The 143684-nt window shown below is 40.8% G+C and overlaps 8 protein-coding genes and 1 non-coding gene across 13 annotated transcripts in view; 7 read left to right on the top strand and 2 right to left on the bottom strand.

Moving 5' to 3' along the window:
* zgc:112416 (uncharacterized protein LOC550509 homolog) overlaps positions 1-186 on the top strand; it is a 1927-nt gene extending 1741 nt beyond the window's left edge. Inside the window, exon 8 of the mRNA XM_054613295.1 lies at positions 1-186. This exon is cut by the window's left edge and continues 45 nt beyond it. Within this exon, the coding sequence (XP_054469270.1) occupies positions 1-186 (186 nt within the window).
* An 886-nt stretch (positions 187-1072) lies between these two features.
* trnak-uuu (transfer RNA lysine (anticodon UUU)) lies at positions 1073-1145 on the bottom strand. The gene has a single exon. It is a non-coding gene; the product is annotated as a tRNA-Lys (tRNA).
* Positions 1146-1366: 221 nt separating this feature from the next.
* atg9a (ATG9 autophagy related 9 homolog A (S. cerevisiae)) lies at positions 1367-10650 on the bottom strand. Of its 3 annotated transcripts, none has more exons than XM_054613628.1 (21): positions 10377-10650; positions 10224-10279; positions 9537-9626; positions 9167-9311; positions 8991-9034; positions 8766-8830; positions 8503-8652; positions 8128-8269; positions 7873-8013; positions 7626-7746; positions 7253-7428; positions 7041-7163; positions 6589-6776; positions 5778-5931; positions 4931-5110; positions 4599-4811; positions 4248-4480; positions 4022-4139; positions 3581-3851; positions 3044-3192; positions 1367-2955 (listed from the first exon to the last, which is right to left on the bottom strand). In XM_054613628.1, exons 4-21 carry the CDS (start codon positions 9267-9269, stop codon positions 2947-2949), a joined length of 2580 nt encoding a protein of 859 aa, XP_054469603.1. In that variant the 5' UTR covers positions 9270-9311; positions 9537-9626; positions 10224-10279; positions 10377-10650; the 3' UTR covers positions 1367-2946. The 3 variants fall into 3 exon arrangements, with proteins under 3 accessions (XP_054469603.1, XP_054469602.1, XP_054469604.1); XM_054613627.1 differs by having other exon boundaries at positions 10397-10650; XM_054613629.1 differs by having other exon boundaries at positions 10472-10650.
* Positions 10651-40065: 29415 nt separating this feature from the next.
* On the top strand, positions 40066-70432 carry myo10l1 (myosin X, like 1). The gene is made up of 43 exons (XM_054613294.1): positions 40066-40101; positions 40857-40955; positions 51605-51763; positions 53210-53397; positions 54236-54370; positions 55106-55230; positions 55344-55357; positions 55468-55552; positions 55709-55815; positions 56541-56670; positions 56765-56883; positions 56980-57126; positions 57225-57325; positions 58534-58600; positions 58873-58965; positions 59064-59132; positions 59234-59316; positions 59567-59669; positions 60053-60133; positions 60233-60357; positions 60504-60621; positions 60742-60848; positions 60954-61254; positions 61367-62227; positions 62410-62533; positions 62647-62788; positions 63487-63591; positions 63702-63797; positions 63901-63994; positions 64712-64767; positions 64957-65099; positions 65538-65732; positions 65858-66015; positions 66105-66225; positions 66670-66818; positions 67057-67205; positions 67291-67498; positions 67619-67755; positions 67875-67998; positions 68513-68863; positions 69339-69515; positions 69621-69812; positions 70328-70432. Exons 1-43 carry the CDS (start codon positions 40066-40068, stop codon positions 70430-70432), a joined length of 6279 nt encoding a protein of 2092 aa, XP_054469269.1.
* A 3731-nt stretch (positions 70433-74163) lies between these two features.
* Positions 74164-81520, top strand: pttg1ipa (PTTG1 interacting protein a). The gene is made up of 7 exons (XM_054613373.1): positions 74164-74448; positions 75268-75320; positions 75611-75719; positions 77992-78094; positions 78993-79058; positions 80008-80054; positions 80746-81520. The coding sequence occupies exons 1-7, from the start codon at positions 74364-74366 to the stop codon at positions 80781-80783; spliced, it is 501 nt and encodes a 166-aa protein (XP_054469348.1). The 5' UTR covers positions 74164-74363; the 3' UTR covers positions 80784-81520.
* A 1596-nt stretch (positions 81521-83116) lies between these two features.
* On the top strand, positions 83117-87022 carry sumo3a (small ubiquitin like modifier 3a). Its single transcript, XM_054613371.1, has 4 exons — positions 83117-83316; positions 84475-84603; positions 84767-84838; positions 84977-87022. Exons 1-4 carry the CDS (start codon positions 83296-83298, stop codon positions 85037-85039), a joined length of 285 nt encoding a protein of 94 aa, XP_054469346.1. The 5' UTR covers positions 83117-83295; the 3' UTR covers positions 85040-87022.
* A 1558-nt stretch (positions 87023-88580) lies between these two features.
* On the top strand, positions 88581-96608 carry LOC129103046 (thrombospondin-type laminin G domain and EAR repeat-containing protein-like). The gene is given in 15 exon segments (XM_054613292.1): positions 88581-88623; positions 89536-89637; positions 91580-91803; positions 92333-92543; positions 92546-92705; positions 93116-93206; positions 93328-93484; positions 93613-93744; positions 93833-93903; positions 94298-94456; positions 94535-94736; positions 94854-95086; positions 95806-95984; positions 96121-96222; positions 96455-96608. Coding segments are annotated over 15 exon segments (2220 nt in total).
* A 1530-nt stretch (positions 96609-98138) lies between these two features.
* Positions 98139-112377, top strand: usp40 (ubiquitin specific peptidase 40). 3 transcript variants are annotated; one of them, XM_054614094.1, is made up of 32 exons: positions 98139-98493; positions 98584-98997; positions 99343-99410; positions 99503-99616; positions 101101-101265; positions 101485-101631; positions 101813-101956; positions 102137-102265; positions 102575-102691; positions 102805-102912; positions 103068-103268; positions 103443-103581; positions 103763-103844; positions 104020-104191; positions 104291-104375; positions 104462-104532; positions 104638-105047; positions 105125-105278; positions 105394-105454; positions 107797-107850; positions 108076-108164; positions 108356-108442; positions 108529-108565; positions 108773-108837; positions 109065-109139; positions 109229-109438; positions 109824-109942; positions 110071-110136; positions 110256-110466; positions 110791-110886; positions 110967-111061; positions 111344-112377. In XM_054614094.1, exons 2-32 carry the CDS (start codon positions 98796-98798, stop codon positions 111450-111452), a joined length of 3882 nt encoding a protein of 1293 aa, XP_054470069.1. In that variant the 5' UTR covers positions 98139-98493; positions 98584-98795; the 3' UTR covers positions 111453-112377. The 3 variants fall into 3 exon arrangements, with proteins under 3 accessions (XP_054470069.1, XP_054470070.1, XP_054470068.1); XM_054614095.1 differs by having other exon boundaries at positions 98139-98997; positions 103446-103581; XM_054614093.1 differs by having other exon boundaries at positions 98139-98997.
* A 1498-nt stretch (positions 112378-113875) lies between these two features.
* Positions 113876-115150, top strand: fabp7a (fatty acid binding protein 7, brain, a). The gene is made up of 4 exons (XM_054613300.1): positions 113876-114093; positions 114253-114425; positions 114520-114621; positions 114858-115150. The coding sequence occupies exons 1-4, from the start codon at positions 114021-114023 to the stop codon at positions 114906-114908; spliced, it is 399 nt and encodes a 132-aa protein (XP_054469275.1). The 5' UTR covers positions 113876-114020; the 3' UTR covers positions 114909-115150.
* Positions 115151-143684: the final 28534 nt, after the last annotated feature.

Here is a 143684-nt window from a genome sequence, read left to right as displayed (position 1 = left end):
CCAAGAGGAAATGCTGTACATCATCATCACTATGGTACTACCCCTGCAGCACCACATCTGCCTCCCATCAGCCACCCCGCATGGCCACCAGAGGTGAGATCTGTCCAATCAGAAAAAGCAGGAGGACATCTACCCTCCATACACCACGTAACAGCCTCTCTAACACTCCCACCACTCGATGGGTAAGGTTCACTTTGTGCACACTTGTATTTTGTGTTTAGTACTTCAACCAATACATTTTTACTGACAAACACATTTTTTTTATGTTCATGTTTTTACAGGACTCAGATTTCTCTCTGACAGTCCCCTGTTGTCTCTAACTGCTTGGCACAGAGCATCTTTTGAAGTGAAGCGCTGACTGCATGAAATTGTCAAACATATAAATACTAAAAGGAACCAAAAAAAAAAATCAGACAGGAACACATTGCATGTGCACTAATGGAATTATGTCTTATTTTCTTGACAATTTCCCAAATGTATCATGTGTGAATGGCAGATAAATAAACCAACTTTTTACAGGCTTGCTAGATGCAACTCTGTCCATGCAGCGATCACACAGATTCATTTGCAATATATGAACAACATAAAAATGTATGTTTACTTGCTATTCAAGTTATATTTGGGGGACATTTATATGTAGCCTATAACCGCATCGCTCCAAGATAAACAGGAGTCCTTGTCCAACAACCACCATCCAAGACATACAACATAATAACTTGACCAAAAAACATTAACAATAAACAAGGTAAAGAGTAACGCGATAAACTAATAATCAACAAACAAATAAAGCAATTCTAATATCAAATGACATTTGGTCAAAGTGATATGTAAATTATAATTGTTGTTAAATTGATGTTGAGAGTTCATTCATATAGCAATTGGAGAAAGAATCGTCGCCCGAACCGGGATTTGAACCCACGTTTTGCATTCAGAAAAAATATCCGATGCTCTGGATGCTCTACCTGCAAAGACATCATCAAAACGGAGAAGACAGGAAGAAAAGATGTCCGATGCTCTGGATGCTCTACCTGCAAAGACCTCATCAAAGAGATTCACAGGAAGAAAAGATATCCGCCCGAACAGGGACTTGAACCCTGGACCCTCAGATTAAAAGTCTGATGCTCTACCGACTGAGCTATCCGGGCTTCGAGAAGTACTGACGTGTGGGTAGCATTAGTACTTGTTGACGTATAGAACACTAATTCTTCACATGTCATTTCATAGAAGTATCCTTGTCCGGTTGTTAGCAGCTAAGACTAGCTAGCGACCTGCATAATGTAGGCTAAGCTAAGCTAATGTTAAATGCAACAGTATATGCATTATTGTCATTTTGTCTTGGTTACTTCTCAATCTACACACAAAACCATTGCACCATTGCCTTGTCTTTAATGGAGGAATTTACAGCTGTACAAAATTGTATTAGACAAGATGTATAAAAAAAACAAACCACATGACTCCAACATCACTACACTGAAACCCTGCATCCAGTGCCAAACAGAAAACCACAAACCTTTATTCACAACGGTCAATCATCATGGCACATCCCTGTGATAAATAAAATAATTAAAATATACAAACATACACATACAAATAAAGTTAAGTGACACCCTCTCCATCAACAGATTATCAAAGTGCATAATTCTTCTTTTAAAGAATTGCGGCTAAATGACAGGAGAACTGGGGAAAGTCATGCTTTGAATTAACAGGATGTGGAGGTTGGTCATTCTTCTTGTGGGTTGAGCTCCAACTCATTAGAAACAATGTGTTTATGATGGTCATGCACTTGTGCTGAGGGTATTTTGTATGGCACAGAAGTCAATGTAAGTGCTTTAAATAGCCTTGTGTTTTTTTGCTGTTCCCTGTTAAAAGAAAAGAAGGTAAACAATAAAAACCTGGGTTGAATCAGATTAGAATGTGATTGCATACAGCATGTCTGGCTACACATCACAACATTTTTATCTTTTGATTGTTTAAATGTAATTAATTAAATGAGCCGAATGATTGTTGATAATAATATTTGTTTACACAGTGAACAGTGTGCGTGAACACCGGGCTACACTGTACAATTCACTACAATCTGTGCAAACTGAGCCAGACTCTGGGAAAGTTTCTCAACATTTTTGGAAAATTCCCATGAACTAAATGCAGAAAGAAATCCAAAAATCCCTCAGGGTTAAAATCGTATTACAGAACGTCAGGTGATTTTTATACTATTAGAGGCCTTCATATGTTTTGCAAAGAGGCGGAATGCAAGCTGAAATACAGAGCACAGGGTAGGAAACATACCCTCCCACTACTGGTACAACAATAGATACACACAATGAAAATCATTGTGTCACCAGCATCGTTTTCAACACAAATTTAGTGAATGCTGTTATTGTTAGAGAGACACAATAAATTCTTTAAATTTCACCTCACGTGCCATCTGATTTGTAAATGAGGGAAAAATATAGTTAACGCAATTAGGATTATTATGATCACATTGTGAGCAAATTGGTATGTATTTTTCTACAGCGGCATAGTGCAAAGGATGAAGTGTTCACAAGTTTTGTTTACATCCCAGTAAAACATGCACTTTCATTATGTAATCTTTTGACATTATAAAAGAGCGTAGCGTAATCTGATGGTATCAATGGCTATTAGAAATAACTTGATCCTGGAGGTCCTCTTCTGATCCACAATTCAGATATTTTCCCTGTTTGCCTGTTTAGGCATGTAGTAAGTCATACGGTATGTTTGAATGGCTGATGGTGCCATCAGTCGTAACTGGACCAGGTGATTTGACCGATTAAGTGTTTGTAGGTTTAATGGTACACCGCTCTTGCACATGTCCATCTCCATCTGTGTCCGATCAGATGGTCAGTCCTGGGAAAAAGTTTTGGACGAAGATGTGTGTCTGGATATCTGTGGAGCTGTGGGACGCTGATACATGTTCACATAGCTTGGTTATGTAATCTAAAGTGAGAGAAGGAGGAAACAAATGTTAATTAACTTGCAGTGCAATCAGGCAAATTAACATCACCCGTCCAATCACTGCATTCACCTTGTGTATGTGAGGAGGCAGGTCATCCTCTGAGCTCTCCTCTGGTAGAGTGTCATGGTGTCTTGGTGCTGCCTGACCCTCCTCTGCCCACCCTCCCATGGGCACACCACGGGCTGACTTCACAACTTTCCCTCCCGCACCAAGAGAGTCTGGAAAACAGAAGGACATAGACAGTGGAGTTAAAAAGCACCAGCAATTAACCCCAAGATTTGCTGCTGCTGTCCACAGTTGACTTAAATAAATATTAAAATACTCTGAAAGCCCTGTAGTTCTCATATTAAGTCATTGTGAGATAAACTAAGATAGAGTTGAGCAAGTATTCAGAGTGAAAAACTTTACTCACTTTTACATCAGGGTTGATAGTGTTTGCTTTTTTTGTACATACTGCATCATCTTGCAATAAAGTATTTCCTGTCCTAAGATTTTTTTATGCAACAAAAGTCATGGGTGCAAAAATAAAAAAAAAGTACATTAAAGACAATAACATTCAAATGCATGTGGTGTGAAAGAATGAAAGATAATCAAAAAGAAAGGTACCTGTATTGGATCCACTATAACGCCGCTGGCCGGCGCTGTGTGATGACGCCCCCCCCTGGCCAAGGGTGGTATTACTGCCGGCTGAAGCTGAAGTGGGAATGGCACTGGGACTGGGAACTGTGGTGGGGAAAGTGTGTGAGCGAGGGAAATGTCTGGAGTGAGGGTTTGGTTCGCTCCTTACTTCATCAGGGATGCTGTCACTGCTTTCGTCACTCTCCTGCCGGTGCCACGTGTGACGGGATAGCTCGCCACGGGACTGCTGCTTGTGTAGCTACAGGGGAAAAGATAAGAAAGGAGGAACAACGGGTAGGACCCAAGAAGGAGAGGATCTGTGAGATATTTAGGGATAAGGAGACAAATGTGGCAACGCAAACTTCATTCAGTTTGTGCATCCTACAGATGTCCTCTACTCTGTTCCCACACATGCTCCCCCACAATTACCTCATGCATGTAAAGTGCATGGATGCTCATCTCAGTGGAGGCGTACTCTGACAGGACCAAACTGGTGAGTTGACCCTCCCATGCACTGCTGCCTGAGCTGACAGTCCGGGCATCCGTCCTGTTTAAAGAGAATGCAAAAATGAGGGGAAAATGTAGACATGAAGAGGAGGTGATAGGGATGACAATAAAGTAAAGAAAGTATTCTTCAGAAGGAGAATGTTCCTACCCAGAGCCTGCCATTGCTTTGCTCATGGTGGACGCGTGGCCTGAAGCCCTGCGAGCTCCACTTAAGCTGCCTCTCAGGTGAAGACTACTGCTGATTGGGGAAAGGGAGCGTAAAGCAGATGCCCCATCACTTAATCCAGCTGCTGCATGATTGGTCAAAGAGCTATCTCTGCCGAAATGAATGGAGGCCAGTGTGGAGGGACCCACCAAAAGGTTTGCAATGAGGCTCCTTGGCTGCAAGAGAGGGAAAGGGCAAGAGACAAGAGAGTAAATCAAATTTGGCCTCTGAGATTTGCAATTTAACTTATGACCACTGTGATACTTAAGCATGAATGTTGGTTTATCGCTGTACCTCAGACTCGGACAGTGAGAGTGGATTTGTGTCAGAAGTAGCCCCTGTGGCCTCTCTGTGAACTCGCTCTTTCAACTGGCTGATGAAGTGTGTGGTCTCCTGGGGAGGCTGCCACTGGGGGTTGGTGATGGCAAAGTGCATCAGAGACAACTCTGTCTTCCCATCCTCTGCCTGCTGGTAGATAGACGCCTCTGTCTTCCCCTCTGACATCCACTGCAGAGGGAGGAGAGAGTGTAAACCCACAGATATTCACACTGACTCTTATTCACTTGTATTTCATATCTAATGTATGTCACAAAGTCTAAAGATAAGACATTTAGGCAGTCCCTCACCGCAGGGTGTCCATGCTGCCTGATGTCCATCTGGGCGAAGGAACAAGTGTCTCCAACCCCGACCACCTCCACAGTGAAGTTTCTGAAGAAATCAATGATCTCCAGAGACTTCCTCCTCAGACAGAAGATCAGGATGATGGGAGTCACCACAGGACTTATCAGCTCCTCTAGAATAAACACCTTGAGGAAACCAGAGGGGAAAGATTGACACTGTACACTCAGCTAGCAATCACATCAAAGGTATGCTGAACCTCTGACTTTTAAGTTGAGCATGTTTTGTAAAATGAATTTTGATAGAAATCTTGAGAAACTGACTTCATGATTTAAGATTAAAAATGCCACCAGCTGGGACCATCTGGGAGTGTAGTGTAAATCTCTTCCACTAACAAATGCCTAGAAAGAGCTTCTCAGCATGGCACTACTGCTTCAGTGGATCTTCTTGAGAGCCAACAGCAGAAATCTTTAAATGTTACTCTCTAGATATGAATGCAAATAACAGAATGACGACAGAGCTCAGCATTAGAGAAAATAAACTGTGTGTATTAAGATAATATTCTCTAGAAAAAAAGCATTTATAAAAATAGATGTTCATAGAGGATTTGACAAATAACTATAAGTCTATTTCACAGCAGGCATTTTGAGTTGTCATAGTAAAAGCAGCACCGATGTAAGTAATAACATTAATGATGGCTTAAATGCATTTATCATCAACGTTAATTAATCACACCTCAGATTTTTTATGTTATGACATGTTCAAATGTCTACCATGTATAAAACACAGTTTTGATAAGTTACTTCCTTTGTAATTACTCTTGATATTTATTCCCAGTTCAGTTTCCATACTCACTGCTTTGTACTGGAAGAGCTGGGAGAACTGGTCACGAGTCTCATATCTATGTGCATTGCCCTGCCAGTGGTCAGGCATGTAGTGGATATGAGCCAGGATAACCCTCAACAGCTGCTCAGGACAAAACACCATGTGCTTATCTGGGATAAATGATCTGAAGAGACAGAGACACAGAGTTGGTGGAAAAGAACTTCAGTTTTACAACCAAAGAGGTTCGAAATCATTGGAAAATATTTAACTATTTTGTGGAAATGTGATTGATAAATAATCCTATAGTTTAGAATCTACCTGTGAAATCTCTGATGGATACTTGAATATCTTGGATTGTTGAATGCACGAAATAAAATTACATTTTCTTTACACAGTTCCAAAAAATCTAATTAATTAAATCAAGAGCTATTAAAAGACTTCGAATACTGGAGAGCTACTTAAGGAAGGAAACCCTCTTATACTCATCAGTTATACAGCAGAATAAGCTGCAGGAGAGCATTAACGGGATTACAAGTCTGGGTAGCTTTAAAGGGGCAATAAAGAAATGGCTCATGGGTAACAGCTAACATCCCACGTAGCTCAAGATCTGTGTCTCATATTCTGATTCTGATGTTTGCCATTTCATATCAGTTCTATAGTGACGATGGTAATAATTTACACCCCCTACTTTACCTCCCCATTTAAACCACAATTGTTGTTGTGAGCATCTGTGTGTTTATAGAGCGCTTTGCTTAAATGAAATAATTAAATCAATTCTGCATGTTTTTTTTAGTTAGATCAGAAAAGCACACAGACTAACTGGGTGACATTAATCCCCTACCGGCAGACTGTGATACAGACTCCAAGCAGTGTGATCGATGAGAGAACATGTTCCACTGCGAGAACATCCTCGTCATAGATTGTCAGTGCGATGAGCACGGCCAGAAGAGACCCGGCGAAAAACGCAACATTTTTGGCAACCACCGTCAGCAGTGGTGAGAGGAAACAGTTCATATACTTGGATGCAGCCTGACGGAAACATAGAAACAAAGGAAGAGGAAGAAAAAAGGGAGAAGTACACTTAATTATTGACTTTACAGGCAGTTAATGAGGGGCACCAGTATAAGTATTAAGAGCATGAAATTAATACAAAACCAAGTTATTGTTAGGGGATGTTTTGCACTGCCACGAAGAGACAAAGTTTTCACATTTATTAAAAATAATAAAGTATTAGAGGACAAGCAATTTGGAGCATTAACTGATCACAGGAGATCAGCTCCTATCGTATCTGACCTTGTATCCTTTGCTGAGGCGTGACATGAGCTCATGGTCCAACTCATTAAAGTGCCGCAGGTAACATCGACCATACAGAGACCAGCATCTCGCTCCCAGAGAACCAGGCTCCCGCTTGATCACCTAGACAACGCACACAACAAACTATGGTCTAGAGCACTAAATGAGAAAGGAGGATGTACAAGGTTTGTGTGTGCATGTGAGCCATTTACCTCTGTATAACTAAAGAAGGCGCAGAGAATCTGCCACACCAGAATGACTGGACACAGCAGCAGATTGGCAATCCCAATCCACAGGATTCGGGATGCCAGCCTGTCTGCCAGCTCAAGCCTGTTACCTCCTCTCTTGTACTCTGATTTTAGGCTCCACTCATTCTCAAACAGAGAGCCTACAGAGCAACAAAGAAAAAAAAACACAAAGGGAAGTAAAAATAGGACTCCTTTGTAATTCTAAACCTTGACAAATAGGCAAATATATGAGTGTGTGCATGCAAATGGTAAATTGTACCTGAACCTGACACCATAGAAAGAGAGACAAACACAGGCTGTACATATAAAATGAATCACATCATCATCATGGACGCACCTGGCCCCCAGAAGAAGATGAGCTCAAAGTTGTATTTGAGACCCCGGGTGTAGAACACAGACTCCCCAAGTGCAGGAAGTCGAAATCGCACAGGAAGGAGTGATTTATTCACCATGGCAACCTTGAGAAGTGCAGGAAGAACGTTTTGGTTTGAGGTCACATTGTTTTGCTATGTTTGCAAGATATAAATAGACATAAATAGTTCAGCAACCAAACAGGGGTATTAAGACATCACAAATGGGCACACCATGTAGTTTTTAAAGCGGAGGATGCGGTGGTAAATGTCAAGCTCTGTCAGCTCTTTTTTATGGATGCAGATCTGGTGCTCCTTCTGGATCTCCACTATCCTGGCCTGAACCTCTTGCCATGTTGCATAGGGGAGTTCTGACTAAAAAAGAGAAAAAAAACAACATTGAAAGTCAGCTGGTACAATGAATGTATACATTCCCAGCAAAACAAATCTTCAATACTGCTCTAAAAGGAATGTCTTTGTCTGCCTCACCATGGTCATCTTGAGTGCGTTGATGTAGAAAGCTCGTATCTCCCAGTAGCAGCAGACGTTGTAGATGAATTTGACCAGGCGATGTAGCCAAAACACCCCAGAGATTATCAAAACGAAGATCACAAACGCATTATCTCGGATACTGCGGGAGAAGATATTCACTTTTATGATTCAAAGATTTATACATACAACAGCATTGAGGTCTCCAGACAGACAAAAAAAACTCTTAAACATTCATGTTTGAGGTTTTGGTTGTTCTTTATCTTACAAATACAATCATCACATCTACCCTCAGCTACACATTCACAATAGATTTACAATGGCAGTGTCTTTGCACAAGAATTAATCATTAACTAAATATAGTGTCACACTAACCGGGCACTGCAGACATCCACTGGGAGGAAGGCATCAGGCAAGGTGACTTTAGATGAATCAGTGTGATTTACAAACTTGTTGGCAAAGAGTATGTCATAGTCCACACAGTTAGCTAGGAACACTGTGAAGCCAACCACAAACAGCAGTTGACTACATGGAGAAAGAGAGAAGGAGGAGAGAACATACTACGTCAAGCTCCGCCATTTGCAAACTTCTTACAGACAGACACAAGAAACAGAATTCCTGAAGGATAGGATACATACACCAGCTCAAAGATCTCTCCCAGCAGCATACAGGTGAATCCATTCTTCTGGTGCAGATTATAGACGTAATGGATGTTAAGGAATATTGTAAATGGATCTGAGGTTAGCAACACTATTTGTATTTAAACGTTCACGCTGCAAAATCAAAGAAGCACAATCCAGTTGTTACAGACGTTCAGGACACAACACATGAGGAATACATGCCAAATCAATGTAAAAGGATATTCTCTGGAAAAACAGGTCCAGGTTTTCTATATGGTGCCATTGGGCTGCAAAATATTTAGTACAAAATTAGTAACAGTGTTGTTGTTAGGCATCACTATCAGTGTAAAAGAGCAGGGGAGGGAGGAGGGTGTGTGTGATAAGATGATTTGTTTGTGATTTGTGTATGCATGTCATACGTTTGGCTCCCTCAGGCACATGCATCATCAGGTTCTCCTCTCCGGGCGGAGAGTCGCTGTAGGACGCCTCCAGGCGCTGGTACTCGGTGTCAAAGTGCGCCATAGTGACAACAGCTTCTCAAGTAGCTGAGCCCACTGCTACAGACTAGAGCACAGGGAATGGCAGGGAGAAAGGAGGGGAGGGCAAGAGGGATAGAGATGAGACAGACGAGTGGTAAATAGGCCTTAGGAAAAAGGTTTACAGATCATATGATATGTTAATAATCAACTCATTTTGACACTTAGCCTCTATTGAGACCTTAGAAACAACATCCGATTTTGGATTGAATTATCCCCTTTTGAATATTAATCCTTTTAGGTAAATATTTACCTGATCCTTCTGAGGGGAGGTCGGAGGTCAGGATCAGTGATAGAGCAGCAACCCCGGAGCTCGATTCTTGCTGACAAAGGGCTTCAAAACCTGATTAACGAGCAGTCTTCTTTTAGAAAGTCAACTAAACTATCATCACACAGACTAAATTTGAAGAGAGTAGACAAACTTTTGGTATAGAATCTTTGCGTTGCATCCGCCTTCGGCAGTTAGACTGAACAAACTCATGAAGTGAAACTAAAACCAACCAAATAGGTCATTGAAGACCCCAAGATCTGTTAAAGTTGTATCACAGCAAAACGTAAAGGCATCCAGGTAGATAGTAATACCTCCAAAGTTCACATGGAGACTCCACAGATTAAGACTGTATTGACTCAAAAACCAAGATTACATGGGTTTGAGTACAAAGAACATATAAACAATACAATGATGACAAAACAACCACCCAACAAGTCACCCAGCAGGAATTAAGTACAACAAGGGATCAGGGATGACTGTGTTTTAACCATTTGATTACACCACACATCAGGGACTATCAACAGATCTGTAACGTTGAGTTAGTGTTTACTGCAGGTGGGATTATATACTTCAGATCATTGAGAATAAACCTGGTGGTCTTTTAACTGGGGACACTTCTACATATACTGTCTATGGTGTGGCTTATGGCAGTGGCAGAACTGATCTTACCTCCATTGCAGTGCAGTGCATCCAACCCAGCTCTGGTGTTGACTCAACATAAACAGCTGTAAGAAAGAAGAAGAAAGACATTTTCTTTAGTCTCATCTAGGAACATAAACACACTACAGGCTAAACCCAGACGAGAGGAAGGAGAAGCTTTACTGTTGGAAAGGGTCGCTTACAGTCGGAACACAGCAGGAGCAGTGTGTGTTGTTGTTGTCGTGGTGTGACAGCACAGGCCTGCATGGACCACCTACCTCCTCTTCCTCCTCTTCCTCCTCCTCCTCTTCCTCCTCCTCCTCTTCCTCCTCTTCCTCCTCCTCCTCCTCCTCTTCCTCTCTGTCAGATACAACAGTCAATCTGGGACTTGTCTTTCTTTCTGAATGTAAACCCTGCTTTCTTTTCCTTGTCCTTTAGGCCGCCTCTCCAAGTCGGGAGTCAGAAACGAGCCAGTTTCATTTTCGAAACAGCTAGCCGTGTTCCGTCTGTCACAGCTGAGGGACAGGGACGTTTATCCAATCAGAGACAAGGATCCCTGACGGGGTAGGGAGAGCAGCCAATCAGGAGCCGTCAGAGGCGGGCTCTAAGACTGAGCTTTCACAGACATCCACCGACACGCCTGATGACGAGCCTCCATGACGAGCTCCTCCATAGACATCATATAGGTGTCTATGGGCTCCTCTGGCACTGAGGCCTCCATAGACATCATATAGGTGTCTATGGGCTCCTCTGGCACTGAGGCTGCTCTCATTACACCTCATGGTCTCATTACATGTGTTTACTACCCCCTCCTGGTCGTTCTAAGTATCACTACAGTAAGATAAGATAATCCTTTATTATATACCCCCTCCTGGTCGTTCTAAGTATCACTACAGTAAGATAAGATAAGATAAGATAATCCTTTATTATATACCTTTATTATATACCCCCTCCTGGTCGTTTTAAGTATCACTACAGTAAGATAAGATAAGATAAGATAAGATAAGATAATAAGATAATCTTTATTATATACCCCCTCCTGGTCGTTTTAAGTATCACTACAGTAAGATAAGATAAGATAATCCTTTATTATATACCCCCTCCTGGTCGTTCTAAGTATCACTACAGTAAGATAAGATAAGATAAGATAAGATAAGATAATCCTTTATTATATACCCCCTCCTGGTCGTTTTAAGTAACACTACAGTAAGATAAGATAAGATAAGATAATCCCCCCCCCTCCTGGTCGTTTTAAGTATCCTGGTCGTTTTAAGTATCACTACAGTAAGATAAGATAAGATAAGATAATCCTTTATTATATACCCCCTCCTGGTCGTTTTAAGTATCACTACAGTAAGATAAGATAAGATAAGATAAGATAATCCTTTATTATATACCCCCCTCCTGGTCGTTTTAAGTATCACTACAGTAAGATAAGATAAGATAAGATAATAATCCTTTATTATATACCCCTGGTCGTCCTGGTCGTTTTAAGTATCACTACAGTAAGATAAGATAAGATAAGATAATCCTTTATTATATACCCCCTCCTGGTCGTTTTAAGTAACACTACAGTAAGATAAGATAAGATAAGATAATCCTTTATTATATACCCCCTCCTGGTCGTTTTAAGTATCACTACAGTAAGATAAGATAAGATAAGATAAGATAAGATAAGATAATCCTTTATTATATACCCCCTCCTGGTCGTTTTAAGTATCACTACAGTAAGATAAGATAAGATAAGATAAGATAAGATAAGATAAGATAAGATAATCCTTTATTATATACCCCCTCCTGGTCCTGGTCGTTTTTTAAGTATCACTACAGTAAGATAAGATAAGATAATCCTTTATTATATACCCCCTCCTGGTCGTTTTAAGTATCACTACAGTAAGATAAGATAAGATAAGATAAGATAAGATAAGATAAGATAAGATAAGATAAGATAAGATAATCCTTTATTATATACCCCCTCCTGGTCGTTTTAAGTAACACTACAGTAAGATAAGATAAGATAAGATAAGATAAGATAAGATAAGATAATCCTTTATTATATACCCCCTCCTGGTCGTTTTAAGTATCACTACAGTAAGATAAGATAAGATAAGATAAGATAAGATAAGATAAGATAAGATAAGATAAGATAAGATAAGATAAGATAATCCTTTATTATATAAGTAACACTACAGTGCAGTCAGAGGTGCTGATGCTGCTACATGAGGATTCAACATGTACATTCAAAACAATAATATGTGACAATTCCTGTTATTAATACAATATGCAATACAATAGTTTCTGTCTGTATATATAATATGTCAGTTACTGTGGATTCTTTACTGTTTTTTTATTGCTCATTTGCTTATTTATAATACTTATTTTTGATCTTGTTTTTTTACTACGTCTCTTGTTTGCACTATCCTCCATGCTGCTGTAATCCTGTACATTTCCCCGCTGTGGGACTAATAAAGGATTATCTTATTTTATTTTATCTATTACACAGATTTTTTTTATTTGATTTTTGTCAGCTATTATTCTTGTTTTCCATCTTAAAATGAGTCTTTAGAATATGACTTTTGATCAACTAAACGGTATACAGTGAAAGAAATTAAAATAATGGTAACTTTATTTTAATAGAGACAGTAGTCAGGATTTAAAGACCTTAAGATAGTTAATTCTGTGTATTTTTGCTGTAGAGGCCTAAAACAAATGTTGTCCAAAGAGACAGCAGCCATGGATAATATGTGTGCATTTCCCTGCTTAATTGAACACTTGAAATACATTATTTCGATGTCAAATGAAGCTGAGAGCACACCGAGGCAAGGTCCTTATAACCTTCTCCGCAATATTAAAATTCAGACTCAGATTGAGAAATTTGGAATTAACAGGGCAGCGTGATATATTATTTGTCAATAATACTAAATAATGTTATCTCCTAAAGCTGATATATGCCTGTGTATTTCTATGAGCATACAGTAGATGTGTTGATGTAGATGACTCCATAGCGTCAAGATGATACTTTGCAAAATCAAGATCACCTTCTGTCGCTCTCTGTTGTGATGAATATTCATACATGATTGTTAAGACTTGTTAAGAGGGACAGCTGGGCTTTTGTTCACTGTGTCACTGGGTTAGTTACACTGCTACAAATAGGTACATTGCACACAAAGTTAATAATGTAAGAGGTCTGACAGGTCGGCAGCTCTGTGTGCTTTCTTTCTTTTTCTTACACTTCAACAATAAATCTCTCAGTCTCTTTTGCGCTTCCTCTCTTATTCTCTTTTTTTCCCATTATGTAAACTGTTCAGACAGTGTGTCTGTTTGTATGTATGCGTGGATGTGTGTGTGGGTGTGGGTGCAGATTTTTAAAAAAGGGCAGGGGTGTCTTGTGTCAGGGGGAGTCTGTGTAATCTAGTTATTATAGTGATCTGGGTAATTTAATCTGTTCTGATTAGGATTCGTTCAATTTAATCCAGTTGAAAAAGTCTGTCTCAACGGAGCTCAATAGCTGATAAACCACAAACAGTAACTGAGATAAAAGTAATGTAATGTATAATTCAAAGCTACTCACCTCAACCTCTAATTAGACTGTGCTTGCACTGCTTCATTTTATGTTTATTCACTTAATTTGTTAAATTTGTACAGGAAAAGTAAAGGGTACAATTGAAGAGGTTACGGATGATCTAAAGTAGTAGGGATTACATTTCTGGCCTGACTGAGTAAAAACATTTTTGCCCATTTTTCTGAACCCAATAGACAAAATACAACCAATAAGTACATAGCATTGACATATTATAAATAAGTTCTTTAGATCAAAAATGAAGCTAAAGCTAGAGTTAGAGCTCATCACTCTTTCTCCCTAAATTAGTTTTTTTTATGCCAAATGTTAATTTACTGTTAAATTCCTTATTGCGACACTCATAACCTGTGTTGTATGTTAGGATTCTGGACTGTTGTGTCTGCATGTGTGTGTGTGAGCATGATAGCGCTCTGCTGCAGGCTATAGCTGGCTTATTAAATTAACCCACTGTCTGTCGGGAATTAGGGGGGTTGCATTGACAGCTAATTTGGTCCAAAGACTAGCTGTCATGCTGCCATGGGTGGTGCTGGGATAGCAGGGGTGGGGGTGGGGTGTGGCAAGTGGGGAAGCCGGGGAGGGGGGCAGGGAAAAGGGAATCAGGATGAAGTCATCTCTCTATTTAATCAGATCAAGCCCCTTCCTCCTGTGCTTGCACCAATGTGAACCCAACACAGCAGGTAGGGAATCTATACACACACATGCACAAACAATTTACACAGTTTGCAACATTGGACTCCTTAAAAATTAAAAATTAATCGTTGCTTGTCTTCCTCTCCCTGCTGGTACCCCTGGGGCTTTTTTTTTTACAGCAGCCCTAATTGTCCCACTTCCTGTAGATCTTGGGGAATATACAATCGATCGCTGTCTTCATCTATTGCTGTTATCGTATCAAGGAATTATCTTTAAATTAGGCAGATCATGATTCAGTTGTTATCTAAATTATGTCAATTTATAGTTACTGTAGACAGGATTTTAGGAATCCTGAGTCTTCCGACCCCTACATTTTAAACTAAATCTTTTATTTTTCAAATGTCATTTATTCTGTCTACTGTCTCAATTATATGTCCCAGCATGACAGCCTACTGTTTCAAAGCTTTTTCTTAAGTGTCGGGAAGAAATTCTGGTGGAGAAATATCGAATCTTAAACAGGGCTGGATATTAAAACTCAATAAATCTTTATATTTAACACTTATACCTTGAGAAGTTGGTATTTTTTATCAAATGAAAGAAAAGAGTCAAAAAGTATATTTACATCCTCCAAAACAAAACTATATGATAGGCACTTATATCAACCGGCCTCAAAATACCACCCATTTGTGTTTAGTGTTCAACTGTGAAATGTATATTCCCCTTAAATATTCCTCAGCTAAATGCTTCAACTGCAATTTTGCAAACCTGAAAATTGACACATTTGGAAGGAGGTTGTCTGTTCATGCCACATGTATTTTGACCCGTATTGTACACCCTTTGTAGTCCCTTACTTCCCCTGACAGATGTTTTGGACACTTGTGGACAGAAAAAAACACACTCACACACAGAAGGAATCAGTTGAAAATAAATTTCCTGTCCGTGTTTTATTAATCTGGAGATGTTTGACAAGGTTAGATTGTTTTTGTCTGTATGTGGATGAGTGTGTGTGAAAGAAAAAGGGATTACCTAAAAAAAGGAGAGGAGGTCAAGCTTTCATTCATAATATGCTGATATAGCACTGAGTTTTGAAATATTACACAGCTGTATCCGGATAGGAGCAATAACACACACTCCACGGTCTGCTGATAGTACAGTTATAAGTTAAACACCTACATTTTGTTCCATATAAAAGTCGCCTGGTCAGTAACTTCCTTCTAAAATGACCTTCCTTTATCCTCATTTTTTCTGAGAAATGTTATTTAAATCTAAAGCCATGTGTGTTGCATGAGTCATACAGATCGGGTGTCATCATATATGTCACTCTCTGAGTGTGTGTTTTTGTGTCTGTGTGTCTGTAGGGAGGTCTGCAGCAGACATGAAGGCCTGAATCATTGTCTCGTTCGGTATAGCCTACTTGTCCCCAGGGAGTGAACTCTGACACCACTTCATGGATTGTCTCTGATAAGCACCACAGTGGCTGAGCGTCTTTGTATCCTTTATTTCACTTTTTCCACATTTGTATTATAGAGTGGCAATATTTAAATGTTTGTTTTTTATGTATTGATATGATTTTCTATTTTAGCTTAAAAATCAGCATTTCAGATCTTTGTACATCTTTGCACAGCGGTGTCTCTTTGTTCTCTTTGTCTCTTGGTTCTGACTCTCTCTATACTTACTGTATCTCTGTTGTATGTATCGTAAATTAATTAAAGTTAGGGTTCCAGACATGCAGATGTCCATCAGACTTGCTCACTAGACAAAAAGGTTAAAGGTCAAGATCACCAGTTTAGTTGATAATCAATACAGATGTAGAATCGATATGCAAAGATAATGGCATGTGAGGACATATAGAAACCGGCTTCTGGTGGAATCTTAAAATGTACTGCAAAAACATGAGCGTGTTATCACTCTTCTCATCTAACTCTCAGCAGGATGATGTCTATCTATTACTTTAAGAAACCTTACCCTTCACCTTAATAACTTATTCATCCCTCCTTGTAATTTTGGTGGATGTTAATGTTCAATCAGTTTAGGAAAGTCATTTCATTTGATCAAACACAACTCCAGTTCTCTGATAACGAGCGGAGGCATTCAGTTGGTAAGATATTGTATCCATAATTTGACAATTGGAGAAGCTCTCTTTACAAGTGATATTAAAGTTTTTGTGCATAAGTGTTTTGTTTTAATTTGGTATGATGAGAATCTGAGTGATTAATGTTGAAACATAGTGTTGCGACCAGAAGTGTTTGCCCTCCGCCAGCAGAAGTTTAATATTGAGTAATTGAAAGTAAATTAAATTAGAGACTAAGTAGCCTCATCTGCTTGATATAACATTTCCTCAAGAGTGTGAGTGTGAGAGTTTATGTGTGTTTGTGTGTCACTGTGGACCACGTCATAAACCCTAATGTAGATTAATGAAAACCACGTTTAATAAAGCTGCTGCAGTTATTGTTATGATATTTTATGTCTTGCACTGCCAGAATAGCAACTTTGTTAATGTATGATATATTGCAATATAGATTCATATAAGAATGAAGAAGGGCATTAACCAAAAAATATTGTATTCGTTTTATCGCATAACAAGAGACGTCTTTTAATGTATTTTTGATGGGGCATGCTTATATATTATAAGTATTTAAGACCAAACAAAGCATCTTTGTATCTCTGGGACCATTGTAAAAAAAATAAAAGAGAGATTGTTAAAATTTAGCCCCAAGGCCTTTCTTTCTTTGGATTGTACCATTTTACCATTTAACCAGTACAAAGTAAGGTTGAATGCATTTCACACTGAGCTTCTCTGCATCCCTTTGATTCAGCGTGTCCTCTCAGACAGCCATAAACAGATGTGTCTGCAGGGAGGGCGTCGGGTCACAGAGGAGGGACGACTGGAAGAGACAGAGGTTAATAAATGAGCAGAGATTTATGGATGTTAAACTGATTGGCCGTGAAATTGTGAGTGATGCATATCAGCGCTTGGAACATACGACATGCACACACCAGTTACCAGATTCATGTGTTAAATGATATGCTTGTTAACAGTATTTAAGTGTTGTTTGTCCGTTCCATAGATGTGTGCATACAGATGAAGACTCAGCACAGTGCGATGGGTGGCTCTTCAGCAATCTGTCTGCGTTTTCACTTGGAGAACCAGAGGACCTATCGACGATCTGTCCACAACACACATTTCTCTCTGCTTCACAGCCCACACACACATTCAGTGTAACAGTAAGAGGAGAAGGTGACGTCAAGGAGAAAGAGAGAGCGACAGAGAGCTGTGGTCAGATGAGTAAGCAGAGTTCTGCTCCTGACTCGCAGGGAACAAAATCTATCCCACAATTCACTGCTGAGGGTCACTCAGTCCTGGTGTTGTCATGGTAATGAGAATTTAATAGCCCTAGACTTTCTGATGTCCGTGTATTTTAAATGTGTGTTTCAAAGCACTTGTGTGTGTTCCTGTAGACATGTGCATGTTAGATGAGTTGGGTCGATGGCTTTTAGGCTTTTAGGTAATCTCGGACAGCACAACCCCCTTCAGCCTTTCCACTCCAGGGATCTTTCTGTGCAAATTTGTGTCTGTTGAATTTGGTAGCTATTGACTTCCATATAGATCAAACATATGTTTGGAACATTTGTTTCATACATCCTGGAGTACGCGTCAGATTGGGTTTAGTGCAGACAACATGAAGGGTAATACAAGGTTTTGCCTCCTTTTTATTTAAGTTATTTATTGTTTAAAATGCAATTTAAAGGGATACAGACATAGCAGCAAACATCTATTTGCTATTTAGTGGGGTAATGTCTACATTAGAAGAGAATGAAGTTGCTCTCCCTTTGTGTGAGTTGTAATCCGAGCTTCTCCTTGGTGTGTTGACATAGCTGGACCTTGCATGCTTTCAGTGCACATTGTTGCATGTTGTGTCGTGTTAGCATGCCCGACTGGCTAGCTCACAGCCTCCTCTCTGCACTGCGCTCATACACCGGTTCCAGTTTGCATTCAGGTAAACACTGTTAGCTCTGTCAACTGTTTTGCTTTAGTTTGCACTGTTAACGCTGTTAGCGCTGTTTGCTGTGAGCAGCCAGCTCAGCCGTCCCCATGTTTAGAGCCGTTGGGAGGCAATTGAAATGCTCTGAGTCACTGATTTAACGTTTATCAAAGTGACCAACTAATTGATTAATCAACTAATCGTTTCAGCTCTACTTAACACTATTGGAATTGTTCCGGTGTGATAGACCCCTCTCTACTTTAAAACAAATGCTTAAAATAAAAAGAGTTAGGTTTATACATTTGCTACACGTGTTGGTGCATTTGTGATTTTGTGTTTAGCCTATGTCATAACTAGTTATACAGTAAATGCATTGTCTAATCAGAATTTCCCAATACAGGCAGAATATTAATCCCCACTTTTCTCACAAAATGGCCAATGATGTCAGCGACCTTCAGAGCGAGGCCTCATTAAATTTGAAAAGAAACACTTCTGAGAAAACAAGAGAGATAATTTGAGAGTCCTTAATGATTCGTAAGCGTTGCTGCAGGCCATCTAATCCACCTGACAATGCTGTAATCTCTGTTAGTCCTATGTCAACAAACTGGTTCTGGTACCTGAATGCACCACTGCAATCTAACATTGGCAACTGTTTTTAGTACATGTTACTGAATATTCACAGAACTGAACATTCTCTGACAACATTCAATTTAAACATGCTGTTGTGCAACCCTTGTTAAAAAAACCTGGACTTGATCCTACTGTTTTGTCTAATTTCAGACCTATCTCCAAACTGTCTTTTCTGTCAAAAGTCCTGGAAAAGATTGTTCACTGTCAGCTCATGGACTTTATAAATGGACAGAACATTATAGAGATTTTCCAATCTGGTTTTAAAACATTACACAGCACCGAATCAGCGCTGCTTAGAGTTTTTAATGATATATTTTTAGCTACTGACTCTGACCATAGTGTTGTCCTTGTGCTCCTAGATTTGACTGCAGCCTTCGACACAGTAGACCATGACATCCTCATTGCTCGTCTGGAGCAGTGGGTGGGTGTCAGAGGCACAGCACTACAATGGTTCAGGTCTTATTTAACCCAGCGGTCTTTCTGTGTTAGCCTTGCTGAGCATGTGTCCTCCACTGTCCCGCTATTACATGGGGTTCCGCAGGGTTCGGTGCTTGGCCCCCTTTTATTTTCCCTTTATTTACTCCCACTTGGCTCAATTCTTAGGAAGCATGGTATTTCTTTTCATTGCTATGCTGATGACAGCCAGATTTATGTTCCTCTTAGAAAGTCAGAAGCGTACAGCATTAAGCCTTTGTTAGACTGCCTGCAAGACATTAAAGCTTGGATGTCCCTAAACTTTTTAAATTTTAATGAAAAAAAGACAGAGGTTATGGTTTTCAGTGGCTCTGGTGTGTCCCCCCCTGGTTGACCTAGGCTACCTGGAACAGTTCCGTAGGCCAATCTTAAATAACCTGGGGGTTAAGGTGGACACTGACCTCAAATTTGACACCCAGGTAAAAGCTGTGGTGAAGTCCAGCTTCTTCCAGCTAAGGCAGCTGGCAAAAATTAAACCAATGCTTCAGAGACAGCATTTTGAAACAGTAATCCATGCGTTTGTGACCACCCGGCTGGACTACTGTAATGCACTTTACATGGGGATTAGTGAGGCCTCCATTGCCCGCCTCCAATTAGTTCAAAATGCCGCAGCTCGTCTCTTGACTAACACTAGAAAGTACGACCACATTACACCTATTCTGGCTTCATTGCACTGGCTACCTGTACGTTTTAGGATTCACTTTAAAATACTTTTATTTGCGTTTAAAGCCTTAAATGGCCTTGCCCCACCATACCTCTCCGAGCTGCTAAAACCCTACACTCCTAGCCGTTCTCTTAGGTCAGCTGACCAGCTGTTTTTGGCCACACCCCGTACCAGGCTAAAACACAGAGGAGAACGTGCCTTTGCGGTAGCAGCCCCAAAATTGTGGAACACTTTGCCACTCCATATTAGACAAACTACATCCCTGTGTCTCTTTAAAACCTTGGTAAAAACGCACCTTTTTTATTTGGCCTTTGGACACTAGATGGCGTGTTGATGTGATGTAGAAGTGTTGGGTGGGTCATGTGTTTTTACTTATTTTATACTTATTTTATCTCTTTTTCTGTGTGCAGCACTTTGGAAACCCTTGTGTTTGTTTAAACTGTGCTATATAAATAAAGTGGATTGGATTGGAATGAAACACCGAAAGATTTACAAGGCTTGTGCTAAATATTATATATACAGTCAATCATTAAACATAACATTTTGTGTGTCTACATCCATAAAGGGTTGTATGACCTAAAGTAGTGTGTTTATTGCGTCACTGTAACAATATTGACTTATTTTTTGGATATCTGGTGGTGGGTATGAGGAGGTTTTGGTCACCAACTAGACAGGGGGTTTCTGTTTGACTGTTTTTTGTTTATATACCATTCCTCCAGTTTAACCTTTCTTTCTTTCTTTCTTACTGTTAACAGTGAGCATGAGTGTGTGATGTTCCTGGTCTGTTCTGTTGCAGGTTTACCACAGGAGTTCACCCTTAAAGCCGCTTCATATTAAAGATTATGAGGATCGGGTCTCATTTCCTGAGTGTTTTTGTGTGTGCATTTGTCCCAACAGACGTGGTTGTTGAGGCTAAAGCTTTTGAAATGTCTCCCTGATGAAGATGGGGGCCACATTAAATAATACTTAGAGGCATGCATACAGGAGGCCCCCTCTATGCCTCCAGGGCTCCAGGGGGAACAGGCTGGTCTTCACAATGCTTTACCCCAGAGAGGCCTCACCCCACTGGGCTCCTGATGGCTGCACCTGGACCCCTCAGCTTGGCCTTCTGAATAAAACCCCACACGGTCCACATCACATAAACCAGCTGTCTATCCATTTATACCTCATTCATACAAACTCGTGTCTTTGGGGACACTGTGTGTTATGTTTCTTGATTTGGGTTTTTTCCCCCTGCTGTTCTGGTCCTGTGTTCATATATGTGTGTGTGTGTGTGTGTGTGTGTGTGTGTGTGTGTGTGTGTGTGTGTGTGTGTGTGTGTGTGTGTGTGTGTGTGTGTGTGTGTGCCGTGAGATATCATTTTTCACCCTACAGGGGCTCTGAGTAACCCTGTAACCAAGCCCCTACCGCCTATGCAACGAGAGGTAAGCTTTTCAGGAAAGATCATAAGGAAATATTAACTCTTCCCCTCTCAATCTTTCTCTCTTTGTGAGATTTTTGATACACATGAATACTGCTGACAGCTCTTGCCTCATGGCTAATTTAGACATCATATCAGTCAGTGATAGGAGAATTTCTTTCTCTGCGTTGTTACATATTAATATCCACTCAAGCCAAACTTGTCAACATTAATTATTTTATCCTTCAACAATCACTTGTAATGTATATTACACATGCAAAAGTAGGCATATAAGGGACATAATGCTGTACCACTTTATGATAAATCAACCTTTATATAGGGTTTAGAAGTTGTATGACTTTATTGACAGTGAATGTTTCACAACTTTGCAGGTCTGCAGTTTTAGTTGTGAATTTATTAATACATGAAGTTTGGCTCAGGTGCTCTGTAGCTCTTTCCCAGACGATCAAAAGTCAAACAATGCATTGGATTAAAAAGATTAAAAGGCAAATAAGGCATAAATAAATGGCACAAAAGTTAAAGGCATAACTGATTACAACTATTTTTAGAAAGTTGAGATAAAAAAATCTTATTTACCCTTTGCATAAACTTCTTTCCCCTCTTTATCTTACAATCTGGTTCATTTCATGACCAACACCTGTAATTTGTCTCTTTCATCTATTCTGGTAGTCACCCACCAAAGCAACATTAAATTAAGTGACAGTTTACCTTTATACTTTTGAGATTAATGTATTCCCCTACTGAAGATGAAAACAAATCCAGATGTGGTCAGCATCGACAAAGGCAACAAAACCACCAACCTATACCTCCCTTCATCTGTGTGTGTGTGTGTGTGTGTGTGTGTGTGTGTGTGTGTGTGTGTGTGTGTGTGTGTGTGTGTGTGCTGAATGCATGTGTTCTGTATTGGAGGAGTCTGTGTCTGCACCGCCCCGTCGGTGTGTGAGGTGGGCAGCGTCAAGCTCACTCTACGACTGGTCCTCTCAACCCTATAAGCACTATAGCCTACCCACAGCCTCACACACACACACACACACACACACACACACACACACACACACACACACATACACACACACACACACACAGACACACACACACACACACACACACACACACACACACACACACACACACACACAGCCTCACACACACACACACAGCCTCACACACACACACACACACACACACACACACACACACACACACACACACACACAGCCTCACAGCCTGAACCCTCCTCAGTTGTCTCTCCTCCTCCGTCCCTGGTGGATCCCTGCTGTGGACCTTTCTTTATTTCTGCCTCTTTGGATTGTCTCTTGTGGTTTTGCGCATAGAGCCGAGGTGTGTTTTGAGCAACCGATTGTCATTCCGGAGATGAAGACAGAGATGAAGACAGACGCCCGGTGAATGGGAACCACCTCCCCTCCGTCCCGAGTCCCGACCACCACACTCACCGTTCCGCCGGAGCCGAGACCGGAGCCGGTGTCTGGAGGAGGAGCAGGGAGAAGGAGCAGGGAGAAGGAGCAGGGAGGAGGAGCAGGGAGAAGGAGCAGGGAGAAGGAGCAGGGAGGGAGCAGGGAGGAGGAGCAGGGAGGGAGGGGAGGAGCAGGGAGAAGGAGCAGGGAGAAGGAGCAGGGAGGAGGAGCAGGGAGGAGGAGCAGGGAGAAGGAGGATGGAGGCGTTTTTCACAGAGGTAAGCATGGAGGACGTGTGTCGGTGTGATGGAGCACCAGCGGCAGATTAAACCCTTTCACTGGCACCGACGCACGGCCTGATGTGCAAGATTTATTGTATTTGATTTCCATCAGGTGTTTGCTTTGCTTCCGTCGACTGGAAACATTCCTCACAGTTCCTAACAAACCCTTCAGTAAATGATATGTCATAAATGCATTCAATGTGTGGATATGATCACTGCGGACCACCAGGGCCCGGCTGTGAATGACATCCAGAGCAGAGCTGCAGATAAATTGGCCAAACGAGAGCTGACACGGGCTTCTTGCATCCATAAGGCTGGCTCTCGGATTAAAGCCAATCTGTTAAAGGAGGGAGACCTCACCCACAGCATGCTGCCGTTAAGAGACCCTGTCTGTGGCTTTTAGTGCGCATTCAATGGGATGAAGCAGGGATCTATGGGTGAAGCAGGGATCTATGGGTGAAGGAGGGGGAGGGATGTATATGTGTGTACGTGGATGGAAGCTAGGTGAGACAAATGGTTAACAACTGAATACTGAATATAAATCAGTGGTCGTTAATTCAGCTCGTTGCATTCCTCTGCTGTCTACTGGGGAGAGAAAGAACCTCACAGGCTTTCACCTCAAGCATCCTGGGATTCATCTGTCAAACCGTTTGAATGCTTGTAAAGCCAAGCCTTATGGGGTTTCTCTATTTCCATTGCTTCTTCCCATCATTTAGGATCTTCATTGTTCAGAATATGCCAACCTCTCTTACCTCTTCCCTCCTTTCATTTGTGTACATCAATGCACACAATCTCGTGCAACGCTGTCTTGTATCCTTCCTCTCCAAGCTACTTATCCTCCCCCCTCTTAAGTTAATCTGATATGGGTTTAAATGTCTACCACATTGGCAGTGATGTCATGCCATTTATCAGTGTGTGTGTGTGTGTGTGTGTGTGTGTGTGTGTGTGTGTGTGTGTGTGTGTGTGTGTGTGTGTGTGTGTGTGTGTGTGTGTGAGTGGTTGTGTAGGTGTCTGTGTGGGTACCAGGGCCATGGTGAGCACTGGTGTCCGAGGCCGTTGATTTTCCTGCAAAAACAGAGGTGTGAGCTTTTGAATCCTGGTAATATTGTGTCATTTTAACACACAAAAAAAGTCACAACAACTGTTGGGTTGAACATGCAGCAACAGCTAAGTGCAACAACCATGTTTCCTGCTCCATTTCCCATCAGTCTGTGTGTAATATATTGATCCTATAGCATTGATTCACAGACCCCACATCCCCAACCCTGCAGCCCAAACAGGCATAGACTCTGAAAGCCCATTTGAGACCTGAAAATGGAGTGACTTATTGAGTTATGATGTCGAGGCCCGCAGTCCTGTATAAACTGCATATCTGATACCCAGAAACATGACTTCATGCAGTGGGGCGGTAATCAATCCTCTCTCGAAGTTACTGTCCAACGTCCACTTAGTTTCATTCCTCTGCAATCTTTATCTTACATCACTGCGTTCCTCCACTTGTCTCCATCCTTTAAACCAGAAAGAGTGAACAGCTGACCTCTCTCTCTCAACCCAGGCAGAAAACATGATAGCTGGCCGACCAGCCAAGCATGAAATGTCAGGTGGCAGTAGTCTACTGTATAATCCCCTCATATTGCATCTCGTTTGGTCAGATGAGGAATATGGTAGTTGCAGTGACATTATGTCCTCTAAATACAAGAAAAAAACAAGTTTTTTATCTGGTTATGTTAGCTATAATTTAACATAAATGTGAAAAGATAGAGGATGCTCGTGGGGACACATTGTAAATGAGAGTGAGAGACATAAAGGGAAAAATGTAATGATTGCAAATTGTTTAAATATGCTAAATCTGCTTTTAAACTACAAACGACTAAACTCTTATTCTGTGTTCAGATGACAGTAGTACAGTGTAAAGTATGTCTCATTAACAGGAGGACCTGGATGTCTGTATATGTGTGTTTGAGCAAGATGGGAGGCATTTTGTGTTAGTGTTTGTGTGTGTGTGTGTGTGTGTGTGTTTGTGTGTGTGTGTGTGTGTGTGTATGTGTGTGTTTGTGCGTTTGTGTGTGTGTGTGTGTGTGTGTGTGTGTGTGTGTTTTGTGCGTTTGTGTGTGTGTGTGTGTGTGTGTGTGTGTGTGTGTGTGTGTGTGTGTGTGTGTGTGTGTGTGTGTGTGTGTGTGTGTGTTTTTGTGTGTGTGTGTGTGTGTATGTGTGTGTTTGTGTGTTTGTGTGTGTGTGATAGGTCTGGACTACAGGTGCACAACCACCATGGGCCGATAACAGGGTGATAGACAGGTGTGAATGTGGAAAGAACAGCTATGACACATTATCTCAAGCCTGCTGCTGTGTTGCTGTATAATATCTGCCTGTTTAAAACTGTGACTCTCTCTCTGTCCTTTCTTTGCCCAGAACACAGTCCTCTCCTCCTCCTCTTCTTTGCTCTCCTTCACCTCAGTCTGAATAACTGAACAGGCTGTAAAGATTATTTACCACTCAAATGCAATTTGTTGAGTGGCCACTATATACTGAGAGTAGTGGAGCAATAAGTGCTTTCTCCCACTGAGTTGATTTTTTCATGCGGAGAGCAGTAAAATATTAATCATATGCATTCTGTATTGGATATAAGATGTGAAACACTCCAAAAAAAATAGTAAATCTCAAAGGAGCTTCCATGTTTGAGCTTGAATTATGGATGGTGTCCTCTAATTGCAGTAAAAAAAAATTCAGTCCTTTCTTTTGTGGAATGCATTTTGATGTAAAAAGCCTTTAGGCGTTAAATTAGCAGTCCATAGATTGTGGTCCAAAATAATGCAGGGTTTTGTGTGAAGTGCATGCTGCAGGAAGGCTGGTTCAGTGGAGGGAAGGGAGCAGTCACTGGAGATGTGTGACCTATATTCAGCAGCAACACATTTGTTCTGCTCAGGAGCTGCATCAGCTTTACTTCTCTCTCTCTCTCTCTCTCTCTCTCTCTCTCTCTCTCTCTCTCTCTCTCTCTCTCTCTCTCTTCCTCCTCCTCTCGCCTCTTCCTTCCATCTGATGCTCTCTCTCTCTCTCTCTCTCTCTCCCTGCGGCCACTCACTTGGTGCTTCTCCATCTCAGTCCACCAATCTCTTTTGATGCTGCTCTGCCAGTCTCCCTCCTCCTTTTGGATTTTGTCCTTTTGCTCTGTCTTCCCTCTCCTCCCTCATTCTCCTGCTTGTTCTGCTTGTGTAGGTGTGAGACTATAGATCCGCTTCAGTCGAACCGCATTTAAGCTGTTTTACAGTGTGTGAATCAAACAACATCACCCAGAATCCTACTCTTCTTTAAAAAGGTTGTGATGGAACTTGGCAATATGACTGAACAAATTGCTACAAAAAGTGAAATAACAGCAAATATAAAAATGTGTATTTATGTTTTAGAAAAGGATTTCTTAGAATTTGGAGAGCTGGAGTTTGACTTATGCACTTAACTGTAGCCTGTGATTGATTCAACTTTACTAGTTTCTGTATATAGGGCTTCACCTAATGATTATTTTCCTTATTGATTAATCTGCTGACTACTTCCTCTATTAATCGGTTTATCAATTGAAGATTAGAATAAAAAGGCCAAAGTCAATTTCCTAAAGTCCAAGTTGGTGTTTCTAGAACTATTACATTTTTGCCAATTGGGTTAGAATAAAAAATGGTTCTAATAATTTTATTGTAGGTATTCTGAGATTAAATAATAATTTATTATAAATAATTTATTTAAAATTAAATGCATTATGAGTTAACATGGATTCATAATGTCATACATTTCCACCACCACTATTTTTTATCTTTAAAAACATACATCTTTTTTCACAATGTACACAGGGAAGTCAATTAAAAAATATATATATATAACCCAAAATTTGAAATAAGATAAAATAGAATAAAAGTAAATATGAAATTAGATCAGGGCAGCATTTCCCACAATCCTCTCCACCTGAACACTATCCCCCAGCATCCACCAGTGCTTAAAGGAGAGAGGCTGTTTCCATGGTGCCCTGTTTCCACACTGTTGCCGTGGAGTCTTGTTGCCAGGGTGTTGGTGGGGGTGGGGGTGTGTGACTGTAGTTTAATCCAAGATCAGAGAGAATGTGATAATTAGCAGACTGCTCAAAACTGGCCTCTCAAAGAGGATTTGCACTGTACAAACACACACTCGCGCACACACATACACATACACACACATACACACACACACACATACACATACACATACACATACACATACACATACACATACACATACACACACACACATACATTAACAGCTGCTTCTATCTGCTGCCTTTATCCCTGTTTGTAATTTAGCAGTATACTCTGATCTGGTTTACTTTGGATAAATCATTCATGTGTTTGTTTTGGAAATGAGGACAGGTCAAAAGGTTATCCGTCTAAAGCTTTAATATGTTCCAGAATATTAGTAAAGCAGCCAAACAGGGAACTCGACGCACTCAAAACTTGTGGTACTTCTGTAACCACAATAGCTGTGTGAGAGTTTTGACCTGATGCAGCTCTCCCTCTCCCTCCCTCTCTCTCTCTCTCTCTCTCTCTCTCTCTCTCTCTCTCTCTCTCTCTCTCTCTCTCTCTCCCTCTCCTCTCTCTCTCTCTCTCTCTCTCTCCCTCTCTCTCTCTCTCTCCCTCTCTCTCTCTCTCTCTCTCCCTCTCCCTCTCTCTCTCTCTCTCTCTCTCTCTCTCTCTCTCTCTCTCTCTCTCTCTCTCTCTCTCTCTCCTCTCTCTCTCTCTCTCTCTCTCCTCTCCCTCTCTCTCTCTCTCTCTCTGTCTCTATCTGTCTCTCTCTCTCTCTCCCTCCCTCTCTCTCTCTCTCTCCTCTCTCCCTCTCTCTCTCTCTCTCTGTGTGGGTGCTACATTACTTAAAGGTTAGAAAGAAGAGAACATTTCGGCGGTTTTATAAACGAACTGCAACTGAGTCATCTTAGAGATAATTGTTAGTTTAGGTCTTAAAATCATTAGATCATTTTCTTCATATCAAAAGAAAATTATCTTCATATTTAGGTCTTCAAATCATACTTAGCTATCCCAGAAGACCTTTGATTAAAAGATAATTAGGTGCTTGAGGAAAAAGTTATCGTTTTTTTAAGTACTGACATATATGTGTGAATGTGAGCATGAATGGTTGTCTGTCTCTATATGTCAGCCCTGTGATAGGCTGGCGACCTGTCCAGGTGAACCCTGCCTTCGCCCAATGACAGCTGGGATCGGCTCCAGCACCCCCGCGACCCTTAACTGGATAAGCAGGTTACGGAAGATGAATGAATGAATGAATAGAGAATTGTCCAGGATTGTTTCTTCCTTACTGATGTTTTTATACCGAGTTGAATTTTAACTGTAATCTCTCTCACAAACAGATGTGACTTATATAGGACAGGTGACATCCACACTGACCCATCCGCACACATAAACACATGTTGTTGCTCTCCTTCCAGCCGCCATAATCTGCTGAAAGCCTCGCTGTCCTGATTGTATTATCACCTTTAATGGAATATTACTCACACAGTTTAGGTCCCGGACACAGGCCGGGCTGGGCTAGAGGAGACGGATCAGAAAGCTTTATCACAGTGAAAACCGGCGAAAGCAGCGAGTCCCTTTGACACACACAAGTTGACCTGCTTCATATACGATAGGCTCCATGACAGCCTATGCTTTTAACAGGGTTTTAATACCAAAAAGTGCACAGAAAGATCATTACAGCCACCAAAACTCTGACCTTCCCAACATGCGTCCAATTGAATTCTGACTTTGACGGGAGGTGGAAGTTATGATGACAACAATTTTACTGTTGAGTGAATTTATGCAAAAGTAAATTTTGTGCATTCATGAATTTACCTTTAGGTCTCATAATTTAAGGTCTTGTGTGTAGGATCTGGTAGCATCTAGCAGTGAGGTTGCAACAATCAACTGAAACTTCTCCCGTGTGACAAGCGTTTATGAGAACTGCGGTTGCCGACTTACAAAAAGGGAAACAAAGAAAATGCCAACGGCCCTATCTAGAGCCAGTGTTTGCTTTTTTCCATTCTGGGCTCCTGTAAAAACAAGGCAGCTGCTCTGTGAGGAGGAGCAGCTCCATATTTATTAAGAAACGTCTCATTCTAAGCTACAAAAACACAATTATTCTTATTTTCAGGTGAAAATACCCTAAAGAAAACATACTTATTATTATTTTATTCCATTTCTGCCAACACATCACCCTCAATGCCGCCCACAGTTCCTTTAAATCTAAAAGTATGGCAGGAAACATTAAAGATATAAATATGGATATTATGATAATTTACATTTCGTCAGTAGCCCCTAGCATTCGAGTGAGCAGCTTTATATGGTCATGTGATCCTCTTCATTTTGCGCTTTGTATCACACAAACTGCTTTTTGCTTCTGAAATCATATGCTATGATTGATTGATTTTGTCTTTTCTGTTATCTTTATGAACAAGAAGACAGTTAAGATATACGGTTTTTTTTAAGTAGCTTGTAGGTTTCTTTTCTTAAAACAAACATTGTAGTATAACTCATTAACTTGAAGCTATCACATAAGTTGGACTTATCTTGTGATCACAGCAACTCCACTTGAAGGCACCATATAACAACAATTACAGAAACAAGCCCTCCATCCAGGATTGATAGGAACCATATTGGCAAGAGGACCCTCCCCTCCTGGCCTGATTAACTCACAAAAGCACACCCACATCCACTCTCCTATTACACATCCATCACTGTAGGTGGAGTAGAGCTTGGTGGGACTTGATGGCTGATTTCTGGCATTTTTTTGCTTTATTTCCAGAGGTTTCAAAAAACACAGAGAAGAAAGGAGGCAGAAAGACAGAGCTGCATTGAAGTTATTATCGTGTTGAATTATTAATGGCTGGTTGTGTTCAGTGAGTCTTGGATGTGTCTCCTGTGTTGTTTTAACATTGTGGTAGAAGTAACTGTAATTAATGAGTTCAGCCAGACAGAGAGAGAGACATTTAAAAGTCATCTTAAAATGCACCCCTGACCTTTAGTCTCCAGAGATCCTACTGTGTTCTCCCACCTCCATACTGGTCTGTAGTTTCCTTCCATTAGCTGTTGATTGGTCAGCTGTTTCTGTCATAATTAATTAATCTGTCTGTCATTCTGTGTATTACTCAGTCTCTCGTACTTTTAACCTTTGGTCCCATTTTTAACTTTTAAGTATTTTGTACTTTCATCACAATTTCCCCCTTTTCCCCTGTTTCTCTCCCGTCTGTCTCCTCTGTTCTCCTTTCAGTCGATGGCAGCCAGGTTGTCAGACTTGTTTCTGTTCCTGTGGGTTACTGTTTTTCTCTCTTTCTGTTTTTGTCATTCATTTATGTCCCTTTCTCCTGAGACTCCCTAAACAACTTGGTATTTTACACTGGGACTGTGCTGCCTTTTCTGTTTTTCCTTACTACTTTTTTAGCCCGCTAGCCATATGTCTCTAGTGATCTATATGTCACTCATTCCAACACTACGATCTAGACTGAAATATCTCATGAATCTATAAGATGGTTTACATGACATTTTGTGCTGACATTCATGGTCCCCAGAGAATGTATCCTAGTGGTTTTGTCAATCCTGTGACTTTAAGTCTAGTGTCACCCTGAGAATGCTTTGAATAAAAAAGACTCATCAGTAATTGAAAGAATTTAAGTGAAATTATCCCCTCAGAAAGAATTGTAAAAACTGATGATTTGTGGTACACCAGAGCACCACAAAAGCCTTTTTCCCTTCCCCTACATTGTTTTTCTTTGTATGTGTTTTTTTGCTAAATGTTGCAACAGCCAGTTTATTCTGTATTGGTCTGGTCTGGTTGGTCTGTTGCTTGTAGCAGAAGTCACATTGTTAGACTTTAGTGATACATTTCAGACAATGTTAACATTTTGTCACAGACTGTCTTTGGACTGACAAAAGCGGCACAGTGTAAAGGGATATTTGGTCTTAAATGACTGTGCCCTGCTCGTCTATTCCTCTACCTTAACTCATTTTTCGTGCTTCCATATCAACTAAAATGAGATAATATTCATTTCTGCAGTAAATAACGTCTGCAGCATCTGTATGTGCTGTTTGTGTTTGTGTGCTTTTATTTATCGAGGTGTATTGATGCCCAGTTGATTGGCGGTTGACCGTGCAGTTTGAAGTAAGAAATGCAGACATTAATCCTCTGTTTGGTGATTGTTCGGACGTGAGTGTCTATCAGAGGGAGGGGATTCTTCATCAGAGGCTGTCTCCAGGGCGATGCCTCAATCAAAGGCAAGAGCGTCCATGTGATCGCCTGAGCAGAAACAAGGCCTTTATCGGACACGCACACGCACACACACACACACACACACACACACACACACACACACACACACACACACACACACACACACACACACACACACACACACACACACACACACACACACACACACACACACACACACATACAGCTGATCAGGCGTCTTGGCCGAATGCTCTAGGGATACTCCCATTTGTATGCTCAGTAGTGAAAGATTAGTAAATGGTCAGGATTTTCTTGATAGTTCTCCCATTTTTCTTCTTGGTATATTCAATATATGATAATACAATCAACCCTGCAAACCTTTCACTGCATAGAAGCCCTGATAAATGGAGTGCAATGCAGTGTGAGGAGCAGTAGAGGTTTTGCATGCTTTATCCATAGACTGTATGTACGTCTCACAAGCTTAGCAGTCAGCATGATAGTTTAGTTTAATAAATCATCGGCTAAGAATTCTTAGATTTCAAGAGGTGCGTTCATCCAATCAGTTGCAGACTAGAATCATGCCTGAGTGAAGGGAAAAAGCTAACAATCATCTAATCCATCGCGTATAGAAATTAAACTATTGTTACAGAACTACCAAACATTTTTCCTAACAAAGCAGTTCATGTAATAGCATTCCTTCGGTGGGATGTTTTGGTACTCTTTCAACTCCTGTAGGTCAAAGAGCACGGTGTAAGATATAAAGTCAGGGGTCATGTTTGAAGGTAAGGTGACCATTGAGGTTTAATGGAGCTTGACGAAAAGGTGATGGACAAAGCTGGAGGCCCCATTTTGACTTCTGTTTGGTTTTAATTTCAAAGTGAGAAACCGAGAGGGAGTCTTTTTTACCACACCTTCAGTTCTGAGCACCGGGGTTTGTTGTCATGCATGACCATTCCTGTCCGTCTGGGCCAGTAATAGACGGGGGGAGGGGAGGAGGAGTACGAAGGTGTTGCTGGGTGTAGGTTGTAATGCTGGCAGGTCATTTATAACCCTCTGCGTCCCTACGATGCATATTCCCCAGAGATAGCGCCTGGCTCAGGCAAAGTATATCGATCAGGACTAGACGCCAATTTACCTAAAGAGGAGACAGATAGCGAGCCAGACAGAAAGCATCATCGTGAATTATATTCTTATTTAAGGAGAACATAAGGAGAAATAGCGGAGAGAAAGTGTATGTGTACCACTAGTAACGCATTAGAGGTTTGCGTGGGGTCAGAGGTGATTTTATCAGTTAAAACAGGATGAAGGGAAGTACTTGTGAACTGTGAGCGTGAGCCTTAGGCCGAGGTGGTCATCGGGTCAAGTCACGGCACCACCACCATTATAATGGCTCAGTGTGCTGGATCTGACAGGCAGACGAGATGGAGTTAGGGATGAGAGAGAGAGGATCCAGAGTAGGGTGAGGGGGGGGCTATATATAGAGAGTTGCTGAGGAACAAACAGCACAGAGGCTCTTGAATTTTTCAGTTGTCAGAGTGATTATAGATGTATGAGGCTTGTTCACGCAAAGATTGGTGTGAATTAGCATGAAATGTAACATGCAGTGCATATTGTGAGATCTTAGACTTATACTGTCCTCAATGATGCAAGTTATGATTCACCATCTGAATTTAGCTCAGTAACACTAAAGACAAAGTACAGCTAAACCAAACTATTGGAAGAATTCAATTTTTGATTTATATTAATGTTATTACAATTCATCCTGAGGGGAACATGAATGTCTACCATATTTCATGGAAATCAAACAATAGCTGACAAGACATTTTACTGTGAAATACAAAGTTGACCTTAGGCCTTGATCAACAAAGACTTTAGGATGAATCCTCTGGGAACCATGAATGTCTGCACAACATTTCAAAGCAATCCATTCAATAGTTGTTGAGATATTTCAGTCTGGACTCAAACCCATGAAGCAGACGGACATTACCGTCCAGAGACTCGCCGCTAAAAAAATGTTTGACAGTAGGCACTGTTATGTCTTGTTGCACACAGCTACAATATCTACAAATAAACCCAATTATATATCATCAGCCTGCGATGCCCTTAGGAATAGTCTTTTTTTTAATCTAAATAAGTGTATTTTGTGTGTTTTCAGATTTAAAAGTGAGACCATAACCTTTGAAAGAAGAAACTTATCACTTACAAATAAAAAGTTGACTACTCACTCCCTTTCTTAGTTTGATACTCTCAAGAGTTTTGCAGCTATCGCCTTACTTGACTAGTAGCTTTTTGTGTACATCTTAATTTCTTCCATTGGAAAAAGGGTTTATTTTTTCCCTAAAGCCAACAATGTTAAAACCAAAGACTGAATATAAGAATTAGACGTAGCCACAGTGACGTCACCCACTGGTTTGTAGACTGCCTTCAACATCATGTTTTTTTTGGAGCCAGAAGTCAGAAATCAAGTGTGTCTCATAGTTTTCAATACAATCTGAATTATTTTGGAAAACAGAGGAGTCGGCTCCCTGCTTCCCTTTAGAAAGAATGCAAGTTTAAAGCATGTCTACATTGATAAAACACTTTTCGGACCTGGAGGTTACCCTCAGGTTAAAACTTGTATCCAAAAGCATTCAGACTTTCGCTCCCCTTAGCTTTCCCTTCAGCTACCCAAAGGTCTGTATATATAGTGCAGTGCATGTGTGTGTGAATGATTTCTGCCTGACTAACTCCACAGCCAGGAGCATGGACTGGTTTTCTATTATCATCATTGTGTGTGTGTGTGTGTGTGTGTGTGTGTGTGTGTGTGTGTGTGTGTGTGTGTGTGTGTGTGTGTGTGTGTGTGTGTGTGTGTGTGTGTGTGTGTGTGTGTGTGTGTTGTGACAACCCGCTCCCCACCCGGGGAACCGCGGGGTGGTGGTCGACGGGGTGTACCGCCTCCACCCACCAGTCGGCAGCAGAGCATGCGTCGACATCCGGCGTAATCACCGGGATGCAACGCACCCGGCCGGAGGAGGGGAGAGCCGGCTTAAAAGACGGTCACGGACGCACACCGGGGGAACTAGAAGGAACTGCAAAGGACGAGTCGAGAGGAGAGAGTCTCGCGGAGGCCCCCACCGATAGTGTTTGCTTACCCTGTACCTTCTGTGAATAAACGCCGACTACGGCTTACCTTGGACCCTGAGTTTGGTGGTTTCCGTGTGCGACAGAAACATCCGCAACCCGGGTTGCCACATATGGTGGAGAATGCGGGCAGCTCGGCGCCACTACCTCACACGGTAACGTACCCACTCAAATCCAGCATGCAGAACCCCGACGGCGCCGCCGCTCCCACGGGGGCTCAGAGACAACAACAGATCCTGGCGCAGGCGGCCGCGTCACAGCGGGAGACGGCGGAAAGTCTCACGCTGCTCCGCGAAGCGGTGGTCCGACTCACGCAGCTTGCCGTCCGCGACACGCCCCCAGCCGCGCCGACAGCCGCTCCGACCAGCCGGCTCACTAAGCTCGGACCGGACGACGATGTCGAGGCGTACCTGGAGGTGTTTGAGAGGACCGCCCGGAGGGAGAGCTGGCCGGCCGAACAGTGGGCCCACATCATCTCGCCCTTCCTCACCGGACCCGCGCAACAGGCAAGCCAGGATTTACCACCCGAGGACGCCGACCAATATCCGGTGCTCAAGCAGGCCATAATGGCCTACTACGGGCACAACCTCGCCGCCCGCGCCCAACGATTTCACGACTGGCGGTTCGACATCCATGGTGCGGTGCGGACCCAGATCGCCCAGCATGGTCGGCTAGTGAGGAGGTGGCTGGCCACGGGTGAGGGACCCTGCCCGGTGGATCGGGTACTCATCGACAACACCGTCCGCCAGCTGCCGGCCGACGCCCGGAGGGTCCTAGCCCACCACCATCCCGAGACGGTAGACGACCTGATCCGGCAATTGGAGAACTGGCAGGTGGCCCAGCAACTCAGCGCCAGTCCCCGGACCAACCTGCGGCCGACCGAGACCCGACGAGACCGGAGGGGGCCCCTGACGGCGTCGCGGACACCACCACCGGAGCCGCCGGTCGTGTCCCGGGAGGCTCGAGACACGAGACGGTGCTACGCCTGCGGTCAGCCGGGACATCTGGCACGAGACTGTCCCGGGGACAGAGACGTGTCGATGCCATCGGCCTATGCGGTCGGAGGCACGCACCGGCCCTGTATGCTGGCCACCTGTTGGACACAGGGGGTAGCCGGGTCCCCGACTGTTCCAGCACGGGTTATGACCCAGGACACACAGGCCCTCCTGGACACGGGTAGTGCAGTGACCCTCCTTCGTCCCGAACTAGCTGGGGGAAGGGTGGGGAGCCTATGGAGGTGGCCTGTGTACACGGGGATACCCGGACCTACGGGTCTTGCCATGTGGTTATCCGGACCCCCTACGGGGTGTTCACGGCCCGGGCGGGGATCGTACCCCACCTACCGGTACCCCTCCTCATCGGGAGGGATTGCCCGATTTTCCACAGACTCTGGGATCCGGAGCGGGAAAATCGGGTAAGGAGAGGGCCGGCTCCCCGAGCGGGGAGGAAGGCGCGGCCGGCGTATGGGGCCACCCGGATTCCGGCGACCCAGGAGGAGGCATCGGCAGAGGACACTGGGCCGGAAGGGGACGGACCCTCGCCACCGGGGACACCAACCCCCTCGGGAGGCGGCGCTTCTGGACCACCGCGGCCCGGACCCGACACCTCGGATACCCTGACGGCGCCAGACCTGAACGACCCACCCGAGGACGCCGAGAGTTCCCCTATCACCGAGTTTTCGGACTTCCTGCCGGAGGGGGGGTAGGAACCTCTCGACCGGGTCAGTTCGCTAGCGCCCAGCTGCAGGACGACGCCCTCAAGCACGCCTGGAGCCATGTCCTCGCACACGACGGACAGCCCCGGGACTCGGTGAGTTGCCTACCACACCCACACTTTAGCACCAGGGGGGCCCTACTATACCGGGTGGTGGAACGGGACGGGGCGGTGACCGAACAATTAGTGATCCCTCGACCGTATGTCAGCAAGGTGCTGTATATGGCCCACACGCACCTCCTGGGAGCCCACTTGGGCATGGACAAAACCCGGGATCGGGTCTTGGCGAGGTTTTACTGGCCGGGGGTGAAAAGGGACGTAGAACGCTACTGCCAAACGTGCCCGGTGTGTCAGCGGGTAGCTCCTCGCCCTCGGCTAGGAATCCACTCATCCCCATGCCCATCATAGAGACGCCCTTTGATAGGATAGCTCTGGACATTGTGGGACCCCTCCCCAAGACCAGCAGGGGACACCGGTACATCCTGGTGCTGGTGGACTATGCAACCCGGTACCCAGAAGCCTTACCCCTGCGCGCGGCCACTGCTAAGGCGGTAGCGAGAGAGCTTATGCTTCTGTTTAGCCGGGTGGGGATAGCACGGGAAGTACTGACGGACCAGGGGTCGTGCTTTATGTCTCGGGTCCTAAAAGAACTGCTTAGACTTCTCCAGGTCAAACAGCTCCGGACATCGGTGTATCACCCCCAGACGGACGGCCTGGTGGAACGGTTTAACAAAACCCTAAAACAGATGCTGAAAAAGGCCATGGACACAGACGGGAAGAACTGGGACCAGCTGTTGCCCCATGTTCTGTTCGCGGTGCGGGAGGTACCCCAGGCCTCTACGGGCTTCTCCCCGTTCGAGCTCCTGTACGGGAGGAGGCCTCGCGGAATCCTGGACCTCGCCAAGGAGACCTGGGAGAGCCAACCGTCACCCCACCGCACCGTGGTGGAGCACGTGGAACAGGTGAGGGACCGCATGGCCCAGGTCTGGCCCATCGTCCGGGAACATCTCGGGCGTGCCCGGCAGGCCCAGGCGAGGGTTTACAATCGGGGAGCCCAGCTGCGCGTCTTCCGGCCTGGGGAGCTGGTGCTGGTCCTGGTCCCGACGGCGGAGTGCAAGTTCTTGGCCAAATGGCAGGGGCCGTACGAGGTGGTCGAGAGAGTTGGAGAGGTAAACTACCGAGTGCGGCAACCCGGGAGGCGTAAGCCTACCCAACTCTACCATGTGAACATTTTGAAGCAGTGGAAGGAGGGGGGGGATCCGCCCGGTCCGGCACCCATGGGGTTGGTGGCTCGACGAGGGGTTCCGGTGGTTCCGGTAGGTGAGGACCTCAGCCCAGACCAGAAGCAAGACCTCGCTGACCTGGTCCTGCAACACCAGGACGTCTTCTCCGAGCTCCCGGGTCGGACCTCGGTGATCCAGCACGACATCCGGACGGCGCCGGGAGTGAAGGTGAGAGTTCCGCCCTACAGAGTCCCGGAGGCCAGACGGGCGGCGATCCAGGAGGAGGTGGCCCGGATGCTGCAGCTGCACGTCATCGAGGAGTCCCGCAGCGCCTGGTCTAGTCCAGTCGTCCTCGTGCCCAAACCTGACGGGAGTTACAGGTTCTGTAACGACTTCCGGCGGCTGAACGAGGTCTCCGACTTCGACGCCTATCCCATGCCCAGGGTGGACGACCTGATCGAGCGACTGGGGCCTGCCCGGTATCTCACCACCCTGGACTTGACCAAAGGTTATTGGCAGGTGCCCTTGACCAAGTCCGCCAGGGAGAAGACGGCGTTCGCGACACCGGGGGGTCTGTTCCAGTACACCGTTCTCCCCTTCGGAGTCCACGGAGCCCCAGCAACCTTCCAACGGATGATGGACCAGGTCCTGCGGCCGCACCAGGCCTACGCCGCCGCATACATAGATGACATCATCATCCACAGCGACAGCTGGGATGTCCACATCCAACAGCTGAGGGCCGTACTAGGCGAGTTACGGAAGGCGGGTCTCACCGCCAAACCGGCCAAATGTCGCCTCGGCTTGGAGGAGACGGCCTACCTGGGCTTTCAGGTGGGTCGGGGAAACGTCAGGCCCCAGGAGAGCAAGGTGGCTGCCATCCGGGACTGGCCCCGACCGACCTCCAAGAAGCAGGTAAAGTCGTTCTTAGGGCTGGTCGGGTACTACCAGCGGTTCATACCCGGCTTCGCCACCCTGGCCAGCCCTATGAACGACCTGACCCGAAAGACACTACCCGATCGGATCCAGTGGACGGAGGCGGCCGAGAAGGCCTTCGAGTCGCTTCGGGGAGCCTTGTGCTCCGAACCAGTACTCATAACCCCAGACTTTACTTCCCCCCTCATAGTGCACACCGACGCCTCGGAGGTGGGGCTGGGGGGAGTCCTGTCCCAGGTCCGAGCTGGGGAGGAGCACCCCGTCACCTACATCAGCCGGAAGCTCCTTCCCAACGAGAGGAATTACTCGACCGTCGAGAAAGAGGCCCTGGCCATTAAATGGTCGCTCACTAAACTCAGGTACTATCTCCTAGGTCGGGAGTTCACCCTGGTCACCGATCACGCCCCGCTGAAATGGATGGCCGGCGCGAAGGACTCCAACGCCAGGGTGACGCGGTGGTTCCTGGCCCTCCAGGACTTTCGTTTCAGGGTGGACCACCGACCTGGCAAGGAGCACGCGAACGCTGACGCCTTGTCACGCCGGGATGCCTGCCTGGGCTGGGCTCCCGGGGACCGGAGGCCTCATCTAACGGGGAAGGGATGTGACAACCCGCTCCCCACCCGGGGGAACCGCGGGGTGGTGGTCGACGGGGTGTACCGCCTCCACCCACCAGTCGGCAGCAGAGCATGCGTCGACATCCGGCGTAATCACCGGGATGCAACGCACCCGGCCGGAGGAGGGGAGAGCCGGCTTAAAAGACGGTCACGGACGCACACCGGGGGAACTAGAAGGAACTGCAAAGGACGAGTCGAGAGGAGAGAGTCTCGCGGAGGCCCCCACCGATAGTGTTTGCTTACCCTGTACCTTCTGTGAATAAACGCCGACTACGGCTTACCTTGGACCCTGAGTTTGGTGGTTTCCGTGTGCGACAGAAACATCCGCAACCCGGGTTGCCACAGTGTGTGTGTGTGTGTGTGTGTGTGTGTGTGTGTGTGTGTGTGTTTGTGTGTCAGATTGATAAAGAGAGAAGGAAAAAGACAGTCAGACTAAGAAAGAGAGAGAATCACAAAGAGATAAAAGTAGTCAGGGAATGCTTTGGGGTGAGGGACCATCTGTTGCTAAAATAATTCATTTCCAGCTCTCCTCTGCTGCTCAGTTCATTCTTACACACACATCTGTTGTCCCACAGAGTCTTTTCAGGCCTCAAACACTCTCTTTTCAGGTTTTAGACTCCTGTAGTCAAGTCTGGAAACTTTGTATGTTGTCTGATGACACCATTATGTTAATACTTCCCTCTTTACCTACACAATGATGTTAATAGTATACTGTGATTTAAATGCTCAATAGCTCGAAATATTGTCAGTTATTGAGCGTCCATAACCCATCAGATATTGTATTTAGGAGTGAATTTTTATAAAAAATGAATCTTGGAGCCTCTTTATTTAGTATTGGTGCAATACAGTAAATTGTACAAGTTTATAGGAGGACATGTGGTCCATTCCCTGTCTTTACAGTACTTCAGTAGCTCTGTTGACTGTCTCCTCTTCTTTTTTTCCATCTCTGTCTCCTCCTCTTCCATTATGGTGTGCCCCTTTTTTAGGGATCGGAGGTCAGAGGTCAGTGACTTTGTGAAAGAGGGCTTTGTCTGTGTGGAGAGATGTTAGAGGAGTACACTTCCTCTGACCCTTATCCCCCCCAACACCACACACACACACACACACACACACACACACACACACACACACACACACACACACACACACACACACACACACACACACACACACACACACACACACACACACACACACACACACACACACACACACACACACACACACACACACAGATGCCAAGCATTGTTGATTCACCTTAGTGGAACTGTCCAGATGTTTCAGTCTTTGTATCTCATTAAACACATCTGTGACATCTGTATGTTCACATATGCACAATCAGCATACATTTATACATACATGTCAGGGTCAAGGGTCGGTTAATGCTTGAACAGAACAAGTTTGCACTGTGCTTAATGACCATGTTGAAAATCCAAAGTTTTTTTTCCCGAATGGCTAGCTGGCCCTGATAGAGAGCAAAAACGTGTGCACATTTTCAGACAGTCTCTCCTCTAAGTTAACAAAGTGTAGCACTAATAGTTGTTTAAAGAATAAAAAAGCTAGAGAGACAAGTTCAAGCCTATTTTCATGGCGTGAAGCAGGTATGAATGTTGAATTATTGCTGAGCACCACTTTTAATCTATTGACACTCAACTGTAAATAACTAGCCAGCAGGGAGTTCAACCCTTTGCGTAACCAAATACACTTTTTCTATACTGGTTGCTTAAATTCAGTCTTTGTGTGTGTCTGTGATCCAGGGGGCCCGTGTTTGGGTCAAAGAGAAGGAGCAGCTGGTTCCCGCCACAGTCAACTCCTGTGGAGATGGAACGCTTGTCATCACCACCGACTATGGAGAGGTAAGAAACCTCACCTCCTATAACTGCCTACATGAGTCTCATGTTTTACCTGCAAGTGATTTTAAAGCCTGTTTGTTAAAAGAGATGTGAAGATATGACATTTCAACAAAGGTCGAGAAATAAATAGTGTGTGTTTTAGTCATAGATGAGATTTACAATCGTAGAGAACCACCGAGCGCCCGAGGCATCCCACTGATCCGTAGGAGGAGGTTGTACCAGCGCCTGTTTCAAAAGTAGTTTAGCCATCTGAGCAAACATTCGGGACTGGAGCTGACAGCACTGGAGCAGCGAACAGGAACAAGTTGCACTGCCATTACTGTATTCATAACCCCTCTTTTGTAGTTAACTTATTTTGAAACAGGACTCCATTTGTAAAATGTTATGTCCCAGCTCACCACGTTGCCTCAATTACACAAGTTTTTCCACTAAAACTGTAATGATCTGGAAAAAAATGTTTAATTATTAATCTGAAGGGGACTTTTTATTTAGTAAACAGTATAAACAGATGCAAAATTGCAAACACTCCACGGACTGAAAACACATTTAATTAGTTTAAACCGTGGAGGAGAAGTAAACACTGTCATTATATAACTTCTGAACAACAGCTGCTGTCGTTGCTTGTCATATGTCATCTTGACTGTGCATTAGTTTTCAGATAAAGGTCAGAGTGGAGGTGAAGCAGCTGTGCAGGTTCGTCCTCTCCTGCGTGGATCGATAGAAACTCCTGGTCATAATGCTCCACTTTCCTGCCCCAGTTCCTTCCTCCTCCTCCTCCTCCTCCTCCTCCTCCTCTTCCTCCTCATACATATGCAAAATTCATCTCTGACACACATTCAGCCCCCGGAGGAGAGCTAGAATAGATGGAGAGCATTATGGGAGCACAAATGCACATTTCAGGATGTCAGATGTCAGGAGAGCTTGTAGTTTGTTCTAAATGGCGGAGCAAGGCGGCTTCTCCAGCCCCGGCCTTTTAACACCGAACCCCCGGCCAAAATAATGTAATTGAATGTTTGAATCTCATTATGTGTGTGTGTGTGTGTGTGTGTGTGTGCTCGACTAATCTGTATCAGAGCAGCATGCACTCGTTGGATTTAATGTTTTTTTGATGGCTGATGTGTTTGGCACACACACACACCAACACACACATGCGCTCCAGTTGGCAGCCTTTAGATGGAGCTAATAATAGACTTGGTTCTTTGGCCCCAATTCAAGAGTCTCAATCCTCCCTTTATACCCCCATAGAACATCTACATCTAGGCTCTCGTTCACAGATGTACAATGGATTCATGTTTGGCCTTTAAAATGGCCAAATGCTGCTCTAAAAGCGTCGTCTTTTGATGCAGCTGCTTCGCCGTTCTTGATCTGGGGACGCAGCGGGAACAGACAGGCCTTTCCTGAAATAGAGGATTGGTTCTAGGAGCAGGCATTCTCTTTGCTCTGGATTATCAATGTCCTTAACCTCCCCAACCCCCATCCAGCCCTCCGTGCCTCCCTCTCTGCCCTCCCTCTTTGCTAACGCTTGCCGTTTAAATGTTAGCTCTGCAGGAGGTGGTGAATATTTGATAGAGAATCAGCAGGATGGGGGGCTTTACCCTGTTACAACAGGATCTGACCCATGCAAACAGACCCAGGCTCCCCATCACTCCCTGTTGTTCTGCCCCTTAGTTCCCATGATCATATGTACATTTTTGATTCCAATATCCAAAGAGCCTCCTAAACCCTCGAGGCATTTAAATAGTGGCTGCAAGAGTGGCTGGTAGGAAAAAGAAACATGCAAAATGTACCAGAATTTGACTATGTTTTGGAGGTTGTTTTACTTTTTCTTTCTCATGTTCTGCTCCCAGCTGCCAAGCCACTCTGGTTCTGTAATCTACAGGCCCTGACCCAGTTCACCACATTAACAATTCTGGGTTACAAATGCTGTGGCTGCAAAACGGCAAGCCTTCATGTCAAATCAGCACAACTCACAACTACCAGGGGTATATGTGCACGGCTCTACATCATTTATAGTCATTTTTGCTATGAGTAAGTTTTCATGAAAACAGATAATATCCTGCTAACCCATTCATTTAAGTTCTTCTAATGTCAGTCATTTGTGAATACATGCTTACTGATGTTTTGACAGTGATCTCAATGATAGCATGGTACACAATCACCCACCATGTAGCCCTGCTACTCTAGAATAGAAAAATATGTGACCAACCTTTCTACATTGCAAAGTGCCAAGCAGAAAAAAAAGTTGCAAAATCTCTGCCATTGTCATTTTAGAAAGGTTAGATGAGTTATGCTCATTTGATGGGATATATATCATGTCAACTCTCAAGTCTTTGATACTTGACTTGCAAGTCAAGTGAGTGCTTAGTACGCTACAATGGCACAGTCGCCGAAATCACAGCCCTACTTCTTTTCTAGTGGAAGCAGTGCATTGAACGTCTAATTCGATGCATCATGCAAGTCCAAGTTTGAATTTTCCACCTCTAGTTCAAAATGTTTTAACTTTTCTGTTCATCCATCCATTGGTTCAGCCATTTCTATTACGTGGGTCAGCAAGTAGCCCAGACATCCTCCCCCAGCCATATCTTCTAGCTCCTTTGAGTGTCTTTCAAGGCGTTCCAAACACAACGCTGGATTTTTGAGGCAAATACTGATATTGATATTGGACTATTAAAATAAATCTGACTCTGATATAGCAGCAAATATTAATTAAATCTGCTTACTGGACCAAGATTTGTACTGTGCCAAACATTTTATTGTTGATTCTTTATTTGTTGATGGTTCCGATTCGTGGATGACTTATTGATGTCATGTGATTGGAGCAATCGGATTGGTCTACCAACCCATTTACGAACCCCAAATGCTATTTAAATGCATGCATCCTCATTTCCATGTAAAATAACCTGATGAAGGTCTACGTACCGAAACGTCGTGACTAAAATACATTTATACGCAAGTGAAGAAGCCAGTGTGCTGGAGTTTTTGTTCTAAACATTTTATTGTTGAAAAATTAACTTGTCAGTGCTTTCTGGTGGACAAACTTAACGTAATGGTAACACTGTTTCTAACTTGAAAACAACATTTTACATTTCAATACAGCATTTTCTTGTTACTTGTATGTAGCTATATATATGCCAATATATATATATATATTTATAGATCCTTGATACATAAAAGGTGGATGATCTTCTCTAAAGGGAGGTCTCCAGGAGGTATCCTTAACAGATGCTTGAACCACTTCACCTTTCTCCTTTCACTGTAAAGGAACTGCATTTCTACTCTGAACTGCTTTCAATCTCTATCCTTTCAATATTCCTCCTGTGCAGGAAGCTCATTTCATTAAGCTGTATTTGCATCATTCTTTCAGTCACCACCTTGATAAAATCAGCCAATAGAACAAGAGCTAAAACCAATCACTTTGGATCTGTAAAAACCTTGGATCATACACAAACATCTCATCCATGGACCGAGGTTTTACTTTTTTCCCTTTTAAGTCTGTGCAGCGTACTGCGTAGAGAATATGATTAGATTACATCAGATTAGAAAAAAGCTTTAATGAACCTATAGTAAAACTGGGTCAGCAAAGAAGTGGATATAGATAAATATAGATCACATTCATGCTATTAAGATAAAATGAATGAACATACTGATGATAACAGAAAACCAGAGATCATGATAAAACAGAGCTGGATCTGGCTTCTGCTTATAGATGAAAGTGGAGCTGAAAAAATTAGTTGATTAGTTTGTTGATTGACAGGAAATGAATTAGCAAATATTTTTATGGTTGATTACTTTTAAAACAAATACTGGTTACACTTTCTCATTTGTGTAGATTTTTTTTTTTAAACAATTTTCTCACATTTTATAGACACATTTAATTACCAGACTGATCATTAATGAAAGTTTGTATTTACAAACTTGTATTTATATCCAGACATGTTTAGGAAATGATGTGCCGTTTTGGTTGCCATGGATACGACCACATAATTAGCATCAGGCTCATTGTTACATTTGCTGTAAATGTGATTTACACCCACACAGGAATGTACTGTACATGGGGAAATATGTAGATACAGACAGAAAGCAACACAAGACTAAAACACACCTGCATCCATACACACACATGCGCTCATAACGTAACATGCATGTACACACACGTTACGTTATGAGTTATGAGCGGTGTGTGTTATGTGACCTGGATTTCAATAGCTTGCGTGAAAGCTGCAGCGAAAGCTCACGCTAGCACAGAACATGCTGCAGGGATGCCTTACTCCTCTTTCACACACAAAATGACTGTAAACTTGGACACACACACACACACACACACAGAAAGACTGACACACATTCTGTCAAATGCGGCTAATGAAAAGTGCAGATATTACTTGTTTTTGTCTAATTTGGCACATTAACGAGTTGATGTTGCTGTGTTATCTTGTGACCCACATTTCTCTTCGCAGTTTCATATTTCTAGCCCTCTGAGGAGCCCGTAGTTACTCACTTGCTTAGTAACAAATAATGAGATTAACTCTGGGACACACACACACTGAATCTCTGAATCTGTCTCGTCTCTTGCCTCCTGTCTGTCTCTCACCATCCCTGTCTCTCTGCAGTGTCCCTTATCTGTGGAAAATGAAGCAGAGACCCCCCTTAGGGTGGGATGAATGTTGGTTTGCTAAATCTTAAAGGATGATGACATATGAAAGGTGTTCCACACCCCAGTGCTGAATGGGTGCTGTGGGGCAGAGAACGCTTTAACAGGGTTTAAGCTTGTTGTTAACCTCCTCTTCCCAATCCAATATGCCAGATGGGTGGTAAAAGAAACAATAAGGGGAATGATGTTACCATGCACGGCAGCTGAATTTTCACGATATCACACTATCACGGGAGAGTCACGGGATCACAGGTTCAAGAGATCTCACAAAAACCCAATTTGCCAGACTTCAAGTCACGCGTTTGTGTCCAAACCACAGTGGTTCAGACAAATCCGTATCCTGGAGCTACTGGCAGCTACGGGTGTCATTTAGGTGTGTGCGACGAGATGGAGAGGTTCGTTTAACACGACAGCAGCTCCTAAGGAGGTTAGTGTAGATGCTGCATTGGTTATATCTGAACTGGAGAGTATTTCTTCATTGAAAGAAGAGCAAAGAACCAACGACAGCTTCTCAGATTGTCCTTTGTAATAAACCATCTGGCGCGTCAGGTTAGGTAGGACACACTTTAAGAGGTACAAGACTAATATGGAGTTATTGTTACACTGCACATATGCAACATTGAAGGAATTGAGAGGAAACGATATTTGTTTATTGACTTAAGCTTCACTTCAGGATTTCCCTCACTGACCTTGGAACAGATCTGGTAGATCTCCACTGGTCCACTTAGGATTGGTGAAAACGGTGTAGGTATTTTATATGATCATGTTAGTGTGTATCTCTAAGTTATTTTCAGTGGTGCTGGGGCTGATGTTAAAACCAAGACTGGTACTGTTTGAATTGAAAAATTTAAACAGATTTCGAAATTTTGAATTTAACGCCCATAATTTAAAATACACAACGATACACATAAAGAAATTTGCATTGTTTGACAATTTTCAATATTTGCCATCGCAAAGGGTCCAATGCAGTGATCGGTTTCAGTTCAATAACCTGGCTCCTGTAGCAAGTCCAAAACACCTCACTATAACACTTTGGTTTAAAGATAAAATCGTCTGCCCAGCATTTCTGTCTGCAGCTGCTTTTTCTGCTTCTCTGATCTGAGGGTTTGGATCATAGAAAATACCTTCTCTCTGTTCCCCAATCCAAATCTTCCCAGTCTGACCAGTGGAGGTCTACCAGATCTGTTCCAAGGTCAGTGAGGAGAGCTGCAGGTGCTTAGAGTGGGCTACTGTGTGATACTGTATCTTGCACTGAATATAGGTCTTCAGAGTATATAGGTCACTGTGCCCACAGCTCTCCCTCTCTCCACGCTCTATCTTTATCTCTCTGGTCCTTTCTCCTCCTCACTTTGGCTGCTTCTAATACGTGAAGTCCGATGAAGAGGCTTGTCTCCCCTGGCTCTCCTCCTGAATCATGCAAAGCAGTTTTAGACATCAGTGGGCTTTACAGGACGGACGCTCTATGCACTGTGAAAGTATATTCCCAGGAGCAAAGCAGGTTAAGAATTCAGTAATTTTCCTGCAAGAGAGAAGCAACATAAAATGTTGAAAGGGAAATTAGGTATATAACGTTATCAGATTTTGAAAACATGATTATCGTGGCCAAAGAATTCCTGATAACAATATTATTGCGAAAATTAGAAAAGGGAAAAAAAAGAGTATCAGTATAATGTTTGCCATATTCACCATCCTTGAGTTCTATCATGCTTACATGTCCTAAATACTAACTATTAAAATAGCTTTAGCCAGGCAAAAGTGGCCGATTTAAAAAATTGGACCGTGAAAAGTTAAGGGATCGCAAAAGCTATTACACTTCATCAGGAGAACATGAATGTCTGAACCAAATTGAATGCCAATCCACCCAATATTTGTCAAGACATTTCACTCTAAACCACAAATATTAACTTCATGGTTGGTGCCAGAGGAAAAGTCGGGGTTCAGTTGGGGTTGAGTTGTACTAATAGGGTAGCTAACTCAAAAAGGTATTAACCCTTTGTTGGTCTCTTCATTAATTTTGTTTTTGCTCATTTCGAAAGAATTAGACAAGAAGAAGCTTCCTCTCCCACGATTCTTGTCCTGGTGAGAGATGTTTCACTGAAGAACAATCAGAGTTGGTTAACCGTGCTCTACTTCTGCATTACTCTCATTCTGTCTCTCTCTCTCTCCCTTTCAGTCTTTGTCAGACTCTTAATGTTTTTCTCTCGCTAATTCCATGTCTTTCCTCTGTTCCTCTCTCCAAAAATGAATAATTGACTATAAGGTATCCCGTTTTAGACTCTCTGGGTAGTCAAACTTATTGTGTGTATGTGCATATTCACATACAGTATAGTTTGCCTGTGTATGTGTGTTAATGTGCACCAAGAAGCACACAATGTGTGTTAAAACCCACCAGAGGGCAATGGGAGACGAAGATGGAGACGTTTGCAAAAACCTTTTTTTTTTCTTTTCCACTTCAGCTGCCTTTTATTTCAGTCAGTGACATACTTTCCCACTTCATAGCATCCCTCCTCTCTCTGAATCATCTGCATATGAGTTGTCCCAAATGGTTTTCGTGGAGCACGTCAGCTTTATCTGCTGCTAAAGGCATTTGTATTTGAAAGCAGCTTTGGCATTAGAAGCAATTGTAAAACCAAGAACTGCAGCCCAGGCATTTAGTTGCTTTAATCTTATGATTTATTGTCCAGGGTTTTCTTTTCACAGAGAGATCACCATTGGAGATATATCCTTGTTTAAAGGGGCACTCCACATATTTTACACATCAAATTCAGTTAACTCGTCATGAGGAGTTCTAGTCAGCCTGTGAAAACAGTTGTTTAATGTATTTTGTGAGTCTGGAAGGAGCTTACTAAAGTCAGTGTCCTAGTGTCCTTCCTCCCTTCAACATATGTGTGTGCGCTTGGTGCCTTATCTTCTGCTCCACTATAATTTATCCTTGATTGCAAAGGACTGCTTGACTTTCTGACTGACATGGCTCTCAGTAAGCCTTCAATTACAGCCAGCTGTCCTAAATTCAGCCATTTAGGCAATACAGTAAGTGAATCTATGTGAGTGAACACACAGGCATCCATGTGCATTAGTTAGGCAGATCAGAAAAAAAATGAAAAAAAACAACATCAGAAATAAGCATGCAGGTTTCAGGAGACAGCAATTTAGAGTAAAAGGCGAGAACTGGAGGTAGTTATGGGAGGTTGAAATGTGGGAGATGCAGCCCGGAGCAGGCAGAAGAGAGTGGGGTAAATTAATGAAGAGTGGGATGATCCGAGGGTGGAAGAGATTGAGAGAGAACAGAGAGAGAAATGACAAAGAGGGGGAAGGGATAAAAGAGGAGTGATGTACAAAGAGAAAGCGAGATGAGAGAGACGGAGAAGTGATGTTGGAGACATGAAGGCATGCAGAGAGCGAGAGTGGCAGAGAGAGATTTAATAGGGTGAGAAAACAAAGAGGAAAAGCCTTATGTGTTAGTAATGGACTCAGATATAATTTGAGGGAGTCTTTTTATCCTCACAGATATAAATTCAACCTGGTCTAGATGTAATACAGTCAACATGAAAGCGTCTCTACGTGTGTACAGCTGTCAGAAAGCATGACTAACAGGCAGGTTAATGCATCTCATCACTCCCATCACACACATTGAACAGTCCATACACACTTTAACACACATAGAGAGAGGTAAAAGTGAAATGAACTCAGCCTTAAAGGTTGAGAGTAGCAGGAAAAAATGTATGAAATAAAATTATTGAGTTAACTTTTGGTCACAATAGAAACAAGCTGTGAACACACTAGTCTGACTGACAAATCATCAGCTTTTAAGTCATCAAATCATCAGCTTTTAAGCAAACTTTGTTGACAATAAATGTTGAATTATAAACTTAGCGTGAAATTGAATTATTTCAAATAATAGCTTAAATTAAACCTAAATTAAGAAAAAAATGCAGCCTGGTTTTAGCACATTTGCTACCAGTACTGGCCACTGATATTAACCCACAGCTGTAGCACTCATGTATATAAGTAATTGTTCTTGGGTGTCAACATGTCAATGTCTTTGTTGAGTACCACGATTATAAAAAGGCGAAGACCCATTGAGTCAAGTGGATGGGGTCATACTGAAGATAGTCAGCTACATGAGTTATGCTCTCTGTAATGGAGGACGAGGGGCAATTGGGTAATTTCATCACAGCTGAGTGAGTGGGGAAAGGTTAGTGACCTTATGGGTTTGACTTTCATCAGCAGTTACCAACAAGACACCTACTTCTACAAGAGAGAGAGGAATAGGAGTGCAAATGATTATCGTTATTTGTTGGTGGAAAAAAACCATTTCACCACCGCACGCAACAGCTCTGTGCAGTGGGAGACAAAGTTACTGGAGTGAAATAGATTTATTTAAGAACAAGATGTCTGAACGCCTACAGCGCGCCCCTCTGCCACCCTCAACAGACTCCCACCACATCTGTTACAGCAACACACATAAGCACACACACACACACACACACACACACACACACACACACACACACACACACACACACACACACACACACACACACACACACACACACACACACACACACACACACATACAAACACACACTGGGTGGAGGCTTGCTGTGAGACTGAGCTGACATTAACAACCCAGTTCTGTAAAGGCCGTGGTTTCTATTCTTAGACAGGTTGATTTTGCTGGAATGAATGAACGACCTTTATGCTGAAATAGAATTACTTTAATTATCAGTTTTTGTGTGTGTGTGTGTGTGTGTGTGTGTGTGTGTGTGTGTGTGTGTGTGTGAATGCAAGTGATAAAACAGTGTGTGTGTGTGTGTGTGTGTGTGTGTGTGTGTGTGTGTGTGTGTGTGTGTGTGTGTGTGTGTGTGTGCCTGACATGAATACACACCAAGCTGCAATTCACCTGTCATGTCCTGCCAGATCAGATCTGTTACTCTCTCTCTCCTCTTCTTCTTCTTCTTCCCTTCCCAAAGACGGGTTCCCCACCCGTCTTGTCCCGTGCTCTACAGTTGCCATGGTGATGGATGACATAGATGATATTGGGGTCTGTTTAGAAGAAGAGAAATGAAGCTCTGTATTCTCATCATGTGTATTTTCGTCATGTTGCATCACATTTAGCTAAAAATGGAATCATCTTTTTCCTTTATTTTTTTTCCTCTTCAATCTGAACAAGATACCTTTATTATCCATCATAACCAGCATGACCACTACAACTGAAGTATTTCATCGACCTCAGAAGAGGTATTGTTACATATTTTACTTTTTTTCAAATGACCTTGACAACACACAATGACGAGTAACAGCAGCATAACACTAAATGCAATGCATTTAATCTTAATACAATACAACGCAGCAAGTCACTCAGTTTCAGCGTGTGTAAGATTACAGTGAAAACTTACTTTAAGACCATAGACTGTATGTAAGAAGTGGAGGTACTCGTCATGGCCACACCCATTGGTTTGTGCACTGCTTATCTAAAGAGGACCATAATTTACAAAATGGACATCAAAATGGACAAAAAAATCAAGATCAGTAAAGACAGGAAGTGACCTTGAATCTCCAGCATAATCTGTTTGGTCTTGTTGAGCCATAACTGAATGCCTGTTAGCATCCTGGTTCTGTGGCTTTGCATTCAGACCAAAAGGATCTCGCCAAAAATATTGCTTTTCTTTGCTATTTAGAGTCCCAGTTTCAACTTTTCAACTTTTCTTTTCAACTTTTTGTCAGATTTATCCTTTCTTAATTTTTATCATATTTGTGATTTTACTTCTTTTGGTCAAACAACAGTTTCCAAGCTCAAGAATAAACTAATATAACAAGACAATTTAAACAATCATTACTTGTGGGCCTTGATTTTTGGGGAATATAGGCTCTCCCGTGAACTTTGGTTGCTTGCTGTTTCCAGATCCATGTAGAGCTTCTTCCCTTGTTCTGTAAAGTCGCTAGTATGACTGCGACAAATTCAGATGATAAGTGACATTCTGTACATCTCGTTGTCTTCCAGGTGTTGTACCTGCAGCAGGCGGAGGTCACCAGAGAGCGGGTGTACGCTATGCACCAGTCCAGCATCGATGGGGTGGAGGACATGTCAGCACTGGCTGAGCTGCACGAGGCGGCCATCATGCACAACCTGTACCAGCGCTACCAGAAGGATAAAATCTATGTAAGTGCACACAGGTAGACGCATGTGTTTGTAGGTATGTGTGATGGGGTGTATGTATGTGGCCAAGTGTGTGCACTGTGTACATTATGCTTATGTATTGGTGAACTCCAGTAATCTTTACATGTATGTGGCTTTTAGTGGGGAAACGCAAATCATCTTATCAGACACATCTACTCTGAGTGAAATCGGAGAAAAGGGAATGTTATTAAGTGAAAGTTAAAAGAACAAACAAACTAAACTCCACTTCTTTAAAGTTGTAATTCTTATTTAAATCCTGGTCGAGTTGGCGACACCCGTGATGACAAATGATGACACTTTCAATGCATATTTTTTCAAGATTAGACATAAACTAAATGACAATACACTAAAAGTACTAGCAACAAAAACACATACATGATTCTTGGTGGTTTTGTACATTAATACAGTAAATCCAGTGTAGCATCAAATGCTCTGTTGTCTTTCTCAGATCCAATAACAGACTCAATAATCACAATAGAAATGAATTGCTGTGATCATTTGCTTATGTGTTTATGTCTGAAATGAATAAAAGCATTAGCTGATGCCCAAAAAACTCCATTACCCAGCTTGCCTTGGGGGTTTCATCTCACCCATGAACATTGATGACATGAAACACTGTCATTTCTTCTTTTGGTCATAAAATGGATATTGAGATGCATTTAAACGACTACATTTTGAACACATCATGCTGAGTTGGAACTCAGACATCTGGAGGGCCTGAAAACCTGAAAGATTACGAGACAACAGACCAATCACAGCTCTCCCAAATTTGACCTAATCTAGATGATGAAATATTGTCCATACATGGATTTCCCTTTAAGCTGATCATAAGAATTTACGCTGTGTTGGTGGGGTCAGCTTTCTGTGTCACTGTGTGCTCATGCATTTATGTGTATATGTTTCCTTCTGCACAGCTTTTTATGAGTGTAGTACACAAAATACTCAGACAGGGTAATATGACACGATGGAGGGCATGCTGACTTCAACTTTTTTTTGTATATAGTGTAGAGGGATAAAAAGCAAGGTGACTTTTACAGCACAAACAACTTAACATTGAAATCCATCCTCCATCCTCTATCATCTCACTGATTTGACCTCAGCTTTCTAATAAAAATCTGGTGATTTGTGACTTGTCACTCCCGCTATCAGATCTCCCCCCTGCTGTGCTCCCTTATCCTCAAATCCAGATTGATATCAACACAAGGCTGCTTTAGAGTTCCTCATATTTGTACTGTTGGTGTTCTGAGAGATTGTTGTTTGCCTATGTCTTGGTGCTTTTACTGTAAGCGTGTGGGTGCATGTTTATATCTGTTTGTTTCAAACAGAGGGGAAGTGGTAAAAAAAAAAATGACAAGAAAAGAAAAGAAACAAATAAACAAAACTGATGCAGAGACAGAACATAAATTGTTGCTTCTTTACTCTTTTCAGACTAATATCGGCAGCATCCTGGCAGCCGTCAACCCCTACAAGCAGATCTCAGGTCTGTACGGCCCAGAAAGAGTGGACCTGTACTCCAAGCACCATATAGGGGAGCTCCCTCCGCACATTTTTGCCGTGGCCAATGAATGCTACCGCTGCATCTGGAAACGCCACGACAGTCAATGTGTCCTCATCAGGTGAGCTTCAACCACGGAGGAGGCTATTTGGATGATTAATTCTATTGGTTTATAAATATTCTGGTTCACCTCTAATTCATAGTTTGTCCATCTTTCAGTCTATCTGCTAAGCCATCAGTCCATCCATTTATTAAATCCTGTGTCACAGGGGACTACAGCCTGCCCCAGCATGCAATAGGCCAGAGGGCAGTTCTGTTTTTAGAAAATCCAACAATTCCTAATGTCCTACTTACCCAGAGCTGCACATTTTATTTCTGGATGTCTGCCTTATTTGCTTTCTTATTGACAGTTAGTGGGGAAGATCGATACCACTTATGTCCGTAAACATTTAGTTATATAGCCATGAGACAATTAGCTTATCTTAGCATATAAATACATTTTACACTTCAGATTGAGTATGTTTTAAACAAACAAGATAATAAATTATTGATTAGTGAGCTTTGGAAAAGCTGGTAGGCTGAGTTATTTCCCCCTACTTGGAGCAGAGACAGGTAGAAAATGACAGTAAAAAATGAAGTAGACTAGCATTAATCTGGTATTAGGGTCACACATCTCATCGTGCTTTCAATTACACTCAGACTTTGTCCATCTTTATATCCTAATTGAGGTAGAGTTGGAGTAGTGCAATATCTCTTAAGCTATCAAACCTCTATATCAATTAAACAACCAGACCTGTTGAGATATGGGAATGTCAGAGAAGGTCACAGTGTATTTGATTAAATTGTGTGTGTGTGTGTGTGTGTGTGTGTGTGTGTGTGTGTGTGTGTGTGTGTGTGTGTGTGTGTGTGTGTGTGTGTGTGTGTGTGTGTGTGTGTGTGTGTGTGTGTGTTTGCTCCAGTGGTGAATCAGGGGCAGGGAAAACGGAGAGCACCAAACTGTTGCTTCAGTTCCTGTCGGTGATGAGCCAGAACTCAGCCGGGACTCCTCCATCGGAGAAAAGTACACGAGTGGAGCAGGCCATTGTACAGAGCAGGTACAGATCAGCAAAATGAAGAAGAAACGCTTTCTTGTTCCTTTACTATTACTGCCAGAGCTGATTTGAAGTCTTTTGGAACAAGTCCGAGTCAAGTCGAAAGTCATTCGAAAGACAAATCAAGTTTCAAGTTTTGTAAAAGAAAAATATCAAGGACTTGTCTCAAGTTTTAAAGGTGAAAATCTAAATTTAGTCATCAAAATTAAGTATTTAAGCTCTCTGAAAGATGACCAATCAACCTGTTGAATATGTTTGATTAATCTTTTGGTTTGTAAATTAGTACAAAAACATCCTGTCATAGTTTCCAAGGAGACCCCTTCAGAATGTTTCGCCCATGAAAATCCTTTCTGGGGCAAAACAGTGATATAAAACAGAGAAAAGCAGAGGCTGGTAGCAACAAATGTTTGGCAAAGTTTGCTTGAAAAAACAATTCATCGTTTGCTAAAAATAGTCGGTCAACAAATTGTTAAAAAATGAATGCGCTAATTTTTGCAGCTTTATTGCAAACCTTTGAAATGACATTTAATTTGAATATTTTAAAATGTAGTATTACCGTAATGTTTTTAAATCACTTCGAGTCCACTCAATGCATAGCCGTAATATTCATATATTCAAGGTGTGCATGCAAGGCAGTTTTATTTATAGCAGGGTGGTGAACTGTTTTCTATACTTCATTCACAGTTAAATGCACACTACACAATATGCACTAACTGCAGGCTTTCACTCTCTGTGCAGTCCGATCATGGAAGCATTTGGTAACGCTAAGACTGTTTACAACAACAACTCCAGTCGCTTTGGGAAATTCATCCAACTTCACTTCTCTGAGGGTGGCAACATCCAGGGAGGCTGCGTCATTGACTGTATCCTTATATCTATGTACGAAAAATGTATATTTGTATCAAAGATGTGCTAAAGGAGTATATTTGTGAAGAACTCAGTTTTATTGTTGTTTCCTTGACTCTTTACCTTTCAGATTTACTGGAAAAGGTAACAATGTGTGCATCAAGTTTAAATTCATTGGGAGTGATTTGTCAGAGTTGCATTGTGAATCATAATGAAATGTTAATGGTGGCTTTGCTGCATTGATTTTGTTGTAGAACCGAGTGGTGCGACAAAACCCTGGAGAACGAAACTACCACATCTTCTACGCTCTGCTGGCAGGAGCTACTAAAGAACATAAAAGTAAGGAAGGGAATACAAATGTTCAAATATCAACAGTGTCTTTGGATGTTGTCTTTTACTACACTACATCTATAAAGTGTAAGTGCAGTTAAGTATCTCAGTGTGCATCTCTCCCAATATCACCAAGCTGACATTATGTTATATTTTCTCCATCAGGCCTCTATTTCCTGGAGGATCCTCCCGAATCTTTCCACTACCTCAACCAATCAGGATGTATGAAAGACAAGAGCCTGAATGACAAAGAACTGTATAACAGTGTTCTGGTCAGTGGGACAGAGTCCTTTCTTTTTTCCAGTAGATTTAAGTTTTACAAACATTTCCCTGGTGACAAAGGCTGCTAAAAACCAAAAACTATCCATTAAACTATAAATTCTCTTTGTAATCTGAGCTGACTTTCTAGGTTTACACTAGCCATACTAGACAATAGCTGTCTAAGCATACTAGTTAACTAGTTAGATAATGACCGTCCAACATTACAACGTTTTTACACATGCCAGGTCATTTTTCCTTTGATTAAACCATCATCAAGTCATGAACAGAAACCCATAAAATTAAATACACAAAGGCATACTGAAGGACAAACATTTGAATTGTGATCTGAACATATATAGATACCTAATTGCAAGCCCTAAGGGGATGTTTGCAACCTGCAAATAGCTTAATATAAAATACAACTGATAGACATGATGTCCCTAGAATGTCCCCGAAGTCACCCTATCTGAGATGTTGAAGTGTCTTCTTTGGAGTTTTATCTTGTAACAAAAACAGCAAGTCTGGCATTGCATCTTGAGGTCAAAATGATTTATGTCTTGAGTGTAGCAATGTCTGTAAAGCTGAAATTAAAAGCACTATTTATCAAATTTCTCTAAGTCAGTGCATTTATACAGAATCAGCGACCATTCTATGTTAATTTATATCTTTACAGGCATAAAAAGTGTTGCAAGCACTTCTTCTGTTAGTAGCACCTGATCTCTTTTTCTGCTTGTAGGAGGCGCTGAAAGTGCAGGAGTTCTCAGAGGAGGAGAGCAGAGACATGTTTAAGCTGCTGTCAGGAGTCCTACAGCTGGGAAACATCGAGTTCATGACTGCAGGAGGAGCCCAGATCACCACCAAGCAAGGTCAGTGCACGGCTGGTGTAAAGTGAGTTAGGGAAAGGAAAAAACTTAGAAAGATGTGTTGCAGTAGTGAAACGCGTCTTTGTCCATCTCTCAGTGATCACTAATGCCAGTGAGCTGCTGGGCCTGGATGCCTTCCAGCTGTCCGAAGTCCTGACTCAGCGCTCCATAATCCTCAGAGGAGAGGAAATCTGCTCTCCACTCACTATTGAGCAGGTCAGCATACACACATTTATTCACACAGTTATTCTTTTCCCCCTCTTGATCGATCTATGGCTCTTCCCCGACGCACTCATGCTCTCATCCCTACAGGCCGTGGATTCCAGGGACTCTGTTGCCATGGCGTTATATTCCCAGTGTTTCTCCTGGATCATCCTAAAGATCAATCAGAAGATCAAAGGGAAGGAAAACTTTAAATCCATCGGCATCCTTGACATTTTTGGCTTTGAGAACTTTGAGGTCAGAACTTTGAACTACTTAGCTGGAAGCTGTTTTCTAAGTACCACTCATTCTCCTCCACACATGCAGATCTGATTTTTCTGTGTCTTTGCTTCCAGGTTAATCGGTTTGAGCAGTTTAACATCAACTATGCCAACGAGAAACTGCAGGAGTACTTCAACAAGCATATCTTCTCCCTGGAGCAGCTAGAGTACAACAGGTGAACTTCTACATACAGTATATCTATCTACAAAACTGCATAAACAAATACTTGCATATTATCAGTAAGTTGGTTTGTTAGTGAATTAATTAGTTATTTACTTTAATATAACAATAATAGGGCTGCACGGTGGTGTAGTGGTTAGCACTGTCGCCTCACAGCAAGAGGGGCCAGGGTTTGCATGTTCTCCCTGTGTCAGCGTGGGTTCTCTCCGGGTTCTCCGGCTTCCTCCCACAGTCCAAAGACATGCAGCTTAGGTTAATTGATGACTCTAAATTGCCCGTAGGTGTGAATGTGAGCGTGAGTGGTTGTTTGTCTCTATATGTCAGCCCTGTGATAGGCTGGAGACCTGTCCAGGTGTACCCTGTCCAGGTGAACCCTGTCCAGGTGAACCCTGTCCAGGTGAACCCTGTCCAGGTGAACCCTGCCTTCGCCCATTGACAGCTGAGATCGGCTCCAGCACCCTGCAACCCTTAACTGGACAAGCGGTTACAGAAGATGGATGGATGGATGGATAACAATAATAATAAAAAAAATTAAAAAAAATAAAGTGATCAAATAAAAACATTAGGTCCAAACATCAATCTAGATACAATATAAATATAAAACTATAACCTTGTCCAAATATAAAATACCATTATCATTATGTCTACTACTATCAATAATGACAACAACAAAAAACATTATACCAATAATACTTAAAATACTAATACTAATAATAAAAAATATTGTGTTTCTAAACAGAAACAAATTACATGACAAAATAATTAAAATGTAAAACACAGAATACAACAGTAAGTGGCGGGGTGACTGTGGCGTAGTGGAGAGCAGGGTAGTTCTCCAATCAGAGGGTCGGTGGTTCGATACCTGGCTTCAGCAGTCGATGTGTCCTTGGGCAAGACACTCAACCCCAAGTTGCTCCTGAAGGATTTGCCATCGGTGTGTAAGTCGCTTGGGATAAAAGCGTCTGCTAAATGACTGTAATGTAATGTAATGTAAAATTAAAAGCTAAACAGGATTAAACATGGTTCAAATTAAAGGAAAGGCTTTCTAGTAACAGTGAGTTTCAAGAAGGGATTTGAAAGATGCTACAGAGTTAGTTAACTTGTACATTCATAACCATGCAATTATTTTTATTTTTTACTTTTTATTTATTCAATGAAATACTGAACACTATGTAACAAACTGTTCGGGTTAACTCTTCACAGGGAAGGTGTCCAGTGGGACGCCATAGACTGGATGGACAATGCAGAGTGTCTCGACCTTATAGAGAAGGTAGGAAATTCAAACGTCATAACTCGTAACGTGAACAGTGTTGAGCGCGGTAATAATGCCAGTGAGTGCATCAAATGTTTCAAAATCTTTGTAGCATCAACTTAACAGACATTGTTCAATCAGAGTTGGGTGGAAGTCAGTTAGAATAAAGGCTGTGCTGACGCCTCAGATGCTCTCTGGAAAACTGATCTGATCATATTGGACTAATGTCTTTGAAAGTGGTGCTGATGCATTAACCTGATGTTTTTTGTTTTTTTTACCCTCTCTCTTAGAAACTGGGCTTGTTGGCACTTGTGAATGAAGAGAGTCGATTTCCCAAAGGAACGGACTTCACTCTGCTGGAGAAGTTGCACAGCAGACACTCTGTGGGTCTTTAGTTTAAAAAACAAATTGTTGAGCTACTGCTGGTATTAAACGTCAAACTATATTTTATTTTTTTGTGCCGTTTTCTTGTTTTCTGTAGACAAACCCCTACTACGTCAAGCCCAGACTCGCTGATCATCAGTTTGGAATCAAACATTATGCTGGGGAGGTGAGTGACGTACAACTGATCCGCTTCATATTGAAATACTGTATTTTGTAATTGTAGGGAAGTCTGTGAGATCTAATGATGAACCTGTCTGTCTTTTGCAGGTCCTGTATGATGTTAAAGGGATCCTGGAGAAGAACAGAGACACCTTCCGAGACGACATCCTAAACATGCTCAAGGACAGCAGGCAGGACATTCAGATACATTAAACAAGTAGTTTATTGGAACTTTTATATCATTGTTGGATGAAAACCTATAATTCAAAATGTCAACATGTCCAGTTAAGTATAGGGAGCCAATTAATACATTCCTGCAAATGTTCTTCAAGAACACAAAGCAGTTTTAGTTAATTTCTGTATCTAATTATTTGACCATCATTAGTATTTCCACATATATACTGTAGGTGTGTAATCCGTCATGTTTCTGTTGTCTCTCAGACTGGACTTCATCTACGACTTGTTTGAGAAGGTTGGCAGCAGGAACAATGAGGAAAAGATGGGAACGGCCAGACGCAAACCCACCGTGAGCTCCCAGTTCAGGGTGAGTGATGCAAGCAGTTAAAGATGATACGATCAACTCAAAACAAAGGAACTAAAGAATAGTTATAGATAAAGTGAAGTATGTAGTGTAAAAACTTGGTACTTCACTTTATAGTGATATAAAACAGAAAAATCTGCAAATCCTTTCATATAAACTGGAAACAGTTAATTTTGGCATTTTTCTTTGATATATAAATTAAATGATTAATCTGTCTGTCACTGAACTCTTAGATTAACTAGTTATTTTAGCCCTATTGAGACATAAGAGCTTGTTTTCCTCTCATACATTTCACACAATCATTGAAAGAGTTACTATGGTCATTTTGTTTACTGAGATGGGAAATAAATGTAGTTTTGTATATGTTCCCCTCTCTGTCTCCTCAGGACTCCCTCCATTCCCTCATGGCCACTCTGAGTGTATCCAACCCTTTCTTCATTCGCTGCATTAAGCCCAACATGGAAAAGGTCAGTCAGTCTCTTTTTCTCAGTTCTCAAATTCTCAATAATGCTGATACTTCACCTAATGAAGTTCAATGTTAAAAATCTGTATTATTTTCCTCGTAGAATCAAAGTGTGTTTAACCCAGAAGTCGTCCTGAACCAGCTGAGGTATTCTGGGATGTTGGAGACTGTGAAGATCCGTCGGGCTGGGTTCCCCGTCCGCAGAACTTTCAAAGATTTCGTCTCCCGGTATGCATCTCTAAATCTACCCTCATCTTATCTTTTATTTCAGTTGTGTGTGTGTGTGTGTGTTTTTGTGTCTGGATTTTAACCCTTTTTTTGCTGAGATATATTTTGACTCTCGCAATATGTCCTCTTTCTTTCCTGCCTGCCAGGTATAAAATCATTATGAAAGATAAATCAGCAGCAGCAGGAGATGATAAGAAGAGAAGCACGGACCTTCTTCTCAAATATGACAAGATCAAGAAAGAGTGGCAGTTGGGCAAGACCAAGGTTGGATAAAGTAGTTTTTCAGCAACACCTTTTCAGATATCAGAAAGCTATTATGACGGAAGTTTTGAACCGCCACCACTTGTAACAATACACGGTTAATCTTTCATTATTGTTCTGCAGGTCTTTATGAAAGAGTCTCTCGAACAGCGAATAGAGAAAGACAGAGATGAAGTCCGACGCCAAGCCGCCATGATTATTCGAGCCCACCTGCTCACTTTCTCTGCCAAGTAAGACCCTCCTAATAGGAACTAAAGTTGTAGGCATTCCTGTACTATGTTGCTTCCCAGTTCTTATTCACTGTTTTATATATTTCTTACCCATTTTGTCCACAGGAAGCACTTCAAGCATGTACGTGTCAGTGTCGTCACCCTGCAGAAGCACTTCAGGAGGCACATCCAACGCAGACGGTTCGTGAAGCAACGCAAGGCCACGCTGGTGCTGCAGAGACACAGGCGAGGTCAGGTGGCGCGTACGCAAGTTCGAAAACTCAGAGAGGAGAAGAAGAAGAGGGAGGACAAAGAGAAGAAGAAAGAGGAGGAGGGGGAGAAGAAGACGGCGGGCGAAGGGGAGCAGGAGGAAGTGAATGAAGGAGCAGAGAAGGCGAAATCGTCAGATGAAAGTGATGCTGCTTCAGTGCGTTTGCTCCCTTAACTTGATTTTGCATCTTCTCCTTCTCCTTTTGATTTACAAATTTAAGCAAATGTTAGTGCTTAATCTGCCCTTTGCCTTCTCTCCTCCCGTCCAGGATGAGGCCCGGCAGATGGAGGAGATCCTGCAGTTGGAGCGAGAGATCGAGCGCTTGCAGAAGAAGCGGGAGGACGAGGTGTCCCAGCTGTGTGAGTCCTCCAAACAGGAGCTTCAACTGCGCCGAGACGCTGAGCTCAAACGGATGAAGAAGGAGGCGTCCCGCAAGGCCACGGAGCTCATTGACCTCCTGAACTTCGGAGGCATAGACACCTCGCTGGGAGCAGTCGCAGACAAGCCTGCTGCGGCGGCTAAAGCTCCAAAAGCTGCAGGTGCCTCCAGGGGTGCGTCCAAAGAGGAGGAGGTGGACGAGGGGTTTCACGCTGAGGAGGAGTGCATCCCTCTCCCTGACTTCCCTCCTCCTGCTGAGACAGACGCTCCCATCGATCAGGACATATTCGCTCACCTCCCTCCTCCTCCACCTGCTTTTGCAGAGGGCACAGTGCCTCCTGCTCCACCTCCACCATCTCCTCTGCCCACAGACGGTGCGCTTGGCGCTGGAATTCCTCCCCCTCCTCCTCTCCCTCCACCTGGAGATGGCTCCGATGCACCTCCTCCTCCTCAACTACCACCTCCACCTCCCCCAGGGGAGAGGATGAGCCTCGGAGCCAAGGCAGACACGGAGAGAAAGGTGAGCATGGCCGAAAGCCTGGGGGACGGGGAGGAGCCCATCTACAGCATGCCGGCCGACACCGAGTCCGATTATGACCAGGAGGAGGAGGAGGGGTCGGTCAACGCCGGAGACGACAGCTCCGTATCCGGGAGCAACCGCGGCAGCACCAACGTGACGGATGAAGAGCACCCGAGGAAGTCAACCTGCACCAACGCCAGCATCGAGTCCTACAGAGGCAGCTCCGACTCTGTGAGGACACACACTCACACGCATCCTCACACGCGTCCTCACACGCGTGCACGCAGATATGTATGAGCAGCTATGCAGAGAAAATTTGTACTCAGTATATAAAAAAATCCCATAATGCAATGCACTTTTTCTTGTTCATTTGTTATCATATAAAATAATGATGTCATTGTATGATTTTGCAGTATGCAGACAGTGACGATGAACATGATGGCATGATGGACACCGATGAAGAAGTGACAAACGGCAGAGTGACCCTGTTTAACGGAAATGGACCGCCATATTTCCATGGCTACCTCTACATGAAGGGTGTGTTTTTAAACTTTAAACTCAAAAGATCAAATTTTCAAGTTAAACTATCTCCACCTTTTGAGTTTTAAAATGTATTTTCATGACAGTAATTTTATTCTCTGCTCCTTCAGCTGGCCTGATGATCCCGTGGAGGAGGCGTTGGTGTGTGCTGAAGGATGAAACCTTCATGTGGTTCCGGTCCAAACAGGAGTCTCTCAAGTCCGGCTGGCTCTACAAGAAGGGAGGAGGCCTCTCGACTCTCTCACGGAGGTTGTTGTAGTTGTTACTGAGTGCAGACTGCATGCTTTACAAATCACAATCTCTGTTGGAAGTGCTGTCCAGTACCATTTGGATGTGAATGACCATCTGTCTTGTATTCAATAAGTCCTTGTCTCCTGTTGAGGTGTTGGGATCTCATGTTTGTCTAACCCTTTAGTGCTTTGAGTCCTCTGCAGTGCTGGAAGACCTCAATGTCCCTGCCAAGCTGATGTACTTTGACTTAAAGAAAATAAACTATGAATTGCACATAACACAAACAAACACTAAAACTCTAAACCCTATACTTTTGTCAAGGCCCTGGAAGTTATCCATATGAATGTATATTTTATTTTTTAACATTAAGTAATCCTATTACTATATAATCCTAAAGTGCATCAAAATTAAGCTTTACATAGATTTGGTGTATAGTTACTTCCACCCTTCCATAGAAGCTTAGCCACTTTGTATACAAGACGAATACCCTTTTTAAAAATAATAAATCACCTTTTTAATAATCCTTAAAAATGAAAAAATAGGTTGACCCCTGCTACTGTTGTCACCTGAAACTGATCCAGATCAATAAGAACTGTAAGTTTTAGTTTGTATATAGATATAAATGAACTCCAATACAGTTTATAGAGTCACATTAACCTATGTAATGTCTAGGATGGATTGTCTTGGCCTTTGTTTTCATTGTGTCTGTTCTTCCTCAGAAACTGGAAGATGCGCTGGTTTGTACTGAGGGACAACAAGCTCATGTACTACGAGAATGACAGCGAAGAGAAGCTGAAGGGAACCATCGACATCCGAGCTGCCAAGTAAGATTTCTAAGAAGCTCCAGTACCAAAACAAATAGCCCTTTATTCACTGTTTGTCTTTCTAGAAAACATCTGCATGTTTGAGACGTGCCCTTCTTGTGTTTTTACAGGGAGATAGTGAATAATCATGAAAAGGAGAACGCTCTGAACATTGTGACAGATGAGAGGACCTATCAGGTGTTTGCTGAGTCACCAGAGGATGCAAGGTGAGGTGGAGACTTGAGTGATTTTGTAGATAACGGATATTAGAGGTTCCTGAGTAAATTCATGTATTCAAACTTGTGATGACGCCTTTTTCTTTCCGTGCAGTGGGTGGTTTAATGTGCTCAGTAAAGTGCGGGTGTGCACTCCTGAGCAGCTGCTGGAGATGTCCCATGAACAGGCCAACCCGAAGAACGCTGTGGTCAGTCTCTGAAAACAACACGCAGTAACTTGTTATGTGTTTAAGTTGTTCCTCTGTCACGCTCCGTTTTGTGGCTTTTACTGTACAATGTGGCCTGATTTTAACCAGGACTTTTTATTTTATTGTATCTTTACTTTGGCAACATAGTTTATTAAAGACTTAATATACTATATTTATATACTATAAAAAGCCAAAAGTGTCCCCATTAAAACTTTTTTTTTTCAGCCATTAAATTTAAGTTTCTACTGGTTTCCACCAGGGGCATTGCTGCTTAATTATGTGTTTGATGCAAGGCATCCAAATCAATATTGCTGATCATCATTTACATATCCCAGACTAGAGGAAAATAAATCCCCTGGCTTTTAGTATGCAGAAAATTAATCAATATTTACATTTTGTTCTTCATTAAAAAAAAAATGTAAATAAACTGGCATTTAAAGGGATAAAATTCTGAAAATGTATGAATATTTTGTAGTGATGATCAGGACTGAAGTTAGTTACAATATTAAACTCATTGAAAATAAATTATGATACTGATATATCAGTTTATGGAAGTTTTGAAGCATATATTTTTGCCAACTAAGGACATCAGAGCAACTATTTTTTATAATATTATTATTATATATCCCTTTATAATTTCTAACACGTCACTTTAGAAGCAATAGTGCACCAATAAATCCTGTGTAAAATTGTTCTCCTTCTCCTTTTGTCCTTCAGGGAACTCTTGACGTGGGGCTGATCGACTCTGTTTGTGCTTCAGACAACCCTGATCGGTAAGTTGGTTCAATAATCATAAAAAAGAAAATGATGATTCACCAACAGACCGTTTGTCTTTGATCCTCTTACCTGCAAAACTGGAAGACCCAATATGCAATCACTATCACTTAAATGCAACTCTAAAGTGTCCTGAAGTATATTAAGGTGTTTCTATTTATTTACAAAGCATCATTTGACATTTGCAGGCCCAACTCTTTCGTCATCATTACGGCCAACCGTGTGATCCACTGCAACAGTGACACACCGGAGGAGATGCATCACTGGATCAGTCTGCTGCAGAAACCCAAAGGAGACGCCAGGATAGACGGCCAGGAGTTCCTCGTCAGAGGTGAAAACTCATGTCATTACTTAAAAAAAAAAAAAGTGGACTTATTATAAGCCATGTAACATAGTGTCAGGTATAGATGTTTTAAATTGTTTTATTGGGCTGTAGAAGAAAGGAAGTCTCTTTACAATATAGCACACTTAAATAAATCCAGCAAAATGTGGCTAAATAAGAGTAAAATCACAAATGTGACATTGTTAATGTACGATTTTTCAGAGGCCACAAGTTTTAAAACAAATGTTCTCAAGTATTTAGGTCCACATGTTGTGACAGATTTTGGCTTACAATATCTCAATATGAGATTTGGTCACAATATAAATAGCCTTTGGGATAAATGATGACATTGAATAATGGCATCACTCTGCTGTTCCTGTACAGATTGATTACATCTTTCCTCTTTTTTTCCCTCCACTCTTTCTTGCTGACTCGTCACCTTTTAAGGCTGGCTCCAAAAGGAGATGAAGACGAATGCTAAGAGCACCTCCCTGAAGCTGAAGAAGCGCTGGTTTGTTTTGACCCACAACTCCCTGGATTACTACAAGAGCTCAGAGCGAAACTCCTCCAAGATGGGAACTCTGGTCCTCAACTCCCTCTGCTCCGTCATTCAGCCGGATGAGCGAGTGCACAGGGAGACAGGTGGGGAAAGAGGAGTGAAGGGAAAAGGGCAGGTTTAATCCGGGATTAGACGTAGGAGGTTTGAGACTACATGTTAAGAGATAATTCTGGTTTTACATTGCTGACTTGAGTCTTGTTTTTTTCAGGTTACTGGAACATTATTGTGTATGGGAGGAAGCACTCGTACCGCCTCTACACCAAGATGCTGAATGAGGCCATGAGGTGGACGGCTGCCATACAGGGAGTCATAGACAGCAAGACCCCCATAGAAACCCCGACTCTGCAGCTCATCAGAGACATCAAGGTAGAACACACGTACCTATTAAGCAGGCATTTTAAATCTCAATACACACTCACTCCTAAATTGAATCTGATGTCCTCTTGTCCTCTCAGGAGAACAGTGTGAACCCAGACATTGTGGAGCAGATGTACAGGAGGAATCCCATCCTCAGATACACTCAGCATCCTCTGCACTCCCCTCTGCTGCCGCTCCCTTACGGAGAGGTCACCAGCCGTAAGTAAAAATCAACAACCTAAAACCCTAAAAAGCATTATTTCTTCTTCTGTTTATTCCGTTTCTTCTTCCTTTTAACATTTGTTGTGTATTAAAAGCTCCCATACATGATACTGCCCTCTGCAGGTGAAAACCAAACATTTCAATTTAACTGTACGTGCAAATTAAATTATATATTTTGCTACTGCCAGCACAAAGATAAAGAAAAATTGCTGACATCCATGAATAAGTGGCTGAACTTCAGTTTTAGTATATTTTTGTATGCATATACAATAAGTATATGTATTTTTTTTTAATTACTAAAAAACGTTAAATCATCACAATAATCCTTTGATGTCATTTTTATCGCTGTCATCTCTGGCCAGATCGATAAGCTCGATAAATGTTTTTTCTTCCTCTCTGTCTTTGTTCACCTCTTGCTTTTTTATCTTTGTCCATGTGCAGTTCAAAGGCAGCAGGGCTATGCCAGTCTGCAGGATGAGGCTGTGCGAGTTTTCAACTCACTGCAGGAGATGGAGACGCTGGCGGACACGGTGCCCATCATTCAGGGCATCCTGCAGACCTGCCAGGACCTGCGCCCTCTCAGGGATGAGGTACTTTATCTGCTGTCTTCTCTAATCTGAACAGCAAATGGCTTTTGTTAATTAAATGTTAAAACTGCTTTAATATTTAATGGAGGAACACAGTGGTGTGTGTTGTAATCTTTATAGAAACTTAACTTAATATAAGTTATAATAATATGATAATGTTTATTGTTCCTTTAGAAGCCATCAAACATTTATTAAACATTGATTAAATCTCAAAACCCCCCTCCACATTTCTGTGTTTCAGGTATATTGTCAGGTGATCAAGCAGACCAATCACGTGCCTCAGCCTAACAGCCCAGCCAATCGTGCACACTGGCATCTGCTCACCTGCATGAGCTGCACCTTCCTGCCCAGTCGAGTCATCCTCAGATACCTCCGCTTCCACCTCAAGAGGTGTGTGACTGCATTATGGATTATGCATTTTTTATTTTATAAATCTCTCATAGAGTAAATGTTTAATAAATATGATCCCACTCAGGGTACGAGAGCGCTTTCCCGGAACGGACATCGAGCGTTACGCCAGCTTCATCGGGGAATCCCTGAAGAAGACCAAGACTCGTGAGTTTGTTCCCTCTCAGGAGGAGATCGCTGCCCTGCTGGTGAGACAGGAGATGAGCACCACCGTCTATTGCCACGGAGGAGGCTCCTGCAAGATCTCCATCAATTCACACACCACAGCTGGAGAGGTACACACAAAAAATACACTCTCACAAACTGAAACAAATCTAAATTTAAGACCCAGTACAAGAGCTGGTGGTTGAATTGCAGTGTGCTGTTACAAACTGGTCATTGTTTTTATGCGGCAGGTTGTTGAGAAGCTGATCAGAGGTTTGGCCATGGAGGAGAGCAAGAACCTGTTTTCTCTGTTTGAACACAACTCCTGCACAGACCGAGCTTTGGAGAGCAGAGTGATTGTGGCCGATGTTCTGGCCAAGTTTGAGAGGTGTGCATATCGCTGCCGGGTGTCATTTGGTCGAAATCCTGATTTAAAGGGATTTCAAACAAGCTAGTGGATTGTTTTAATCATTTTGGTAACTTGACCTCTGTCTGTATTTTTTCTAGGTTGGCAGGCAGCGAAGAAGAGGAGGAGGAAGGAGAATGGAAACTCTACTTCAAGCTCTACTGCTTCTTGGATGTAGAGAGCATGCCGAAAGAAGGAGTGGAGTTTGCTTTCATGTTTGAGCAGGTGAGCTTTACAAAACTACACGACACTGTCTGGAAAAGAAGGAACAAGTTATTAATTGCTCATTACTTTCTCCCAATTTAAATGAGGTCAAGTATTTCTCTCTGAATATTCATAGAACTAGTGATTGAGTTTATTTTATAAATTCATATAGATTTGTATCAAAGAAGAACATGTCTGGATTGACACAACATGAATTAGGGCTTTATCAAGTAAATTGATTAATGACTGTGGTGGACATATTTCTGACTAGGACAGAGTAATATAATTATTGTTTCTGTAAATTAGGTTTGAAATAATTTATATACAATAATTATATCAAAGCAAAATTAGTCGGCTTGAAGTTTTAAAAGGGAATAGCTATCCAAAAACCACAAAAGTAACCTCTGTACACCATATGTGTTAAATGAATAGGTGTTTTACGTCTATATTAGGGAAAGTAATGTTATTCAATCAGTGTATTACTTTTGAACAAAATGAAACTCTTGTACTGTCCCTTTGTCCCTTTGTCTCTCAGGCTCATGAGTCTTTGATAAGCGGTCACTTCCCGGCCTCGGAGGAGACTTTGCAGCACCTGGCCGCTTTACGCCTCCAGTATCTCCACTGCGACGGGGCAGGGAGGGCCGGGTGGAGCCTCGGAAACGTTTATCCAATCGGACGTCTCCGCAACCGCATCATCCACTCCACCAAGCCGGGCGTCGGGGCGGCAGGTGGGGCCGGAGGAGCTGGAGGTGGAGCAGGAGATGGGAAAGGAACGGCAGGAGGACAGGGAGGAGTCGGGGGAGGGGTAGAGAAACGAAGGACCCCGAGCTTCCTGGACGGCACCCTGAGGAGAAGCTTCAAGACCGGGTCACTGAAGAAGCAGAAGGTCAGTGGTGGAAGTAAAGCTTCAGTCCATTTACTGCCATTTATAATTAATTTAATCAACGTAACAGTGATAAATCATTTTGTGAGCTCACTACTTTAAATCAATTCTAATATAAAACCAATGATTCACTCTTGATATGAATTGGGCAGTCTTCAAATAAGTAATCCATAATTTTACACCATCCACAGGAAAATATTTATTCTGTTGTTGTATTAGGAGCTGTCTTTGTTGGATGCATTATGTGACATTTCTGATGTGATGGATTTATGCATTCTGCTGAATTCCCATAAGCTCATTCAAATGCGTTGGGTTTCCTAAATGACGGATGGACCTCCCAAGAAACTGGATTGCTTTCTGACTGACTGACTGACTGACTGACTGACTGACTGACTGACTGACTGACTGATTGACTGATTGACTGATTGGTAGTTTGTCAGAGTGTTCTTCATTGATTGTCTGCCCCACGTTGTTGCAGGTGGAGGAGGAGCAGATGCTGGAGATGTGGGTGAAGGAGGAGACGTCGGCCACTAGGACAAGTGTTCTTGAGAAGTGGACCCGGCTGCAGGGCATGCCTCAGCATCAGGCCATGCTGAAATACATGAGCATTATCAAGGAGTGGCCTGGATATGGATCTACTCTGTTTGATGTGGAGGTGAGAAAACAATAGAGGAAATGATGGAAAATAGAGATTTGTATAAAAAAAACACAAAATACCTGACAAGTAATCTCTTCTCTTATGTTTCCTCTGCCTTTGTAGTGTAAAGAAGGTGGTTTCCCTCATGATCTGTGGCTGAGTGTGAGTGCTGAAAACGTGTCGGTGTATAAACGCGGTGAACCGAAGCCACTGGAGACCTTCCAGTACGAACACATCACCTTCTTTGGGGCTTCACAGCCGTGTACCTACAAGGTCATCGTGGACGAGAGGGAGATGTTCTTTGAGACGCCACTGGTGAGTCATTATTCATTATTTACCATCAATTTCTTTATTTTTTCTTCATCCTTACAACTACAGATTATTTTCATCCCTGATTGATTGTTTGGTCAATACAATGTTGGATAACTGAATTTATCTTTTGACCTGATGGGAATCTGACTGGGAAAGTAAATGTAATCATTAAGTTTGTGGTTGTGAGTGCCGGCGTCACACTTTTCATAGAAATTGTGAAGAACAGCCATCACGCTCTTGTTATTCTTGTAGTTTTGTCATGTGTTTTGTGTTGTATTATGATTGTTTCTGTTATTTTATAGTTTTCTTATGGTGGAGGACTTCTTTGAGGCCCTTAATTTCAGAATATCTCGGCTGCTTTGATTTTCTTTTTTTTAATATTCTTGTGAATCCTCTAACTTTATCTTAATGCAATGCCAATCTGCTGTATTACCTCATTAATGTTGCCATCAAATGATCACTTAATAACAGCCAGATCAGGACACATCTTAACCCACCACATTCTTCTCTCTCTTTAGGTCGGGGAGATCACCAAAATCATGAGGGCCTACATTAACATGGTGGTGAAGAAACGTTGCAGCACCATGTCAGTGACCAGCATAACCAGTTCCTGGGCAAGGTGATTGCCACAAACCAGTCAGAGCCCTCGGTTCATCCGGTGGCATCAGATGCCTCGAACCCCATGCATCGGTTGGTTGTTTTTTTTATGGAGGCAGCAGCACCAGCGAGCTATTCCTCAAAGAAGAGAGCTGGATGATCAAACGGGGAAAAGCAAGATTGAGGTGGACACAGCAGCCAAACGCACACTCTACTGGCCTGGGTCTCACTGGGGGGGGGGATCTATTTAGAAATGTGCATGACAAAGAAAACAACCTGTATTTTGGGACGGCCCATTCAAATACACAACCCGCCAGTTTCTAGTCCTGCATGTAGATGTTCAAGCACACTCCAAACTTCTCTCCGCTTCCCTTTCCGGACCTAACTCAGCAATTACAAGCACAACTCAGCCGTCCATTCCCAGTCCGTCCCTTTGTGCACTGCCAGACAGAAGAAAGCCACACTTTCTCATTTAACTCTTCTTTTCATTCTCACTCCTCTTATTTAAAGAGTCTCTCTCTTTCTCTTCACGTGTCCTCGCTCCTGTTGCATCTTCGTTTGCTGTTGGTATTTATTTATTACGCTAAATTCTTGCTTGCTTTCTCTCTGTTGGTTCTCTCTCTGTCGTTTATCCATCACATCAGCTGTGTCACATCTGTTTATGACTGAGAAAAAGGACTCAATGATGATTCTTCTTCAGGCTACTAAAGGCTGGTAAACGAGCTCCCCGCCCGACATAGTGCTCACATGCTCACCCGTCAGTGCCACCGTGTGGCCACAAGAAGAAAACACAGCCAAAGGAAATGGCTTTAAATATTTCTGGACAATATCAAATAGATATTCTTGAGAAAAAAATAGTAGAGGTTTTGCTTCGGAGGCTCTCTGGTCATGTTTAACTTGACACAGAGAGTCAGTGCATGGTTAACAGCCTCACTCGTCTCTACAAGGAGAACAATATCAACCAGATAAGTATGAGTCAAAACCTTTCCCTATCTATGTCTACATTTAACAAACACTACATATATCGGCTGTATATTCACATACATGTACACATAAACTGAACCAACATGTATTGTTTTGTACTGTATATCACACATTATAAGAGTAATTATTGAATTGTTCGGTGGCCACTGCACTGTACAGTATATAGATGCCATACTTAATGCAATGTGACACCTCTCGTGTAAAATACATGCAAGTGAATTGTGTGAATAATGACCACTGTATTTCCGAATATGATGCCAACATTGTACATCATTCACTGGCTGTGCCATTAATGTGACTCACAGAGAAATGAATAGTGAAACAGAGACTATAGTGAGACAGGCTGCTGTGGTGGTCATGTTTCCACAGTGTTTGAATTATTTTATCATCGTTGTTGCCTGTGGGACTCACTCTGCAGCATTAATCGGAGCCATAAAATATTGTATATCCTTGTCTGCTCAAGCTTATCTCACTTTATTTCTTTACTAAGATCAGTGACTTGAACAAGAGCTCCAGTTTATCCGTGTTTCCAACCTGTTTATGAACATGTGACTTTTATTACTGATACTACTAGTATTACTGTAATGTATGCCCTCTGCTATCTTAACCACCCTGAAGTGCTGTGTCTGGAATGCTGCTGTGTGTTTGTGTGTGTGTGTGTGTGTGTGTGTGTGTGTGTGTGTGTGTGTGTGTGTGTGTGTGTGTGTGAGTGTGAGTGTATTTATGGTGTAACAGTTGGAAAAGAAAAGGGAAATGAGAAAAGAGAAATGAGAAGTGTTTATAATAAGTGTATTCCTTGCAAATAAGACATATTTACATGACTATCCTTTGCAAAGAATGGTGTTGTGATTGTGAGTTAAAGGGAAAAGCATGGGATTATAAGGGTTAGGGGGTATTTAATTCTTATTGTGTATGTATTGCAAAGTGTGTTTGGGAGGATAATGTATAAAAAAATATATTGGATTTTTTAAGTCTCTGTGTAAGAGGAGCAGATAAGACACTGTGAAGTTATAGGCTCAGAGATGGTTTTAATTGTGCACTGGGAATGCTGACAGACATCACTGCTTTCTGTGTGTGTGTGTGTGTGTGTGTGTGTGTGTGTGTGTGTGTGTGTGTGTGTGTTTGGACTGAAAGTGAAGTCACTGTTCTTTCACCTGACTCTGTGGCACTGCAGAGAGACGGCTGCATCACTATAACACATATAAACAAAGTGTTTAATCAAATATCCAGTGGGAATAACATGGTGAAAAAAAACTGTCTAATATCCAACTGCGGTCCAATTAATTGTCTAATTTGGTTTAGCCTAAGGTCCTAAACCAGTTTTTGTGTCAATATTTGCCATGAAAATAGTTATGGTTGGCCAGCTAATTAATTGAAGTTCAACTTCTTATGTTGAAATGATCTGTTGTCTATCGGGAGTGCCACGTTCAGAGCCGTAGCCTGGATTTTAGAAGTACTGAGTTCATGAGTTCAAGAGCTTCAACCCCCAACCCAACTCCTACCCTCTAGAAACTTAGTTCAGACGAACACAAAAGGACATTATGACAAGAGATGGTTCATGTTTTATCTTCTTCTAGGTTCAGTTATGGGTGGGTTAAGGATTTTATTTCCCTTCATGGTTTTATGCTGTTTCAAAACCCACATTATCTGGAGTAAAATTTTGTTGAGGAAATGGAAGATTATTTATTTGGCCTGCAGGTATTCAAATGAAAAAACATTCTAAAAATAGTGGGAACAGCCCACAAACATACATTTTCGATTTTGGAGGTGACACTCTCTTTACAACTTTTTTCTAAATATCCCTAAATTCCTAGAAGAAATACCAAGGACATGACCTCAGTGTCCTCAACAGTAGCTACATACACACAGCCCGCTGGGATCCTTTAGATTTAGAATAAGCAGAACTCACTGACAGGTTCCTGTTTGAACTTTAGGTTATTTTAGTTTTGGCTAAAATGAGAGGATAACCAGAGAACCCATAAGCCATAATTAAGAAGGAACCTGTATGTTCTAGTTATTCTGCATCTATGGTTCTGTCTGTCACTGATATTACACTGAGTAGGAAGAAGTTGCCTCGTAGTTGCCTGATATGTGATCAGCAACAACAATCAACAATGAATTGGAATAAGATTTCTGATCGCAAATCTGTTTCCAAGGGCAACTTCATCACAACGGGTCCTGTTATCAGCCGCAGGCGGCCAGAGTGGGGCCCATATCTTATCTTATGTTACGCTTATTATCATCATTAACATAGTAAAACATTGTGCTTGTTATGAAAAAAAAGAAAAGAGAAAGAGAGAGATATGTGTGTTTTTCTTTTTTATTTGTAACTGGCTTTACAAAACTATGCTTTAATAAATTATTGGAATTATTGTCCTATATTTCATGTTGTCTTTGTGATTTTATTTTGACAAACAAACAGTGGTTGAAAGTAACTAAGGAATATATATTGAAGCACTATGGCTCCATTTATATTTCACTTTTATGCTACTTTATACTTCCACTGCATTTCAGGGGTCAGCATTTATCTTACAGCTATATAGTTATTTTACAGATTAAAGGAACAGTTTGAGGTTATGGGAAATACCTGTAACCTATTTCCTTTCTGGCAGAGAGAACATTGATACCACTCTCAAGAATATACAGGACAATGAGAGAAGCCACCTTTGTGCAAACCTTTGACTTTACTTTGACACTAATAATACTGTTGTTTTTGTCATTTTGAATGCAGGACTTTTACTTGTAAAGGAGTATTTGTGTGTTGCTGACTTCAGTATCTAGAGTGTTTGTGCAGCAGCACACACCTTCCTCCCCTTTGTCTTCGGTGCGTAATGAGTGCGTCAGGTTTCAGCCTTCGGCTCCTTCTCGGTTCACATATCGAGTCAGCAGACAAATCTTTTCCGGTTTTTGCGGTCAAAGGGTTTTTCAGATCTTCTCAGACTAAAGTCAGAGTTATAATCTGGACTCTGTGAGATGGATTCACGGACTCTACCCGCAGTCCTCCTGCTTCTCTTCGGTTTGACGACAGCTTTCGCTCAGACTTCCGCACCTGGACAAGGTAGGAGTGAGACCAGTGAGACCAGTGAGACCAGTGACTGGTGACCGAGGAATTAATGCTGCTAAAAATAAATCACATCTCCATTTATTTTATTTATTTAGAAAATCCACTCCTGATTTAGTGAAGCCTTACTCTGGCCCTGAGTTATAATAGTATTTATCTTTTTTAGGATTGTATTGTTTAAGCTCTCCCTTGTGTCTGACACTTTCTGTTAAATGTTGGGAATAAAACAGGACATAAAGTAACTGGATTATACTTCTATTGTTGGTATTCTCTGGTTTAAGCTGCTTTATCATTACATATTTAAGAGAGACTGTGGGGTAAAGGCTATTTCAGCCAAGACAAACAGTGATATCATTGAGCCTGTTAGTTCCATATCTTTGTGTATTGTTGAAACCTCTTAGCAGGAACAATGTCTCTGTTCAGGTCACAACCCCCATCAGGTTCTGTTTCAGAGTTAAGAAATATGCAGCAAACCCACCTCAAGAGAATTCGACATTGTTTTCACTTCAATTTGACAGAAACATGGCTACAATAAGACAACCAGTCTGCTGATAATACCGTGACTGGTCTGAGGCCTGTGTTTACTGTGCTGTGTCTCCATGGAAAATGCCTCCGGAGGATTAGCAGTAGTTACAAAAACCTCACTGAGCACAGGCCTCATTTAATCTGCTTCTCATGGTGTTTTCAGATAATAAAAGAGTACTTTTGAAGCACAATGTCCGGACCTCTGATACACACCATGTTGACGGAATTCACTCTTTACCCTTTGTTGATGATTTTGGGTGTTAAAACTAATTTGCCTTTTCCCCCCCACAGCTTGTGAGTTGAAGAATGGGACAAGCTGCGAGGAATGTCTGAAAAATGTGACGGTAAATCCTGGGGGCTGATTTCCCTTTGTGTGTGTTTGCGTGTGTGTGTTTGTGTATGCATGATGGGGTGGAGGAACCATTGCCAGTGGCTCCTTCTCCACCACCACACCTGTTGGACTGGTTTGGGGAGTAACTGATCTGTCATCCATTCCCATCGTCCGTCCTCCTCCATTTTCTACTTTTTTTGGTGTGTGTGTGTGTGTGTATCCTATAATTGCCTTCAAATACCTTACCATAAATTGTTTGTTCAAAAAGCATAGAGACCATTATGTGTTTTGGTGTTTTTACAGTGCCTGTGGTGCATCAAAACCAAGTCGTGTGTAACGTATCCAGTGAAGACCATCCTTCCACCCCATGCACTCTGTCCACTCAATGACGCACGCTGGGGGATCTGCTGGAGTAAGAGAGTGCACACACACACACACACACACACACACACACACACACACAAACACAAACACACACACACACACACACAGATCTACACCGAGATTTACATATATACAATCTCAATTTTATCTACCTATAAAGATATGCATTCATGACAAAATCTTGTGGAAGAAAGGTCGGAAACTAAAGCTAATACAAAGACCTCTCTTAAAATCTCACGGCAAGAGAAACAGAATAACATAAAATAAAACAAAAGACTTCATTACACCTCGACTACAACTTCAATAAGTGCTTGTCATTGTTCATTTAAGGCATTTTGGTCAATTATTGTGCAAAAAAGTAATTATTATATAATTTGTTTTGAGTTAGCATATTGATACTTTATTTAAATGTTTCCATTTTGTGCATTCAACAAACATAATCAATGTAAAATGATATAAAATTTAAATAATTATTTATAAATTAATTACAGTACTAATCAATTCTAAAACAATAGTTGTTGATTCATTTTTTTTTCAATAAACTAATAAATCAACTAATTATTTCAGATGTTCTTTAAGACAGAGATGGCAAAAACGTTTTGAATTGTTGCCCATATAGAGTAAAATATAAGGAGTCACGGGGCCAAACAAACGTAAATGTGTAGTTTGCACTTCAAGAAAATCTGTCTTTTTAGAGCAGAAAACCCCAGTGGCCAGTCTACGAAGTGTGACAATGTTTAGTTTCATAGTGTCCTCTAACATCATACTTTTTCATCACCAAAACAGATTGCTTACAAATTAAGCAAAACTACTTCCCCTTGACTTCTGTGAGAACATATTTATTTTCCAAACATTGACATTTTTGGCTTTTCGGTTCTGCTATGTTTACCTAATCAAATGAGATAAATGATTTTATTCACTACTAATCCATGTAGATAAAGAAGTTTTTCAACATTCAATGTTTAAACTAAGAGGGAACATGTACTTTTTAGCAATGTACATCATTGAATAAAATACAATTTATTCCAAATATGCTCAGGACATATTCTATTTATTTTTTTACTCACCACGGGCCATTTATAAACAGGCAGCAGGCTGTAGTTTAGCCACCCATGCTATGATATGCATGCATACATGCAATTTATTCAATTTAAGATAAGCTCACAGAATGTATACCATGGCTACAGAAAATACTTGTTTCTGATTGGCTGGCAGATGTCTGTAGTTCCATTCTGTTCTACAGGTAACCATAGCAACACCACTTCTCACTGATAAATGGTAAACATCTTTTAGAAAAACCATTGAAGTGTATGTGATTCTCATTTTGCCAATAGTAAGTGGCCACAACGCCTCTTCCTAAACTTGAAAATGAGGACAACCTAGCATGTAATATTGCAAACATAATGCTCTGTATGGGCAATAATAGCCTTTATCAGAATATACACTAAAATGTATACAACAATATCAATATACATTTCCTGAAACAATCTGTTGCGAAACTGCTAATGGATAAAAAAACAAAACAAGAATAACAACAGGATTGCCTGTTTTTAGTTAATCCAGTAAATAGAAAGAAGCAGTGCTGCTCATTGATTTGCAACATTATATTGACCTGTAATGCCATTGCAAAGAAGTACTAAGATAGTGAAAAACAATAAAGTGCATATATATATATAAAATATACATGTATAGGGATAATAAATAGAATAAACAATAAGGGGTTAACAATACGTTATATACAGTATTAACAGTATGCACAGTGTGATATGAATATGCTAAGATATACGTATGAACAACAGTATGAACATGTGCAGCAGTTAAATGAGGCAAAATGTATAGAGCAAGTGCATTAATGGCAATAGTGAGACATTACTCACAATGGTCTAATACTGTCAAGGACATTTCAGGGTAGTAGAAGTAGCCAAATTCAAACTGTACAAGAGAATAAACGTATGAGCCTTATCAAGCACCTCAAGGTCAGACTCCAGAAAAGATTTCCTTAAACATGAACATGGAATCTCAAACAAGGAGTACTTAAACTTTTACGTCAAATAATCGCTTTTACTTCTGTAAACACTGATTTCGGGACTAGTGGACTGAGCTTCATGTCTCACATTCTAAGAATAACATTACAATCAAACAACATTACAAGTGGTTCAGGTTGCTGCGGTCAATTAAAGTCACCTTGCAATGTACATACAAAGATCAGTGGGATTAGAGTGATTATGCCAGAGAGAAAAAAAAGGAAAAAAAGAGGTAGAAGATAATTTGTCCTTGCGTTTCTTTGTCTCGGTCTGTAGTGAACTTCCAGACGTTGATAATCACCTTGGCAGTACTTGGTGGAATTCTCATCATCGCCTTCATCGTCTGCCTGTTCTGTTGCTGCAAGTGTGAGAACTTCGGGTAAGTGTTTGCGAGAATGCAACTGCATTTATATAGTACTTATATGATGACCTTCTGTATAGGAAAAGCTCAGACATTACTTATTCTGTCTTTTTCTAGCGTTTTGTCATTAAAGATGAGACATGAATAGAATAAAAGTATACACACTTACATTAACGATAACAAAGACATATTTTCAGTGTACTTAAATGAGAATATTATAAAACCACACATTTCGTGAGGAGTAAAAACGTATCTACAGTAAATGTTTTGAATTATTTAGATGTATATCAGGTTTTGTGGTTAATCTGCTTGCTGGGTTTTTGCATGTTTCTCCCTGATCCCATCTCTCTCCCTCCACCCCCTTCAATTATGTTTCTATAAATATCTATCTTACCTTCTGAGATATGCAACTGTATCTCTCCTAATTACCTTATCAACATAGCTAGCACAGAGCTACTTTAGTCTGTAAAATGGAGATGATAGTAGATCCATGGTGATTTGTAGTAGGAAAGAAGTCCGTTTGATGATATGACAGTTTTATCTGTGGTTTGTCAGTTATCAAATTTAGGCTTTAAGGTACAAATAATTGTGTTCAGGTATTATGTTTATGTTAGGTTTATTGTCCCAGATGTTTTAAGTATGGTTTTCTGTGTTTAAGTCTGAAGTATAAACTTACTGTAGGAGGAATTCCTTTGTCGCTCTGTCATGTCGTGATGCTATGTGATCATGATCGGTGTGTACTGTGAAGGGAAATTTCTGTCTAGTCGTGTGAAGATAATATGGCCACTTACTGTATATTTCCATCAGCTTTGGTGTTGTTACCTTTAGGTTTCTGAACTCAAAACACTAAATGTGTACTTTCTTGTTACCTATCTAACAATAACTATAACTTTTGTCTTGTGGTTGTGTGTGTCAGATCAAAAAGGTTCGAGGCCAAAATGGAGAAACAGGCCAATAAGACGAAAACCAAGCAGGAAGAAAGGTGAGTAAAATATGGAAAAAAATAATGTTTTGTGAACGCAACACGGTCTCAAGCCTGATCTGGTTTCTTCTTTTGTGAGTGCATCTTCATCTAGAGTGAGCTCCCCTGTGCAACAAGGTGGACTTGAATTTGCACTTCAAATTGTTAATAACGAGGTGAAACATAAAAGCAGTTCAGTCTGATATTAGGCTGCATCTTAAATGATGCACTGTTAATGCATCCGACCCCTCTCCTCACTGCCACCACCTTTTTCTTTCATCGTGAAAGATTTTTATCCCAGAGGATGAATATAAGAAGGTTTGTCCAGGACACAGAGCTTGCTCCCCCATGAACATAAAACTCACACTTCCTCCTCCATGCTGCTTTGCCCGACTGTTGTTTATTATCTGATCTACTTTGTTGTTCCCATATCAATATTTTATGCTCACAGCGCTTTCAACCAGTGTGTAACGTTTTTGTGGCTCTTGTTCAAGTGAAGCTCAGCCGTCCTCTAGATTCAGCAGAGGACGGCTGAATCTAGATTTGTTTATATTTGTCCTTAAAGTACGAATACCCAATATACAGTAGATATATTCATATAGAGATAGATACACAAAATATACTTTATATAATAGCTGAATAGCTACAGGTCCATATTTGGCTTTTATGGGTCCATGCACATCTTAGGGTGCGTTTTAACATTTCCCCTGTGTTACTGCTCTCAGATAGTCTGCTAATAGTCTGAATGTGTAAGCTGGTCTCATGTTATACAAGTTATGCGACACCTGACGCACTAGCTGCCCATGTTGCATTGTTTGTTGTGATCCAAATCAGTTCCCTTCATAGCAAACCACAAAAGAACACGTCAACCTGCTACCAAACTGTCAAAACTGGTTTGTGGTCACATGACTTGTAGGAGGGTGAAAAATATTATCAGTGTCACTCAGAAAATAATGTTTTGTCATTATAGGAGGGCAGAAATGAAACAGAGACATGACGATATCAGGACGAAATATGGTGAGTGCTCTCTCTCTTGCTGACACACTTTTTCATACACAGGTGCAGATACTAGTAAGTGCAGTTCCTAAATGCTAAATGTGGGCTTCTGAACTTTTGATGGGAGAATTCATTAAAAGCTGCGAAATTGAGAGAGATTTTTAAAGAAATAGTGAGGCGTATTGCAAAATTTCTTGCAAAAGCTTAGATGAGAAGAATTGCACCAATCTCATGTTTGTAGTAAATATGAAGCTACCAGCAGCCAGAAAGCTTACCATAGCATAGCAGAGAGACTGGAGACAGGAGGAAACCGCTAGCATGGCTCCATCTAAAGAGCACAAATTAAGACTTTATATAATGTTTGTTTAATCCTTACAAAAACCTCTGCTTGCCTAGCAACCTAACAGTGATGTTAAGTGTGTCATTTTACACTATGTTTTTTTATTTATTTATACAAACACAATATAACGCAAAGGAAGGTAAATTATTTTATCTTCAGACAGAGCCAGGCTAGATGTTTCCCCTTGTTTCCAGTGTTTGTGCTAAGCTAAGCTAACCAGCTTCTGTTGGTAGCCTTATATTTAACTGACAGTCATGAGAATGGTACCAATCCTCTTCTCTAAGTCCCAGAAAGAAAACTATATTCCTAATAATCTCACACTCTTTTTTTTTAATCAATGTATGAGTCCACTGATGTGGTATGTTTCTCCAGGTCTACGTGGGCAAAATCCATACTCCAAATTTGCATGAGAGGATTTACACCACGACCCTGCTGTTTTGCCGTGAACTCTGACCTCTCAAGCAACAGAAATCAACAACATGTCTTGTGGTTGTGAAAGTAGATGGGATCATTTATGTAAACTATAATCAAGACAATTTCAGAAAAGTGACAGTTGCTTTGTATATTTTAATAGGCAGGCTCGTCTAGCTTCCTCCCACCAATGAACAGCAATGTTGTGTTGATTGTGATGACTTAAGAGGATGTAACGAAAAGCTAGAATAGATACGTGGCAGCAGTGTTCTTTAATACTTTAATAGTCTATCCTGTGGCTTTATAGCATCAGTCTAGTTCTACTATTTATTAGGGTTAACTTTGAAGTTTAATTGTACAGAATGGAAAATAATCCAGTTTGGTTGCAGGACCATCTTTCTTTTTTTTCTGAAGTAAATCTGCAAACCTGCTTTGCTCCTGTGAGTTGCTGCTGATTTAGAATTTTTTTCTTAGAAAGTGATAACCTATTTTTGTACTTTGTGATTTCTTCTCTTGTTCTAAATGGACTCACTTTTCAAAAAATGTAGGCGTTTCTGCTCTATGTTTCACTGAAATTAATTAATCTTCACCATTGCTTCCAGAATTTATAAAGTAATCATGAAATTCTTGAATATTTAACTTGTTGATGTTAAATTTGGATGAGTTTTCCGTAATTCTACATTTGCCTGTGTATCTTGTAAATACACACAAGCCAAATAAAATACTTTGGATTAAGTATTTAATTAGTGCTGTGCTTTTATTGCTTGTGTTTTGCCTGTATTGTGATTTTATTTAAACCACAACTGCTTCCTTAAATTTTTGGGTAAATTACAATGTTATACCAACAGCATATGGGATATTTTATGTCAGAATTTATCCTGAGCATACATTTAATCTGATACATAACAAATACAATTATGATAAATCACCAGGCAATTATTCAATTTATTTTGTATAGCCCAAAATCACCTGCCTCAGAGGGCTTTGCAATCTGTACACATACGACATCTTCTATTAATGGGTTAGTGAATTTTCTAAAATATTCCACATTGGGGAATAGTTTATTTCTGAAGATGCAATTGATATTACCAAAGGAAATGAACAAATCACTATCACTGAATAAAACTGGTGACCCTTTACATATGACAATATTGTTGGCATTAATGTTTAGTTTTTTTTTTTTAAAGATATGTCTTGATATGAGTATAGACATTAAATACTTATGAGGGTTTAGGAGGAGTCAACACATTTCAATCTAGTTGATTACAATTTATAATGCGCAACTTCATATTTGATTGGATCTGTACACTACAGCTATTAAAACATATAGCAGCTGTATTGGTTATTTTAAAATACCATATTGCACAAGAGCTGCAGTGTTATGATGGAGGTATTCTACAGGGTTGTTCCACTCCGTCGGGCTTCTTTGTTATTAGCACAAGTAAGTACACAACAAATTCAAAAAGGATTCATTTAATGGTTTAAAGATATTGAAAAACTACATGGAGTCGGTTTAAAAAGGCAGTGGGCTGCCTCACTTATCACTTGGGTTTTTTGTGTTATTTGCCTCTTTAAAAGTTCCCAAAGACTTTATCTTTATTTATTTTTATTCACATCTATACAAAAACTTTAAACCAGAAAAATATATTTGTTTTGCTTTAACAAGACCTGTAAAGGCACAACTGTATTTGCACTAACATCTGTGAGGAATTCAAACCAAGTAAGTACAGATTTAAAGGAACTGTTTTAAACTTGATGTTTTATTTCTCACAGACACATATGTTTTAGATTGCACTTGGAATCCCTAACTGTGTTGTAGCAGCTCTCACCTGTAGTTAAACACGGTCAGTATTCAGTGTTGTAGCAGCTCTCACCTGTAGTTCAACACGGTCAGTATTCAGTGTTGTAGCAGCTCTCACCTGTAGTTCAGTCCAACACGGTCAGTATTCAGTGTTGTAGCAGCTCTCACCTGTAGTTAAACACGGTCAGTATTCAGTGTTGTAGCAGCTCTCACCTGTAGTTAAACACGGTCAGTATTCAGTGTTGTAGCAGCTCTCACCTGTAGTTAAACACGGTCAGTATTCAGTGTTGTAGCAGCTCTCACCTGTAGTTAAACACGGTCAGTATTCAGTGTTGTAGCAGCTCTCACCTGTGTTGTAGCAGTTTAAACACGGTCAGTATTCAGTGTTGTAGCAGCTCTCACCTGTAGTTAAACACGGTCAGTATTCAGTGTTGTAGCAGCTCTCACCTGTAGTTAAACACGGTCAGTATTCAGTGTTGACACCTGAGTTCTTCTCTCCGCGGGCTCGAGTATTTACCATCGGTGCGCGCCCCCGTTTCCGCGCTCCCGCGGTTTGCTGGTCACGTGGCTCTCCCTGCTCCAATGGAACACCTGCAACTCCGGTCCAAAGCGCGTACCCGGCAGCGGAGGAACGGAGAGACACAAGGCGGCAGAAACACACAAACTGCGCCAATTAACCGGGTTATCTGCAAACACTGCGAACAGCAAGCATGTCAGAGGAGAAGCCGAAGGTGAGACAGGCTCCGGGTGGAGGAGCCGGTGGTGGGGTAGGGTTAGGAGCACCGCTGCTCAGTGGCGTCTAAGATGGCCTGGTGTGCGTCTCTGGGAAGCGGCGCAGTGTTTGTTTCGCAAATGAATGAGTGAAAGAAGCTCTCACTGCTGTGCCTGTGCACAGAGAGACCAGCTGCTCCTGCTCCTCCTGCTCCTGCTGCTCCTCCTGCTGCTCCTCCTGCTCCTCCCGGCTGTGAGACACAGACAATCACACCAACATGCTCATTTGCGGATTTTTTCTTTGTCAAAATCGGGAGCACGTTCTGTCCGCAACGCCACGAATGTCCGCAAACAACAGCGACAAGAGAGCGCAATGGAGGAGGAGGAGAGCAACGAGGAGGAGAGCCACACAGAGACACCAAACACAGAGACACCACACACAGAGACACCAAACACAGAGACACGGCTGTGCGCCTGTTTCATTACCGCAGCAGAGCTGGTTGCACAACAAACAAACCCCGTTAGCCTCGTTAGCCTCGCTAGCTTCGTTAGCCTCGTTAGCCCCGTTAGCTTCGCTAGCCTCGTTAGCTTCGTTAGCCTCGCTAGCTTCGTTAGCCTCGCTAGCTTCGCTAGCCTCGTTAGCCTCGTTAGCTTCGTTAGCCTCGTTAGCTTCGCTAGCCTCGTTAGCTTCGCTAGCCTCGTTAGCCTCGCTAGCTTCGTTAGCTTCGTTAGCCCCGTTAGCCTCGCTAGCCGGGAGCTAAGCCCAGCAGCGGGCTTAAAGGGCTCGCTTGCCCGGAGCTAACATGCTAACGTTAGCATCTGTGACTGGAGCAAAACAAACTGCACCGGATGCGCTGCTCTGCTTAAATGCAGGTTTGTTTTGGATCAGAAACACAGAAACAGTGCAGACTCATTCAGTCAACACAGTGTTTGTGTGCGTCTTTAAATGTCTTTTACAGTTATACACGTTTAGTATTTACTTGTTTTAGTATTTTTTTACTATGTCTCTTGTTTGCACTCTGCTGCTGTAATCCTGCACATGTCCCCGCTGAGGGACTAATAAAGGATTATCTTATCTTATCTTATCTTATCTTATTCAAGGATAGAGCTCTGGTTGTTGTTGTTGTGTGTTTGTGGCATCACTGTCCTTGTAACCTGATGTGTGTTTGTCTCTGCAGGAGGGAGTAAAGACCGAGAACGATCACATCAACCTCAAGGTTGCAGGGCAAGATGGGTCTGTGGTCCAGTTCAAAATCAAAAGGCACACACCGCTCAGCAAGCTTATGAAGGCATACTGTGACCGACAGGTGAGCCTTAGTGACAGCTCTCCTCTCCAGTAACATACAGTTATTTGGGATTTGCTGGTACACCTCAGTCCGCTTTACCCTTACTTGCGCACTTTTACCTCGCTATTACTGTCCTCCAAAAAGTCCTTTCATTCATCCTCCATGTCTGTTGTTGCTTCTGCAGGGCCTCGCAATAAGGCAGATCAGGTTCAGATTTGATGGCCAGCCTATCAATGAGACGGATACACCTGCACAGGTAAGATCGTGTTCTCCATTCACCATTATATTCTCTTATATCTCACTGAAACGAGTAAAGCGTTAAAGAAGCCTGTCACTGTTGGAGAGAGTTGTTTATATTCACTGACTGGAATCTCTTTTTCTCTGCTTCTCTCAGCTGGAGATGGAAGATGAAGACACCATAGATGTTTTCCAGCAGCAGACAGGCGGGCACTGCTAAGCCCTCCCCACCTCATTGACGGCCACCCTCAGACCACGCCCTCAGCCACTTTCACTGTCCCTCCCCATCGCTCCTCTCAGCCTATTATTATTATTATTATTATTATCATTATCATTATAAATATAATAATGATAATTATTATTATTATTATATCTTCAGTTTCAAGATGTCTGTCATGGTTTTTCGTCAGGTGTATGGGGGGAGGGGGCTCCTCAGCTGTTAATGTACTGTCTCAGCCAGGACCGAACTTTTGTGCGTGTCAACAGTCTCTCCGCTGGCCAATCAGGACAACATTTCCTTCTGGCAACGCAGGCTGTGATTGGACCAACAGCACGTCACCGCTGTTCCTGGTCTGTCAGCGCTTCTCATTCGCTCTCCAGTGAAAGCTTAGTATCCAGTAGTTTGTCAAGGTTTTCATCCATCGGGGTCAAATGCAAGGCTCTGCCAGTTTTTGTCCGGGGTCACAGTCAGTGGGCATGAAAATGGTTTGAAGTGGAAGCACTATCTGAACTTAATACACACGGGCCGCCTTCCATTTCACTTCGCTTTTATGTGTTTTTTTTGTCTGACTGGTGGCTCCTGCTCTTCTGTCAAAAGGGTATTTTAATTCTGTCTGCATTTTAGATGCTTTTGCTAAAGAGTTCTGCAATGCTTTTGTATTTTTTTGATTTTTCTTTTAATAATTAACAACCAGGGAGCTTGTTGATTTTCCTGTACAGAAGTATCGGAGTGAGCATTAGATAAAAGTTGAGTTGCTTGGACCAATACTCCAAAGACCGAACTTCTGTTTCATATTTGATGTACTTGGATCACTCTAACGGCAAACTGCAAGGTCAAAACAGTCACATTTTAAGGGAGTTTGTATTTCATTGATGTTATTTGCTTCTTCTTTGATCTCTACTAATTGAGAAAGGTTGTGGGTATCCGTGGACAGACTTTTATGCGCTCATCAAGACAAATGCCTATTCAGGGGAGGGAAATTTAATTTATCCTTTGATTGAGAAGATAAGGGTCTGGCTGTGTAAGATAGTCTCTTTATGTAGAATACATTACTTTGTTTTCTGATGAAGCGGGCCAGTGGCCAGTCCCTATGGTATTCTTACAAGTCACTCTGCTTGTGGGTTTTTACATTTTGGGGTGTGAAAGTAGTGGGTGGGCTGTGGGTGGGACTGACTGGAATGATTGTTCCTCAACGCTGTTCTGGGGTCAGCTGTCTCATCTCTGTATTGTCATAGCCAATGTAGGCTGATGAGACAACTGATTTAACATGTGTTTTTGAAGAGGAGCAGATTCCAGTTGAGCAGGGATTTCAAACAACAGTCAGTATGGTTTTGTTAATGAATTTTGAAGACACTTTTCACTGCCATGTCAGCTGCCAAGCTGTTTTCTTGCGCTTAAAATTTAGACGTTTCAGGCCATTTATTCAAAAGCCTGACTGCAGTGCTGCACACGGTGAGATCCCAAGTGGTGACGAGTGTCTTCAATATTTTACAGTTCAGACTAGGATGCATGCAGTTTGTTGCATATTGGGAGGGCAGGGAGGCCAACAAATGGAGTTGGGAAAATAGTGTTCTATACCCACAGGGCCCCGTTCTCTGTACGTAGATAACAGATTTGACTTGATTTGATTGACGGCCAGACGTGAGCTTGGATGTTTCAGTTCAGTCAGGATGTCAGCTGTTAAAGTAAGAAGTCCTCGAGCTCCAATCCTGCAAAAGTGCAACTTTATTCAGAGTGAGTTGGATCATAATCCATTTAAGTTGACCAATTTGTTTATTTTCAGATGAAGCTAGCTCTCCGGAGACACTAACTGATAAGTATTGTCATCACTGAACGGGGTTTAAGAAATACATCCTAAAATACTTCAGTACAATAAAATACGCAATTATAGTCAATAAATCAAACTTATTTTGACTCGCTGTACTGCAACCTGCTGAGATATTCACCACTGTCCACTCTGGCCTCAATAAATATAAAATGACATTTAAGGACTACCATATCATAATTTCCAGTTATTAACATCAATCACAAGACGAAATAGTTTGGTACATAGATGTGCTAAGCTGAGTGATTACTCTTAAGGACATGCCTCTGCACAAGCCATTAACAAGTAACGATCCTCGTTTTTATCTTTCCTGTCTCACAAAATAAGAGCACAGCTATCAAGACAGCCTTCCACTTGCATTTGAACAACTGAGACAGAGTTCTTTTGAGCTGGCTGACGTACGAGTTAAGCCATGAAATATACGAAGAACGGGGCCCACGTCTTGTCATGTTATTTGTTTCTCTACTGATTTGTACATTATTTGTGGTCTTTTACTACTGTATACAATAAATATAGTTTGGTACTCAGATTTGCTGTTGCAAGCATCATTATTTTGTATTTGTGTATCAAGAAATTTGTCAAGAATTTAAATGTTTATCATAATGCTTCACACATATCCATAAGTTTATGGATGGATATTTAAAGGATGTTTTTAAAGAGGCAAAAATGAATGAATCTCGTTTTGTTTTTTTTCAACTTATAGGGCAAGGACTCAGAACTAACCAACTCTACATACGTTATAGCCTAAACAAGCTTACAATAAATGTTTCTTGATGTGCCTTTTAAAAAAAAAAAAGTACAATCCATAAGCCTGTTATTACTAAGAAGCCTTAGCTGAGTTTGCTGGTAAAGATTCCTGCCTGACTTCAGCCGAAACTGTGCCGTATTGGTCATGGCTGTCATCGAATTATATATATATATAGTTTTCATTTTTAACATAAGCATTGTTTTTTGAAAGGGTTGCATGTTCAAAAATGCAATTAAATCCTTTATAAAGTAATAATGACCAAAATAATGAATTAAAAGACGGTTAATTTAGTTTGTATGTGGTTGAAGACATGTTCATTCACCGTTCAGAATTTCAATGTTGGTTTCTAACGTTCAACCCAGATGAAATCATCAGGGTTGTTTTTGCAGTCTTTGGAAAGCCCCATTGGTATACACCTTTATCTCATTGCTCTTTGTGGTCCATTATGCAAGACAAGGTTTCATTTCCCACTGAGGCTCTGTCTGCTAAACATGTATGCTCAAGAACTACCGAAGGAAACTCCACATGTGCCGAAGAAAATAGACAGCTAGGTGGAGCCAGTTAACTATGATAGTATAACGTGTGTCTGGCTTGGTTTATAAAACAACCCCAACCTAACAAACTTGTACAAAAATACAAAAGCAATAAAAAATTGAAGAATGACACAAAACAAAGTTAGAATCATTAAATTGAAAGAAGCAGGCTATAAAGATGTTGGTATATTAAGTCTGATAATTATTCCAAATAACTTACAGGAAATCCTGATTAAAAACCTCATATCTCCTCTGACACACTGACTGAATAGTTACAGTCAACTCAACTGGACCAGTGATAAGACTGATAGCAGCAGTTGGTGAGTAAAACCAGGAATAAGGAAGAATGGACAATCCACAGTCACTTTATATGCAAATCAACAGGTCCTTCTGAAACTCCATGCCTGGAAGGAAGAAAGATTAATGCACGGATAGATGAAGAAGAGCACGGCAGAGTTGATATCTCGCGTCCTGATCTGTGTGCAGTCTATGCTTTTAATGCTGGCGAGAGGAAGAGAGACCAAGTGCATTTGCCTTGTAAATTTGCCGGTCAGAAGATAAGAGGATTCAGAGAGATCTGACAAAACCCGAGATGCCGACGTCTTTCCAAACACGATCTGATTATTTCATGAGTGCCTGGTAACCAACAAACCTGAGTCAAACAGACTTATCGTGATATTAAATTGTTGGGTGATCATGGATAATCAAACCTTTGTATTTAAAAGTTACCACCTGCGACCCTCTCATCACTTTGCCATTGCAGTGTTGCCTAATGTCACTGCCCTGGGACTTCATTACTCTTCCAACTAGTAATATTTGCAGAACATCCTTTTTTGATACTTTAATATCACAGCTGTTTCATGCACATACCACGGTTTCTCAGGTAATAAACAACAGGATAACAGCTAATATGATAATAGCTCTGCTCATATCCATCTATCCATTAGTGGACCAAAGGTCACATATGTTCTGCATGTGAGGTAACACACACACACACACACACATAGTGGAGCAGCTCACCCCTCTGGCAGGTCTATGTCATCAGAGACGGTTGAGGGAGGATGAGTGACGGGCTGGTCGGTGATTTGCATTGCTCTGGTGTATAAAAGGAGCTGCAGGTGCAGGATTCTCCACACAGATGAATGGATTCCTCCTCGAAGCATACAGGAATCAGAGCTCTAGGTCTTATCTTCTATTTGTGAATCTTAGGTAGCCAGTATAGCCTTTGAGGACTTTATACTGAGTTTTTTATTTGGATCTAAAAAAATGCTCACTTGGATCAATATGAAGGAAACACGGTTGTATGGTTTGTATTGTCACTTAAGATAGAGAAAAAAAGGAGCAACACACAGAGAAATATGGAGACATTTGTATCAGCTGGCAACTGAAGCAAACAGGCTTTTTGTGATGACATCGCTCATAATCGTGCACCTCCTCCTCCTGGGGTTAAGAGCCATTGACACCACCGGTGACACATGGAGACGCTGCACAGGTATCGTAGCATTTTATCCTATTTTACTTCTTTCAACCTCAGCTTTCCTCTCTATTACCTCAGCTCATTTCAACACATCTGATGTTCAGTTAATGATTATTCAGTGGATGGTTTACGGTTTCATCTAAAAACCTGGGAAACCCCTCCAGCTAAAATTCCTTTTGATAATTCCAACTGTCTGTGTCTGCTTACAGTGCAGTGGGAGTGTTTGTGTGTGCACTAGTGCGTGCAATATTAACTTAAATTAACATCCACAAACAAGTACAGACATTGGATGTGGTTAGGATTCCACAATATAAGAATATCAGGATGAACAGGGTGCATGTTTATAAAATGTCTCATCAATTTCAGAGGTATTCTCTTCTATTATTACCACTGTTGAAAGCACTTCTGTCTTTATACAACCCCTCCTAAAACCTCCTATAGCTTCACCACCACCCAGGGCTCTTTCTCACACATCAGGGACTCCAACATGCCATGTTATTAATTGATTTATTAGTTTATAGCAGTTATTCTCAACCTTTTTAATGTGTCCCCTTAAAAAAAATGCTATGCTTTTTGTTTCAAATGGTATTTATTAACCTACGAGCAGTAAAAGTACTGTTACTTTAGTAAAAGTGTCGACATGGTTGTACTACCGAATGATTATTGTGCCACATTGTCAGCGACAGCCGCAACCAGGTTGTCTGTTCGAATGTCTCAGTAACAGCTGGGGGGAATTTCTTCAAATTTGCCACAATCGTCAACTTTGACTCAAGGATGAACTGATTAGATTTCGATGGTCATGGTTCAAAGGTCAAGTTCACTTTGACCTCATGTCTGTCCTGTTCTTGTGATATTTCAGGCACACCTTGAGCCAATTTGTTCAAACGTCAAATTACACTGAAGAATGAACTGAAACGAATCTGGAGGTCAAAGGTCAAGGTTATTGTAACCAATCCTAAGTCACATTCTTGTGAAACGACTTGATGAATTTCTTCAAATTCGGCACAAACGTCCACTTGGACTCATGGTTGAACTGATAACAATTTGGGGGTCAAAGGTCACTGTGACTTCACAAAACACAGTTTTTGCCGTAACTCATATGCTAACTATGGCAATTTCATACAAATGTTTAACAGGATGAAATGATTAAGTGATAACATACATTTTTTATTATGGATTCATCTGCTGATTATTTTCTTGAATAATCAATTGATTGTTTGGATTGTAAAAATTAAGAAGATGGTGAGAAATGTTATTATAATAATCATTATTACTATTATTATCATTATTATTATTATTATTATTATTATTATTATTATTATTATTATTATTATTATTATTATTATTATTATTATTATCAGGCAGAGCCCAAAATGAAAAATGCACAATTATTGTCATTTAAAAGATTTTGCATGGAAAATTATCAAGACAGAATGATGATATATTTAATTGACTAACTATTTCAGCTTTACTTGTATATATTGTATTGGCATCATGTTTTATAATCTTTTCATACATTTTGTATGCAAAAATCTTGATTTGTAAAGTAACTAAGCGATCAAATAAATATAGTTCGTAAAAAGTACAATATGTCCCTTTGAATTGTAATAGAGAGAAAGTATTAAGTACAACATGAAAAGAAAATTCACAATTAAAGAACAAGTACTTTCCAAATGAATACAGTACCTGAGTAAATACACAAACATTCCCCAAATGCCTTTGAGAGTTTTTCCATTTTTTAGTGGTAAACTTTAAATACGTTTTAAAAAACTTGCAGAACAATCTGAAATTCACATAATTAGGGCAGCAGATAATCTTGGTAATTCTTTGCTATCCATTTAATCTCAGGGATTCTTTAGAGAAAAACAACTGGTTTATAGTCTAGGAATTTCTGCATAAAAAGGGCTTAAGCAATAAAACGATCTTCCTGACCTCTTTATTTGCTCATTGTCTGCAGATTTGCTCCCTCTGGATCTCTTGTCTTTTGTCCTGGAGAGGGACCCCTCCAAACTCCTAGCAGGGGTGCACATGAAGCAGGCTGGAGGGGTGAGGGGGGTGCATTTCTTAAGCCCTCATAACTCCACAAGCTTTCCCTCCTCCCAGCTGCTGGTGGACTGCGACCTGTTTCCCAAAGAATTCTCCATTGTTGTGACACTCAAAGTCACTAGCATTTCCCCAAAGGTCAGCATCCAAGTTTGTCGATAGTGAATACCAGTAGTTGAGGAAGTACTCTGTTTCTTTACTTTAGCGATAGCATCAAACCTGAGTGAGAAAATACTCTGTTACAAATGAAAGTCCTGAGTGCAAAATATTACAGTAGTACAGAAGGAATCTCAACTAAATGTACTTACAACATCTAGTAAAAGTGCTCATTACAGAGCGATGCAGAGCAGAGTATATCTTATGTAACAATGCACTGTACTTCTGTAGTATAAAAAAAACCCACTGGAAGTTTTTAAAATTCTGAGTAGTGATGTAGAAGCAGTTGCGGTGTAAAAAGTACATAATCTCCCTTTTTGAAATATGTTATTAAATTATAAAACGAGTTGCAACTAACAATATTGTTTTGATTATTGATTAATCTGTGGACTATTTTCTTGATTAAATGACGTATCTTTACAGCTCTTCAGAACTTGAGTAAATATACTTTTTGACTTTCCATCCCTTCTGAGTACAGTGTGTCTAAATGTTTTTCCCAATTGCCTTGCAGATAAATGAATACATTTTTTCCTTGATGGAGCCAGAGCAAGTAAAGAAAAGAGGAGTTGGGGAGGAGGAAGAGGAGAACGATAAAGGTTACATTTTGGAAAAGAATAAAGAGAGGACTGTCAGTGAAGAAGAACGACATGGAGGGATGGAGGAGAAGAGGAGAGTCAAGAGTAATGAAAAACCTGGACGGGTTATCCTGGGACTGAGGTTCTCCAAAAACGCCTGCACTTTCTTTTTAGAGGTCACGGAGGGGTCGTAGAGCACTGGATGTTTCGAGGTGTCCGAATGGCTGACAACCAGTGGCACACTCTGGTTTTAGGTGTTGGTAGTCAACGTGTCCGGCTCACAGTTGACTGCGGCACACCCCTGGAAATGTAAGTTCATGTTATTTTTCTTGCTGATCTCTGTCTTCTGTTCACTGGGTGGGTACACTGTCTATCTCCTACCATCCTCTCCTCCTGTTTCCTCTGAATTCCCTTGAGGGATAGTAGATCCTTCACCACAATACAATGGCACTGCTCCAATCTGCTCACACCCTGCAGCCATATCACAGTAGCCTGACAGTGTGTGATAGATGGTTTTCAGTGGAAACTGCCTCTGGCTCACAGAAGGGGAGAAATATCAGCTCCCGTATGGTGCCTTTATAATAAGATTCCTGTCTCAGTCCTAAAAACAGAAGAATGGAGGAGAGTACTTTAATTACATAGTCTTTAAATTATGTTCAACGAGAAAGAACAACTTAGCTCAGCTATGAGAAATAATTATGTCTTTTTATGGCACACAGTGTTCCCTCCAGGCCTTTCCCCTCAGATCTCAACATTCAGGGATCGGAAATCCACATTGGCAGTCGGGGGAGATGGAAAGGCTTGTATTCAGTAAGAGATATATTTCCTTATCACTAACTTTCATGAAAAACAAGCTGCTAAAACACATTATTAATAATTTTTCTCTAAAACAGTCACTTGTTTTGATACTCATCTGCTGCCCCATGCACAGGGTCTGTTGCGCCAGCTGGTTTTGGTGCCAGGTTCGGATGCCACCCATCAGATTTGCCCCTCTTCTGACCCCCAACTAGCAGTCCTGTCAGTACCATCACTTCTCTCAAACCTTCCTGTCATGGGGAGGGAGGGTCATACCGATGTGACTTCCTATGGTAACTTGCGGACGTTTTCTACAAGAATTTCCATACAGTATGATGAAAGCCATGACAATATTTGTTTTCCTGCTTCCTTGCCTTGCTGACTGTCTGCCTGTGTTTGTGTCTTGATCATGAACTCTCAGAAACAGGGGAGCGAGTGTCAGTTGGGTTGGAGCGGTCGTGCTCAGAGCTGGTACAAGGCCAGATGTGGTTCAATCCGCTCAAGAAAGGCCTTTACCTCTGCGACGGTACAGTGTGGATCACCGTGCTGGAGGGTGAGAATCCAACATCCAACCATCCGCTCAGAAGCACATTTATATTTTGTTTAAAATTGACAGAATTCTCACCTCCTTATCGAATCAGATCATAAACAACTTGACTACGTGTTGGAACACCAGGTCCTCACCACCAGCTCAGAGACACATGATGTAGAGGTATCCTTCAGCTTTCTAAAATATTAATATTTACATATATTAGTTGTGTCCATACTAGCATACTCACTGTGCTTACACTTAAGAAAAACAAAGGCACAAGTTAAAAGGCAAATATTTTGTCTTTTATAGCTATACAAAATTATTTATTTTAACAGACTTTTCTTGTGAAACAAAAGATATACATCCTTTGACAAAGGGGTCATGAGTAGAAAGGTGTCCATTCCTGAAATGTAATCTGGTCAATCTTAGTTGGTTTGGTGGATTAGATTTCTGCATAAAATGTGTGCAGCCTTGATTTTTACCATCCTGTGATTTCCTTCTTCTATACATTAAGGCTGTCCAAAAAGTTTAGGAAAACCTTTTTAAAAAAAAAAATTTTTTATCCAATCTTCAGGTGTTCCAGGTAGCTGGCGTGGGTCTGATGGCTGCGATGGCTCATAGGTCAACTTCTGGCTCAGCCGTGTATCTGTGGAGCCACACAGGTTTCCAACTCTACCAGAATATCAGCACATATGGAGCACTGGCTTGGAGACACTTTAACATGGGAAAAAAGGTATGACAGAAAGGAAGACATGGGTTATGCAACATGAATCGAAGCTGATACTCCCGGTGTTTTGTTACTTTGATCTAGATTTTTCTGGTGGTATCTAACTCTGGCGGTGGGCCAGATAAGCGGAAAGAATCACTGACTGACACTTCTGTGATTTACAAGTGGAGCAAAACAAGAAAACGGTTTGTGCAGTTCCAGACTCTGCAGACCCACTGTGCACGAGACTGGGAGGCCTTTAAAATCAACCGACAAACCTATCTCGCTGTGGCCAACCACAGACAAGGTAAAAACTAAATATCCATGAAATGACTACCTGTTTACTTCCAGAAATCTTGGCATGATGTTCACAAAATATAAACCTACCCTATTTCATCCTCTCTCTTTCTGGTTTGTCTTTCAGGTGACACTAATCACACTATAGACAGTGTGATATACAAATGGAACAGGTTAACAAAGTCTTTTGAGGTTCACCAGATGCTGCCGACCTCAGGGGCCTACGACTGGGAGTTCTTCACAGTGGGACCGTACCATTTCCTGGTGGTCGCAAATGCCTTCGATGGAGTGACCACCTCTGTAGACTCAGTCATTTACGTTTGGGTCAACGGAAGCTTCCAGGTGTTTCAGACAATTAAGGTATGTGGTGAACATAAAACGGCAAAATACATGCAGAATTTGCCTTAAAAATGCCTGAAAAGCACAAAATAAAGGGGGAATTCATAAGGTGTTTGAGTGTGGGGGTAAATTAGACATAATAGCACTTTAGTGTAGCATTTTGCAGCACAACTTTTATCTTCTCCGCAGCTGGGCTTTGATTTCCTCTGATTAGATCTGTAACTTTGAGATAAGTATGAAAAACCGTCTTGTCTGAAAGCAGAGAAGGAAGGGAACACAAACGGGGAGAGATAAAAACTGGAATGAAAGAGATATGGGGAGCAAAGAACAGGCGTGTCCATGCGGCCACAGGGCCAAAAATAAAGGTGTGCGGTTTGCCATGATTTGCTTGAGTGATAGCAGCGCTTTGGCATGTAACTCATAGTGAATCAAATAGCCACATTTGAGGAAATAGTGTTGACACATTGATAGTCCCATGAGAAATCATAAGGAGATGATTAAGGGGAACTCCACAGCTGGATGCGAGGCACCTTGGGGCAGGTGGAAATTAATCATGTAATAGCATCCAGATATGAGTGAAATTATATCATTTTGGCATTTGTTTTACATATATTACTTTATGAGCTGTTTTTCTTTCCACTTTTCTGTCTCCATGTTCTCAGCAAGCAATAGTCATAGAAGTACTCAAATCTTTTACTAAAGTAAAAACATATATGGTTTCTCCCTCATTGTCAATCTAGACGTTCTGCGCCACAGACTGGGAAATGTTTCAAATTGGAAGTAGAGTCTTCTTAGCCGTTGCCAATGGACACAGGCTCCATGGCAACGGACCAAGTCAATATGCCATCAACTCCACCATCTACGAACTGGACATGAATGGACAGCTGTTTGTCCGCTTCCAGGATATTATGACCTACAGGTACAGATATGCAAACACTTTGATATGCCAAGTGTATGTGCTTTTGACAGATTATGAAAACATTTTCTGTGTAATAACCTGTTTTTGCTGCTGCTCCAACAACTCGTCATCACCACATACATTTCCGTCTCTCCAGTGCAGTGGACTGGGAGTTCTTCAGCCTCGGGGAAGAATATTTTCTGGTTGTCGCAAACTCCTACAACGGAGAATCCTACTCTCTCAACAGCATTCTCTACAGGTACTCAACTTGTCAGCAAAACCCCTACCAGTGTGAAATAATTCATCCATTCTGAGTCCCCTCTAATTTAGTGCTGTTGTAATGTAGATCTATTTTCCTCCTGTGAGCCAGACTAGTGACACTTTTGACATTTGAGGATTCACGTGGACCTAGCTAATTTTGGGTTAAGAGCCTTTGTTAAGCAGATGCAAATACAGCTTTCATTTAATTCTTCTTCTCTGTTTGTTTTTAGGTGGCAGGGATATGAAGGATTTGTTCCTGTTCATTGGCTCCCTACGATTGGGTGCAGTGACTGGGAGTTTTTTAGCTCTAAAGGAGAATCGTATCTGATCTACTCTAGTGCAAAAGCACCGCTCTCCAAAGTGTTTAAGCTGAAAACACACTAGGCAAAAAAAAACGAGTGTACATGTAGCTTTGTTCACTCTGTTTATGTTTGTGTCTGTGTGTTCCTGTGTAAGAAAATGTTTGCAATAATATTTTAAATGTAAGTGTGTTTAAGTAAATGTGCCTTAACCACACTGTGCCTGTTCTCAATTTACAAGGTTATGATTGTGATTCTGAGTAAACATCTTAAAATATGACTGTTTTAGGCTAGAAATAAACTGTGTATGTTAAAAGGATTGAGTATTTCTTCACATGAATTATATCCTAGGTTTTCTTAAAGTTGTGAAAGAGTTGAAATTGTACCATAATAATAATAATAATAATTAAGCCTTTATTAGTCCCACAATGGGGAAATTACAATTCTCTGCATTTAACCATCCCGGAGGAGCAGTGGGCTGAAGCGCCCGGGGAGCAACTGGGGGTTAGATGTCTCGCTCAGGGACACCTCGGCATGTTGACTGTAGAGGCCGGGGTTCAAACCACCAACCTTGTGGTTACGGGACAAGCGCTCTACCTCATGTGCCACAGCCGCCCCAGTAATGTAGGGAGAGAAGAAATTACAGAAAAGATTAGTTAAATAAAATTAATAAGAATGATGTTATGTAATTAGAACATTTCAGATTTTTTGGGTTGTCGCTATTTGGTATAATGACCAACCCTGCATACATTTACCCCACAATACCAACCGTAAGCGCTACGTTAATTATTGATTTAACAAGTGTTACACAATTGTCACTTGTTCAAGACTTGTGTGGGAATATATATTTGTGTGCTGTGATTAAAGTAAATAAATATAGCTCCAGAGATTGAGGTTCTGTTAGATTTCCACTTGTTCTGTTAAAACAATTAATATTGATGATATATATTAACATTAACTGGAAAGTCACATTTTGCATGAATTATTTGTAATATAATTATAATCAAATTACAATAAACCATATTTAATATGTTCATCTGCAAAGTGATTCATGCTTTGGCTAGCCTTCAGTTCATGTGGAGCATGTAGGGTGGCAACCTTCTTATTCATTAATGTTAGACTAATAAACCTGGTTCTCTGTGTTGGTATGCATGGCCCTGAGCTAATCTCATCACTTCTTATTCATTAATGTTAGACTAATAAACCTCTGGTTCTCTGTGTTATGACTAATAAACCTCTGGTTCTCTGTGTTATGACTAATAAACCTGGTTCTGTGTTGGTATGCATGGCCCTGAGCTCATCTCATCACTTGGTAAACACCAACAACCTTAAATCATTATGTTCCCATGCTTCCTCCAGAGGACTACAAGTCCCATAAGACAAGACTAGACTTGTGTTTTTTATTGATACAATTATTGTTGCTGTAGCGATAATTATCAATAAACGATTATTGTTTTATGGCTGTCTCATAAAGCGGCAGTGAACTACATGAATAAGAAACAAACATCACTCATGATGTGTCATTGGTTATGCGTCACCCAGCGTCACACTACAAGTCCCACAATGCACCGCTCCCGCTTCCGCAGAAAGCAACATGGCTGCCTGCAGCTCAGCGGCGGAGTGTGTGTTGACGGTGTTTGTGTTGACGGTGTTAGCTCTCTGTGTTGACGGTGTCTGTGTTGACGGTGTTAGCTCTCTGTGTTGACGGTGTTAGCTCTCTGTGTTGACGGTGTTTGTGTTGACGGTGTTAGCTCTCTGTGTTGACGGTGTTTGTGTTGACGGTGTTAGCTCTCTGTGTTGACGGTGTTAGCTCTCTGTGTTGACGGTGTTAGCTCTCTGTGTTGACGGTGTTAGCTCTCTGTGTTGACGGTGTTAGCTCTCTGTGTTGACGGTGTTAGCTCTCTGTGTTGAGACGGAGGAGGAACAGCCGGTGAGGAGCTGCAGTGAGACACTGTTCCTTTAGAGACGTGGTGAGAGTTCCGGTGAGAAGAGGACATCTTCCCCTCGCAGTGGTATTGAGCTGAACATTACAGCTGGTTTATTTATTCCCTCTGAACCAGCTGCTCCTCGGTGTCGGACGGGGTTGCTTCCAGGTGTCATTTCGTTGAACGTGTTGACTCCATGTCCACTATGTTCAGCCCCGTGAAGTCTTCTTCTTCCAGAGGCAGCCCGGACAACAGAGAGCTCGGCAAGACCAAGATGAGATAGCAGCCACACACAGACCCACAGGTTTACTGAGCAGACACAGAACACACAGTAAACCTCACACAGCATGTTTGGGAATCTGTTCGAGGAGGAGGAGGAGGAAGGCTGCTCCTCCTCCTCCTCCTCCTCCAGGGTCAGAGCTGCAGCCGGGGGAGACGAGCCTCCTCCACCCCGGGGAAGAAGCAAGCTGTGCGGCATAAAGAACCAAGGGGGCACCTGCTACCTGAACTCTCTGCTCCAGAGCCTGCTGTTCACCCCGGAGTTCAGAGGTAAGACACCTTACACATGGAGGAGATGGAGCAGGAAGGTGGAGTACACAACCAGAGGAGTAGTTCTCCAATCAGAGGGTCGGTGGTTCGATACCCGGCAGTCGATGTGTCCTTGGGCAAGACACTTAACCCCAAGTTGCTCCTGAAGGCCATCGGTGTGGACTGATGATGAATGTTAGTTAGAGTCTGATGGTGGCACCTTGATGGTAGCCTGTCATCAGTGTGTGAATGGGTGAATGATATGTAACATACTACTGACTGTAAGTCGCTTTGGAGAAAAGCATCTGCTAAATGACTCTAATGTAATGTAATGTAATGTAATGTAATGTGTGTGTCTATCAACAGAGGAGCTGTTCAGTTTGGGAGAAGCAGAATTAGGATGTCTGGAAGACAAAGACAAACCAGGGGCCAAAGTAAGTTGCAAAGTGCTTTTAGCTGTTGCAACAGATGTAATGTCTTTGTGTACATGTGAAGTGTAACATGGTTTCACTTTCCGTCTCCCCAGGTCAGAGTGATCCCACTGGAGTTGCAAAAACTGTTTGCCGGACTGCTGTTGGTGGACCAGCAGAGCGCCTCCACCGCAGACCTCACCAACAGTTTTGGCTGGAACAGCAGCGAGGTCTGTTTCCATTATCTTTGTCAGTGGAAAGGAAAGAGAGAGGCTCGGGTTACACTTCTTATTTCACTGATTGATTTTCCTTCCAGTCTGAAAGACAGACTCACAACATTTGCCGCATGACATGCATAACCACCTTTTCCCGGTCAAGACTGTATATACCATCATGGTATTAAACTGGATCTAGAGCTGATAGAAAGCTGATAAAGGCTAGTCAAAAAAAGAAGAAGCGGAGAATCATCCTTGTTAGTCTTTGCAAGTCTTTTTGTGTTTCAGTGAAATGGATTGTTTTTGTACTGTTATTGGAGAAAACAATCTTTCAGGGTTCTCACGTGTCCTGGAAAACCTGAACAATAGACACATTTTCCAGTCATAGAAAAGCCATGGAAAATGAGAGAAAAGGTGAAATGTCCTGGAAAATGATTTCAACATTCTCACATTTTTCTTTAGCAGATAATTAACTGCAAGCCTATCTATCAGAGCTTTCAAAAAAACCATTGCCATCCGAAAAGGCTATATATGTTCAGGATCGTATTGACGTTCAAATGGTAGATAATGTATGAGAGTATTTTGAATAGTGTTGTTGAAACACTGAACACACCCCCAAGTCATATTGCGGGGTAAGACATGCAGGTTAATACTGAAGTGCCTGAAACACATGAAATTATCCTTCAAATGTTAGTATTGGTCACTGCTGGCTGTGGTAGTTTTCATTATAACATTGTTTTATGATCATCCATCCATCCATCCATTTTCCGTAACCTGCTTATCCAGTTAAGGGTCGCAGGGGTGCTGGAGCCGATCTCAGCTGTCAATGGGCGAAGGCAGGGTTCACCTGGACAGGGTTCACCTGGACAGGGTTCACCTGGACGGGGTTCACCTGGACGGGGTTCACCTGGACGGGGTTCACCTGGACAGGTCGCCAGTCTGTCACAGGGCTGACATATAGAGACAGACAACCATTCACACTCACATCCACACCTACGGGCAGTTTAGAGTCTTCAATGCACCTAAGCTGCATGTCTTTGGACTGTGGGAGGAAGCCGGAGAACCCGGAGAGAACCCACGCTGACACAGGGAGAACATGCAAACTCCACACAGAAGGTTGTCCAGCCCGGGAATTGAACCCTGGCTGTGAGGCGACAGTGCTAACCACTACACCACCGTGCAGCCTGTTTTATGATCAATTTGTCATAATTTCTAAGCACATTAGAGATGATTTCATAGATAAGTTATAGCAATAGACTACATGTATTTCAAATATTAAAAAGAGAGGAACATATCAGTTTATGGCTCGATCCCTGTCTATCATACCAGCTGGATCATCACTGAAAATGTCCCGGAAAACAATCTCTAGAGAAGAGTGGGAACCCTATCTATAATAAGTGCAATATACTGTAATACTATTAGTTCATATAATGGAACTGGGACACAGCTGATGTCTTTTTGTCCCTAACTTGAACCTTCTTGTGTTTTGTTTCTCTCAGGGAACCAATCAGCATGATGTGCAGGAGCTGAACAGGATTCTATTCAGTGCATTGGAGCACTCTCTAGTGGGCACCACTGGAAGTACATTTATCCACCAGCTGTATCATGGGACCATTGTCAACAGCATTGTTTGCAAAGAGTGTGGGAACATCAGCCAGAGACAGGTGTGTCCACATGTACAGGGTTTCTCCGCCTCTTTGACGTGGCTCCATTTATGAAGTTATTTTTCTGTCTATTAGATACTATTGGAAATGTTTTTTTTTTTAATATGACTCCGTAAGATTTAGACATTATGGGAGATATCCTAGTGGAATATATCTTGAGACTCAAAGCTAAGACAAAGATAACTAATTAAACTGTTCTGTTTTTTGGGCCTTCTTTAGGAGGACTTCCTGGACCTGACGGTGTGTGTTAGTGGTGTGTTTGGTCTGGAAGAGGCTTTGTGGAACATGTTTGTGGAGGAAGAGTTTTTTGAGGGCAACAACCTGTACCGCTGTGCAAAGTGTGACAGGCTGGTCACTGCTGCCAAGGTCAGTGCCAGCTTTCAGACTGTCAACACAACAACAAAGGTTAAAGTACAGTGAACCTTAAGAGATGTTAAAACTCTCCTTTCTCTTGATTATTATTATTTTTTTTGGTTCACATCAAAAATATTGCATGTTTGTGCTGTTTCTCACCTTCCTTTCCTTTACTTATTTTGCTTTTTTTCAGTCTGCCAAGCTGAAGAAGCTTCCTCCATTCATGACCATGTCCTTGCTGAGATTCAGCTTTGACTTTGCCAAATGTGAGCGATACAAGGAGACGGGACGCTACAGTTTTCCCTTAACCATCAACCTACGGCCATTTTGTGAGGAGGTACCTGTCAGATTTAAATATCACTTTTTTGATCGGGCACATTAAATATCACTTTTCTTAATTGTTGTTATTTTTGTTCTATTTTCTTGGCTCTCGATCTTACTCTTAACATCATCCAGGAAGGCTTTCATACACTAAGATGTCTTGATAAGTTGACTTTTATGTCTTCCTTCCCTACAGACTGATGCAGAGGACTCTGATTACTCCTACGAGCTGTTCTCTGTCATCATCCATAAAGGAGGCTGCTATGGTGGCCATTACCATGTTTATATCAGGGACATTGATCAGCTTGGCCAATGGGAGCCAACGGTGAGAAAAGCAGAAGAGCAAACAGGAGGATATAAAAGATAAAAATAAATATAAATTACACCCTTTTTGAAAATTAAATATAAGCAGTCATTAGTTTTACTCACGTTTTTAATGAGATGTCAGTAGTGGCTAATGATTCATTGCTAATTCACCATAAAAGTACTGTTAAAAACAGCTAACTGCTAATACTTAGAATGGTAGACTTTTTTTGGGACGTGCATTGCTGTCAGCATGTAAGAAATTATCACAAACTGCAAGCTTTTGAAAGTGCGCATTAGGAAAGGCATCATCTCTGTGTATTCTTGTCAGGAGGAGGAATGCAAACCCAAGACTCAGAAGAAAGTCAAAGAGGAAGTCAAGCAAATGTGCGCACCAAAAATACAAGAAGATGACCCTTTATCTGTCCTCACTGCCATTATTGCCCAGGTATAGCGATCACTTCTTTAGTCTGAATTCTGTGTGGTTTATAGTTCTCTCTTTCTTGACTCAGTGGGACAGCCAGTTAATTAATTAGGTGCTGTTCATATCTTGTCCACTAGGAGCCATCAAAGAGTGTCCTGTCAGACCAGTTGGGACAGAAAATCCTGGATAAGATTGGCTCTTCCTGGAGCAAAAAGTTCAGAAAGCATTATGGCCCCATAGGAAAGGTATTTTTGGTTTTTATGATATTCCTATGTTTTATTTAAATCGTTAATGATTTCTGGTGTTCTTTGGGCTTCATACCATCATTTGTCTTATATCAGAACATTGTTTCAGTTTGTTTCCAGAGCAATTTCTTAACTTTTTTTCTCTTCTGGTGTAGTTCCTGCAGTCCCACAATGATGTTTTCATATTGTTGTCTAATGGTACTCGAGTGGCACTGAAGGCAAACCCGCCAAGCCCTGTGGCTGAAACCCCCAGCCCAGCAGAGGAGACGACTAACTCTGATCCGTCAACACCTTCAGAGCCAGGAGCTGCTGAACAACAGCCAGAACTAGAACAGAAGCTAGAGCCTGAAAAAATGGTATTAAAGCAAAAGTAACATTTTTCTCATGAATGTAGTTCTGAAATGACATTGTGAAGACTTTTAAAGCAAAAAAAATACACCTACTTATTCAGTTTTTTGTCTATGTTCCTGGTGGACACTACTTGTGATTACTTTGATGACTGTTTCTCAGTGTTTCTTCCTGTCTGTCAGCAGGGTAGCCACTGGTTTGACCTTAACGACTCCACGGTGACCTCCATCAGGGAGTCTGACATAGAGAAGCAGTTCCAGGGGAAAGAGAGCGCATACATGCTGTTCTACAGAAAAACACAGCTGCAGAGGCCCAGTGAAGGTAATGGACACCAGATTTTTCATTTTAGAAAATAAGAGCAAAGAACTTGTTTCAATGAAAGAACAAATGTGTTCATCTTTGGTTTAATATATAGCATTTATTAATAGTTTTGCCATCAAGTACACAGCATATGCAGTAATTAGACGACTAATATGTATCAAATGTGTTTCCTCATCTGCAGCTCTGAACAATCCCCAATATAAAATTCCTCCTAACCTCATCCAGATTGCTCAGGAAGAGAACGTCAAAATGCAGAAAATGCGGTACAAAAACACACATATTACATGATTATCACGTAGGTAGATTCTGACAGTTCTTGTTTTACGAGTGTGACATTTCAGTGGCAGCTCAAATGACTTAATCTGTGAAGATCAAAAACCCAGAAATTGAAGAAAGTTATATTAAAATAGATATTAATCCTTATTGTTTCTCTTACAGCGAGGAGCTTGAGGCCACGAATAACACTGTGGAGCTGCGTCTCCATCTGGCACCCTCTTACAGGCTAGAATATGGAGCCCTGCAAACAATGAGCAAAGAGCAGAACGGGAGCACCACTCTGAGTTTTGACCGCAGAAAGACTGTAGGAGATCTGCGATTAGCTATTTATCAGGTAACTTCATTAAAAAAAAAAAAAGACTAGCTATTGCGTTTTTAAAAAGCCTAAAAGAATGATGGGAATAATCTCTGTCTTGTGCATCTGTTTATATAGGAACAGGAACTCTGGGAAGGGGATATGGCTCTGACTGTGGCCAGGAGTCTTCCTGCAGGTCTACACCTCTACAATACTTTAACAGGTGAGACAATGAAATGCAAAAAACTTCAAGAGGGTAGAAGGCATTTTGAGTTTCTAACAAAATTATGGGTGTGGTTGTCTTTGCAGACGACAGTGTCTCCCTGTATAGTGCAGGCATTCGTACAAACTCTGACCTGTTTGTGTGGAACGGCAGAGAGGTGAGTACAACACATTCTGTGATCACAACATGTGTTTAAGGGTAACTCTGCTCACTTGACAAGATCCCAAGTGTCTGACTTGTGTGCTGTTTTTTTACTTTTAAGGTGTGTGGTGCAACTCTCCTAACTGGAGCCGAGTGGGAACCAGTGCTGCTGAATGTAGTCCGTCCCAATTTTGGGGATGATGGGGATCAGGCGGAGGGGGATGGGCTGGAGTGTGAGGAGGGAAGAGGAAGTTCTGAAAATGGGGGGCCAGGGCTTAAAAGGGAGGCCAGAGGGTTTGCAGGTGCTTCGACCCTCGGGGAGGTGAGGACGGCACTAGGGGAGCCTAAGGAGAGTCTGCTGTGCCAGGAGCATAAGGGAGGAAAGAGGGGAGACCAGGGGGCAGGAGAGGGAGGAGGGGCAAGTGGATGGAGGGTTTTCCCCCCCGATGATATGCAGCGGACGCTCAAGGAGCTATCGCTGAAAGACGGAGACGCGCTCTTGGTGCTGGAGCCACAGTCCTTCGACAGCAGGTACAATCCTCTGCCATGTGTGTATGTGTTGTTTTCTTTCTGTGTGTGTTTAACTAATGTCTTCTTAACTTTGCTAGCATGTTTGCTCTAAACGGAGACGTTGTCACTGTGACTACACCGTCGGACTGCCGCTGGCTCCAGGTGGAGTTTCGACCACATGGAGGAGAAGGAGGAGAAGGGGATAAGGAAGAGGAGATGAGGAAGATCAAAGTTCCAGCTACAGGAAATATGGTCATTAAGTTTTGTATTTTTTGCCCTATCTGGTTGGACTCTTTATCCCTCCATTTAAGCATCACATTGTTCTTTCTTACATAATTAAGATTTTTAATGCTTTTTTTTCTTACAGCTGCTAAGTGAGGTAAAACAGAGGGCCATAGAGGAGCTGCAGCTAGAGGAGCAACCCCCAGGCAAGATGCTCAGTGTCACATAACCCTATCTGCAAGAGAGTTCTTGGTTACCCCCCCCCAACCTCACCTCGATGTAGTACATGTAGATGCCTGAAGTCCAACTTAGTATTTGTTTCTTTAACTCAGCAACACATTTGCATACCTCAAGTACAATTTAATCAAACCAATCTATTTTATATGTATTAAATATGCTCTAATATTTACAAGTTAACATAGTCAAATTAATAAAAAAGTAACAGCTTTCATAAGATGGCCTTTTTAGAGTGTCTTGGATTTTTGGATGATGAAGTAAACAGTAAATATCATAAAAATGTATAATCACAGGCCATTAAACTGGAACACTACTTTAGGTTTGGCTATTGTCAAATTTGTATTCATATACAGTGGGGCAAAAAAGTATTTAGTCAGCCACCAATTGTGCAAGTTCTCCCACTTAAAAAGATGAGAGAGGCCTGTAATTCATCAATTCAATTCAATTCAGTTTATTTTGTATAGCCCAGAATCACAAATTACAAATTTGCCTCAGAGGGCTTTACAATCTGTGCACATGCATCATAGGTACACTTCAACTATGAGAGACAGAATGAGAAAAAAAATTCCTGACAATCACATTGTCTGATTTTTAAAGAATATATTTGCAAATTATGGTGGAAAATAAGTATTTGGTCAATAACAAAAGTTCATCTCAATACTTTGTTATATACCCTTTGTTGGCAATGACAGAGGTCAAACGTTTCCTGTAAGTCTTCACAAGCTTTTCACACACTGTTGCTGGTATTTTGGCCCATTCCTCCATGCAGACCTCCTCTAGAGCAGTGATGTTTTGGGGCTGTCGCTGGGCAACACGGACTTTCAACTCCCTCCACTCCTTGGTTGCCCGGGCAGTGTGTTTGGGATCATTGTCATGCTGAAAGACCCAGCCACGTTTCATCTTCAATGCCCTTGCTGATGGAAGGAGGTTTTCACTCAAAATCTCCCGATACATGGCCCCATTCATTCTTTCCTTTACACGGATCAGTCGTCCTGGTCCCCTTGCAGAAAAACAGCCCCAAAGCATGATGTTTCCACCCCCATGCTTCACAGTAGGTATGGTGTTCTTTGGATGCAACTCGGCATTCTTTCTCCTCCAAACACCACGAGTTGAGTTTTTACCAAAAAGTTCTATTTTGGTTTCATCTGACCATATGACATTCTCCCATCCTCTTCTGGATCATCCAAATGCTCTCCAGCAACCTTCAGACGGGCCTGGACATGTACTGGCTTAAGCAGGGGGACACGTCTGGCACTGCAGGATCTGAGTCCCTGGCGGCGTAGTGTGTTACTGATGGTAGCCTTTGTTACTTTGGTCCCAGCTCTCTGCAGGTCATTCACTAGGTCCCCCCGTGTGGTTCTGGGATTTTTGTTCACCGTTCTTGTGATCATTTTGGCCCCACGGGGTGAGATCTTGCGTGGAGCCCCAGATCGAAGGAGATTATCAGTGGTCTTGTATGTCTTCCATTTTCTAATAATTGCTCCCACAGTTGATTTCTTCACACCAAGCTGCTTACCGATTGCAGATTCAGTCTTCCCAGCCTGGTGCAGGTCTACAATTTTGTTTCTGGTGTCCTTTGACAGCTCTTTGGTCTTGGCCATAGTGGAGTTTGGAGTGTGACTGTTTGAGGTTGTGGACAGGCGTCTTTTATACCCGGGCAACGAAGGAGTGGCTTCGTAAGAAGCATTTCAAGGTCCTGGAGTGGCCTAGCCAGTCTCCAGATCTCAACCCCATAGAAAATCTGTGGAGGGAGTTGGAAGTCCGTGTTGCCCAGCGACAGCCCCAAAACATCACTGCTCTAGAGGAGGTCTGCATGGAGGAATGGGCCAAAATACCAGCAACAGTGTGTGAAAAGCTTGTGAAGACTTACAGAAAACGTTTGACCTCTGTCATTGCCAACAAAGGGTATATAACAAAGTATTGAGATGAACTTTTGTTATTGACCAAATACTTATTTTCCACCATAATTTGCAAATATATTCTTTAAAAATCAGACAATGTGATTTTCAGGATTTTTTTTTTCTCATTTTGTCTCTCATAGTTTAGGTATACCTATGATGAAAATTACAGGCCTCTCTCATCTTTTTAAGTGGGAGAACTTGCACAATTGGTGGCTGACTAAATACTTTTTTGCCCCACTGTATGTATGCCTAAAACTGGACCAAAGGATTTGAGTTTTAACAGGGTTAATGGAAGACCTTGATAAATGATAACTATAAAATGTCCTTGAGTTTGAATTCTTCTTTTGATTTAGTATGATTTAATACTTAAATCGCCTGTTGTTGTTTTTGTTTTTTTTCTCACTGACCAGGTGCTCAGTACTGTCTGAGACATGTGGACTGCACAGGGAAACTCCTTCCTCCAGGTAACGTGTCATTTAATAATTTAAGTGGTGCAGATATCTGAGAGCTGGAAATTCCCCTCATTTTCAGAAAATATTAAGAGAGGCATTCCTTTACACTGCCCCCCATAAAATGTTTAAAGGGTACTCCCCCTGCTTGTAATTTTTCTTCTCATCATCTGTATTTGAAGTTTTAGTACACATTTACTAAGTGAACTTGTTTTTTTCTTACCCTGGTTTACTTGACAGTGTGTGAGGAGTTGAGTGTTCGGGATGCAGGGGTGCGACTCATGACCACACTGACTCTCTGTCCGGGAAATGCCCCCAAGGCATCACAGGTGTGTCTTTTATTTGAAACCTTCAGTAAACCCTTTGTACATGCAGCTGCACAGGTGAATGTTACCGAACCTTTAAGTACCAGTAAACCTATCCTATCCTACAGTGTAAAACAAAACGAGAGGAAAAGTTACGAGCGTTTTAAAGTGCTTGATTGATGTTGTTGATGTGAGATTTTCTCTTTGCTTTGCAGCTTTTCTTACACTTCTCTGTGGGCACAGCGCCCTCTGCTGGCATGGAGATGGACATAATGGTGGAGAAAACGTGTACTGTCAAAGAGGTGCAGAAACTTAATCTGTTAAACTAAATGTTCTTCGGTTACATGTTTGTCTACTTTTTAAAATATTTATATTTTTATATTTTCAGTGTCTAAAGGCAATGCTGGATGCTGTTGGACTTGATGGTAAAACTACATCAATAAATTCTGCTGTTTTGTACTGTATTTAACTCGCATGTAATGCATGTAGACTCAGCTTTTGTGCATGAGTGTTGCTATTCACCAATATTGCTGCTACTACTGATTTTGTAAAACTGTCATCAAACTGATTATTCACAATTGCACTTTGGAGCAATATCTGGTTGTTAATGTCATTGAAATGTGTGTTTGCAGGCACCTGTTGGCACTTAAGAAAGCTTGATTGGTGTGAGGAGGTTGGAGAGCCAATAATGGATGAGGTGAGTGGCAGATTGTAGTTTGCACAATATGTATATATTTTCCTTCTTTAACCCTGCTTATTGGTTGTACATTCTACTTGCATTGTTATTGATAATGAGCATCAGGCTAAATTAATAGAAGAAAAACAAAACGACTCACATGACACCAACACTTATAATAAATAAATAATTTGGAAGAAATATGTGTATAGTGTCCCATTTTAAAACCATCAACCTGTTTTTCTCAGGATGCTTCTCTGTCAGAGCTGAAGATAAACAATGGAGAGACATTAGTCGTCACAGAAGGACAACTTCCTCCGAAGGTACTATAATGTTTTCATTGTGTCTTGAGATTCATATAATATAACTCTACCTCTCTCTTTAGCCTTTGTTGTCTCTTTTTTTCTGTCAGGGGTTCCTCAAGCTATCTGTGTGGCTGTGCCTGGACCCCAGAAACCACTCAGCAGTTTCCATGGATTGTAATCACACTGACAACGGACACACGGAGGTTCTGACTGCAGGAGACTCACCTCCTCTGTGTGCCGGCAACATGGAGGGACTGAGAAGTGCAGGACGGGTGGAGATTTCAGATGAAGCTACCCTGGAGGATCTCAAAACTCAGGTATGAAGGTTATGTGTATATTTAAAACAGGAGTTGATGGTCATATATATTAGTGAGATAATCCTCAAAGACTCCAAATTAATTATCTTGGATTTTATTGGATTTCAGTCCTCTTGACTTAGGACCCAGAGAGCTGCCCTTTTCCAGTCCTACCAGTTAGTTATGAGGCCAGAAGAGTAATACTCATTGTATTTGCATTTTTCCAGCTGTGGGGTACTATTAAGTTTTAGGAGTACAACTAAACACATGTAAAGGAAGCTGTTTTTCTTTTTATAGAAGATTTGTAAGTCAGGCCATGCAAAGTGTAAGTGTATGTGATCTGTATGCTTCTTTCTAACCATAATGCGAATGACTTGCTCTACTTCATTGTCTGTTTCTTTGTCAGGTGTTGACACTGCCTGCCCTTCAGGAGGTGTGTGTGCCAACCACTGCATTCATGCGTGTGTGGCAGCTTGAGGGACGGAGGCTGGCACGTATTCTCAGAGGACACCAGCTCACATTAAAGTATGGACAATGTTACAGCATGGCCAACAGAATTTTTTTTTTTTTTTTAATTATAAACCAAATGCAAAGTTTTGAGTCATTGCTTGTTTACATGATTCACATTTTCAGTTTGGTTTCCTTCTGATCAGGAAATTGAAGCTGTCCAGTGGAACAGACCTTTATGTGCAACAGCTACTAAAGGAAGAAGATCTTGGGTAAAGTTTGGGCTGTCACCAGTTTTCTTCTTTATAATGTCATGTAGTGTCCTTTCTTTTTCAATGAGTACATTTCCATTATTTCAAGGTTAGTTAAATTCTTTATGTCCTGTTCTAAGTCCTAAAGATGTGATGCTGAATGTTAAAATGGGAGTCCCAGGGGAGAGGGGTTTCTACCCTCCAGAGGAGCTGGTTTGGGATGCAACCCGTGACTCTTCTCCTCGCTCTCTACGCACTTGTCTGGCTGCACACTACGGCCTCTCCCCTGACTCTCTGCTGATGGCCAAACACCAGCCGGACAAACACACCTGGGAGGAAATCTCAAACTGGGTGAGATGAGTCATTTCTTGAGGAGAAACCTGTTTTCTGTGTTTGGTGCAATCTGTATGTGTACTAGCAGTCTCTTGCTCAATAGAAAAGTTGGTAAAGGGTAAAGCTTCAGAGTGTATGGGGAGAAATGGTGACTCCATGTAATGTAGCAAAGAGTAACTACAATCGGAGAGTCAACCTTTTGTCATTCAGTTTATCAGGATCTTGAGAGCTTTTCTATTCATAAGCAAAGAAAGTATCCGTAAATCACAGTATTCTTGTATGTGTTGCTAATTCATTGTCACGTTATCAGTGAATAATATGTCTTACGCCTTCTACGTTCAGAGTCAGCAGGTTTCCAAAAAGAAAAAGAAGAGGAAGGCCGAATCACTACTGGGAGCACCATTTCACCTCAAAGATGGCGACACAATCGGCATCAAGGTATTTTAAAAAACAATGTTTTAAACAATGAGTCTGTTTGGTTTGAGAAACACTAAATCCATTTTTGATATTTTTTCCAGAATCTTTTGATTGATAACAACAGGGACTTCCTCACTCTGGAGGATGAGCAGGGCCAGCAGAGGCTCAGGGAGCAAGCAGAGCAATGCAGGAAAGGGTGGGACTGTATTTTGACTCATGCAGCTGCAAGAAAAATGCTTGTTACTTTGTGTAACAGTTGTGATCATGGCCATGTTGATATTATTTATTAAACTGACTGCAGAGTACAGGAAACAATCTTAACCTTTTATGGCATTTAATATTTGGCAATCTCCGTGTAACTAAAGTGATAGTCCTGTAATGCCCCAACACTGTGTCAATAAATTCAGATTATGCTTTATGTTGTTCAACTTTTAGCCAAAGTCCTTTGTTTATTTGTTTTACCCTTGCTTCTTTTCAGAGGGCAGGTTGCAGGCTCTGACGGTGTTGGGCCACAAAAGAAGACTGGACCGACGAAATCCAGGAAACCAGAGGTAGCGCTATCCATCAACGTTGGGGTGTTCAGATAGCACTTGGCTCCCATCAAACCTACCTATAAAACTTCATGCAGATGCCACGATGCAATTGGGACAATCCACTTGACGTCAGTCTTATGCCCCTTTTTCTTTACTGTATTTCTCCACAAATCTTTCAAAACTGACTTTGATGAGCTGTTTTGTAGCAATGGACAGTAATTCACATTATTTCTATACAATATAACTGGATTTCTTGTAAGATGCCTCATGTTTGTCTTGCTTCCTCTCTCTGCAAGCTTTCCAAATTACAACAGCAACTTATGCCCTTTTATTTATTTAAATTTCAGTTTTATTATTCACGAAATATTTGAAGAGTTTGACCTCCAGAAAATGTTAGCTGCATAGATCAGTAGCTAAGAGAAGCAGAAAGAACTGTTCTACTCTAAGTGTTTTTTGGGCTATTACAGGCTGACGGTTCTATAAACATGCTTGTGCAAACTGGAGTTTCTTTCTTATATACAGTTTTGTATAAACTATAGCAATCAGGGTGATTGCATACTTGTTGCCAACCGCTAGAGGCTAGACAGTTTTCATATGTTGATACGTTTTTCAGTACAACAAGCCATTAATCGAAGTAAATTGGTAACCATTAGTTCTTGTTGTTGCTCATAAGGTGTTTTAAGTGATGCTCATTTTTATGATAATCCTGTCACTGTGCGCCAAGAACAAAAACATTTATCCGGATCATAGGCTTGTTTTAGGTTGATAAAAGAGAGGAGAGATAGGCCTTAATGTGGAGAAGCCTCGCTGCAGCTCTGTCCTCCCTACCTCACTCTCTACCTCTCTAATTCTACCTCTGCTGCCCTGTTTGATTACACACACCCAAGTTCCTGCTGTTATTCATAAGGAAATATTTTAACCTAAAAAAACCTGCTCTGTTGGTTAACTGCGGATATAAAAAGTATTTCAGAAACTCAAAGTTTGATCATTTGGCTCTGTACATTTTCCACTTAAGATGTGACACGACACATCAACTGTTAAAATGTAGATTGTCTGCTTTTCTTTGCTTCTACTCATATTCTCTAAATGGTTAAAGAACTTTATTGACGTCTATATGGCGCGATCCACCCTCTTTATTACTGACAACTAAAGCAGACGGTCTTCACTTTGACCTCAATCTATTCATTTCATATTTAAAGAAATAACATAATCAAACTGAATTTGCTGCTTTAGAAATATACTGTAAAACATTCAAATCATATCTGCCACTATTCTCTTTGATTTAAATATTCCAGTGTTTTCATTGTGGAACATTTATGGTTCATTTGCATGCATGATATGTGAACTTCAGGGAAGTTAAAAAGAATCCTTATAGATGATTTATTTGAAAGGGTAACAAAATAATTTTATTACTGTATGAAGTGGGATATTTTTCTTACTCTTGTTTCATTTATACATCTAGCCTTGATCAGTGCATTTTTGACAATATACTCAGCAATAGTGAGATTGAAAGATTGAATTTTGTTTATTAAGTAGTGTTATTAGATATGTTTTTGGTGTTAATGATTATACTGTATTATTACAGTAGGCATCGGTTTGTATACATGTCAGATTGCATCTGTGGGAAATACTTTATCAACAATAAAGTTTGCTGCTGATGAATCACTGTTGCTTTTCTCCTGAATGAGCCTCATGGCTCTCTGAAAGGGAATGTCGCTTTGGTACAGACCTTCATGGTTGCTTATCATGAATCCTAATGACTGGTGAACCTGCTTTTTTAAAATAAATTTAGCTCCATGTGGTTGACATTTGGGCTTTTTAATCATCATATTGCTAAAAGGAAAGTTTATATTCTAAGAAATTTAGAGGAACACAAAATGATCCTATTGGAAAAGGTGAGACTATTTTAAGGATTTCTTTTATTTTTATCTTTGTAATCATAACTTTGGTAATCTCTTAACTTTTTCCTTAGTACCATTATCAGGTCTTAACATGTCCAATTATTTTTCCAAGTCATGACATTTTTATCAGCCTCAGCTTTATGTATTTATTTAAGTTGTGTTTAGCACTAATCTGCAAATGTCAGCAAGCCTCTGAACTGCAGATGATGAACATGTTAAACATTACACGTGTTATAACTGTGTATATATAATAAATGTAATAAATGTGTTTAGTACAGCCTCAGCAAGGTGTAGAACAATAACTGTATTCCTATGAGAGGATACCATGATAATATTAGAAAATTCGATATATATATATATATATATATATATATATAAAAAAAAGGTTTCCAGTATTTATCTATGTCCTAACGCTAATGGACATTGTGTGTATATATATATTCATGTTTATCACGGAATTTACAATCACAGCCAATCACAGCCCACGAAGCGTCTGGAACATCCAATCAGATTCCCCGCTGCCGCTCCAGTCCCCGCCCACTGCTCCAGTATTAATGTGGCATGCAGACGAGCTGCAGAGGCCGACCTTTTGGAGCTGAACTGGACCTGTTGGTGCTGAACTGGACCTGTTGGTGCTGAACTGGACCTGTTGGTGCTGAACTGGACCTGTTGACTGAACTGGACCTGTTGCTGCTGAACTGGACCAGCAGCATCTGCAAAAATGGTTGATGCTTTCTGCGCGACGTGGAAACTGGTGGACAGCCAGAACTTTGATGAATACATGAAGGCACTTGGTAAGATCATTTACTTATCTGCCTGAAATAAGATATGATAGTTTTCTCATACATTTTAACTTAAAACATACAGCAAAGAAATCAAATAAATAGTTATTATCAGTGTTTATTATTAATGTCATTAAGTCCAGCATAATAATGCATCATTTCTTTGGACAGGTGTTGGTTTTGCCACACGACAGGTGGGCAACGTCACCAAACCAACAGTAGTGATCAGCCAGGATGGGGACAAAGTGGTGGTGAAAACCCTGAGCACCTTCAAGAACACTGAGATCTCCTCCAAGCTTGGAGAGGAGTTTGATGAGACCACAGCTGATGACCGACATGTCAAAGTAAGCTGAGTAACAAACTGAGGGTGTAACCTTCACTGGGCTCTGACTGTACATTTGGAGATGGTGTATATTTATATTGTGCTTGTGCTTGCAGTCTATCTTCACCATGGAAGGAGACACACTTGTGCAAGTGCAGAAGTGGGATGGCAAGGAGACCAAATTTGTCAGAGAAATGAAGGATGGGAAGCTTGTGGCGGTAAGCTTAAATAACTCACACAACATTAACTTTGTACTCGTCATTCTGATTGCATTTATCAGTTTATGGATCCATTTGCATTATAAAGTGCTTGTGTTAAGCACTTTGCCCTGCCCTGTTGTTGAAGCTTAAAAAAACAGATTTTATATGACCCACATGAACTGCAGAAAACTTGCTTTACCTCGAGCATTAAAACCACATCTAAGTATTAACTGTTATCTCTTCTCTGCCTCCAGACTTTGAGTTTTGAGGGAGTCCAGGCGGTCCGCACATATGAGAAAGCCTAACTTTGCAATCCACTTCAATGAGCAAATCATCCATACACTGCAAACGATCAACAAGGTGTTGCCCTTTTTTGTTTTTACAGTATGCAGTGATTTGCACTTGATTTGCCATTTTAACACAAGATAAATATTTTGTGAAAGCTTTTTGTAAGATCTTTTGTAAGAAATTAGGACTGTGAAGGGCCTAAAAGTGTTTTGTTCAGTGTTTGTTAAAAATTGAAAAATAAACTGCTCATCTAAACCTTCTTCATGTCTCAGACTTTTCAGTTGGTATTTAAAAGTCATGAGAGCTCCATCAGAACCACTTCATTTTCGTTTTTTCATGCAAATTTGAATAGAGTCCTACATTTCTTTTCTAATATGTCAACCTAAGTTGTGGGAACAGTGCTTTCCCTGTGATGGGCGAGTTCCAGGTGACAGCTGCAGGGTGACAGTGCAGGCCAGAGCCACAGCAGCCAGTGTGACCATTGAACTCATGGGAATGAACGTCCTCTAGTAACCCCCAGATGGTCAGAGACGACTAGGAGCTGGAGGGGGCGGGGTGGTGATGTCACACGCCCCGGGATAATCCGGTTTTAGTTGTGGTGTCATTACGTAGAGGCATCATTCGATGGTGTGTGGACCAACCGTGATTGAATGCTGCCGCTGGCATGACAGATGACGGACAACGCTAAGAAAGGACACTGTGTCGGATGTGAACTGTTTGTATCGATCAATATCCCATAATTAGTTCAAAGTCTAAGATTAGAGTCTGTCAGTAAACCTTTGTAATCTCCAACTGTTTTACAGTTTTGATATAAACTAGAGGCTGTTTTGTGTTCATTTTAAAGCTCCCTCTTCTATCCTCCATCTTTCCCACATTTTAAGAAGCCAAGCTGCCCTGTGAGCTGTGCCTTGCCTACTGAACACTGTGACTACAAGTGGCCATTCTTCTTGTCTCAATGCACAGGCTGCCAAGTTTTTGGCCACCTTTGAATAGCGTGTGACACAAAGAAACTGTGGTAACTGGAGTGGAACTCATTTGGCCGTTGCTCACTGAATAAATTTCAGTCAAAATCCGTCTTTATGCTCCAGTTATAGTATGCCAAAAAATGCCTTTATTCTCACAAAAGCAGGCGATACCATTTGCATAAGTATTTAGGGTGAAAACAGTGACGAGGCAAGTTCAGGCGAGTTCATGTAACAATATTCACAGCAGCACAATCACACGGAAAATGTAGAAAAGGGAGATTATCACATTCCCTGTTGGAGAAACCGTGAGAGATAAAAGTTTAGTGTAGCATCTTCTGTTCTCAGTACGCTTCCCAGGAGAGCACAGGGAGTTTCCTCTTTGTGTGGAATCTGTCAGCGGTGTAAACTGACCATTAGTATCCCCTCTCTGGCCTCATTAGCTAAATACAGCGTGAAGAACCGACCATCTACTGTATATCATTCAGTTTGTATGGGCTCTTTGTGTTGGAAAGACAAAGACTTACAAAAGAAACACTTGTATTGCTTTGTTTTAATGACAAATGTCTACTATTCACAAAAAAGAAGTTATTGACAAATGATAAATAATGTGTTTTTAAGTGCACTTAAATAGAAGTCACAGTTGTAATTATTCAGGGGATAAAACTGTCTATTTTACCTTTTATTTATCTATTTACAATGAGATTATTTCAAATATTACTTGATAACTTATACCACTGAGAGATACATGCCAGTTATAGCTATCAAATGATTTAAAAGATCAAGTATTTAGTGTTGCCATTCTCAAAGTATGGGAAAAAATATCACAGTAACATTTCTAAGCATAAAACACACGCACACACATATCATGCACATTTCATTCAAGGACTATTAGACAAACACACAGTGCTTTGATCACTGAGATATTCAAAAAATAAATAATGTATTGCACATGTTTACGGATAAGTTTTAGGTACAATTCAGTTAAAATGATTGAAACAAAAATGAATCTATTGTTACCATAAATAAAAACGCCTTTTGTTATACTAGCAACAATATATTTCTTTTACTAAAATACAATATCTCAAAATAAAGATTCAACGACAGCGCACTGCCATTTCGGGAACAAAACCTACAGCTACATCAGAGACAAAAGAGCATCGCCACAAAACTCCAGCTGTTACAGTAAAGTTACTGGAGCCTGAGCTCACTGAGAGCTGCAGAGGGTCTAATCACCATCTACTGTATGGACTAATAAACTATTTGTTTCTATTATTCTAATGAATAAAGATAAGTGGATTTACTTTTGAGTAGACTTGGGATTAGTGCCACAAGCGCTAATAACCGTCCTCTATGTGCCATATGGAGCATAATTTAAAGAGCCATATGTAAACAACAGCTGGTACTAGCTGAGAAATAATGTGCCAGTTTACATCTGAGATCATCTGCATCATGTGATGCCATCTGCATACATTTAGAGTGTAATCACATGGTGTGCAGATATAATCAAATATGTAAATGTTTAATTTCAATGTTATACTCTGTCATCATAAACCACTTTAACAACAACCTTCAGGTTTCAAATGAACCTGTAAAGAGCTGATCCTTGCAGCTCGCGTCATCATCTTTCATACTATTTCTCTTCAGAGATTTCGAAAACATGTGACTTGGACTTCATTTTTGTCCAATAAAAGTATTCGAAATCAATCTGAACTCATGTAACCCATACTGTACATCACATGCACAGGATATTTAGAAAATTAAATATGAATCCTGTTACCTTTTGCATATACAGTCAATGGGATGTAATAATATAAGATATGCATTAATATCATGTTATATAAGTTAAGAACCTGTTCAAAAGGTTGCTAAATATATCATATTTCTACATTTCCGCACACAGTTTTTGAACGAGGAATTTCTGTTAGCCACATCCCTTTTGACTGACAAAAAATCCATCACATGTGCCCTACTGTTAATTTTCCAGCTTATAAAATATATTTGATAACAATACAAAAACAGACTTATACTCGACCTCTCATCGACTAAAACAAGTTGCATCATATTTTAATGCCTTCAGTAAAAGAATCGGAACAGAGCGAGCAGCTGGTAAACAGCTTTTCCAACATGTCGTCCAATTTTAGAATGAATCTGATGCTCAAATATGGACTCAATCACCATTCATTTTACAGTGCAGGCAATGCAATGCTTGTTTTTAGCGCCAATGTCAAAATGAGGAGCTGGTGCACATGTCTGCAGTTTAATAAGACTTCATAGGTAGTGTGTCATCTGTACGTTTGGGAGCTCTCATACACAGTGCTTGGTCATTCCTTTTGACACATAACAGACATGGTAGACAAAAACAGAAAAAAACTTTCCTTTCAGTAGATAGAGGAATTTGTGTGAAAAACAAGGTTTCCTTGAAACGACTGAAATAATATCAAGCCTTATGGAATAATGCACAAACATTATAAATGCCCAATTGTAGATTCAACGGCTTTCAAAGCAGGATAAGTTAGCATACAGAAATATGGCCATTTACAATGCAATGAAGGAAAACGCTGATATTACACATGGTGCATAAAAATGTATGTACAATTATTGTACAAGCACTTTTCAAGTAAATGTGGGAATTATACCTCTGCCCCTCTTGAATCCTCAATTGTGTCTGTTTTATGTACCCTGTTTACACTACTATGTTCCTTCTTTAAAAAAAAAATGCACCATAACATTTTTATTTGCATGTGTTGCTGTGAGGATCTGAATGATTGATCCACAGAGGTAATATACTATACTGTTCCATCATTCACAAGATATCCTCCTTTTTAAAACAATTGAACACAAGAAATAAAGAACAAGATGGAAAGGAATGACACTGGCCGCAAGTATTTGGTACGAGAGCTCAACCAAATCTGGAAGTAAAAATAAATCGGACCGTCACATTAAATCACCTTCTGCTGGCCAGGGTTTCCTCATGAAAACCAACAGTGAACAGCAGGCTGCGTTTCAGCAGCGCAGGGAGTGACCTGACCTTGTCGTTATCAGTAAAATTGACTTCATTGTAAACATCAGACTGGATTCAGACTGAAGCTTCAAATCTGCAGCGGTGAGAAGGCGTAGAAAGGAAACTGGGCCTCGTCCTCGTCCACAAAGAAACACTGGAAGTAGGGCTCGTCTGTGGAACACAGTTAGAATATACGGCAGTAAAGTTCAGTACAATATGTTCCTCTCCTCCCTCTGGTATACTGGAAGAAGGCCAAGCATGCAATTTGCACACTTGTGTGATATTTCGGTTATGTGAGGGGAATTTGTACATACCATCAATTTGAAAGCTGTCTGATACAGAAGGCTCAGCTATCAAAATAAGAACACAGTGTTAATCATAAAACAATACACTGTTGTATTACTCTAAATTACCGCTTTCTTATATAGCAGACTACCTTTGATTTTTTCCTCCTTGGCAGCTTTCTTTTCAGGAGATCTCTCTACAACAAAAAGAGAATATTCTGGCTTCAAATAAAGTTAGAACATTCAGAATTAGGTTGAGTAACAAACAGCTTTACCTTTCTTTGCTGGCTCCTGTATCTCTTTAAGAACTCTGTCCTCTGTAAATAGACAATACACCAGATTAATACACATTTATTCAAAGATGTATACCACTTCCTGAAGAGTAGACAACAACTGCTATACTTTACCTTTAGCTTTTTCTTCTTTGGTTGCCCTCTTCTCAACAGTTTTTTCTAAAGTAAATAAAAAATGAATAGTTATTTTTGTCCATAAATAATTTCTATTTCTACATCTTCATTTCAATTTCTACAGTAGGGTAGTAGGTGTACTATAAACGGTCACAAAGGCTGATTCTTCATATTCAAGAAACCTTTCTATACAGGCTATGTTTTCTTTCTTTACAAACTATGACCTCTGCAATTAATTACAATTTCCATAATTTTACAGCATATCATAGATACATTGATGTAATCAAACACTACTTAAAGCTGGTCATATGCTGTACCTGTCTTTGTTGCAGTGGGTTTGACCGTGTCTTTTAAAACCTCAGGTGCTGTTTCACAAACATGAAACAAACACAAGTTGTCAAGAAATGGACGATTACAACATAGTTTCATTGCCAGGCACGAAAAAAGTTACGTTTTGTTTCATTTTACAGTTCAGTGAACGTTAAAGGGGTTTTCTTTCTTGCTTGTGAAAGCCAGTGTAGCATATATGTGCATGTTTTTCTAGTTTCAGAATTATGTTGGCTATGGCTCATTTACTTCACATGTATATGTTTTTATGAAAGGACATGCTTCACTGTCTGCTTTGCCATGGGACCTTAAGATAAGATAAGATAAGGATTATCTTATCTTATCTTATCTTATCTTAAGGTCCCATGGCAAAGCAGACAGTGAAAACATTCTCACCAAGAGACTTCTTAGGATTGTTAAAACTCCCAGCATGCGTGTTCAGTAATATACTGGATAATATTGCTCAACTATAAACTTGTTGTCTATAAACCTATTTATAGACCAACAATCTGTATTGTAGTATTATGTAAATTATTATCTATAAAGCCATTACAAAATAGTTTCTTGCTGAATAAAAATGTGTAGGAATCTTAATTTTAGATGTTTTCTATAAAGGATTCATCAGCACTTTTAAATTCAGCAGGGACATATTCTTAGCCCTCAGATTACATGTTGTAATCAGATTACCATGAAGGTAACATGGTTGCGTAAAGTTCTGCCTCTAATGAAGCACCACAAATGTACCTTTCTTTACACGGGCTAGTTTGGTCTTTTCCCTAGAAATGGCTGCAGGAAAAAAAATGCAGTTTATATAATTCAGTCCTTTCATGTGTAGAAGTACTTCTGGCGGAAGAGTTGCAGCATATATAATAGACTGTTAACGTAGCCTCAAATGCATCTACAATTGACTCAGTATCCTGGCTTGTTCCTTAATAAATTGACAAAAAAACTGTACCTTTCTTCCCTGCAGAAAGTTTGTCCTTTTCTTTAGGAGTCTCCACTTCTGCAAAAGGAAAACTAAGGTCAGACTCGGCCACTGGGACACAGACCTTGAGAGCGTAAGCCACTATTAGCTCATTTTCAAACAATGCATATTGCAGCTGGAGCCACAGCATTGCAACTACAAAATCAATTTAATCTCTAAGAGCAGCTTGAAGAGCATGAGGGATCTACAACTAGAAAGCAGTAATTAGTTTTAAAAGTGCATCTCTGTTGAACAGATACATATTATTGATTTGCACCTTTCTGTGTTGGTTTTCTGCCACTTTTGATGCTTCTAGCTCAGTGAAATGTCTATTTCATATTCTGCATGCATTTTTTTATTTATTATAGGAGGTATCTTCCACTGCAAAGGGCCTGAAGTGTCCAGATATGTTCCACAAATCTTAACTTTTACAACACATTGTTAATGTTTGGTGGGTTCAATGGCCTTTGCTTTGGAATCTCAGGTCTTAATTGTCTACGTCTTAAAAGGTAAGAGAGGTGAGTTATAAAAGCCTTACAACATCTGTTTATCCAGTGCTTTGCAAATCTACTAACTACAGCTGTCTAAACAAGCAGACAGTATTCCTCAGGATCATTGTATAGAAGCAGCAGTTTGCCTATGGAGATCCTGCAGTGAAATCACTTGCCATTTATGATGCATAATGTTGATTTATTGATGATCTCATAGGCAAAATGCTTGTTTCTCTCTTGGGCAGTCCAATCACAGCATTTACACAATACAATGACCTACATTGTGTGACTAAATCACGATAATTACAATCTCACATAGGGATTACTCCTCAAACTGAAGCACCACTAATGTACCTTTCTTTACATGGACCGGTTTGGCTTTTTTCCTCAACAATGCTGGGAGACAAGGCAATTAATGTATGTTTTTATGTGACAATACACTGTAATTACAGCGTATTGAGGGTAAATGCTGAACTCACACAAAGGGCTGATTTAAAAAAATATATATTAAGTACATTTGTCACCAAACAAGACAATTTGAGAGGTAAATGTTGTTTTGGTACCTTTTGGTTTGACTTTGTCCTTTGGCACTGCAGGCTCTGAGTAGATAAGGATGTAAAACATTGTTGATAATCAGAAAGTAGCTTTATCATCTATTTTTTTATGGTTGCTGAAGTAACACAACAGTTATACATAATTACTGTCTAATTTTATGATACCAAACATTTTTTCTTTAAGCAACAACCCAACAAAATGCTCTGCAGGCAGATGGCAGTGCAGGCTACCTTTCTTCTTTAGGAGTGATCTGACCTTTTCCTTCTTTGTGACATCCTTACCTTTCTTTTCAGGAGCTGGCTTAGGTTTCTCTTTTGTTACCTCAGCTGCTGAGTGTTAAGGAAATGATTTGTGTTAAGGTTTGTTAACCTTTTGCCAAATAATGATTGATTGTATCGGCATTACCTTTTTTGGCAAGAACTGCCTTGGTCTCAGGCTCTAAAGACAAAGAAGAAAAAAATAAGTGGCGTGGTGATTCTTGCTTTTTGACAGATTCTAAAACTACATCATATTTCTTAAAAATTTGATTCAAGATGTCTGCTATTAACATTTTCTGGAAATCTTGCTTTTATCTTACAGTTTCATCCTGAAAAGTGGAAAAATGCACCTACATTATGTGCTTATGTGCAACTAATAATCACTTTTTTGTGAGGTTATTAATAATAATAATAATAATCAATCCTTTATTAGTCCCACAATGGGGAAATTATTTCTCTGCATTTAACCATCCCGGAGGAGCAGTGGGCTGCAATGAAGCGCCCGGGGAGCAACTTGGGGTTAGGTGTCTCGCTCAAGGACACCTCGGCATGTTGCCGGTAGAGGGGTTTGAACCACCAACCTTGTGGTTACGGGACAAGCGCTCTACCTCATGTGCCACAGCCGCCCCATTTGCCTTTGCCTTTTCTTTTACAATACTATATTTAAAAAAAGGAGGGGAAATGTCACAATAAATCTATTTAAAAAAGCTACAACCCTAGAAAACTATTCACACCTACACAATGCAGCTTAGATAAAACATGTCATCTCTGCTGTGTGAAAAACATGCATCTCCAAAACATCTTAAGCTCAAAGTCTTTTTTTTAGTAAATCACAATTCATTAGAATACATTTGTCAGCCTATATTGAAGCATGTACATTTTCCAGTGTGACCAAATTGATAATGATAAAAGTAACATGAAGAGAGTTTTCACATAACACTAATGTAACAACATATTTTTGGCTATTTCCTCAACAATTTATATCAATGATGATATTTTCAGCATTACTGTTTTGAGCTGAGTCATTATGTGGAAATAATAATATAGCTGTAGCAGCATTTCACCAACAGCCGCATGTTAATAGCTACAAAAGCACAACAGAAACACACTTCTGCTGCATACCTTTCTTCTTTTCAACAGATTTAGGTTTTGCTTTGATAACAGGTGCTAGAGAAACATGGCCCCATTAATTCCAATGTTTACAGATCAGTCATAAAGATGGACAAATGCATTGTGAAATAAACGGAGAAAAACAAACCTTTTTCAGGAGTTACTGGCTCTGCCTTTTTCTCCTTGAGAACCTTAGCTTCTAAAGCAAATAAGAAAAAACATAAGTATGTGATTATCGCTCATTTACAACTGGTATTTACAAACAGACACCACATTATTCAAGCATTGTCTAATAAGCAGACTGTCAAAAAACTTAGTAAACTCAGTAATTTGTTCAAATTTCATATAAGTTAGGTAGGATATGAATATGGATGATATTTTTTTGTTAAAACTAATTTAATCTCTGTAACTACCTTTTTTTGTTGGTGCTGGTTTGACTTTGTCTTTTGGAGTTACAGGCACTATGAAAAAGAAAATATTTGTTTGTGAAAAGATACAGTTGAATATAAAGATGAAAACAGAAAGCGCCAGTTTATTTAAAATTTGAAACTTATAAATGAATGTGGAGCAGCCAGAACTTTGAATAATGAAAGGCATAGTGGTGAACATATGAAATCTATTAAAGTAAGTGTGTAAACAAAATATGTACCTTTCTTCAGTGGCACAACCTTCACGTTCTCCTTTGTTATTGAGACATTTTTGTGCCGTATTTCTGCCTCTGTAAGAAAAAAAAATGAATAAGTAGGAAAACTAATTGCTCCATTATTTAAACATAAACATTAATGTTGATTAGTTTCCTCTTACCTTTGACTACTGGGACAGGTTTTGTCTTAAGTGGAGCAGGTTCTGTGTCAGAAGAGTTTAGGTTTGTCATTCAAGTAAATATGATGAAAAATTACAAATAGCTAAATACAATCATACGTCTCACCTCTCTTTGTTAGAACTGGTTTGGCCTTCTGCTTTGAAACGTCAGCTGCTGAAGAAAACATATTTTATGATCAAACCAAACATTGATGGCATGAAGATTTTGGTTTTATATAATGTTTGATATGTGCTTTACTTGTCTTTGCGGCAACTGCTTTGACTTTCTCTTTGGGCGCCTTGACTTCTGAGACAAAAAAACCAAGTGTGTGCTTAAGCTCACTGACTCAACCCACTTAAACATGGGTTCTTATTGCGATATTAGTATCTATCTATTATATATTGAGCAATGAACTAAAAACATCAGATTTAAGATACTTTTACAAATATATTCCTTTTACCTTTCTTTGCAGGTTCTGGTTTGGCTTTCACCTCAGGAGCTTCAGGAACCTCTTTTATTGGGGAATATTCAAAAATATAATTAATTAGCTCATCTTAGCTTCACATTAAACATGTAATGGAAGCACTTTATACAGTAATTCTAGTAGTCTGTATGAGTCAGGGACAACACTTAAAGTAAACATGTGGTTACAGTGACTCTGGCCTGTTACTTACCTGTCTTTGTAACATTCATGTGCTCCTTTTTCAGGAGAGGAACTGTCTGCTTTTTTGCAGCTTTCAACCCCTTTGCTGCCCTCATGGGTTCATCAGCTGAAATGAACAGCAGACAATGATGCTACAATTTCAGGTACTATTTCATTTGATTTTATTTTACATTGAATTGCTGGTGAAGTCTGTCTTATCTTGCAATATAGCTGAAAAAATGAATGAACAGATTATTGATTATATTGTGATTTTTGTGGAAGACTATTAGAGAAATGTAAACATAGGCTGTTTAAAGCCGTTTGAACTATTGACCAATAATATTGTTTTTGTGTGAGGACAGTACTTTTTTTTCTCTATTCAATCCATTTATACAATTTATAAAATGTATAAAATGTCACTGCAACCAGATCTTTTACATACTGTATTATCTCACCTGCTTTTGTGACATTAAGATGTTCCTTCTTAATAACAGACGCGACCTCCTTCTTAACCACTTCAATCCTCCTTGGAGTCTTTTTGGGTCCAGCGTCTGTAAAAAAAAAAAAAAAAGGAAAAAAAAAAGGAAAAAAATTGAATGGTTTAATTTGAATCATACCAAGGAAAGAGCCTTCGTTGAGTAAAACGAAACATAAATCAATTTGGCCTTGTTGTCATGAAAACTGTTCGTGTATCATAACAGTATTTTGCTCGCAGGCTCTCTGTTTCACCAGAGATGCCTTCTTGTTCTGCCAGCAGCAAAACATTTAAAAATAAAATACACATACAGAATTTTGTTGCTTGTATTGTTGTTTAAGATTTAGTTACTTTATCATTATTATATTATTATAACATTCACAACTTATACCTCGTTTCAAGTCGACTGGTTTGGCCTTTTCTTTGGGTGCAACAGCTTCTGTGTGTCAAAAGCACAACCGGGATAGTTTCTTTTCCATTGTAACAATTAATCATTTTACTTTTTGGTAGTCAAAAACATTATCAAGAAATGATATAACCCTAACCCTTATATATAAATAATGTGTGTGTTACCTTTCTTAGCTGGAGCCGCTTTGGCCTTTTCCTTTGGAACCTCTGTGTCACAAAATAGGACAGAGAGTTAGTGGAGATTAGTTACTTTTATATTTTACAACAAAAACATCTGCATTGTAAACTGATAGCCTGGTTCTATCGTTCTAGCAAAGTCTTTTCTTCATAGAAGTAGTTTTGGAAGTTGTAACAGTGTAATCTCATTTGACAGTGTATCAGGTACAACTAGCTTATAATTAATGCAGTCAAACACAACAATACTGCAATAATTCTGACCTTCATGAAATTGTAATGTTCTGTTTAAAATAGGTGTGGATTCAACTTGAAGAATGTTTTTTAGAATATAGTTTGTGGTGCCGTTGAACTGTTGCATTACTCAGAGAGATATCTTTTTGTTATTTAGCCTACCCTAATTTATATAAATGGGTATAAGTTGTTGATATAAGGATATCTAGTGTCTCAGCTACAATTTTTTTACGGAATTTTACATTCATCACTGATTGAGATAGTCCCCAAATGAGTAAGACTTCAGCGTAAGGGAATCTTTGCATTACCTGGTTTTACAGGTTTAAGTTGGATTTTTTCCTTTGGTTCCTTCTTGGGCTCCTTATGAGCTGCCACTGCTGGATAAGTGATAAGATAAGTGTTTATTATGTGACACTTTCTTTGAATATATAATTCTTCATATGTTCTACACTTAAACAAAATGTGTCAGCACACCAAAGATATGAGTAATATCTAACTCTATTTTTATTCTGGAATGTTCTAACAAAAATGTAAAAGTTCACTGATACAAATGAATTGACAGTTGATACGACATAATAAAAGCTTGCTCTTACCTTTCTTTGGAGTTTCTGGTTTGGCTTTCAATTTAGGACCTTCAGGAACTTCTATTATTAGAGAATATTTAGAAATATAATTCAGAAACACGGAAAATTCTACAATTCATTAAATACTACCAACAAGCATAAATTATCAGATTTTTTACATATTGTATGTTCTCACCTGCTTTTGTAACATTAAGATGATCCTTCTTCAGGACAGACGCGACCTCCTTCTTGACTTCTTTAATCTTTTTAGGTCCATCGTCTAAATTAAAAAAGGCAAAGCTGATTGAGCAGTTTCACATAAAATATGCTGAGGAAAGAAATGTATCTCTCATTGAAAAAGAAAACCAATCAATCTATCTATCCTTCTTTAGGCTCCAGTCAGGCCTTTCTTTGGGATTTTCTATGAGTAAGCACTTTTAAAGTTAAACTAATATTTACAAATTGTGTATTATCATGAAAACTGTTCAATTATCATAAACGTTTTTTGTGCCATGGTGGCAGGCCTGATGGATGGCTTTGCATTACCTTGTTTTACAGGTTTAGGTTTGATTTTTTCCTTTGTTTCCTTCTTGAGTTCTTCATGTGCTGCCACTGGTGAAGAATATGACATCAAAAAGCCTTTAAGATTTAGGTTAATATGAAGATGAGTAATTATTATGTGACGCTTTCTTTGGATTTGTATCTTTTTATGTGTTCTACACACATTAGTGTTAGTTTACAAAAAGTATGGTTAAGTTTAATTCTCGTATTGGTTGGATTCTTTATTGAGATATTAGTTTATTGAGCAATAAACTAAAAACATTAAATTTACTTCTACAAATACATTCCATTTACCTTTTTTTGCAGGTTCTGGTTTGGCTTTCACCTTAGGAGCTTCAGGTACCACTATTATTGGGAAATATTAAAATATATATATCATTAGTTCATCTTAGTTTCACATAAAACATGTAATGGTAGCACTTTATGCAATACTTCTTCTGAAATAAGGATGACACTTTATTAAAAGATTTAGAAATGTAATCTGTCACTTGATAGTATACAAAAAAGATGATAATATCTTGAATTGTCTGATTAAAGATTGGAGAGATATTAAGTTATGGAGAATCTATACAGCTAAATACATCAGATTCAACTTAATTTTACAAATGAATTGACAATTGACACAAAATAATGAAAGCTTTCTCTGACCTTTCTTTGCAGGTTCTGGTTTAACTTTCATCTTAGGAGCTTCAGGAACCTCTATTATTGGGAAATATTCAAAAATATAATGAATTAGCTCATATTAGCTTCACATTAGACATGTATTGGTGGCACTTTATGCAGACAGTAATTCTAATAGACTGTATGAGTCAAGGACAACAATCTGTTAAAAATATGGTTGCATCCAATCTGTAACTTGATAGATCAGATTGATACATATCAAGTTGTTTTGTTAATAACCTCAGATATATTGTAACTTAAAGTAAACATGTGGTTACAGTGACTCTGGCCTGTTACTTACCTGTCTTTGTAACATTCATGTGCTCCTTTTTCAGGAGAGGAACTGTCTGCTTTTTTGCAGCTTTCAACCCCTTTGCTGCCCTCATGAGTTCATCAGCTGAAATGAACAGCAGACAATGATGCTACAATTTCAGGTACTATTTCATTTGATTTTATTTTACATTGAAATGCTGGTGAAGTCTGTCTAATCTTGCAATGTAGCTGAAAAGAATTATGAAATATATAACAGATAATGTTATTATAATGTGATTTTTGCGGAAGACTATTAGATGTTATGTTTGCACCATCCTCTCTGCTGCTGTATCCTGCAAATGTCCCCGCTGTGGGACTAATAAAGGATTATCTTATCTTAATATAGTTTGTGTAAAGCCGTTTTTGACCAATAATATCGTTTTTGGGTGAGGACAGTCTCTATTCAGTCCATCTAAACAACTGGGTTAATGCAAAATCCATCAACTACTAACCACAAGAATAAAATGTCACGGTGACCAGATCTTTACTGTATTATCTCACCTGCTTTTGTAATGTTAAGATGTTCCTTCTTAAGAACAGACGCAACCTCCTTCTTGACCACTTTAATCCTCCTTGCAGCCTTTTTGGGTCCAGCGTCTGTAAAAAAAAATAAAAAGAAAAAATGGAATGGCCTCATATAAATTATACTGAGGAAAGAAATATAGCCTTCACTCAACGGCGATGACAAAAACGGGAGAGACGGTGCATTACCAATATAAAATAAAGGTTTATTTCCATACAAAACATAACTTTAACAAAACCGCCAACGAAAACCCCAAAAGGTGTGGACGCCTGTAAGGAGGGCCAATGAGTAGCGCCACAACAGGCAATCAGCTGCTCTTTTATTCGGCTGGAGCACCGGTCCCAGGTGCTCCAGATCCAGCTGATGTCATCAGCTGATCACCTTAATGAAGATAGTCAATAAGTAGGCGGGGTCGTCACACCCCCCCCCATAAAGTCGGTGTACCAAAGGGAACACCGGCACATACTAACCAAATTGACCTGAAATTATCCTCCCCAAAAATATATTAATTCAAAGACAAGACAAATCTAAGAAAGAAAACACATAACTCCACCCTGCCCATGTCATGCTCCTTTTCCACCTGACCTCAGCAACCCTGGTACCTGGAGAAGCAAATTAAGAGCACAGACAGAAGAACACAACACAAACAGTATGAAATGGCATCACTAATCACATTCACTCACGGCAAAGGAGCACGTGACAGCGCGTCGGCAATGACATTATCCACCCCTTTGATATGCCGAATATCAAGATCGTATCCCTGCAGAAACAGAACCCATCTCATCAACCTCTGATTCGGACACTGCAATGACCTTAAAAAGGTCAGAGGATTATGATCCGTGTAAACCACAAGGGCGGCACCTCCTCCCACATATACCTCAAAATGCTGCAGTGCCAAAACCAGCGCCAATGCCTCCTTTTCGATCACTGAGTAATTAAACTGGTAACGATTGAATTTCCTCGAGAAGAAGCTTACTGGCCTCACTACACCCTGGTCATCTCCCTGCAGCAAGACCGCGCCTGCTCCCACCTGACTGGCATCAACCTGGAGCAAAAAGGTCCGGTCAAAGCGCGGTGCCGCTAGAATAGGGAAAGAGCAGAGAACCGTCTTGACCTTATCAAAGGCTTGCTGACACTCCGGCGACCACACAAACTTTGCTCTGGTCTTCAGAAGCTCAGTAAGAGGGAACATTACCGTGGAAAAATTCTGACAGAACCCACGGTAATATCCCACCAGACCCAGAAACCGCTGCAGCTCTTTCTTCGTTGTGGGCCGTGGAAACTTCTCGACGGCCATAACTTTCGCGCGGACTGGAGCTACGCAACCTTGCCCCACTACTCGCCCCAGATAAGTAACAGTGGCCTTAGCAAACTCGCACTTGGATAAATTAACAGTAAGCCTCGCCTCTGCCAGGCGCTCAAACAGCGCCCGGATGCGCTGAAGATGGGAGTGCCATGTATCACTAAAAATCACCAAGTCATCCAAATAAACAGAACACCCCTCCAACCCGGACACAACTCGGTTCATTAACCGCTGGAATGTAGCGGGAGCGTTTCTTAACCCAAACGGCATTACCGTATAAGAATACAGACCTGACGGTGTAATAAACGCCGATATCTCCTGAGCACGCTTGGACAGCGGTACCTGCCAATATCCTTTAAGCAGGTCGAATTTACTTACAAACTTGGCAGGCCCAACACTGTCAATACAGTCGTCCATTCGCGGCAAAGGAAAATAATCTGGCTTTGTGACAGAGTTTACTTTTCTCATATCTGTACAAAACCGAGGTGTTTTGTCCTGCTTCGGCACCAAAATACAGGGGGAGGCCCAACTAGAGTTAGACGGGACAGCCATATCATTTTCAACCATGTAAGCCACTTCAGAGTCAAGATGTTTCAGCTTCTCCGGGGACATACGGTAAAAACGCTGTTTTATCGGCCTTGCATCTCCCACCTCGATGTCATGCTCCACCCAATCAGTGCGCGAAGGGACATCACCGAACAGACAGCGGAACTTCCGTACCAAGTCCGCCAGCTCACAGCGTCTAGAATCAGGCAAATGGGACAACACCTTGTCCAAGCTACTTAGAGCTTCAGAATTTTTTAAACGACCACACAGCAAACTGTCATCGGGCTCAGGCACCCCATCCTCATGCATCCCAGCCACTGAACTAGCAACCAGAACCGGACGCACGCCTTCCTCAGCCTGACCCGACTCACTAACACGGTTGTAGAACGGCTTCAACAAGTTAATGTGACAAAGCTGTTTGGACTTTCTCCGCCCTGGTGTCGCAATGAAATAGTTCAAATCCGAGAGTTTCTCAATGATTGTATACGGACCGGTATACTTAGCCTGGAACGGCGAACCCACAATAGGCATTAATGCCAAAACTTGGTCCCCAGGACTAAACTCTCGCTGCTCTGTGTGACGGTCATAATTTTTCTTCATTTTGCCCTGCGACATCTGCAACTTGTCCCGTGCCATACCACCGCCACGAACAAACGATGCCGAAACCCGTTCACAAAATCAATCAGATTTTTTGGTGGCTCAGCATCCACCCAGTTATCCTTTAACACAGCCAAAGGGCCCCTCACCACATGCCCAAAAACTAAGTCATTCGGACTGAAACCAGTACCCTCTTGTACGGCCTCTCTCGCAGCCAACATCAGCCACGGGAGCCCCTCCTCCCAGTCTCGATCCAGCTCCGTGCAATACGCACGCAGCAGAGACTTGAGAGTTTGATGAAATCTCTCCAACGCACCCTGACTCTGCGCGTGGTACGCCGATGACTGACTGTGTTTAATGCGCAAGGATCTCAACACTTGACCAACATGTGGGAAGAAAAATTCGACCCTTGGTCACTCTGAATAACCTTCGGGATGCCAAAAACCGAAATGAACTGAGTCAATGCCTTCACCACGGCTTTAGTTGTAATAGATCTCAGCGGGTATGCAGCCGGATACCTGGTACTTTGGCACATAACTGTCAGTAAATACTTACAGCCAGATTTAGCGATCGGCAACGGGCCGACACAGTCCACAATCAAATATTCAAAAGGTTGGCTTATGGCAGGAATCGGTTGCAGAGGAGCAGACTTCACACTCTGATTCGGCTTCCCCGTTAATTGGCACACATGGCAGGTTTTAATATATTCGGCAACATCTCGTTTTACACGCGGCCAAAAGAACTGTTTCAAGACATTTAAATACGTTTTCCTGACACCAAAGTGCCCACTCTCGTCGTGTGCCACTTTAAGGACCAGAGGCCTGAATTTAGTCGGTACAACCAACTGGTACACAGCATCCCCCACACCGTCACCCAAAACAGCCCATTTCCGAAACAGCAGTCTGCTACGCAAAAAGTAGCCACTGGCTGCACTCTTTATCTCTGCAGCAGACAAAACACGACCAAATAATTCATTTAAAGAGGAATCACCAATTTGCTCCTGCAGCAACTCGCTCTGTGACACCGACAGTGGAAAATCAGACAAAGACAGATCCTCAAAATCATCGTCACCAAGCTCCCCATCTGATAACTCAGGCTCAGCCTTACTCATTGCTCGTGTAACCACACAGGCTGAAAGAACCTCAGGTACCTCACTGGAACTCCAGTCAGAGACAGTACTAACCGGACAGAGCGTAACAACAGGTGAGGGAGGAGCATCAGCCCAGAGGCGGCCGCCAGCCAAGCCATTGCCCAAAATAAAATGAACCCCCTCTATAGGCAACGCCGGCCGCACTCCCACAGCTACCTCACCCTGCACGAGCTCACAATCCAGGACCACCTTATGCAAAGGCACGGGTAAAACCGTCAACCCCATCCCTCGACTGAGAATACGGTCCCCCTGTCCGTCTCCGCGGACAACGGCAGCACTGACTCAGTCATATAGGAATCATATGCCCCTGTGTCCCTCAAGATTGTAACCGGGACTTTAACATCGCTACCAACTAGCGATACAAAACCACTTCTAATGAAAGGAGCGTATGCTTCCAGAACATCCGGCTCACGGACAGAGGGAAACCCATTAGAAACACAGCCACTTCCCAGCGTAGCTGCAGCCGCAGCTGGCTTAACATTATAGCTGCTCCCCCTATGTTTTAGTCAAACATAAAATGCATGAGTATATATTAATCTTTGGAAGGTCTGATAAAATAAATGTAAGATATTGTAGCATCTATAACTAACATCAGATTCAATTTGTACACAAATAATGAAAGCTTGCTCTGACCTTTCTTTGCAGGTTCTGGTTTGGCTTTCACCTCAGGAGCTTCAGGAACCTCTATTATTGGGGAATAGTCAAACATATTTTTTATTAGTTCATCTTAGTTTCACATAAAACATGTAATGGTAGAAAGTTTATGCTATACTTCTTCTGAAATAAGGATGACACTTTGTTGAAAGATTTTTACATTTAATTTGTCAGTTGATATCTTAAAGATTGCCTCTTGTTTTTGATACTCAAAGTCAGTTTTGTTCTCCTTATGAGCAGCTATTGGTGGAAAATTATGAATTCAAAAAGATTTATCATTTTCAGGTTTATATAAAGATCAGTATTTCCAATGTGACACCTTCTTTTAAGATATATCTTTCTATGTGCTTTAAACATAAAAAAGTTGTGTAGGTATACAAAAAGATGATAATATCTTGAATTGTCTGATTAAAGATTGGTGAGATATTAAATTATGGAGCATCTATACAGCTAAACACATCAGATTCTACTTCATTGTCATGGTAGCACAGTAATTCTATTCTTTATTGAGATATCAGGTTATTGAGCAATGAACTAAAAACATTAGATTTAAGATACTTTTACAATTACATTCCTTTTACCTTTCTTTGCAGGTTCTGGTTTGGCTTTCACCTCAGGAGCTTCAGGAACCTCTATTATTGGGGAATATTCCAAAATATATGTTATTAGTTCATCTTAGTTTCACATAAAACATGTAACGGTAGCACTTTATGCATACTTCTTCTAAAATAAGCAGATTTTTTATATATGGTTGCATCCAATCTGGTACTTGATAAGTCAAATGTATACATATCAAGTTGTTTTGTTAATGACCTCAGATATATTGTAACTTAAAGTAAACATGTGGTTACAGTGACTCTGGCCTGTTACTTACCTGTCTTTGTAACATTCATGTGCTCCTTTTTCAGGAGAGGAACTGTCTGCTTTTTTGCAGCTTTCAACCCCTTTGCTGCCCTCATGGGTTCATCAGCTGAAATGAACAGTATTTTTTATATGACACTTTATTGGATTGTATAACTTTTTATGCGTGGAACACATAAAAAGTTTTATGTTTTATGTAGGCAAACATAAAATGCACGAGTGTATATTCATCTTTGGAAGGTCTGAAAAAAACTGGTAAGATATTGGAGCATCTATAAGTAACATAAGATTCAATTTGCTTTTTCAAATGAATTGACAATTGACGGAAAAGAAAACAAGCTTTCTCTGACCTTTCTTTGCAGGTTCTGGTTTGGCTTTCACCTCAGGAGCTTCAAGAACCTCTTTTATTTGGAAATATAAAGAATATATATGTCATTAGTCCATCTTAGTTTCACATAAAACATGTAATGGTAGCACAGTAATTCTATTCTTTATTGAGATATTAGTTTGTTGAGCAATAAACTAAAAACATTAGATTTAAGATACTTTTACAAATACATTCCTTTTACCTTTCTTTGCAGGTTCTGGTTTGGCTTTCACCTCAGGAGCTTCAGGAACCTCTATTATTGGGGAATATAAAAAAATATATATCATTAGTTCATCTTAGTTTCACATAAAACATGTAACGGTAGCACTTTATACAATATTTCTTCTGAAATAAGGATGACACTTTGTTGAAAGATTTTGAAATTGAATCTGTCAGTTGATATTTTAAAGATTGCCTCTTGTTTGTGATACTCAAAGTCAGTTTTGTTCTCCTTATGAGCAGCTACTGGTGGAAAATTATGAATTTGAAAAGAGTTATCATTTTCAGGTTGATATAAAGATCAGTATTTAAAATGTGACACCCTCTTTTAAGATATATCTTTTTATGTGCTTTAAACATAAAACAAGTTTGTGTAGGTATACAAAAAGATGATAATATCTTGAATTGTCGGATTAAAGATTGGTGAGATATTAAATTATGGAGAATCTATACAGCTAAACACATCAGATTCTACTTCATTTTACAAATGAATTGACAATTGACAAAAAATAATGAAAGCTTTCTCTGACCTTTCTTTGCAAGTTCTGGTTTGGCTTTCACCTTAGGAGCTTCAGGAACCTCTATTATTGGGGAATATCCCAAAAACATAATTAATTAGCAAATCTCAGCTTCACATTAATCATGTATTGGTAGCACTTTATGCAGACAGTAATTCTAATAGACTGTATGAGTCAAGGAAAACCCTCCAATGCATCCAATCTGTAACTAGATAAATCAGATTGATACATATCAAGTTGTTTTGTTAATGACCTCAGATATATTGTAACTTAAAGTAAACATGTGGTTACAGTGACTCTGGCCTGTTACTTACCTGTCTTTGTAACATTCATGTGCTCCTTTTTCAGGAGAGGAACTGTCTGCTTTTTTGCAGCTTTCAACCCCTTTGCTGCCCTCATGGGTTCATCAGCTTTGACTTTCACCATAGGAGCTTCAGAAACCTCTATTATAGGGGAATATTCCAAAACATCATTCATTAGCTCATATTAGCTTCACATTATACATGTAATGGAATCACTAAATGCAGACTATAATTCTTCTTTTATGAGATAAGGACAACACAAAACAAAAGATGGTGGAGTTCAATCTGTCTCTTAATATGTCAGACATAGCATGATGTGTTGCCTTGAACATCCTTAATGCATTATTTAATCTCAATTCCAATAAAAAACAATCCTTAATAAGATTCAGATTTTAAATGTAATATCAATCTGTCATTATCATTAACACAGTAGGTTTAAATACTGATCTTCTCTTGATTCATGACATTTTAGAGATTTCCTATTGTTTGCAATACTCACAATAAGTCACATTGCAGCTTTAAGTTCACACATAGTTACAGTGACTCTGGCCTGTTACTTACCTGTTTTTGTAACATTCATGTGCGCCTTTTTCAGGAGAGGAACTGTCTGCTCTTTTGCAGCTTTCAGCACCTTTATTGCCCTCTTAGGTTCATCGGCTGAAATGAACAGCAGAAAGTGACCAATAATGCCATTTTCAGGTGATGACAGTCTCTCATTTCGTTCCATTTAAACAACTGGGTTGAGCTATGTCACTGAAAATTCATCAAATATTAACCATTAATATAAAATATCACTGCTGCTAGATCTTTTACATAATGTATAATCCCACCTGCTTTTGTGACATTAAGGTGTTCCTTCTTTAGGACAGACGCAACCTCCTTCTTGACCACTTTAATCCTCCTTGCAGCCTTTTTGGGTCCAGCGTCTGAATTAAAAAAGGCAAAGCTAATTGAACAGTTTCACATAAATTATACGTATATTATATAGAGGAAGGAAATATACCCTTCATTGACAAAAAGAAACATGTCAATCTATTTGCAGTTCTTTAGGCTCCAGTCAGGCTAGCCAGATGACCCTCCACAAATTCCTTTAATTCTTATTTAATTCCCATCAGCCTTATTTATTCTATATTAGTTCCAGTTAATAAATGTTAGCATGTTAACACACCAAACTAAAACCTACATAAAACCTTTCAAAGTCTCCTTAATGTGTCATATTACAATTATATTGACCTGGGGAACATCAGGTTTTGGGAACATAGATACAATCCTGTGAACTTTTTACGTGCTCAACATAAATATGCAAGAATTGTCATAGTGAGCATGTTATCATGATGATGTGAGCATCTTAATCAATTTCACCATCAACTGCACCATTGTGTAGTACAGCCTCACAGAGCTTCTAGCATGTCCGTAGATTCTTACTGTTGTTGATTGATCCTAATATTATTTAATTGCATAAAAACACTGCATTGCTTGCCTATGCCTACCTGTCTTGGTATCTCGAATCTTGACGGGTTCTTTGTCTTTATGAGTCTTCTTGATTTCTTTCTCCTCTTTAGAGTGCTTAATTGGTTTTATTTCTTCCCTAGATATCTCCTTTGGTTCCCTTTCCTCTTTGATAATCATCTTGACCTCTTTCTTTCCTGCGGAAGGGTTCTCTTGTTCTTGTTCTTTAGAGCTCTTCTTTGGTTGTTTTTCTTCCTTTTTTGACAGTTTTGTCGATTCTTTTTCATCTTTAGAAGATTTTTCTTGTTCTTGTTTTCCTTTAGACGGCTTTTTTGGCTCTGAACTTTCTTTGGAAGGTTTTGCTTTCTGTTCCTTTGGTTTATCCTCCACGGAAGACTTCTTCTGGTCTTTTTCCTTCTTTATGGGCTTCGTTACTTCTTTTTCCTCCACTGAAGGCATTTTCTCTTCCCTAGACTGCTTCTTGTCTTCCATCCCTCTTTTTGAAGGTTTCACTTCATTCTTTTCTTCAGATTGCTTCTTAACGTCTTTTTTCTCCTTTTCTTTTGTTGGTATCCTGATTTCTTTTTCCTCCTTTGGTGGCTCCCTTTCTTCCCTCTCCCTTGAAGGTTTCTTCACCTCTTTCCTTTCCTTAGGATGCTCCTTCACTTCCTTCAGTTCTTTGGTCTTCATTGCTTTCACTTCTTTCTCCTCTTGAGGCTTTTTCAGTTTTTTGTCTTCCTTAGATGATTTCAAGACTACCCCTTCTTTGGGTGATTTCTTCTCATCTTTGTGAGACGTAATTTCAATTTTTGGTTCAATTTTCTCTTTCTTTATTTTGAGAAGTTCCTTCACTTCTTTCGCTTCTTCAGGGTGCTTCTTCTCTTCTTTTTCTTCTTTGGGAGATTTTATCTCTTCTTTAGATGGTTTCTTGACCTCTTTCACTCCTTGAGATTGTTTCTTGACCTCTTTCTCTTCTTTGGATGGTTTCTTGACTTCTTTCTCTTCTTTAGATGGTTTCTTGAGTTCTTTCACTTCTTGAGATGGTTTCTTGACCTCTCTCTCTTCTTTGGATGGTTTCTTGACTTCTTTCTCTTCTTTAGATGGTTTCTTGAGTTCTTTCACTTCTTGAGATGGTTTCTTGAGTTCTTTCACTCCTTGAGATGGTTTCTTGACCTCTTTCTCTTCTTTAGATGGTTTCTTGAGTTCTTTCACTTCTTGAGATGGTTTCTTGGCCTCTTTCTCGTCTTTGGATGGTTTCTTGACTTCTTTCTCTTCTTTAGATGGTTTCTTGAGTTCTTTCACTTCTTGAGATGGTTTCTTGACCTCTCTCTCTTCTTTGGATGGTTTCTTGACTTCTTTCTCTTCTTTAGATGGTTTCTTGAGTTCTTTCACTTCTTGAGATGGTTTATTGGCCTCTTTCTCTTCTTTGGATGGTTTCTTGACTTCTTTTTCTTCTTTAGATGGTTTCTTGAGTTCTTTCACTCCTTGAGATGGTTTCTTGACCTCTCTCTCTTCTTTGGATGGTTTCTTGACCTCTTTCTCTTCTTTAGATGGTTTCTTGAGTTCTTTCACTTCTTGAGATGGTTTCTTGAGTTCTTTCACTCCTTGAGATGGTTTCTTGACCTCTTTCTCTTCTTTAGATGGTTTCTTGAGTTCTTTCACTTCTTGAGATGGTTTCTTGGCCTCTTTCTCGTCTTTGGATGGTTTCTTAACTTCTTTTTCTTCTTTGGATGGTGTCTTCATTTCTTTCTCTTCTTTATGGGGTTTCTTGACTTCTGTCTTCTCGCTGGATGGTTTCTTGACTTCTTTCTCCTTTTTGGATGTTACTTTGACCTCTTTCTCTTCTTTATGGGGTTTCTTGACTTCTTTCTCCTCCATAGATGGTGTCTTCACTTCTTTTTTCTCTCTGGGTGGTTTATTGACCTCTTTCTCTTCTTTGGACAATATCTTGAGCTCTTTCTCTTCTTTAGGTTGTTTCTTGACCTCCTTCTCCTCCTTAGATGGTGTCTTGACTTCTTTCTCCTCTTTAGATGGTTTCTTGACTTCTTTCTCCTCTTTAGATGGTTTCTTGACTTCTTTCTCTTCTTTAGATGGTTTCTCGACTTCTTTCTCTTCTTGAGTTGGTTTTTCAACTTCTTTGTCTTCTCTAGATGGTTTCTTGACCTCTTTTTCTTCTCTAGATGGTTTCTTGACTTCCTTCTCTTCTTTAGATGGTTTTTGGATTTTATCGTCTTCTTTAGATGGTTTCTTGATTTCTTTCACAACTCTGGATGGTTTCTTGATTTCTTTCTTTTCTTTAAGGGGTTTCTTGACGTCTTTCTCCTCTATGGATGGTTTCTTGACCTTTTGGTGTTCTTCAGATGATTTCTTGGCTTCTCTTTCTTCTTTAGATGGTTTCTTGGCTTCCTTCTCCTCTCTAGATGGTGTCTTGACTTCTGTCTTTTCTTTAAGGGGTTTCTTGACTTCTTTCTCCTCTATGGATGGTTTCTTGACCTCTTCTTCTTCTTGAGATGGTTTCTTGACTTCTTTCTCCTTCCGTGATTGTTTCTTTACTTCTTTTTCTTCTTTGAGTGGTTTCCCCACTTCTATTTTTACTTTAGTGGGTTCTGTCACTTGTCTCTTCCCTTTAGGTCTTGTTGTTTCTTTCTCCTCCTTAGAAGGCTTCTTTACTTCTTTCTTTTCTTTGGACGGTTTCTTAGGTTCTTCCTTCTTTTTAGTCTCTTCTTCTGAAAGTAACCATCAAAGTGTTAGTTTTTCACTTACTCTTTACCAATATGTCCTATTGGTACTGAAATATGCATATTTACAGTATATGTAAACAAATAAATGATGTAGCAGCATTCTGTTGTGGACATTTTTTTGTACATATACTATATAAAAGTTAGCAACGTGGTTTTTATTTTTTAATTTCCTTAGTAAGTGTAATTACCTTTGGGCTTCGATGGTTTCTTCTCAAGTGGTTTAGCCCCTTCCTTTGGCGTTTCTTCTTTTAGTTTTATCTCTATGATTTCCTCAAGCTTGGCTTCCTCTTTTTTCTCCTCCTTTTCAGTTTTTGCAGCTTTGAGGTCTGTAAGCAACAATACATCTTCATTCACGTTACAGGTGCTTGTGTGCATAAAGTACATTCTTGTTTTCACTAAATAGGCTGCTAAATCAGTGCATTAAATCAAAACATTGTGAAATCCAAAAATAATGTTGGGAGTGAGCAATGTAAAAGGGTGCACAATTTCAAAAGTATTACCTTTAATAATGGCATCTTTAACTTCTTTTATTGCATGTCTTTCCTTTGCCTCTTTGAGAACTAAAATACATCATGCAGAAATATGTAAAAATGAACAGAACGATACAAAGTGCCATTCTGACCAGTGTTCAGAATCTCGTATGGACTTTTGGACCCAGTCATCATGACAGATAATCATGCTTGCAGAAGCACTATAAGCACTATAACGCTAAAAGCACACCACAACTAGATATTATAATGTTAAAGCAATCACACCTACATTTTAGAGCTAGACTGCAGAGTTTACATTAAGTTGCATTAATTAGTTATTCAGTTATATTTTTTCTAGATACATTATTCACTGTGAAGGGTAGATCATATAGTAGATCAGAATGTTGTTTTGTGTCCTTATTCAGAAACCCATCAATGTGTTTCTCATGACTGTTAGCTCCATCTAGCTGCCCTCGGTACTATTGGCTACACTGAAAAAGGCAATGACTGTTTGGTCTAAAGCAGGAACACTTAAGTACACTATTAGCACCTTGGAAAATAGATTAGTCTTTTCTGAGTCATCAAATGACAAGAGCACAGTTTAAGGAGCACTATATATATGTATTAGTCCTAAGATCTTCTTTCTAAGCAGCTATTCACACCTAAATCACGATTAGTTTCTGATCTAAATAAAACTTAGTTAATTAACTAAAGTTAGATTTGATCTGATTATCTCCTTTATTTGCTTCTCAAAGAGTGTCTATAATTTGTCTACTAAAGTAACACACCAACATATTGGGAAATATGCTTGTCTTTCCTGTGGTCAGATGAGAAGATTATCAATGTAATCCCTGTTTTTCCAGTACAAAGATTGGCACACAAATCATTTTTTTCCAGAATGGGACTAGAAACCATGCATAGAGATATAAATGGCAAAGGGGCCCTTTTTCCCACATGAAAGTGGAGTATGTTATGATCCCAGAGAAATCTCAGCCCTACCACCTAAGTGTTCAGATTGAACTCAAAGCTAAATTTAGAGGCTATGCTAGTACAGTCAAGCCAAGGATATGAATTGACTTCTCCCCTTGTGTAACACAAATTGAGTTAAAGATGGGTCTGGGCACGTTTTCAAACTCAACTGTGGGCCAGAACTTAAGCCCTGGTATTTTTCAGCTATACTTAAATTACAATTTGGCACCATTAAAAGTATGCTGTATTACCTATTAACAGTTGCTGCTTGAAATGTACATGTGGTTATACTGACAACTATCACTAGATTATTTTGATAGAAAAGAAAACTTGATGATTCTTGGACAACTATGGAAAGGACTTTTTGTTGCAAAAATCTGGCTAGTTTAGCTATTTATCCTTTTATCCTTCCCTGATTCTTGGTAAAACAGTAAACTAGAATATTTCCTAAAATGTTGTAATCTTTCAAACCAAATGAACACAAAATTGTTAACCAAACACACTGAAATTAAAATATGAAACATGTTAAATTCAGTAAATCAGTCATTGAACAAATATCGATTTGGCCCTTAAAACTTTAGCCATTCACAAGCAAGTGGTCCTTTTGAAACATGTTAAGAAAATGAAGATATATTAGAAATATCCACACATTCAGAAACATTTTCATTCTCTGATAATGAAAAAAAGGATGAAAGAGATGAGATGATAATGGTAAGAGTGTTGTACCTTTCTCATGTTTGTGAAGGTGTTCGTCGATGATGTCGGAGTATTCGTCTTGGTCATGAACTGTTTTGTCTTCGTCTTCAACATTGTCAGATTCGGGCATGACACTGGCATTATTGAGTTTTTCAGCTGACAGAATTTCCAAATCAAGTTGTTGGACGGATGGCTCTTCTTCTTCATCTTCATCGTCCACTTCCATCATCTCCGCTTTGACCAGTTTTTCTTCTTCCTCCTCCTCTTCTGAATGCTCGTCCTTGTCCACATCTAAAGCTTGATGATCCTGGTCAGTTTTTAAAAGCTGTTCTTTGACTACAGTGTCATCTGTTATTTCAATGTTTTCTTGGTCTCTTACTTCATCAGCATGAAGATCTTCATCTTCAGTCTCCTCCTCACCAACCTCTTCTTCTGTTTTTTTCTCATCCGCTTCCTCCTCCCTAGCTTCCACCAAGTCTTCTTCAGTTTTGGTCTCCTCCTCCTCCTCCTCTTCCTCCTCATCTTCTATTACAAGTGCTGTTGTTGTCTCCTCCTCTTCCTCCTCAGCTTCAAGATCTTCTTCTACTGCATCTTTAGTTTTTGTCGCCTCCTCTTCCTCCCCATCTCTTATCAAAACTTCTTCAGTTGGTGTCTTTTCCTCCTCCTCCTCATCTTCTACCACCGGTCCTGTTTTTGTCTCCTCCTCATCTTCTACTGCATGTTCATCAGTTTTTGTCTCCTCCACCTCCACTTCCTCACCTTCTACTTCAGTTATTCTGTCCTCTTCCTCTTCACCTTGTTCTAACAAAACTTCTTCAGTTTTTGTCTCCTCCTCCTCCTCCTGCTCTTTTACCAAAACTTCTTCAGATTTGGTCTTCTCCTCCCCCTCTTCTACCAAATCTTCTATCTTGGTCTCGTTGTCCTCCTCTTGTTTTAATGCATCTTCTTCTGTTGTTGTTTCCTCCTCCTCCCTTTTTACCGAAACATCTTCAGCTTTGTTCTCCTCTTCTTCCCCCTCAGCTTCTACCAACTCTTCCTCAGTGTTTGGTTCCTCTACTTCTTCTTCAATATCTGTTTTAATATCTTGTTTTCCTTCGCCATCCTCTGTTTTTAAGACCTCCTCCTGTTCTGTGACAACACCTTCCTCATCGTCAGTCTCCTCCTCCTCGTATGCTGCATCATCTTCTGTTTTCTCCTCCTCCTTGTACTCTTCCTCACTGTCAGCCTCTTCTGCCTCATCTACGTGTGATGGTTCATGTTCTGCCTCTTCAAGGTTGATATGTTTCACTAGCGATGTGATAGTAACAAATTAGTGCCTGTTATTGATCTTGTACCTGACTAATGAATGTGACTACTAGAAAAAAAAAATTATGAATACCATCCTCCTCGTCTGCTTCCCTTGCAACTTCACCGGGAACTTCAGCGTACTCCTCCTCCTCCTCCTCAATCTTTGAGTCTGGGGCTTTGCTTAACTCTGCAGCAGCAGCAGCTTCATCTTTGGCAGCTTGCATGATCTCTGTAACTGTACCATCAACCAATGTGACCTGTCTTATCTGACCTTCACATCTTAACGTATTTTCAGGCACAAAAGAATTTGAGGGGGTGAAATGGGAACAATGACCATTCATAACATTATATAGTACACACCACACGCTGCAGTTAATGACTTTCCCCATTTGCTTATATCATTTAAATTAGCTAAATGCCAACAAATTGTAGGAAATGACCAAAAACAATAATGCAGTGGTTCATATGTCAATACTCTCCGACATTTCTACTGTGGATGTAAATCTTTAAAAATGCAACATAGATTTTCTTTTTTCTCATAGAGTTTCATTTGAAAAAAGGGAGGACTAGGTGAAAAAGCTACAACTGAGCACTGTACTTTTAAGCAAACTTTACTTAAACAGCAGTAAATAGTGAATTTGATGTGGGCTTTTTATTAGTGGCATATTAATATATATTTCTACCCCTCTACAGGAGGTATTAGTACGACTAATAGATCAATAATAATAATAATAATTTTGAATAGGAAGAGGGTCACATTATGGGTTCTTTGTAGCCTTATGTTGCAAGGCTAGCAAGTTTCTCTACGTTTCTGAATAGAGAGATAGAGATAGAAATATCAGACAATAATTGTTAGTTGGAATAATTCATTGGTGGTTTATGTCTTTTCATAGGATTTGTTTACTAAAAGAAAAAATATAGAGCATTACCACATGTCTTCCTTTTCGT

The sequence above is a fragment of the Anoplopoma fimbria genome, chromosome 15 (assembly GCF_027596085.1).
Source record: "Anoplopoma fimbria isolate UVic2021 breed Golden Eagle Sablefish chromosome 15, Afim_UVic_2022, whole genome shotgun sequence".
Classification (NCBI taxonomy): domain Eukaryota; kingdom Metazoa; phylum Chordata; class Actinopteri; order Perciformes; family Anoplopomatidae; genus Anoplopoma; species Anoplopoma fimbria.
Note: the sequence above shows the minus strand (reverse complement) of the source record. Positions and strands in the feature narration are given on the sequence as shown.

Bases quoted from the DNA above. Each gene is read 5' to 3' on its own strand.
- atg9a (XM_054613628.1), bottom strand. From the start codon at position 9,269: ATGGCGCACTTTGACACCGAGTACCAGCGCCTGGAGGCGTCCTACAGC. The intron at 8,653-8,765 runs GTATGTATCCTA...TTCTCCATGTAG, and splicing joins GGAGAGATCTTTGAGCTGGT to TCAACTGCTGTTTGTGGTTG. The intron at 8,014-8,127 runs GTGAGGCAGACA...TCTCTTTTTTAG, and splicing joins ACGCACTCAAGATGACCATG to TCAGAACTCCCCTATGCAAC.
- fabp7a (XM_054613300.1), top strand. From the start codon at position 114,021: ATGGTTGATGCTTTCTGCGCGACGTGGAAACTGGTGGACAGCCAGAAC. The intron at 114,426-114,519 runs GTAAGCTGAGTA...TTGTGCTTGCAG, and splicing joins CTGATGACCGACATGTCAAA to TCTATCTTCACCATGGAAGG. The intron at 114,622-114,857 runs GTAAGCTTAAAT...CTCTGCCTCCAG, and splicing joins AGGATGGGAAGCTTGTGGCG to ACTTTGAGTTTTGAGGGAGT.
- usp40 (XM_054614094.1), top strand. From the start codon at position 98,796: ATGTTTGGGAATCTGTTCGAGGAGGAGGAGGAGGAAGGCTGCTCCTCC. The intron at 104,192-104,290 runs GTAACTTCATTA...CTGTTTATATAG, and splicing joins TGCGATTAGCTATTTATCAG to GAACAGGAACTCTGGGAAGG. The intron at 108,566-108,772 runs GTAAAACTACAT...GTGTGTTTGCAG, and splicing joins GGATGCTGTTGGACTTGATG to GCACCTGTTGGCACTTAAGA.
- sumo3a (XM_054613371.1), top strand. From the start codon at position 83,296: ATGTCAGAGGAGAAGCCGAAG. The intron at 83,317-84,474 runs GTGAGACAGGCT...TTGTCTCTGCAG, and splicing joins TGTCAGAGGAGAAGCCGAAG to GAGGGAGTAAAGACCGAGAA. The intron at 84,604-84,766 runs GTGAGCCTTAGT...TTGCTTCTGCAG, and splicing joins AGGCATACTGTGACCGACAG to GGCCTCGCAATAAGGCAGAT.
- myo10l1 (XM_054613294.1), top strand. From the start codon at position 40,066: ATGGTGTGCCCCTTTTTTAGGGATCGGAGGTCAGAG. The intron at 58,966-59,063 runs GTGGGTCTTTAG...TGTTTTCTGTAG, and splicing joins AGTTGCACAGCAGACACTCT to ACAAACCCCTACTACGTCAA. The intron at 66,819-67,056 runs GTACTTTATCTG...TCTGTGTTTCAG, and splicing joins TGCGCCCTCTCAGGGATGAG to GTATATTGTCAGGTGATCAA.
- pttg1ipa (XM_054613373.1), top strand. From the start codon at position 74,364: ATGGATTCACGGACTCTACCCGCAGTCCTCCTGCTTCTCTTCGGTTTG. The intron at 79,059-80,007 runs GTGAGTAAAATA...TTGTCATTATAG, and splicing joins AAAACCAAGCAGGAAGAAAG to GAGGGCAGAAATGAAACAGA. The intron at 80,055-80,745 runs GTGAGTGCTCTC...ATGTTTCTCCAG, and splicing joins CGATATCAGGACGAAATATG to GTCTACGTGGGCAAAATCCA.